We start from the raw sequence: 137,115 nt of genomic DNA on the forward strand, positions 1-137,115 counted from the left end.
GCAAATGGGTTTAGCCCAACCCAGCCTACCTCCGCACTTTGCTGCATGCTCAGAGCAAGGTGCAGAAACACCCTTAAATCCACTCTTAATTGCACCTAAACCATTTCTTTTCATTCACCAAAACAAAGACCAGCTCATCCAAATATGCATTAGAAAGGGACTCCAGCACTCTGCAGATCATGGAGAACCACGTGCATCCAAAGAGCCACGTGACCACTGTGTGACCTGTGCACCAAACGCATACAAGCAAGGTACGACTCTTAATATTCAATATATACCTGGAAGCTTTTAAATCGACGGATTACTTTGGGGCAGGAGTTCCTAAACTCCCCCCTCCCCCCGTGGCCTGGTTCTTTCCCCGTGGACTGGGTGGAGGTTTTTTCCCCCATGGTCTGAACATCAGAGAGGCAGAGGAACGTGTCTGGCTGGCGCGCAGTCTCAGTATTGCTCCCTGAGCAATACAGAGACAGTGCGCTGACCAGGAGCTTTCCCCACCCTCTCTGATGTTTCTGAACATCAGGGAGGGACGGGGGAGGACTTCTGGCCAGCGCAGTCTCTGTAGTGCTCTCTGAGCATCCTCTGCCTGGAGGACGCTCAGAGTGCTACAGTCAGCGTCTGCGGCATGGGGGGCAGAGGCTGGAGCGCGGCGGTGCAGTGCAGTGCCAAAGATAGATGGGGCGGGGGCAGTCGGGCTGCCCCCAGGTGACCCGGCATCGAGGTCTTCGTGGCCCAGTGCCAGGTCGTGACCCTGCAAATGGGAAACGCTGCTTTGGAGCATGTCAGTTTGTCTGCTCACACACATTGCCGAATCTTAGCCAGCACTTGTGCATCTGGAGCAGAGGGGAGAGCTTCCCCCTCTGCCTTCACAATTTGTCCTCGGCATGAGGGAAAGCCGCTCAGGAGGCAAGAGTGAGACTGTGAGGGCACCTAGAGGCAAGCGGGCCAGTTGTAGAGAAAGGAGAGTAGAACCACCACCGTTGTAGGGCAGCTTGTTCTTTGCCCGGGTGCCTGCCCAGCTGGCCGATAATGGTGGCTGCAGTTTTTCTTCACTGGGCTGCTAGCTTTCCTTCTGGCTTCTTGGATAAGAGCTCTACAGAACACAGGAAAAATTACTCCTCGTGCAATTAAATATCTTATTTCACTAAGACATTTAAAGCCTTGCACGGCCTGGGACCAGCATACCTGCGGGACTGTCTCTCCCCATATGAGCCCCGGAGGTCATTACGATTGGCCAATTAACATCTTTTGACCATCCCTGGCCCAAGGGACGTCTGGCTTGCTTCAACCAGAGCCAGAGCTTTTTCGCCCCTGGCCCCGACGTGGTAGAACCAGCTCCCTGAGGAGGTTTGGGCCCTCCCGGATTTGTTGCCATTCCGGAGGGCCTGTAAGACGGAGCTGTTCCGCCAGGCCTATGGCTGAGGCAGACGGACGTCCTTATCTCAACCACCCCCCTCTGCACTGATTGCTTAAAACCAATATAGCTGAGATTTTTGAACATCTAGTTTGGGACAAGTATGCCTAATTGATCTGTCCACACGATCCATGCTTCCTTAATTAATGTGAGCTGCGGCTGAATTGTTTAATTTTACACTGTTTGAACCGTTTTAATTGTTTTAAACTGTGTCGATTGTTTTATTATGTTGGAAGCCGCCCTGGCAGGGGTGGCCAATGGTAGCTCTCCAGATGTTTTTTTGCCTACAACTCCCATCAGCCCCAGCCAGCATGGCCAATGCTGGTTGGCCACCCCTTATGGGAAAGGGCGGCCTATAAATCTACAGAAATAAAAAGGTAAATAAACTGGTAGGGTTTATATCTTGTGCAGTTTAATACAAAACTATTTGAAATGTTCTACTCATACATCCAGGGCCGGCCCTGCCACGAGGCAAACTAGGCAATTGCCTAGGGCGCCAGCCTTCTTGGGGCACCCCCATGTGACTTGGTGATGTTATTGGGGGAGGGGGGAGGCTCCAGAAGTTAGCCTTGCCCAGGGTGCCAGGCAGTCTATGGCCGGCCCTGCATACATCTCCACCAGTGTTCCCTCTAAGCTGAGTTAGCGTGAGCTAGCTCACAGATTTTTAGCCTCCAGCTCACACATTGTTGGCTTAGCTCAGGAAGAATGGCCCCAGAGCGCAATAATTTATGCAGTAGCTCACAACTTTAATGCCAGGAGCCCACAGCTTTAACACCAGTAGCTCACAAAGCAGAATTTTTGCTCGCAAGACTCTGCAGCTTAGAGGGAACATTGATCTCCGCATACAAGCCGTAGGTTGGGTTTACCACTCTTGTAACTGTGGCGCCCCATGGCGCAGAGTGTTAAAAGAAAGTGTAGATGACTGGGGAAGGCAATGGCAAAACCACCCTGTAAAAAGTCTACCGTGAAAACGTGAAAGCAACGTCACCCCAGAGTCGGAAGCGACTGGTGCTTGCACAGGGGACTACCTTGACCTTTTTACCGCAGTCCTAAGCTCTGCTCACGACCTGAGTTCGATCCCTGGTGAAAGCTGGTTTTTCAGGTAGCCGGCTCAAGGTCGACTCAGCCTTCCATCCTTCCGAGGTCAGTCAAATGAGTCCCCAGCTTGCTGGGGGGAAAGTGTAGAGGACAGGGGAAGGCAATGGCAAACCACCTCGTAAAAAGTCTGCCGTGAAAACGTTGTGAAAGCAATGTCACCCCAGTGTCGGAAACTACTGGTACTTGCACGGGGGACCTTTCCTTTTTCCAGCTGTGGAAGGCTGTACTGTTCCATCTAAAATTATCAGTGAGGAAGAAATCCCAGCCCTCGAAAAAAGACCTTACTTCCGGTGGAAACGATCCTTGGGGAAGAGACCTCAGGAGAAAGAGACTTCAGCATTCCTCTAAGAGTTTTTTTCTTGTTAAACGACTTTCTGAGCATTCTGTTTGAAGAACTTTCGTTTACGGAGTGGAGTTGTGTAATGAGATGTGGATTGAGAAATTTGCCAGTACTTTACTACTGTTGGGAACATACGATCTGATTGCTTTGTATTGTGGGAGTTACACGTGGAGATGTATGAACAGAGCATTTCAAATACTTTTGTATTAAATGGCACATAAGATATAAACCCTACTAGCGAACTAAGATAATTTAATTGCACGAGGAGTAATTTTTCCTGTGTTCTGTATAGCTGTGTATGTTGTTTAGACACAGGAGCCCAGTTTTGCTATTTCTTGGATAAGAGTGCAGAGGCTGCCGAAGCCGGGGAGGGATTGTTGGAGAGGGTGGGCTATTTGCTTCCAACCCTGGTATGAGCCTCTCAGTGTAGCCTCAAATCAGCCAGTATCATAATGCCCCTGTATAAATCGATGGTGCGGTCTCATTTGGAGTACTGTGTGCAGTTCTGGTCGCCGCACCTCAAAAAGGATATTATAGCATTAGAGAAGGTGCAGAGAAGGGCAACTAGAATGATTAAAGGGCTGGAGCACTTTCCCTATGAAGAAAGGTTGAAACGCTTGGGGCTCTTTAGCTTGGAGAAACGTCGACTGCGGGGTGACATGATAGATGTTTACAAGATAATGCATGGGATGGAGAAAGTAGAGAAAGAAGTACTTTTCTCCTTTTCTCACAATACAAGAACTCGTGGGCATTCGATGAAATTGCTGAGCAGCCAGGTTAAAACGGATAAAAGGAAGTACTTCTTCACCCAAAGGGTGATTAACATGTGGAATTCACTGCCACAGGAGGTGGTGGCGGCCACAAGTATAGCCACCTTCAAGAGGGGTTTAGATAAAAATATGGAGCAGAGGTCCATCAGTGGCTATTAGCCACAGTGTATGTGTGTATATAACATTTTTTGCCACTGTGTGACACAGAGTGCTGGACTTGATGGGCCGTTGGCCTGATCCAACATGGCTTCTCTTATGTTCTTATGTTCTTACCCCTCCTGTAGTTTCTGTGGCAGCTGTTTCGGGGTCAAAATCACCTGCCCTCCTCAAACCCTACAGGCCCATGGCCTTGCTTACTTTACTGGAACATTGGGAAGCGTGCCCAGAGGGTTTCCCCGCCTCAGGGCCAGCGTTCCCTCTAAGCTGAGTTAGCGTGAGCCAGCTCACAGGTTTTTAGCCTCCAGCTCACACATGTTTGTCTTCGCTCAGGAAGGATGACCCGGAGCACACTAATTGATGCAATGGCTCACAACTTTAAATGCCAGTAGCTCACAAAGTAGAATTTTTGCTCACAAGACTCTGCAGCTTAGAGGGAACATTGCTGAGGACTAGCCTCTTTTCTGAGGGAGCAGGCTGACCTTTGGCTCAGGAGGTGAACTTTTAATAAGTTTTGTCGAAGGGGTTTGAGGTTTATGCAGTAGCTCCAGACTTTAACGCCAGTAGCCCAGGGGTCTGGCAGACGAGTGGTCTAAATAAAAAACTCCTTTCCCGTGTTTCAGAAATGACTTTTCTGTATCCTAAGAAGCTGATTGTCATCACCAAAACAGTGACACGTTTTGGAGTTTCTAACTGGAAATCGAAGGTGGTTTAACTTCCTGTACGAACACTCTCTTATTTCGCAGGGCTTTTTTTGTAGCAGGAACTCCTTTGCATATTAAGCCACACACTGATGTAGCCAGTCCTCCTAGAACTTACAGTAGGCCCTGTTGGGTGGGAAGAAAACAGGAAAAGGCGACACGCTAAGAGGGCTTTCAGGGAAGGGAAAGAGAAAAAAGTACAGGATAGTTAGAGCCCGCTTGCAGCATAGGACAGGGTATAAATCGAAATTAAATTACCGGTAAATCTCCCCCTGCAAGTTCTTGTGTGTCCTCCTCTTGCATTGTTATAATGATCGGTGTATCTTCGGTTCTTTGAATTTCCAGCTTTAATTAAAATAAAGTCTCTAGCCTGTTTCATTGTGGAGTTATGCCTATCTCAGCAGTGAAAAGGGCCAGAGACTGGAGAAACATGGAACAGAGGTCCATCAGCGGCTATTAGCCACAACATATAGATGGAATGCTCAGTCTGGGGCAGGGATGCTCTGTATTCTTAGTGCTTGGAAGGGGCTACAGTGGGAGGGCTTCTAGAATCTGGCCTGCTGGTGGGCCTCCTGATAGCACCTGGGGTTTTGGCCACTGTGTGAAACAGGGTGTTGGACTGGATGGGCCATTGGCCTCATTCGACATGGCTGCTCTTAAAATTCTTAACTGTCAGGAATCCCCCCTCTCCATCCTGTTTCCTTTTTCTCCAGCAGGTGGTGCTGCATAACCGGCAAGGGTGAGGGATAAGCTCAGCAGCAGCCACGTAGCTGATACAGCCTGCCTAATAAGGGCCAACATAGATGTGAGGGGAAAACTCATGGAACTGATCTCCAGCTTCAAAAACAAATTCTGTCAATTGCAGCACAGTAGGGCTTATTGTAGATTTGGAGGGGGGTAGGATTTCACTTGAGCCTTCGGGAGGGGCAATTCAGATAGCAAATATCACACAGGGTGTATTTTTTGCAGACATTACAGTAGAACTGTCTGCTTCCACCCGCCCCCCGCCCCCAACATTTGCTTGAATTTGTTTAATCTCTTAGGTTACTGCTGTTTGTTGGCCGAAGCATAGACTGCCTGAGCTCTAGGGTTCTGAAATTAGTTGCTTAGGTCCCTGTATATCTTTGATCAGGGCTTTTTTTTTTTAGCAGAAATGCAGTTCTGAATGGCTTGCTGTCAGGGGGATGGCTTGGTATCAGGGGTGTGGCCTAATATGCTAATGAGTTCCTGCTTCTTCTGCCAAAAATCCCCCACCCTGTCCTCAGTAATAAATACATGTTCTTTTGAGGCAGTCTATCTATGCTTAGGAACCTAACAGCAGGAACCTGATAAACTATCCAAATCTTCACTTGCAAGTCAAGGAAATGTTACAAACAAGAAAGTTTTTAAAATTCTTCATAGCCCCAGTCTTAATTTTTATTCCACTTTGCATTTGCTGTAGTTTTACCACTTACAATCATATTATGCTACATCAGGTACCAATGAACAAAGAACAATTAAAAGTTGAAAAGTTGAGCACTGGAAGGAACATTGTTGGCTGGTCTCCTTTTGGCTGAGAATATGTCGGGTTGCTGGCTCTAGGTTAAGAACATAAGAGAAACCATGTTGGATCAGGCCAATGGCCCATCCAGTCCAACACCCTGTGTCACACAGTAGCCAAAAAACCCAGGTGCCATCAGGAGGTCCATCAGTGGGGCCAGGACACTAGAAGCCCTCCCACTGTTGCCCCCAACAAGCACCAAGAATACAGAACGTCACTGCCTCAAACAGAGTTCCAACAATGCACTGAGGCTAATAACCACTGATGGACCTCTACTGCTCCATATGTTTATCCAATCCCCTCTTGAAGCTGCCTATGCTTGTAGCTGCCACCACTTTCTGTGGCAGGAGGTGGTGGTGACTACAAGCATAGCTTATAGTTGAGAAATACCTGGAGATTTTAGGGGAGAGCAGGTTTCAGGAGGGGAGGGACCTCAGCTGAGTACATTGCCATTGAGTCCATCCTCCAACACAACCATTTTGCCCAGGAAGTCTGATCTCAATCATCTGTGTATCAATTATAACAGCGGGACATCCAGATGCCATTTGGTAGTTGTCAGCCTTAAGAATGCCTGCCTGCCTTTAATTCACTAGATTACTCTGGGCACACTTCTCTTACTATTTCTTCCCCTCTGTTCAGCCTTACAAGGTAGATTAAAAGATGATGCACATGAAACACGCTGAAAGATTTGAAACCACTAACTGTGATTGAACCACTAAATATGGTTAGCTCAATCAAGGGCATATGAAGATATGCTCTGAAGGGCAGACATCTACAGAAACCAGAGCTTTACAGGGGGAGAAAAGAACTGTAGCCCCTTTCACAAAGGAAAGGAAGGGGGAGTATGATTTTGAGATAGCCACTATCTCAGTCTAACTTCCCTTCCTTACTGGGTTATTGTGAACAGAAAATTTCCTTGGAGGAAGGATGGGATAAAATGTGAGGAATTAAATTGGGAGGGAGATGACATATGCGGCAAATAGAAAGAATTTTTAGATTACTTGGAATAAGACCTGTTGTAGGAATAAATACAACAGGCTCTAGAAAGAGGCTCTGGGCGAGCGCCCTGGCCTTGAGCACTCAGTGTCAATTTGCTGTGGCATCATAGCATGACAACAATCACGCAGACACTGAAGCTCAGCATTCCTTTTGTCTGCAGTGCATTGTTGCCACCTTTTCCTGTCATATCGGGCCTTCTGGAATTTAGCATCAATGTGTGCTTGTGGTGTAAGCTGGGGTTTTTTGGCCTGGCCTGATTGTGTTATGGTATACCATAGAGTATGCACCTCAAGGCAGCCATTTTCTGTAGGGGAATTGATCTGACTTCAGCTTGCCATTTCCTCCCTGCAGTCTCTACCTAGGAAAAGGACACTCTTTCTCCACAGTGTGGACCAAAGCAGGAGGGAAGCATAACGTATAATGAAACAAAGCAGCCGTTTTCTCCAGGGGAGCTGATTTCTGCCATCTGAAGAGCAGTTGTAATTCTGAGTGATCTCCACCCCTCACCTGGAGATTGGCAACAATGGTCCCATAGGAGGAAAAGACTGGTTAGAGAGTGAAGTCTATGGCATTGTATCTGAGGTCCCACCCCTCCTCAAACCCACCCTCTCCAGGCTCCACCCTTCAAATCTCCAGGAATTTCTTTACCTAGAGTTGGCAAACCTATCTCTTTCCCATGAATCTATTTTTATCTGCACCTCTGACTTCAGTTTTCCATTTCCTCTCCCTTCCCTGCAGCCTCTACCTAGGAAAATGACAGTCTTCTCCACAGGAGGGTCCAAAGCAGCTTCCATAATTCTCCTCTCCCCCTTTTGATCTGCACAACAACCCTGTGAGGTAGGTTAAACTGAAGGTCTGTGATGACTGGTCCAAAATCACCCAGTCAGCCTCCACAGCAAGAACCTAGGTCTGGCAGACCCTGCTCTGAAACACTAACCGCTCGCCACACTGGCTGTCATAGGGGGGCTGCTGCTGAACAATAGTTTGAAATACTATGTTGCCTATCAACAGCCACTGAAGGACAATGGACGAACTGGCGGGATGGGCCAATAGCAAACAAAGGCAGTTTCCCCAGTGCCCTAATCCTCATCTATCCTTGGAGGATAGGGTCACCCTCCATGGAGATTGAGCGACACACAGCTCAGCCAATTGTAGTGTAGGTGAATCATCCACAAGCCAGCTTGCCTTTTTAATATACATACATACATACATACATACATATATATATAGGATCCATGCCAACAGCAAGTCTTGTGAGTAGAGTGAGGGGGAGGTAAAGGGACCTCGTAGCAGTTCCAGTACCACAGTATTTCTCCATATGAACTTTTGCGACCCTGCAGGCTCCAGCTGTTAGCGAGAGGCAGCAATATTTCACAATCAAGACAGATGCAGATGCAAATCTCAAAGCATCAACTCAGCAACTTTACTACAGTTCCCATCATTTCAAGCCGTCATTACATACCCCTTCTAAATTATGAGGCAAGCAGCAATGGTGCCAATCCTGGATGGTTCTTCATGGAAAACTTACAACTTCAGTACAGCTTCATATATCACAGGTGTCTTTTTTTTACTGGTACACGGAAAACATCATCAACCAATGAAACATTACACGTGCATGCAGTCAAAATGTTTAGCCACAAAGATACAGAAGAAATAGGCATTCAGGAGCATGGGACATTTCTCTTAATGGCTCTTAGCTATGGTGGCTAAAAGGAACTTACGTGCTGAGAGGCGGTGTACTCTGAATGCTGCTCGCTGGAAGGCATTATATCAATAAACAACCCTGTAATGTACTGAGTTCCGAGACGTTTAGAAGGCAGCATGCTTTATCGGCTAGTACGTCACAAAGACAACATGGTGGGGACGGGGCCCTGATTATATACATCTCCCGGAACAACCCCCTTACCTGGCCATGTCCAATCCTGGCCAGTTAAACTTCCCGTCACAGATCTTCATAGGCGGGTTGCATTTGGACCTTACGTCTGGCATTTCCCACTGGTCACCTCCACGCGCGCTCACTCGCACTGTCATTTCAGGGATCGAATTGCAAGACGCAACCAATGTTCCCTCTAAGCTGCAGAGTCTTGTGAGAAAAAAATTCGACTTTGTGAGCTGCTGGTATTAAATTTGTGAGCTATTGGCGTTAAATTGTAAGCTGCTGCATAAATTATTACACTCTGGGTCCATTTTTCCTGAGCTAAGACAAAAAATTATGTGCTGGAGGCTAAAAATCTGTGAGCTAGCTCACACTAGCTCAGCTTAGAGGGAACACTGGACACAACACTCCTCCCCCCCTAGTTCAAGAAACATAGTCTTTCAAATAAGCCAGTGGCCTTTGCTGCCTGCTCGACTTCCTAGGTTCGATCTGAGGAACCGGAGCGGCTGCTGTTGCTGTAGGGGCAAAGCCAGAAGAGCGCTGTCTGGCGCCTGCAGCCGCTTCAGGGGCTCCCCTTGTGCCCCTGTTGGAGAGGGGTCGCTCCAGCCGCTGCGGGGTTCATCTGCCGGCAAGGCCGGCACAGGCTGGGTGGCTTCTGGTGGCAATACTGCTATCACCACGCTCCTTCAGGCTCTGCCGGTTCTTCCCGCAAGGTGCAACAGCACAGCTGATTTATGTGTCGCTGGAGGAGCTGGCCCCCTTCTGACGAGACCTCATATGAGCGGGACCCAGTGACCCGCAGCACCTGGCTGGTAACCACTCCGGCCCGCTCACAAAGTTCTTTGCGTAGACCGGGTCCCCTGGAAAGAACTCCCTAGCAGCTTCTCTTGTCTTGGGGGAGTTGCAGAGGTCCGAGGCCCGGTTCGGATGCAACCTATCTAGCCTAGTGATTAACCTCCTCCCCATGAGGAGGTCTGCAGGGCTTAGGCCAGCGACTGGATTGGGGGTGATTCAGTTCCTGAAAAGGAAGGCTGCCAGGCGGTGGTCCCAAACCCCCTGCACTATGCGACTCAGGACCTCCTCGGTGGTGCACACCATGCGCTCAGCTTGGCCACTGGTGGCTGGAAGAAAGGGAGTGGACCATATGTGTCGGATGAGGTACCTATTCAGGAACTCCTGGAAGTCCCGGGAGGTAAAAGCTTGTCAAAGCTGCAGTTTCCAGCGATTTGCCGGAGAGCGGCCAGGTAGACGGCAGCTGTCTCTCCCGCCCCCGATCTCTCTTGTGGAACAGGAACCAGCGGGTGATGATGGATGGCTGGGATGAGAAATGCCCGGTCAGGAGCTTGACTACCTCCTCGTAGGTTTTCGCGGTGACTTTCGCTGGGGTGGAGAGTCCTTTGGCAATCTCAAATGTGGCATCCCTGCAGACACTCAGGAACACGTCTCGCTTCCTGCTGTCGTCCGTAATCACATTTGCCCGTAAGTAGCAGTCAATGCGCTCCGCATAGGTCTCCCACCTTTTGGAGTGGGTGGGGTTGAACTCTGAGATGTGGCCCGTCATCCCGCTCGGGGCGGCCATGGCAGCAGCGGTGGCAGTGGGTGCTCCGGCCCTTCTGGGCTGCATGCCTTCTTCGTCTCCAGCCAGGTTGGCGGTTACCCAGCGGGGGGACCTAGCTGCCCGCGGACCTGGCTAAGATCCCATCCTCGCCGCCAGTGTAATTTACTGAGTTCCGAGACGTTTAGAAGGCAACATGCTTTATTGGCTAATGCATAACAAAGACAACATGCCAGGGCCCCAATTATATACATCTCCCGGAACAACCCCTTACCTAGCCAGGTCCAATCCTGGCCAGTTAAACTTCCTGCCACAGATCTTCATAGGCCGGTTGCATTTAGACCTTACGTCCGGCATTTCCCACTGGTCACCTCTGCGCGCACTTGCACTGTGTTGTCATTTCAGGGATTGAATTGCAGGACACAACAAACCCACAGGGTTCTAGTGACAAAAATTACTAAACTGTGTACTACAAATAACTATTTTTTATAGTGAAATGTAGGTCATATTGTACATACAATTACATATTGGAAACAATCTCAATATATTCTCAAATCACATCAAGTTCACAATGCAAGTATAGTTCCGATGTACAGCAGGCCGACTTGATAACCTCCTTTGAAGTTTTCTTCCAGCAAAGGTGCATTCTACATTCTTTTTCTCAATGGAGACAACTCCAGTAAGTTTTAAAACACTCCAAATGGAAGGCAACTCCAAACTCTTCCTCCTTCACTACTATAATAATATTTTCCTTATGTAATACATTCACAAATAGACACCGTCTCAATATTTTCTTTACAAACTGGCAACAGCTCTAATTACGGCTCAAGGTGCCCTATCCAGGGCCGGTGCTAAGGGTTCTGCCGCTAGAGGCAGACCCCTATGCCGCACCCCCCTCCAGCTCCTTTTCCCCCCACGCGTGCTATTGTAAGAGCGACTAGAGAGCAGCAGGTGGCAAACGAGAGTGCCGCTGCAGCGCCACTTTCCCCCTGCACTACAATCTTTGGAGGCTTCCTTGGAAACCTCCAAAGAGCATTGTTTTTAGAAGGCGACCGACCGCTTTCGGGTTGAAAGTGGCCGAGTGGTGCCTCCATGGAAAGGCACCACTTGGTCGCTTTCAACCCGAAGGCAGCCGGCCACCTTTAAAACACCGCGCTCTCGAGCACCCGGGACTGAAAGTTAAGCCCTGCTTTGTTTCTGCTTGCTGAGGGGGCGGAAGATTTCTCTGGCCCCTCAGGAAGAAGAAACAATGCGCCCCTCGAAGAGCCGGAGCCTGAGGCAGCTGCTGAATGTTGCCTAATGGACGCGCCAACTCTGCCCCTATCCTTCATTTTTTTCCAATGGAGGACAGCAACTAGCATTACCAACTCCAGGTTAGAAAATTCCTGGAGATTTGTGGGTGGAGCCTGGGATGGAGAGGAACCTCAGCAAGGTATCAAGCCACAGCCCACCTTCTAAAGCATTCATTTTCTTCAGAGGAACTGATCTGTGCTATCTGGAGATTTCAAGGCCCCACCCTAACTTCAACAGGGGGAAACTCTGGCCTCTGTCTCTCTACTTGTGGGCCTTCTGGAGTATTGAGTAGGCCACTGTAAGAAACGGGGTGCTGCTAGGCCTTTGTCCAGAATGATTCAAAGGCCCAGCAGGAACTCATTTGCATTGTAGGCCACACCCCCTGATGTCACCACTGTTTCACATAGGGATTTTTTGTAGAAAAGGCACAGCAGGAATTAATTAGCATATTAGGCCACACCCCCTGATACCAAGCCAGCCAGAACTGCGTTTCTGTGTGTTCCAGCTCAAAAAAAGCCCTGCTTACAGCAGTATCAGATCCATGCTACTTAGCAGCTTGAATCCCCTAAATTTTCCTCCGCTAAGACTTCCTATGAAATACATGTCAGAAGCTATTCCTGTCATTATGATGGAAGGTCAGATTTGGTCCCAGAAGAACATCAAGGGTGCCTGCTTAAATTGGGACTAGGGTTGCCAAATCCAGTCCAAGAAATATCTGGGGACTTTGGGGGTGGAGCCAGGAGCAAGGTTTTGACAAGCATCACTGAACTCCAAAGGGAGTGGTGGCCATCACATTTAAAGGGGCCGCACACCGTTTAAATGCCTTCCCTCCATTGAAAATAATGAAAGATAGGGGCACTTTCTTTGGGGGTTCATAGAATTGGACCCCTCGGTCCAATCCTTTTGAAACGTGGAGAGTATTTTGGGGATTGGCACTGGGTGCTATGCTGAAAATATGGTGCTTCTAACTCAAAAAAACAACCCCCCCCCCGAAACCCACAGATCAATTCTCCATTATAGCCTATAGAAATCAGTCTCCATAGGGAATAATGGAGTGCCCAGGAGACATCCCCCCCCCCCTGTTTTCTGATAATCCTGAAGCGGGGGGAGGGTCTCCAAATTGGGACAGTTACCATGAGTCAGTCATTATACTTGTTGCTTAGTCAGTCTTCAGTTCTACCAGCTGAGAACTGACCTTTGAAGCAACGGCAGCTGGGTGAACCTGTTTGAATTCCTTTGAGACCAGTTTAAACCCGCTTGGATCAAATCTTGAACCAGTTTGGTTATAATTGCGCCTTCCTCTGCCACCTCTTCTGGAACTAGGGAAACATTTTTCTGCTGGGTGTTTAGCATGCTAAAAATAAAATATTAAAACATCCCAAAAGGAAGTATGGCAATTTTGAAAAGCGAGCTCAAGACAATCTGGTTTTTTTACATATCTTTGTAAAGGAATTCATTGACAACATGACATCAGTTGCTTCTTTTCACCAGGAAACCGTGACCCAGCAAATGATTTCCTTTCTCTCTCTGGCCTTGGTTGGCCAGGATCCGGCCTGTACCCCTTCAGGCTGCTGCTCCCTCGAACTCCCTTCACCCAGAAAAATAGCATCTTAAGGAGAAGGCAAAGTTTGTAGCTTTCTCCCTGATGTGCTAGGTTTCTATATGCATGGGATTTTGCGTGCAGGAGAAGCATTCCATTAAAGGGTTCCTCATGTTAAGCCTGCAATGGTAGCCCCCAGACCAATGTTCCCTCTAAGCTGCAGAGTCTTGTGAGCAAAAATTCTACTTTGTGAGCTACTGGCGTTAAAGCGGTGAGCGATTGCATCAATTAGTGTGCTCCGGGGTCATCCTTCCTGAGCTAAGACAAAAAATGTGTGAGCTGGAGGCTAAAAATCTGTGAGCTAGCTCACGCTAACTCAGCTTAGAGGGAACACTGCCCCAGACATAAATTCAGTGGAGAGACTCACAGTGGCATCATCAGAACACTTTCCTGGGATTAAATCTGATTCAGTAGAATTTAGTGGGACTCTCAGCAGACCTGCTTAAAATAAACCTCTATTCACAAGATATAAATTTAGCCATCCTGATAAGAGGAAACTGAAGTAATGTAGGCTTTTATTACCACAGTATGTTACTAACAGATAAGCTAATGCGAAAATACAAGCAGACCAAAGAAGAGATCATGGCCTGTTATTGGCTTAAACTGAGAAGATACACACTTAGAGTCACTGGCTATCATAGGATAATCCCACCTAATGGAGCAATAGCTACACATAGGGTTTCATGGTTCTCCAGTATATGCATTCCAATACGCAGGGTTTTTGTCTAGTTTATTTTAACCCAAGGCGCTCATTCCTACCTAAGGCCCCCAAAATAGCTACTGGAGACAATTATTGGACAATGAAGCAGTAAAAAAAATCTGCGATCATCATGTTGAATTGTTATCATCATGTAAATGATGAAGATATTGAACTTATACCCTGCCTTACACTCTGAATCTCAGAGTCTCAGAGCGGCTCACAATCGCCTTTACCTTCCCCCCACCCCCCACAACAGACACCCTGTGAGGTGGGTGGGGCTGAGAGGGCTCTCACAGAAGTTGCCCTTTCAAGGACAGCTCCATGAGAGCTTTGGCTGACCCAAGGCCATTCCAACAGCTGCAAGTGGAGGAGTGGGGAATCAAGCCCAGTTCTCCCAGATAAGAATGCGCGCACTTAACTGCTACACCAAACTGGCTCTTTAAAAGGCTTTGCTTTAGAGCAGTCACCAAACAGTGCAACATTTTAAAATTGGGTTTAAAAACAGCAGCATAATTCCTTAAGTTTAGCTCAGGAGAGGCCAGACTGTGGCTCAGGAGCCTCGTGTGTCTTTTTCACGCATATTGTGTGGCTCTCAAAGCCCCCACTACCCATCAGCTGACTTGGAAAAGGCATTTCTCTGTTTAAATCACTTTGCCGAGCCAAGCCGGCTGGTAGCAAGAAGAATGCATTTAAAGTTAAAGTTGCTTTCTTTCCACCTCTCTCTCCCTCCCCCCCTCATCCCTATCTATCTGCCTGCCTTCTTGCTCTCCAACATCTGACTTCATGTCTTGCAGCTCTCCAACATCTGACATTTATTCTGCGTGGCTCTTATGTTAAGCAAGTTTGGTCACCCTTCGTTTTGTTTATAAGTATTTCTAAAAATGGTTCTAATTTGTTTTCTGAAGTTAAAAACCAAAATGGTTCAATCACAGCTAATATGCTCTATTGGCTTCTTGCTATGCGGGGTTACATATGGAGCCTTAATGTACAAAAGACAAGTTAACACAGAGATGTAACTTCCGGAGAGCCAGTCTGGTGTAGTGGTTAAGTGCGCAGACTCTTATCTGGGAGAACTGGGTTTGATTCCCCATTCCTCCACTTGCAGCTGCTGGAATGGCCTTGGGTCAGCCATAGCTTTCATAGGAGTTGTCCTTGAAAGGGCAACTGCTGTAAGAGCTCTCTTAGCCCCACCTATCTAACAGGGTGTCTGTTGTGGGGTGGGGGGGAAGGTAAAGGAGATTGTGACCACTCTGAGACGCTGAAATTCAGAGTATAGGGTGGGATATAAATCCAACATCATCATCATCATCATCATCATCATCATCATCTTCTTCTTCTTCTTTGGGAAAGGGGTGAACTCCAAAGAATGGGCGCTGCAAAGGCTCATGTTTTGTCTTCAGTTGCCACCAGCCCTGGGGAACTCACAAGCAGGACACTGTGGAAACAGCTATTCTCCTTGTTGCTGGTTGACATTTGGTAATTGAAGACATACTGCCCCTGCGATTGGAGGTTCTGAGCTGGTATGACCAACAGTGGCCCTAATCATTTTTTAAAAGCATACAGTATAAAGCCATTGCCTCATCATTCAGTCCAACGCAAATTTGAGAATCTCTGGATTAAATGAGCCATGACGGGTTTCTATCAGATTCTAATAGAAATGCCCCCCCCCCCTGTCCCTTAACAGGAAAATGAATCGTCTCACTTAATACAAGCTCAGCATTACTGTGATTTGTGTGAACACACAGTTCTGTTCATGGATGCACGAGCACATCCTTGCGTAGTTGTGAACATTGTCTTAAGGTCATCTCCTGTTGAGTAGAAATGCAGGGACAGTCTATGACGTCCCTTTCAGAACCGCAAACTATGGGGAAGAGGAGGGCAGAAGCCCTGTGGAATACTAGGGTGATGACTTAGGATCTGGACAAGCCAGGTTTGAATCCCCGCACATTCCATGGACGCTTACTGGATGACCTTGTCCCAGTCGCATACTCTAACCTATCTCACATTATTGTCGTGAGGGGAAATGGCGGACAGAAGAATGATTTAAGCCACTTTTGACAGCTACCATATGTGCTTCCTTTCATGTGTATTGACATGTGTCGATTCTCTAACATGGCGTTTGGGACACTTGCCCACAGCCAGTTTGGGGAAATTAAGCTCTGTGTTAGGGGGAGACCTCTTCCACAGCCTAGCTAACTTGGAAAACTGACACACTCACCAATTAAGGGGGAGCAGAGTATGTGTTTAGGGGCCTTTATCTGGATCGTGAGCAGGCAAAGTTCAAAGTGCATCGAATAGGCTACTAGCAGCTATGAAACAACAGCCCCGTGGCGCAGAGCGGTAAAGCTGCAGTACTGCAGTCCTAAGCTCAGTTCACAACCTGAGTTCGATCCCGGCGGAAGCTGGGTTCAGGTAGCCGGCAGGACCGGATCTACATTGTTTTGAGGGGGGGGGCAAAATTAAGAAACGATGCCCCCTTATGGGTCCATTCTATCTTGTGGGCCCACAGAATATAATGGACTCCATACCCAATTTGGTGCCCCCCTCCAGCAGTGCCCGGGGCAAGCTCCCCCTCTGCTCCCCCCTAGATCCGGCCCTAGTAGCCAGCTTGAGGTTGACTCAGCCTTCCATCCTTCCGAGGTCGGTCAAATGAGTCCCCAGCTTGCTGGGGGAAAAGTGCAGATGACTGGGGAAGGCAATGGCAAACCACCCCATAAAAAGTCTGCCGTGAAAACGTTGTGAAAGCAACGTCACCCCAGAGTCGGAAACGGCTGGTGCTTGCACAGGGGGACTACCTTTACCTTTAACTATGAAACAACCAGGTCTTTTCCAAAGCAAGGTTTACAGATTAATTAGAGGAACATAGGAGGATAGAAACTGGAAAGGTACTAAAGCATAACAATAATGTGATTGTTGTGTTCAGATGAACAGATCCATGAAGAGTTACATGACTGGAGAGAAAGAAAAGGAGAACTGAACCTTTGGCTGAGTGGGAATTCTGCACCAGGAAATGCAGGGAGAAGTGAGGGAGGATTTAAAGCAGGGGAAAGAAGAGTTTTTAAGAGAAAGGAAGTGAATGGAAAAACTAAAGGCATTTATCTTCAGTCAGCTGAGCGGGGTGGAGTAGAGATTCAGGGTAGGGGACTTTAGACACATGGCCGGTGCATGGGAGTAGGTCAAGTAGACGGCTTCCTAGAGAGCCACCTGGCCTAGGGGGCACCGCCAGGCACCCCATCTCCCTGTGTGCTCCATGGAGCGCAGATGCTGCCCAGTCAATTTTGCATTCCCGGGAAATGTGAAAGCATACGGCGCCTGCAGTGTGTTCCTCAGAGCCCGGCAGGGATAAATTAACCAATTGTAAAAGCTGAAGAACAGCCAATTACATTTTCGAAAAATTGGCTCCTGTTGAAATTGTCTGCTGCCACTCATCCTTCCTACTCTACTTGAACAGAGCCATGGGGTGGGAGCCACAGCTCAGTGGTAGAGCATCTTTCTTGCATGCGCAAGGTCTTGTCCCTGGCACCTCCAGCTAAAAGCATCAAGTAGTATTCTCACAATTTTTATTGCTTGATCTCACAAAATTTTTTTTAAATAAAATTAAACTGTAAATTAAAAATGTAAATAGTTTCAAGTTTCTTCATTTCTCCTACAATTCTCTGTGTTTTTTTTAATTTCGGGGGGCGGGGCGCCTAGTGGGCAGCTTGCCTAGGGCACCAAAAACCCTAGCACCGACCCCGGAGACAGACCTCTTCCAATGATCCCAAAGAAACAGTATGAAGGTTTGCTGGTTCCAGAAGAGCAGGTTGGGCAGCCTTTGAGCCAGTAGAGGGGTGAGACTGAGACTGCACAATTTTGGTAGGCAGTACAGTAACTGTTACAGGGACCCACACAAAAGAATATCAAAGAAACAGGGTTACCAGCTCTGGGTTGAGAAATACCTGGAGATGAGGGGAAGGTGAGGTTTGAGGAAGGGAGCAAACTTAATGGGGTACAATACCATAGAGTCCCCCCCCCCCAAAGCAGCCATTTTCTCCAGGTGAACTATCTCTGTTATACCTAGTGTTGCCAGGTCTGGGTTGGAAAATACCTGAAGACTTTGGGGGTGGAGCCAGGAGAGGGGAGGGGAGGGACCTCAGCATGGTCCGATGCCATGGAGTCCACCCTCCAAAGCAGCCATTTCCTCCAGGGGAGCTGATCTCTGCCAGCTGGAGATCAGTTGTAAAAGCAGGAGATCTCCAGGCTCCACCCTATAGCACAGTGAGATCACAAAAGTCTGGAGCTCAGTTCTAATGGGAGATCTCCAGGCTCCACCTGGAGGCAGGCAACCCTACTGGAAAGTAATTGTAAAGCCCAGGTATTCAGTGTGAGTCCAGGATGAAAATCTGTAGGGCTATCTCTGCACAGACACTTACCTTGATGCACTTTGATTGAATTAGGGAGGGGACTTCCCAGCAAGGTAACAAAAGGGGATTGTATCTTGGCAGAGTGGGCGAAAGGGCTGGTGGTAGGGATGTCAGCCTCCAGGTGGGACCTGGGGATCCCCTGAAGCAGCTAATTTCCAGACTACAGAAATCAGTTCCCCTGGTGGGTGCTTTGGACTGTGTGGCATTGTACCCCTCTGAGGTCCCTGCCCTCTCTGGGCTCCCTTGCCAAATCTCCAGGACTTTCCTAACCTGGAGCTGGCAATCCTCATCCCCCGCTGGTGGACGAGGGGGGAGAGTTAGTAGGGTTGCCAAGTCCAATTTAAGAAATATCTGGGGACTTTGGGGGTGGAGCCAGGAGACTTTGGGGGTGGAGCCAAGATCAAGGCTGTGACAAGTATAATTGAACTCCAAAGGGAGTTCCGGCCATCACATTTAAAGGGACGGCACACCTTTTCAATTCCTTCCTTCTACAGGAAATAATGAAGGATAGGGGCACCTTCTTTTGGGGCTCATAGAATTGGACCCACTGGTCCAATCTTTTTGAAACTTGGGGGGGGGTATTTTGGGGAGACGCACTAGATTTGGTGCCTCTACCCCAAAAAACAGCCCCCCCAGAGCCCCAGATACCCGTGGATCAATTCTCCATGATTTTCTATGGGAATAAATCTCCATAGGGAATAATAAAGTTCCCAGCAGGCATTTCCCTCCCCTCCCCCCGCTTTCTGACGACCCTGAAGCGGGGGGAGGGCCTCCAAACCGGGGGATCCCCTGCCCCCACCTGGGGATTGGCAACCTTAGGACTTAGCAACCCTGGCTGGCAGGGTGGAGGCTTCACCCATGCCTGACTCTGAGTCAAGTTGGGAGGAGACATTCTGATAAAGTCCGTAAAAGCAATCAGGCCCACCTGGTTGCTTGATAGTAATTAGACTTTGAACTCGAAAGACTTGCCCTGGCTGATGAAGTTGCACTGATAGATCTCGGTCAATGCCCAGCTCTGCAAGTCCCTGCGGCATTGGATAGGCAAGCAGATGTCCCATTGGTGAATCCGTCTAGGATGGTCCCCCCCACCCCCCATGCAATAAGTCTGGGGTTTGTTCTTTTAATTAAATCTGGGAATTCAGAGAACCCGATACACAAAGTGTCATATGGATATAAACGGGGGTCGTAGAAGAAGTGCAGGACCTCATTTGCATACGCCACACACCCCCTGACATCACCGGAAGGTGGACTAAATTATGTCAGCTCAGCAGCTACCTTAAAATGCTCCTTGAATTATCATTGTCATAATCAGAACTTTTTTTGAACAGGAACGCACAGGAAAGCAGTTCCGGCTGACTTGACACCAGAGGGTGTGGCCTAATATGCAAATTATTCCTGCTGGGCCTTTTCTACAAAAAAAGCCCTGTATGAAACAACGGTGATGTCAGAGGGAGTGGCCTAATATGGAAATGAGTTTCCACTGGGCTATTTCTACAAAAGTAAATAAATAAAAAAACCTTACTCCCATCATACTTTTAAAATTACTTTCTCCCAGGACTTTTTTAACAGGAAGGCACAGGAACGCAGTTCTGTCTGGCTTGGCATCAGGGCCTAATATGCAAATTATTTCCTGCTGGGCTTTTCCTACAACAGAGTCTTGCGTGAAACAAGGGTGGTGCCAGGGGGTGTCGCCTAATATGCAAATGAGTTCTTGCTGCACTTTTTCTGCAAATAGGGTTGCCAATCCCCAGGTGGGGGCAGGGGATCCCCCGGTTTGGAGGCCCTCCCCCCACTTCAGGGTCGTCAGAAAGCGGGGGGAGGGGAGGGAAATGTCTGCTGGGAACTCTGTTATCCCTATGGAGATTTATTCCCATAGAAAATAATGGAGAAATGATCCACAGATATTTGGGGCTCTGAGGGGGCTGTTTTTTGAGGTAGAGGCACCAAATTTTCAGTACAGCATCTAGCGCCTCTCCCCAAAATATCCCCCAAGCTTCAAAACGATTGGACCAGGGGTTCCAATTCTGTGAATCCCAAAAGAAGGTGCCCCTATCCGTCATTATTTCCTATGGAAGGAAGGCATTAAAAAGGTGTGCTGTCCCTTTAAATGTGATGGCCAGCACTCCCTTTGGAGTTCAATTATGTTTGTCATAGCCTTGATCTTGGCTCCACTCCTAATGTCTCCTGGCTCCACCCCCAAAGTCCCCAGATATTTCTTAAATTGGACTTGGCAACCCTAGTGTTAGCACACACCCGGAACCCCTGACTGAGAGAACACAGATTCAGAATGACAGGACTAAACTTACTTTATGTTATAATAAGTAAGAGATCTCAGGTGTGCCCCGTTGTTTTGTAAATGTGACAGGCACCAAGGGACCACAGGAATCCTAATTAAAAACAAACAAAGCGCAGACCCCCAACAACACAGATAATGTCAGACTGAGTTCAAGCCCTTCCCCTTGGCCAAAGATTTAAATTCTTTCAAACAATTCACTTCCTCCGCTGGAAAAAGAAATAATGTTTTCCTAAATGCTATGACATTGACGTTATGCATATCTTTTATGATTATTCTTCTTGACTTCCCCTTTGGACTTTTCCCCTGGTGTTTATAGCAACCAGGAATGAATGTTAAAGTTTACTGGGCTCATAAATCTTGCCATTCGCACGCATATTTGCTCTTGACTTCCACACACAAAAATGCTTTTTGTAAAAGCCTGAGTGTTTGCTTTATAAGAAATTGGACAATGTGACTGATCTTATAAATAAACAGGCTGGGTTAAGTGCCTTGGGAATTGCTGAACACACTGTAATTTAACAATGTTTAATTCCCACAGCTTCACGCTGTCCTTTGCAAAAGGCAGGCAAGCAGATCTAGAACGAAAGTGACGCCAAACCCCGTCACGCTGGTGCTTTGGATACATCTGAGCATCTGATCAATATCAGCATTCAAAAGAGGAATCTATCATAACAATAATTTTCGCATGCTCGTAATGTTGCTTCCCTCCTTCAGAGAGCAATTCATTCATTAAAAATAGTGCCAAGTTAGAGTTTCTGGCACAAGGAACCTTGGCGCTCAAGTCAGGCTATTTCCACGTGGGTTATTTGCCCAGGTTCAATGATGCTGGGAAGCTGAGTGTGTTTTTTTTCCATCTTTCCCCACAGCACGATGATGCATTCATGCAACTCCTGGGATTTCCCCAGCCTTTCCCTGATTTTTCTCAAATCTGCCTTGTTGCAATGTTTGGGGAAAGATTCCAGGAAAGCCTGGATGGCTACCACATGGGCAGGAAAAATTGAATTTTCCTGCCCCCAATGCAGCCATTTTCCTTAACCCTGTCCCCCAGATAGCTGTTTCTCTCCATTTCAACAGGATTAGGGGCTTTCTGTTTTTAAATCAGCAGCTAAATATTGTTATACCCAGGCCTTATTTTGGGCAGGAGCGCAGAGGAGCAGAGCTCTGGAACCTCTCAATGTTATTGTGCTCTTTCTTTCTTATCCCCCTGCCCCCAGTAATTGCTTCTGGGCTCCATTGTTCAACCCCCTCCCATGAGAATTTTGCTGAACTCTATTTGACAAACTTTCTAATATTTGACTCCACAAAAAATGGGAAAATAACCAAAACATAAAGCAGACAGATGGAAATCTTCATCATGCCGCTGTGGCCACATAGGAGAAAGCAGGGCTTTTTTTTTTGCAGGCTACAAATGATAATGACAAATACAAAGAAGCAATGAGCAGTGGGTTTTGCCAAAAACAGAAAAGCAGTAATTAAACACCACCATCCCATCCACCCCTCCCAAAGGAACTGGTTCAACATCCACTGCAATGCTACAAGAATGAACAAGAACCAAAACTGGGAAGCAAGGGATAATTGTAAGAACATAAGAAAAGTCTTGCTCAATCAGACCAGTGCTCCATCTAGCCCAGGGGTGGCCAAACTGCAGCTCAGGAGCCACATGTGGCGCTTTCACACATATTGTGTGGCTCTTGAAGCCCCTACTTCATATGGACATATGAAGCTGCCTTATACTGAATCAGATCCTCGGTCCATCAAAGTCAGTATTGTCTTCTCAGACTGGCAGCGGCTCTCCAGGGTCTCAAGCTGAGGTTTTTCACACCTATTTGCCTGGACCCTTTTTTGGAGATGCCAGGGATTGAACCTGGGACCTTCTGCTTCCCAAGCAGATGCTCTACCACTGAGCCACCGTTCCTCCCCTAAAACAGGTTTGAACATATGAACATATGAAGCTGCCTTATACTGAATCAGACCCTTGGTCCATCAAAGTCAGTATTGTCTTCTCAGACTGGCAGCGGCTCTCCAGGGTCTCAAGCTGAGGATTTTAACGCCTACTTGCCTGGACCCTTTTTGGAGATGCCAGGGATTGAACCTGGGACCTTCTGCTTACCAAGCAGATGCTCTACCACTGAGCCACCGTCCCTCCCTTCCTCATTGGCTGGCTTGGAGAAGGCATTTCTCTCTTTAAATCACTTCACCAAGCCAAGCCGGAGGCTTCTCCAGAGGCTTGGCGAATGCATTTAAAGTTAAAGTTGCTTTCTTTCTACCCCTCTCTCCCTCCCTCCCTCCTTTCTTCCTTTCTTCTTTATGGCTCTCAAACATCTGATGTTCATGTCTTGCGGCTCTCCAACGTGTGTGGTTTATTCTATGTGGCTCTTGCATTAAGAGAGTTTGGCCACCCCTGATCTAGTCCAATATCCTATCTCACATAGTGACCAACCAGTTATTCCGGAGGGCCAATAATAGGGAATAGAGTGAGAGGCCTTCCTCTGATGTCGCATCCTAGCACTGGTATTCAGAGGTTTAGTGCCTCAGAATGCGAAGGTTCCCTTTAGTGACCATGGCTAGTAGTCACAAAAGGGTCTCTCCTCCATGAATTGGTCTAATTCCCTTTTCAAGCCGTCTATGCCTGTGACCATTAGTACATTATCTAGCAGGAAATTCCACATTGATATCACTCTTTGGGCAAAGAAGTACTTTCTTCATCCTGAATCTATTGACCATCAACTTCATTGGGTGCTCCCAAGTTCTAGCACAGGGGTGTCAAACATGCAGCCCAAGGGCAGGATCAGGCCCCCAGAGGGCTTCTATCAGGCCCTCAAGCAACTCAGGCCCTCAACCCGCCCTGAGACACTTCGGTGAGAAGGGCGGGATGTAAGTTCAAATATAAATAAATAAATAAATCTGCTTCCCTCTCTGTTGCTCCTTTCTGCATTACAGCTTGCTTTGCCAGGCTTGCTCAATCTCAGAGGAGCTATGGAGCAAAGCCTCTATTTTCTCCACTGGCTGACCAGCACATGAAGCAACTTAGGTACAAAAACTTGCAGTGCCCAGCCATTTCCTGTTTTCCCCCTAAGCCTTAGGCTCAAAGCATTGACCATGAGATTTCTGTAATGAATGTCAATCGAAAGTAGGCTTGCAACTTACAAATTCGCACCTGAACAACAGCTGAACAGCCTACTAATCTTTTTAACAGTTAATCTTTTAAAAAGGTTTTAAGTCTTTTAAAAAAAACTTTGTGTTTGTTTGTATCCTTTATAAAGTTTATATCTCCGCTACCTGGCATTACATTTTATGACATGCATGGCCTGGCCTGACATGGTCACATTTATGTAGGGTTGCCAAGTCCATTTCAAGAAATATCTGGGGACTTTGGGGGTGGAGCCAGGATACATTGGGGCAAGGTTGTGACAAGCGCAATGGAACTCCAAAGGCAGTTCTGGCCATCACATTTAAAGGGGCCACACACCTTTGTAAATGCCTTCCTTCCATAGGAAATAATGGATAGGGACACTTTCTTTTGGGGCTCATAGAATTGGACCCCCTGGTCCAATCCTTTTGAACCTTGGAGGGCATTTTGGGGGGAGGCATTGAATGCTATGCTGAAAATTTGGTGCCTCTACCTCAAAAAACAACCCTCCCAGAGCCCCAGATACCCATGGATCAATTCTCCATTATTTCCTATGGGAATGTCTCCATAGGGAATAATAGCGTTCCCAGCAGACATTTCCCTCCCCTCCCCACACTTTCTGATGAACCTGAAGCGGGGGGGGGGGAGGGCCTCCAAACCAGGGGATCCCCTGCCCCCACCTGGGGATTTACGCAAACGACAAAAACAATCTCTGTGATGTGAATAAACTACCAAACTTTGTAATACTTTTTAAATATGTTTATACACTTTTTAAATATAAAACTGCTTCATACCTAATATGTTTAACACAAAAGTTCACATTGACAGCCATAATAAAAACAAATCCTTATAAACAGAGCCCATAGTGATTAACTGATACAGCATACAAATAACTAGTTAATAGTATAATAGGCGCGTTTCGTGTTTTCCACTTCGTCCGTATTATGATATCTTCCACTTGTGCTGTATATTACAAGGGACTATGCCAGTTCCTTTCAATAGAAGCATAGCAAAGCCACTCCATTGCTGGCCACAAAACTTGGTGGATACAAACACTGAGGCTTCATAAAGGCACCATCTTGAAAATACAAATAACAAAACTCCAGTACAGTTTTCTTGTGAACTAATATGATACATTTCAAAGGCCCAGGGGTGAAACCAAAACTTTATCTCCAAACAATTTAGCTGGATTGGCAACCCTCCATTTATGTCAGATCTGGCCCGAATGAGTTCGACGCCCCTGTTCTAGCATTTTGGAGAGGGAGGAAGAAGCGTCCCATGCATCATTTTATAAAAGTCTATCCTGTCCACCTTCGGGCATCTTTTTTCTTAACTGAAAAGTCCCTTTTGCCTTTCGTCGTAGGAACCATGCTCAGCACCTTAATTATCTTGGTTGCCCTCCTTGGTACTTTTTCCAGCTCTACAATGTCCTTTTTGAGATACTGTAACCCAAACTGCACACAGTATTCCAAACGAGGCCACACCCTAGACCTATACAGGAGCATTATAACATTTTAGTTTTATTTTCAGTTCTTTTCTTAACAACCCCCCAGCAGGGAGTTTTCCTTTTTTTCACCACTGCTACACACTGAGTCAACATTTTCATTAAGCTACCCAGTTTTGGAACTCCAAGTATTCATGGGGTTGCCAGTTCCCAGCTGGGGGTAAGGAATCCCCTGGTTTGGAAGCCCTCACCCACTTCAGAGTTATCAGCAGGGCCAGATCGGGGGGGGGGGGGGGCAAAGGGGGGTGCTTACCCTGGGCGCCGACTGAGGGGGGGCGCCAAATTGGGTATGGAGTCAATTGTATTCTATGGGACCATAAGATAGAATGGCCCATAAGGGGGCATCATTTTTTAATTTTGCCCCCCCCCCCCATCAAAAACATGTAGATCCGGTCCTGGATATCAGAAAGCGGGGGGAGTTGAATGTCCGCTGGCACTCCATTATACCCTATGGAGACCAGTCCCCATAGGGTATAATGGAGAATTGTTTCATGGGTATTGGGGGGGTGTTTATTGAGGTAGAGGCACCAAATTTTCAGCATAGCATCTGGTATCTCTCCTCAAAAAAACTCCCCAAGTTTCAAAAAGGTTGGACTAGGGGGTCCAATTCTATGCCCCCCCCCCCAAAAGGTGCCCTTATGGTCCATTATTTCCAATGGCATTTAAACAGAGCATGGTCCCTTTAAATCTGATAGCCAGAACTCCTTTTGGAGTTCAATTGTGCTTGTCACACCCTTACTCCTGGCTCCACCCCCAAAGTCCCCAGATATTTCTCGAGTTGGACCTGGCAGTCCCAGTCTACTGGATCACATTATCTACATTCTTACTTTCTCAAATAACTCTGAAAGGTAGGTGACTTCCCTTTGAAGAAGCCATGGTTAATAGAAGCCAGGTAATTGCGATAATTACATGGTTAAATGTTGCTGGAAATTTGATTATTTTGTTATTTGCTCAATGTTGCAAAACAACCACATTTTCTGCAAATGTAACTATGTAATTATTATAATGATGGCATGGTGGGAATAAAAACTGGCCGGAAACCATATCTCATCACTGCACTGCCATGGTTGGAGAGCCAGTGAGGTGTAGATTGACAGCCAGTGTGATACAGTTACATACTATTATCTGGGAGACCTGGGTTTGAATCCTCACTCTGCCATGAAAGCTGGCTGAGTGACTTTGGGCCAGTCACACAGTCTCGGCCTAACCTACCTCCCAGGGTTGTTGTGAGGACGGACTGGAGGAAGCGAGAACGACGAAACCTGCTTGGTGTCCCCGTTGGGACAAAAAATCTCAAAGTGTAGATGAATGGGGTCTGAACTTGCTGAAACTGAGATGGGAAAAGATCTTGGGATCATAGCGGAGAGCTCAATTAAAGTGTCAACCCCAGTGTGCTGCAGTGCTAAAAAAAGGCAAACTCTATGGAAAAGGACTGAGTATTGTAATGCTCCTGTGTAGATCTATGGTACAGATGCATTTGCAGTATCGTATACAGTTCTGGTCACTGTATCTCAAAAAGGACACCGCAGAGCTGGAAAAGGCACAGAGGAGCGCAACCAAGATCATCAGGGAACTGGAGCACCTTCGTTCCCTATGAGGAAAGGCTGCAGAGTCTGAGACTTCTCGTTGAGAAAAGAGATGACTAAGGGAGAGGACATGATGAAGGTTTGTGAATTATGCACGGGGTAGAGAGAGTTGACAAAAAGAGACTTTTCTCCCTCTCCTAATATACTAGAACTCGAGGGCATCCAAGGATGGGCAGTAGGTTCAGGATGGACAAAAGGAAATACTGCTTTACGCAGCAAGTGATTGAAATGTGGAATTCGCTGCCAGAGGAGGTAGTGATGGCCACAGAAATGAACAGCTTTAAAAGGGGATTTTATAGATTCATGGAGGATAAGTCTATCAATGAAGGGAATCTTCATATTCAGAGTCACTACGTTTCTAAATCCCCTGGCCTCTCTGCCCTGTTGTTGGCCCTCCAGGGGAATTGGTTGGCCACTGTGTGAGACAGGATGCTGGGCTAAATGGGCCTTTGGTCTGATCCAGCAGGGCTCTTCTTATGTTCTTATGCTCTCATTGGGGAGAAAGACAGACCATAGATGAATTGACATACACACACACACACAAAACTTTGAAACAGTGAAGATGCAAGTTACAAATTTGCAAACAGCAGGGGTCTACCATCAATTGAGTTGTGCTGACATCATTTAAAGTCAGTCCTCAGGTTAAGAAGAAATGGCTGGGCCTAAGACATGGCTAAAAATTTAAACCTTCAAGCAGAGGAAAATGATGTAAGTTGCTTTGGGTCTCCATTGTGGAGATAGGTAGGATATAAATTAAGTAAGTAAACAAATTAAAATATTAAAGACCTGGAAGACAAAGTAGTATCTGGACTGATTAAATCTGTTAAAGATGTTTGATTTTATATAATCCAAGCCATGTGTAAAAATATTAAAGCAATATCTTAAAGCCCCAAACGAAAGTGACTTTCTTATGCTGTGGCCTATGGTATTATTGCAGTGCTTCTGTATGAAAGATATTTTTTCCTCACCTTTACCCATTTCTTTTGATTAGAAACACCTACTGAAAACATCCAGTGAGGTATTTGGTGATATTCCAGCTGTAACTAAGGATTTTTTTGATGTTTGTAACGTACTCAGGCTGGAGACGCGAGTAGGGCAACATTCTTTATTAGGAGCACGTTGCAAGAGAGCCACACGCGGGCCGGGTCCCGCTTATGTACAGTCCCCGGTACAGCCTACAGGACAGGTCAGGCCAATCCTGACTTGTCAAACTTCCCGCCACAGCTGGTGATTGGTGGGGGATTTCGCACCCCGCGCTGGAGGCGTCTGGGACAGCCCAGTCGCCTCTGCGCATGTCGCGTCTGGCTGCTGATACACTACACCCCTCCCCCCCTGGTTAATGAACATAGTCCTTAAGGTACGCGGGAGGCCGGCATTCCCTGGTGGACCGTCTGGGGAGGTCCTGTGGAGGCAGCGCGGCTTCCGCTGCGGTTGGTGCGTCAGTGGACCGAGGCGCGGCCGGTAGCTGCGGGTCTTGGTCCGCGGGTCTTTCGGGCTCTGTTGGCCCCGGCGCTTCGTGCATCGGGGTTGCTGGTGTTGGGGCCGCTTCCTCGGGTCGGTCCCTGGTTGGCTCCCCCCCGGAACCAGCCTCTTCTATGTCCGCCGGTTCCTCCGGCAGAGTGCGGTGGCGCAACTGGTCTATGTGCCGCCTTAATACCTGGCCCTCCTCGGTTGATATATCGTAGTGGTGGGACCCCGTTACTTGTAGCACACGGCCCGCCACCCAGTCTGGCCCTCTGGCATAGTTCCGGGCGTATACCGGGTCGCCCGTGAAGAAACCCCTGGCTGCGTCCCGGACCTCGGGGCTGCTGCGGGGGTCGGGCGCCCGGTCGGGGTGTAGCCAGTCCAGTCGGGTTATGAGCTTGCGCCCCATGAGGAGCTCTGCCGGGCTGACCCCCGTGACCGGGTTGGGGGTGATCCTATTATCGAAAAGGAACGCGGCCAACCTGTGGTCCCAGTCGCCCTGCACGATTCGGCTCAGGGCCTCCTTTGTTGTGCGGACCATCCGCTCTGCCTGGCCGTTGGTGGCCGGATGGAAGGGGGCAGACCTTATGTGCCTAATCAGATATCTCTGGAGGAACGCCTGGAAGTCGGCCGAGGTGAACGCGGTCCCGTTATCAGAGACTATGGTGTCCGGGATGCCATGTGTGCATAAGACCCTGCGCAGCGCTCTGATCGCGGCTGCGGACGAGGCGGACCCTACGGGAATGACCTCCAACCATTTGGTGTAGGAGTCCACTATTATCATGAAGATCTGCCCCTGGAATGGCCCCGCGAAGTCGAGGTGGAGTCTCGACCATGGCTTCCGGGTGGACTCCCACCTTGTGACGGGGGTGCTGGGCGGCTCGGGCCGCGATTTCTGGCACGTCTGGCACCTGCGAACCCAGCTCTCAATCTCCCCATCCATCCCCGGCCACCAAACGTAGCTTCTGGCCAGGGCCTTCATTCAGACTATGCTGGGATGGGTCTCGTGTAGGGATTCTAGGACACGCTTCTGCAGCGGGGGCGGGATCACCACCCTACTTCCCCATAATAGGCAACCCTTGTATGCTGCTAATTCCTCCCTCCTGGCCTTATATGGCTTGAATTCTTCCCCCCATGTTCCCCTCTGGCCAGCCCCTCACCACCCAGTCGAGCACTCATGCTAGTGTCTTGTGTTCCTGGGTGGCCCTGGCTACCTCCGCTGCGTGGAGGGGCGGCTCCGGGAGGCTCTCCATTAGCATTACCTGGTGTGCGGGGGCGGGGTCTGGACCTACTTCCGGCAGTGGCAGCCGGCTGAGTGCGTCAGCGTGACCCATAGCTTTGCTGGCTCGGTGGACCAATGTGTAAGTGTATGAGCTGAGGAATTGGTTCCACCTCAACACACGCTGTGATAGGATTTGGGGGGTTTGTCGGTCTGGGGCCAACAGACCTAGGAGGGGCTTGTGGTCCGTGGCAATAGTGAACCTCCGACCGTACAGATATTCATGGAACTTGCGGACCCCCGCCACGATTGCCAGAGCCTCCTTGTCTATCTGCGCGTAATTGCGCTCGGCCGGAGTCAGTGTGCGGGAGTAGTACGCTACCGGTGCCTCCCTCCTGTCCAGGAGTTGGTGCCCCAGGACTGCTCCCACCCCATAGGGCGATGCATCACAGGCCAGGATGACGGGGAGGCCCTCGTCAAAATGGTGGAGCACCGCATTGGACACCAGGACGTCCTTGACCGCCTGAAACGCGGCGGCCTGTCGTTTGCCCCAAACCCAAGGGGCTTTTTTGTCCAACAGCCGGTGAAGGGGCTCTGCAAGGGCTGCCTTGTGGGGGAGGAATGAATGGTAAAAGTTGAGCACCCCCAAGAAGCTTTGTAGCTCCGCTTTGCAAGTGAGGGCCGGGGCTTGCACGATGGCTCGGGTCTTTTCTTCCGTTGGGTGGATTCCTGCTGCATCTACGGCGAACCCCAGGAACTCCACCCGTGGGACCCCCAGCATTTCTCCCTCTTAACCTTGAGCCCCGCTGCCTGGAACCGGCGGAGCACCTCTCGTAGGCGGTTGCCGAACTCTTCTGGGTCCGGGGCGGCGACTAAAACGTCATCGAAGAACGGCTGGACTCCGGGGATCCCTTTAAGGGGGGCGTCCATTATACTCTGGAAGATCCCTGGAGCGACGCTTACCCCGAACTGTAGCCTCCTCACCTGGAAGGCCCCCCTGTGTGTCACAATCGTTTGGGCCTTGGCCGTCTTATTGTCTACCGGGAGCTGATGGTAGGCCTGTGCCAGATCCAGTTTCCCGAAGATTTTAGACCCCGCGAGGGCAGCCAAGACGTGGCTCACTGGGTAGGGGTTATCCTGCAGTGCCTTGTTTATCGTGCATTTATAGTCTGCACAGATCCGCACCTCCCCGTTTGGCTTGATTGGGGTTACGATGGGAGTTTCCCAGGTGGCGTAGTCCACTGGCTCCAGGACTCCCTGGGCCGTGAGGCGGTCTAGTTCGGCCTCTATTTTTGGCTTCAGGGCGAACGGGACCCTCCTCACCTTGAGCCGAATTGGCCTGACCGTGGGGTCTAGTGGTAGGGAGATGGCCAGCCCTTTGTAGTTCCCTAGGGAACCATCGAATACGTCAGGGAATTCTTGGCATATCTCCCCGAACCCTCTGGGCGTCAGGGTTTGCCCCACCCCCTCCAAGCGGATCCCCAAGGGTTTGAACCACGCCAGTCCTAGCAGGGTGGTAAGCGGGCGCTTTACCACCAGGATGTCCAGCGGGCCGTAGAAGGACCCCCGCTCGACTTGCACCCGCGCCCACCCCGCGATTTGCACCGGATTCTTCTGAAAGTCCCGGAGTATGAAGTCCGCCGGCCTTAGTTGAAGCCGCTGGCGGGGGCACAGTTTCCTCAGGGTCTCCTCCGCTATGATGGAAATGGAGGACCCTGAGTCCACCTCCATTTGGCAGGGGTTCCCTTCGATGAGGACCGCCATTTTAATTTTGTCGGGGGTGGCGAGGGGCAAGTTCAGTACCTGAAGGGACGTGGAGTCCGTGGAGGGGAACTCCGCCGACTTGTGATGCGTGGTCGGCCTCCGGCGGTTGGGCTTGGCTTGGCAAGCCCTGGCGATGTGGCCGGTCTTCCCGCAGCTCCGGCAGTCCCAGGTCCGGTACTGGCAGTCTCTCCGGTCGTGGGGGTCGCCGCAGCTGGCGCATTTGGTGGCTGGGACCCTCTCCGTCGCTGGGGGTCATTCGGGTGCTCGGGGGCGTTGGGCTGCTCTGCTGGGTGGCCCGGCTGGGCGGCGCAGCTGGTAGGCTTCTTCCTCCTCGGGGCGGTCGTGGTCCAGCTCCTCGCGGTGGACGGCGTCTTTCCGAGCCTTGGGGAAGGTCCTCGCGGTCCTCTCGAACGCCACTGCTTCGTTGAAGGCACTCTGGAGGGTGAGCTCTTCTTTGGCGAAGAGCTTCTGCTGGAGCCTCTCGTCGCGGAGGCCCCACGTGAAGCGATCGGCCAAGGTGTCTTCCAGCTGGGGGAAGTTGCAGTTCCCGGCGATCCTGCGGAGGGCCGCCAAATAGTCGGCGGCCGATTCGCCTGCAGCCTGGTCCCTTTTGTGGAACAGGAACCGGCGGGCCACCCACGACGGCTGCGGCAAGAAGTGGCCGGTGAGGAGTCAGCTGACCTCCGTGAAGGACTTCTCCGTGAGGCGGGCGGGGTTCGAGAGACCCTTAGCGATCTCGAATGTGGCCGCTCCGCAAACGCTCAGGAGAACGTCCCTCTTCATGCTGTCTTCCGTGACTTTGTTGGCCCTCAGGTAGCATTCGACCCGTTCCAGGTAGGACTCCCAGGCCTCTGGATTCGCGGGGTCGAACGGCTCAACGTGACCGGTGTTTCCGCCCTGGTTGGCCATGGTGGCTGCGGCGGCGGTCGTGGCCGGGTGGTGCCCTTGGTCTCCTTCGTAGCCGATGAGGCTAGGATCCCACCTTCGTCGCCAGTGTAACGTACTCAGGCTGGAGACGCGAGTAGGGCAACATTCTTTATTAGGAGCACGTTGCAAGAAGAGAGCCACACGCGGGCCGGGTCCCGCTTATGTACAGTCCCCGGTACAGCCTACAGGACAGGTCAGGCCAATCCTGACTTGTCAAACTTCCCGCCACAGCTGGTGATTGGCGGGGGATTTCGCGCCCCGCGCTGGAGGCGTCTGGGACAGCCCAGTCGCCTCTGCGCATGTCGCGTCTGGCTGCTGATACACTACACTGTTGATAAAAGTTATTTGGGGGGGGGGGCGGGGTTGCAAGTTTGTTTTTTAAGGGAGAAAATGTTGGCACTAATTTACTAGCTACAGGGAGCAGGAAATAGAAAGTGAGGCAGTTATAAGAACAGCCTTTTGCAATAGTGCAATAGTGCAATTTTGGTGTTGTCAGGTAGTTTTACCCTGCATGCAAGCAGATACAACTTGAAGATCAGAAATGAAATTATAAGTCGTGGCTGTGTCAGCTGATGTATAATGAAGCACATCAATCGCAACTGCATTAATTGTAGTCAGTGCTTTCAAACTGGGACTTCTGGTTTGTACATTTGTCCAGTCCCTCCTTCTTCCACCACTCTCTCTTTTCTTCCCCTCCCCCTGAGTTAACTCTTTCTGTACCCTCCTTTTATTCTCCCCTCATTGCTCCCCTAGCGCAGCTGCCTCCCTTCCTTCCTTTCCCTCTCACTCTCTCCCTTCCCCAAAAAAACCCTGAGGTAAAAGCGCACAGAGAAGAGAGAAGTAGGAGGAGGGAGAAGGCGGGCCCTTCTCAGCATGACTGAAGCCGCTTCCAACCAATTGCCCAACCGTCATGTCCTGTCGTGGCTTCTGGGACCCAATCGAAATCCCGACCTCCTCTTTTTCATTTCCCTTTGTCCAATCCGTAGAGAGGATTTTATCTTCTCTATTGGAGCCGCTCGGCTTTTTTTTTTCTCTCTCTCTCCCGCCCACTTTTACGCTGTTAGCGTAGCGGGCGCATTTAGCGCAGTGCTGGCAGGGCCAGCGAGAAGGAAAGGTGGAAGGAGGCGAGAGGTGAGGTAAGAGAATCGGGCTTGAGATGGGACCCCAAAATGGGGGAGCTGTGGACGCGGGTGGGGGAGAAAGCTGGCTGCTCTGAAGGAAAGTTGCTCTCCAGCCGTGGCGAGGGGACTTGTGGGCCTCCCAAGGGGGTGTGTGGAAGGGGGTGGAATTATTTGGGGGGCTGGGTTGGGGGCGGGAGAAGCTGGTTTGGGGGGGGGGTGGATTTTGCACTCAGTTGTGGAGAGAAGTGCGGTGTGTGTGTGTGTGAGAGAGATTTGCTTCTTTGGGAAGGATTTCTGTTTCTTTCTCCCAGGTGCAATCCAGCCAAACCGGGGGGAGGTGGCAATCTTGGGTAGAAATGTAAAATTTCTGGAAATTTTGAAGCGGGGAGGGGGGGAAACCCAGGTTTTTTTTTGAAAAAACTGGGAATTTTCGGAAAAATTGGGGGGGGAAATGCTACATTAGTACCAGTACTCCCTCTAAACTGGGGAGTCTTGTGAGCAAAAATTCTACTTTGTGAGCTACTGGCATTCAAGTTGTGAGCTACTGCATACATTAGTTTGTTCTGGGGCCATCCTTCCTGAGCTGAGACAAAAATGCGTGAGCCAAAGGCTAAAAATCTGTGAGCTGACTCACACTAACTCAGCTTAGAGGGAACGCTGATTAGCGTTTCTTTTTTCTCTTTTCCAGATTGAAAGTCATTCTGTTCCTTAGGAACATAAAATATGACTATGGACAATTTTACTTGACATGAAATTATCACAACCAGCTTATTAAAAATATAGTGTATCCAAACAATTATTACGAGCAGAATTTACTTTTTGAATAATATTTATTTGTAATTGTAACAAATGGAGCAACAGTCTCCTGAACTGTTTGCTATTTGAACACCTCGTCTTAAAATATTTTATTCATCATGTTCAAATAAAACATTCCATAATCAATTTATTTTCTTCTTTTCTTTTTTCAATTTTTTGGGAAAAAAACCAAAAAAGGCTTCAGGAAAAAAAACGTTTTCCCCCCTGAATTTTTCCATTTTTTTCCTGTCCCTTTACATCTCTAATCTTGGGGCACCTTTAAACATCTCCAAACAGACTTAAGCTGCAGCCCTACACAGTGTTTCTTGGTGAGTTAACCCCATTGAACAAAGTGAGGCTTACGTCTGAGTAAACACAGATCGACGTTGTGCTAGAAGCGTGAAGCAGGCTCTATATAGCTCAGTTCATCAAACTCATGATCTCTCCTTTTGGCTGATTTAAAAAAAAAATTATATAACCCACTTGAATTGGGGGGGGGGGAATCAGTAAACAGTGGTATCACTGGAATGCAGAAGGTCCCGCCTGTGACATTTTCTTGCAGTGTGCAATTGTATTGGAGACTGGCACGCTTGCAACAGTAGTAGTAGGTGGTAAATAAGGTCATGCCGGTGGCAAGGCAGGCTTCCCCATGGTTCTGACACAATAAACTTATCTGAAACCTTTAAGCTGCTGTAAGACTAAGACCCCTCTTGGTTTGTCTGGAATGGACTAATATAACTATTCCACTGTAATTTTTCAATCCAGTCACATTAATGCAAGTTAGTAAGTAAGTTTCTTACTGGAAGCGTTACATGTTTTTCCCTTTCATGAAATATTGGATGGCTGGGGGTTAATTGGTGTTTACTTTAATTACATTTTACCTTTAATGCCTATAGATTTACTGTGGCATTAGACACTCTATTAGCTTGTCAGGTATCTTCCTCTTTTGTAGTAGGCTAATTATTTGGCCTCAAAACCTATTTGGCTTTTATTTATTTACTTCATTTATACCCTGTCTTTCTCTCCAGTGGGGTCCTGAAGCAACTTAAATTGTCCTGGCCTCCATTTTTGCTTCACAACATCCCTTTAAGGTAGGTTAGGCTGGGAGCGTGTGACTGGATAAGGTTATCTAGCAAGCTTCTGTTGGCAGAATGAGGATTCAAACATGGTTCTCTCAAATCCTAGTCTGACATTCTAGCCCATGCAGGGATCTCAGTACATTGTACAGAGTTGTTTGTTCTTCTAGGTTACAATCATAGGGGTCTTGTGACGTAGATTGTGACAGTGCAACAGGCCCAAGATCATCTAGTGTAGGGATTTGAAGGGTGTGTAGGGATTTGAATCTGGTCTCTCAAGCTAGACACTCCAGCAGCTTTGTTAATTTTCCCTCTGTTATTTGTAATGTGGTTGGAACATCTCTATTGTAGCCTGACCCTGTTATTCTAGCTGTAGATAACTCCTTTTGGCTTTCAGGTAAAGGATTAAAACAAGAATGGTCTGACTGCAGTCTTGTATGAGCTACGTATTTATTGTTTTTAACAAGAATCCACCTCCTACTCCGAAGAGGTGTATTAAATTTATGAAGCAGAAGAGCATACTCTGGCTCTGTTAGCTTAACTGTGATAAGTGATTTGGCTCCTGGGTCCCTTGGCAAGGAAGTAAAAAACAGAAGAAAGTGGGCAGACTTCAGTCTTGCTCAGGCTATTATCTTTTGCTGTGGTCCACTGACATGCTAGCAATTTAGAAAACAGTAGCAATCCTAAATATTAAGAGCAAGAACCAAACTGATTTGAGTCAAGGTGCACCTTAGTCTAATCTAGAATCTCAGCAAGGCAAGCATGCACTAGATCAGTGGTCCCCAACCTTTTTGGCACCAGAGACTGGTTTTGTGCAAGACAGTTTTTCCATGGACCGGTGTGTGTGTGGGGGTGTGTGATGATTTCGGGATGATACAATTGTGTACTTTATTTTTATTAGTTTGGTGTAATGGTTAAGTGTGCAGACTCTTATCTGGGAGAACCGGGTTTGATTCCCCCACTCCTCCACTTGCAGCTGCTGGAATGGTCTTGGGTCAGCCATAGATAGCTCTTGCAGAGCTGTCCTTGTAAAGGGCAGCTTCTGGGAGAGCTCTCTCAGCCCCACACACTTCACAGGTTGTCTTTTGTGAGGGAGGAAGGTAAAGAAGATTGTGAGCCACTCGGAGTGGAGGGCAGGATATAAATCCAATGTCATTGTCTTATTATTGTACATTGTAATATATAATGAAATAATAATACAACTCAAGGCCTGGTCGCTAACAGGCCACGGACCGGTACCGGTCCATAGACCGGTACAGGTTGGGGACCCCTGCACTAGATGCTTTACTCAAAATGGGCCAGTGATCCACCAGCACAGTCTGCCTCTTGGTATGTGAGGCCAGAAATAAAGGAGAAAGGGTAGTCTTGTCTTTCCTCCAATCTTATCACTGTGCTCTCTACTTTCTCCTTCATTTTGTACAAGTAGCACAGCTGGTACTGAAAGGATTATGCAACAAATGTGGATGGTAAAGCTTGGCTCAAGAACTTTTCTTGGTTTGTTTCAATCATCTTTTCCATAAACCTCCATCCAATGTCACACTAAATACATACCCTTCCCTTGCTCCAATTAAACTGAGGTATCATTCTTGCACTCCCTCAACATGCGGTTATATCAAGGTATGAAGCCCCCAGAGTGTTTGAAGGTCACTCCTGCTGCATGAGGATTTGTGGGATTTGCTAGAGGACTGGATCCTAAGCAATGATCCCTCTAAGCTGCAGAGTCTTGTGAGCAAAAATTCTACTTTTATGAGCTACTGGCATTAGAGTTGTGAGCTACTGCATAAATTATTGTGCGATGGGATCATCCTTCCTGAGCTAAGACAAACCTGTGTGAGTTGGAGGCTAAAAATCTGTGAGCTAGCTCACGCTAACTCAGCTTAGAGGGAACACTGGTCCTAAGCACTTGAAGCGTCCAGTGGGAAGGCACTGTTTTGGCCTGTGGAGATGGTGGGGAGGAGAGACAAAAGGGACAATACAGTTGGAAGTCAGCCTGAAGATTTGATCTGGGGAAACATTTTAGCTCTGTGCAAGCTTAAAACTAGGATTATGTTTGTTGCATAAGAAGTTCAAGGGGTGAAAAAAGCTGGGGATTTTGCTGTTGGTTTAATACAGGGGTCCCCAAACTTTTTGAGCCTATGAGCACCTTTGGGATTCTGCCCCAAGAGGCTGGGTTGAGCATGAAATGGCTGCCACAGGAGTCTTGAGCCAACCACAAAATGTCAGGGAGTGAATTCATGCCTATAATTCTTTTAGTAACTCTTCAACATTTCAGGCTGGAGCTCACCTTAACAGGATGCCTTTTTAAACGAAAAGACTGATTAGAAATATTTTCTTGCATACGCACAGTTCATCCCCAGGCATGCAGTAAAGATGCTTGCACTGTAAGTGGCAACTGCTGCTGAAAGAACTTTTCTGAGAAATCTGCACAGCCAGTCAAATCTGCAGTGGCCAGTCAGAAACCCCAAGGGGCAAAAGCCTCGCTTCACTCTGCCCACTTGGCAGGCATCGGGAAGGCTGTTTGCAGGTATTGTTGGTCCCGTGAATGTCACATTAGGGACCCCTGGTTTAATATGAGGGCAAAAAAGTTTATCTGAAACCAACTTGAGATGGAGGGCAAAGGAAAAACATGGCATTGGAAACAGCAGTTTGAACTGTGGCCAGAAGAGACAGCTTAGTGCTCGGAAGACTCATTGGAGTGAGATGTTTGTTAGGCTAGGATAAAATGACTGTGTGGGAAACATTTATTATTTAATGGAAATAGAGATATTTCATGAAGGGATATGTTTGGAGAAGGAAAAAAAAGTAATGTTTGAAATGTTAGGCTAACGGAAGAGTTGGTAGCTTCATTTACATGTTATTAAAACCTGTAGCTTGTTGCATGAGGGGTGCTGTGTAGGAAAATTAACTGGTGGGAAAACAGAAGGGATTTGTGTTAGTAAACAACTGAAGGGAGTAGTCCCCCAGTAGTTGGAAGGGGAAGTATCTGGCTTTGGACTGGAGGGGAAGTCTAAGATCCACATGGGCAAATGTTTATTTGAAATACAGCTGAACAGAACCATATCTTTTAAACAAAACCTAAGACATGGCTAAAGTGGTGGTGTTGAACTTCAGAAATATTCCTTAAGGAGTGTGGGGGAGGAAGTTAGAATATCAGAATTATGGGAGATCAAGTCCTTGAAAATCCATTACATGTTTGTTTTTGCTATCAGTACCCATTCCTTATGAGCTTTATACAGTTAATAATTTCTAATCAGGATTTGCTTTGCTGAACTTAACTATTTGCGTGCTGTATGTCACTGAAAATGAACAGCTGAGTCAAATCCAGAAGTTCAAAAACACCAATGTGAAGGCAGATTTAAGGTTGGAAAAGGGTGGTATCACTGCTTGCATAATCCTGAGCAAACTCCTTTGCCTGCTTTCGCCTTTCTTTTGATTCTGGGGTGGCTAAGTACTTCTTGAAGCCGGCTGAAAATCACAGGAAAAAGGCCACAAGCTGAATTTTACAAACCCACCTTTTTGATGTGAGCATGGCAGGGTGGGGGGAGAGAAAAGAACACGAGCATCTTTTTTGTGAGAGCCATTGATATGTACTAAAAATCAAGCAAAAATATTTTTCAGGGTTGTGTTTTGTGATTATTTCAAGAGGATAGGTTCCGTTGCTATGTACAGGGAAGAATAACATTTAGGGTGTGAGGAAGATAACCTGCACTGGTTCTTAGATTAGAATGAGATAAGACTTGCATTTTTGTTGATAACGAGGTGGGGATAGGGAAAGAGGGAGGTGCTTGAGGCTCTGGCTAACAACCTTCCTTCCTCCCCTAGGCTGACAAGAAACCTGTGAGAGCCACAGCAAAAGTGGGAGAGGCTTAAATGCATTTGAAGCTTTGCACAAGGGGAGGAGACTGAAACCGAAGCGTTGACTGTGCCATACACCAGCTCAGAGAGAAGACAGCAATGCTTCCGAGAGGGGCCCTGCAAGAAACGGATCACGTCCACCTCTAAGCAAAGCAGCTCCTGCTGGTCTGGAGTTAAGATTCCCCTCCCCCTCTCCTTTACCCCTCCCTTGGAAATGAACCAGAGGCTCATTTTGCCCTCTTGCTTGCCAGAAATCTGCATTAGCAATGATACTATAGCCAGATCCGACCACCAAAGAGAGAAGGAGATTTTTCCATTTAAAGCTAGGCTGCTATTCCATCTGAACTAAGATTCATCCTCTTATTTTTTTTTTTTTTTAAAACTCAGATTGACTGTAAGCTTTTTGGTTTCATTTCACGTTTTGAAACATCATTATTGTTTCCATCTGTGTTCATAGCTGCTGCTGCTGCTGCTATTGGTTTTCTTGAACAAAAATTAGGATTTTTTTAAACAATTGGGTCTTGTTCAAGTCTGCCCATGGCTTTTTTGATGAAGAAAAAGAAGTTCAAATTTCAAACCAGTTTCACTCTGGAGGAACTGACTGCTGTCCCTTTTGTGAACGGTGTTCTGTTCTGCAAAATTAGGTTACTGGATGGAGGAGATTTTGCAACTCTGTCTTCGAGGTAAGAAATTATTTTGGCAGTGCTGTTCTCTGTCTGCTTTACTTGATACGTGTCACACTGAACAAGTAGTGTCTGACCAGAACTGTTTGTTTTCTTCTGTTGTTATAGCCCTTCTCCCTTTTTGATATAAAGCCATGGGAAGAGATACCCCACTGTGTGTGTAGTCCTCAGATTCTTCTGGGAGTTGGGTTGGTGCTCTTACATAGGTAGTGCATACGAATTGCCACCCTAAGCAGAGATAACACTTAAAAAAAATTAAATCAGAGTTTATTGAAGCAGAGATAACACTTAAGTGACCCTATATCCCAATTGCAAACATAGTATGAGAAGCTCCAGCGATGCTCAAAAGCAGTGCGGTATCTTGTGGCACTTTAAAACCTGGCACAGATTCTGGCATAAGCACTCATGAGCCAATGTCCACTTTGTTTCATGTGTGAAGTGTTAGTTGGACAAACCACACATGGAGACATGGACAAAGGGTTGAGGAGAAGGGGGTGTTCTTAAAAAAGGGCCAGAAGATCTAGCACTGTTGTTGAATCATGCAGATGTCAGTGTGGTTTCAACAGAAGTGTTTAATGCATGTCCCACTCTGAATCGTTTGTGCTTTCTGTGTTCTGGCATCACTTTGCAATAACCTTCCCCACAGTGATGTCTTTATCCATATGTGCATGCAATTCTGTTATAAATGTATGCTCCATTTAGGGAGGGTTAAAAAAAGGTGATTACAGAGTAAGACTAGAAGGCCCAGAGATTCATGGAACGAATGTGTAATGAGCACAAGATCCAGTCAGAGTGGGAGTAGATCACGCCTAATTGATGATGAATTGGTAAAGTCAGAGGAGTGGTGCAGAATGTCAGTCTCTGAAGAGGGACAATGTATTTCCATAAAGAGCTTCCTAACCCCTTATTAAGACCAGGATGGAAGTTTTCTATGCAGTTTTGACACTTTTCAGTTTGATCTCTTCTTCCTATCCCTCACTTTTATTTGTACCTGATTGAATCACTAGTGGTAACGGGGTCTGTGCTAATCATGAAAGCTGACAAACTAGACCAGCCAAAGATGAAGTAAGGCACTATACATATTTTGGCAGCTCCCTAAATATGCAGAAAAATATCATTTTGTAAGTTAGTCAAAAGGAAAGATTCTTCTTTCCACCCTTAAGCCTTGAGGTAGACTTATGTTGCGCCAGAAGACATGGGGTCAGTTGAGAGGGGAAATCAGCCTGGTCAAATTGAAGGGGTCCTAGGGCAGGGGTGGCCTAACTTGCTTAACATTAGAGCCACATAGAATAAACATCAGATGTTCGAGAGCCACAAGACATGAGCATCTGATGTTTGAGAGCCAGAAGGCAGGCAGTTAAATAGATGGCGGAGGCAGGGAGAGGTGAAAAGAAAGCAACTTTAACTTTAAATGCACTCTCCAAGCCATTTGGCTTGGAGAAGTAGTTTAAAGAGAGAAATTCCTTCTCCAAGCCAGTCAATGGGGTGATGGGAGCTTCGACAGCCGCACAATATGTGTGAAAGAGCCTCATGTGGCTCCCGAGCCACAGTTTAGCCACCCCTGTCCTTGAGGAAAACATTGAGGGGGCTAGAGGATTTCCTCTTCTGCAGTTCATGCAGGCCCCTAGCTTGTGTGTGCTTGTATATTAGATAAATGTATGTGCCATATGTTAGTCATTAAGGTACACAAGCCTCTTTACTATAACAGAGTAATTTCACTGATATCTAATTAGGATGGTAATCTGTTTTTGAAACTTTATGCACCAAATGCTTTGCTCTGATGCTTTTGCTTCTCCCTTTCCTACTGTATGAATTACCACTTTTAGATAAGTTTAGGAATTACTTATAATAGAATTACAGATGCTGTGTGTTTTGGGAAGTATAGCATTCTGTCTAGGTGGTGCTGCGCTCTGTGGTCATTTTAAAAAATAGACTAAAGTTTGCGGAAGAAAGATGAACTAAAAGTAAGTCAGGGCTGGTTCTGGAAAGTTATTTTTGCCATTATAATTACAGCCCTTTTTTGCCTTCTCTTTGCTTTAAAGGAAGAGACTGTCCCATCTCTCAGCAACTGCTAATCACATTTTGCTGTTTTTGTTGACTCTGTGTGCATCAATTATTGCCTAGCACCATGCCAGCACAAATTCCAAAACAACCCAGAACTTGCTTGTGAGCTCTCTTGTTCCATACGCTTTTTGGAACTGTACTTGTATTAGCATAGAAGTACGTGGACCTGAATAAAGAACAGAATCTGATTTGGTGAGGGAGTGACACTGCTTTGTTAGAAGTTGAATTTTTGTGTCATGGAGATCTTCTTTTGCTGGTACTTTCCTCAGTATTCTGTTTTTTTCACAGGCTGGACGAATCTTCCTTTAGGGGAGAGAGAAGCCTTAATGTTTGCAGTCTTCAAAGGTGTTGCCACAGTTATGTGTACTCACCTCTTTTCTCCTCCCATTTAATTTGCTTCACTGCTTCAGGTGAAAGCAGTTTATCTGGGGAATTTGAACCCTGTGAAAGCTTGGGAAGAGGAAGGAATTAATCCCTTCAGTACTTAGATTGGTTTGAAAGCGGTACTTGGGTCTCCTCCTTGTTGTCCTTGGATATAGGAACACTGGTGTTTGCCTGTGCTGGTCGTGGCCACTAACCTTGTGTGGCTGCTTTAAAAAAAAATCACTGGCTGAATTTCAGGAGCCCTCTCTGCATGCAATTGTTGCAGATTGCAGACGTGTTCCAGCAGAGAAATTGTCTCTAATTTAAGCCAAATGCATGCATTCTCTCCCCCCTCTCCCTCTCTCCACAGGCTTGGTTGCTCATAATCCAGCAAAGTGGAAACCTGGCAGTAGGGTTTCCAGGCTAATCGCCCACCCACCCTCGGGCAGTCTGCTCCAGCTGAAAGCACATGGAAATATGTTCCACTTTTACTGAGCTCTGTGGTATTTTGTCAGCTGGGCTGTCTTCTGTTCCAGCCTCTTTGAAAACTGGAGTGGGTTGTAAATGTCACCTCCAGATAGTTGCTATGAAAACGCTCTCCATTCTCCCTTGTCCTCCTCCTTAGGTCCTGTTTGGACGTACAAAGATCTGGGATTAGGATTGGGAGGATGCTGTGAGGTTTTTTTAATCCTTTTCTTGCTCTTCTTTCTCATTTGCAAATTCTCTTGACTTCCTCTAGCCAGTTTTGTTGCTGCATACTACTTTTGCATAAGATTAAAATGAAGCAGATCATGTTTGTAAAGACAAAAGTCTCAAAGTACATTTAGGACTCCAGAGTTTCACTGTAATCCAGGTAGGTGTGATCACTCACTGTTGAAAGCAGTTACAGGCCCGGCTGACCATGTGTGCAGCACAGGTCATCCTGGGACTAGGATGGAGAAACCTGTGTTCAAATCCCTACACAATCATGAAGTTTGCTGGGTGACCTTGGGCTAGTTGCTCCCAGGACTGTTGTAAGCACTAAAGTGGGAGGGGAAATCTATGTGTATAACGCCGAATTTATTGCTTTAAGGGCCAAGTAAACATGTGATGGGGGAATCCACCTGAGAATATGTGTAGGATCACCCAAATAAATCTCCCCAAACATTTGTTCAAGTAGTGCATCTCGATGGGGCCCCATTCTTACTGTATCTCTCCTCCATTTTTAACAAGATTCCAAGCATATAGAAAATAGTGATACAGGAAATATGTGATGTAGATAGTTGTAAGACATTGTAAGTGGATTCAGCAAGGTGGAAATTGTGTGTTCTATGAGATTTCTCAGTGTTTTACAACTGTGTTTTACCTGAGGAGTTCATAACCATTGACCCCACTTTCTAGAACAAGAACTGAAAGAGTAAATGGGCTGCCCTGGGCCAAACAATCTCAGTCGTTGGCTGGGGTGAGGACTCTGAACCTAACGCTCTTCACTGCATAACAGTGTATAAGAGAATGCTATAGGATGTCTTCCATGGGAGGTATTGTAAACCCCCAATCTTGACTCTTCTTTCTGAAATATAGTGAGAATTGATTGTTTAAGATAAGCAGCACAGATTTTAAAGTGTAGTTTCATATGTCTTGGGGCACCAAAAGTCTTGCCAGAGCATCCATCATCTACAGTGCTGCTGGTACTAATTTTTCTTTCCTTCTAGCAAGCCCTGGGAGTTGTTGTGGACTGATGGTAAATCTTGTAGAACTCTTAACACCTTCACAAAACCACGATTCCCAGGTTTTAGGTGTGGGAGCCCTGACAGCGGCATACTTTTTAAAAAGTAAAATGTTTTAGTGGGTGATCTGTCTTAGCTTTAGACAAAACCCATGTCTGGGTTTTCTGATGAAGACTGGTGTTCAAGAAAGAGTGGCAAATCTCAAAGTCGTAGGTTTCACTGTTGCCCTGTTTCTCCCTCTCCCCCTTCTCTTTTGACATTCTGAAAGTAAAAAATCAGCAATAACTGATAAAGCTGCAGTACTGCAGTCGAAGCTCTCTGCTCACGACCTGAGTTCAATCCCGGCGGAAGCTGGGTTCAGGTAGCCAGCTCAAGGTTGACTCAGCCTTCCATCCTTATGAGGCCGGTAAAATGAGTACCCAGCTTGCTGGGGGGGTGGGGGGAAGTGTAGATGACTGAGGAAGGCAGTGGCAAACCACCCCATAAAAAGTCTGCCATGAAAACATCATGATGCGACGTCACCCTAGAGTCAGAAATGACTGGTGCTTGCACAGGTGACTACCTTTTACCATTTTTTTTAGAACCAAGTTGGAGTCCAGTATCACCTTTTAGACCAACCAAGTTTTATTGAGGATGTAAGCTTTCATGTGCTGAAAGCACACTTCATCAGATAAAACTATAGAGAGAGTGGACAGTGAATTAGTATGCAAAATAGTGAACATGTTTTTAGCAGATCAAAAGAATAACAAGTTGGAGTCTGGTAATAATTAGTTTGGGTTGACTGGGTGGAAAAAAACGCAAAGGCAATAAATGTCAGAATTGGAGATTGATGTCGGTGTCATTAGGTCTCTTAATTGTGAAAAATAATACCTTAGGGTCTGTTCTATTGTTCCATTGATCTCTTCTGAAGCTTGGGATAAAATAACGTTTTTCTGTAGAATGAAGCTGGAATCTTCTCTGTTCCAATACTAATACAAAAATGCATTACAATACAGTGATCATATACCTCTCAACCATGGGTTAAACCAGGGGTGGCCAAACTTGTTTTATGTAAGAGCCACACAGAATAAACATCAGATGTTTGAGTGCCACAAAACATGAACGTCGGATTTTTGAGAGACATAAGACAGGGAGGGAGGGAGGAAGGAAGGAAGGAAAACAGTTGGGGGAATAAGAGGTAGATAGAAAGCAACTTTAACTTTAAATGCATTCTCCAAGCCGGCGGCTGGCTTGGCTTGAAGAAGTGATTTAAAGAGACAAATGCATTCTCCAAGCCTGTTGATGCTGAGGTGGGGGCTTCAAGAGCCACACAATACGTGTGAAAGAGCTGCATGTGGCTCCCGAGCCACAGTTTGGCCACCCCTGGGTTAAACTAACAATATCATTTTCTAAGAGTAGTATCTGATAACTAGTTCCTTTCTTGTGCTTGTTTCTGTTTCCGAAAATGTACAAGCTGTTGAGTTACATGGATATATTTGGAGGAGGCTTCATCAAGCTTATAAAGGGTTTCAGAATCTATGACTGAAACTGTGCTGAAGAGCCTTGGTTGACCTGTTAAAAATATAATACACTGGGTATTTGCAAGGAATTGCAGGAAGGGAAACACTTTAGAAACCCCCCACCTGATTTCTCTCAGAGACTTCAGCATAATTCCCCTTCTCCCCAAACACACAGAGGCCTTAAATCATTTAACTTGACTGTTGACTGCTCTCTGCATTCCATGCCTAGTGCAGCAGGTTCAGTCTTCACAATTTTAAAGATTTTTTTTTAAACTTCTGTCACATCTTTCTGCATAGCTCAGGCGTCCCCTGAGTATTTTGAAACGCCTTTTTTTTTTGGCGTGGGAGGTGTTACCGGAACTGGTCCTGTCCTGTTGTTGGGGAAATTAGCTATGGGACTGGAGGGAACCAGAGAGGTATGAAAAATCACACATGTACGATGTATATCAAGGTCCAGTCCAGTAAGAAGACTCCAGATTTAAAAGGATTTTAAAAACTTTACTAGAAAATGTGTTGAAATACAATCACACCTTAAGCAATCAAAGTACACACACAATCAAACAACTAGGAAAAATAAGGCTTGAAAGATAGAGGCATTAAGGGTCAGTTATGGGGTAATATTACCTGTGCAGAAGTCCCTGAAGATGCGGTTGTAGAGAGGAGCATGCACAACCAGCATGACATGCTCAAAGAGGCCCAAAACTGGTGTAATGGGGGTGTAACCTGCCTAGGTGCCCAGCAGATTGCACACTTTAGGTGTGGCTTGGCTCCAATATTTATACTATTTGGAGGGGTGGCCTCTCCTCTGGAAGTATGACAGTGGTGGACTGAATAGGTTCTCACATTTAAACAAAAGATGGGAATGGGTGCTGATGGATGTCGGGAAGGGTTGAGATGGGTCTTAATGTTAGTAATAATTTTTATCTCAGTATCTTGAGGGTTGCGGCAGGAAAAAAGGTTTGTGCACCAGCTGTACATATTAGCATAAAATATGACACAAAAGGGATTGATTGGGTGGGGTGCAGGAGACATGACAGGATTAGCCAGATGTTGCCAGCCAGCTTTTGAGTAAGCAGATACCTACCTACCTGGTGGAATTCATTGTTACTGTCATTCTATTGTGGTGGGGGTGGGGGAAGAGACAGGAGATTGCCTTGAGGATGTCCGTTTTCAACCTTAGACAGAAATTCCTTTTGGAGAGACTTGGCTGATTTTAGGCCTGAGCTGAGAGTGTCTTCACTTGGCCTGTTTTTAGGATCTCTGGTTCAGGTCAAGAAGTGGGGACCCCATTGCTCGTTGGGGTGCTTCCATAGGTTAGGTAGCGCCTCCTGGCCTACAGAGGTCTAGTTCTGCTTTCATGGTGGTCACTTCACAACTGGCTGATCTGGGGAGATTAGATAATTCCAAATAACTAGCCATGCCATTTGGTATAAGAACTGGAATAATTTGACCAATTAACTTCAGAACTACAAGTAAAAAGAAATGAATGAAATAATGGATGGAACACTTTTTCCGTGTTAAGACAACACTGAGAACCAGGCATAAGAGGTTTAGAAGGATTGTAAAGGTAAAGGTAGTCCCCTGTGCAAGCACCAGTCATTTCCAACTCTGGGGTGACGTCACATCACAACGTTTTCGCGGCAGACTTTTTACGGAGTGGTTTGCCATTGCCTTCCCCAGTCATCTACACTTCCCCCCAGCAAGCTGGGTACTCATTTTACTGCACACTCAGCGTGTGGAAAGACATTCAGTGACAAGAGCAGTCTTAAACAGCATCAGAGAACCCACACAGGAGAGAAACCTTTTGCATGCTCAGCGTGTGGAAAGACATTCAGTGACAAGAGCAGTCTTAAACAGCATCAGAGAACCCACACAGGAGAGAAACCTTTTGCATGCTCGGCATGTGGAAAGAGATTCAGTCAGAGTGGCCATCTTCAAAACCACCAAAGAACTCACACAGGGGAGAAACCTTTTAAATGCTCAGAATGTGGAAAGAGAGACCTCAGAAGGATGGAAGGCTGAGTCAACCTTGAGCCGGCTACCTGAACCAACTTCTGCTGGGATTGAACTCAGGTCATGATCAGAGAGCTCAGACTGCAGTACTGCACCTTTACCGCTCTGCGCCACGGGGCTCTCTAGAAGGATTGTACTAGCACCCATATGCTCCAACCATCCCTATTTCCTTTAAGTATCCTTAAAGGTTCTTGTCTGCCTTCTGTACCTTGCATTTATTTACTCTGCCACAGCTGGTCCTGTACTGTTTTGAAAGCCAGCATGTGTTCATTCTTTATCTTAAAAATACCTTAGAAAAACAGTCCTCTTTCAGCTGGATGTCAGCACTTCAGAACGAGCCTCACCAAAATCTGAAGTGATGGTCTATGTGCTTCAAGGCACATCTTAATGTTCATGTGTGTGCATTAGTCAGGCAGCATCCCTCCACTCCCTGGGGTTTAACTTCTAAAACCTTTGGCTGGTGGAACTGAAGCCTTGGAGTTGGGGGTGGGGGTGGGGAAGGACCCAGTTTGTGAAATGCTGGAAGGTATGAATATCTAGCTAGATACTGGAAAGGTGGTCTAAAAATACTCTATTTTTTAACTTTTTCTCTTTTATCCTGTGATTCCTGTAACTGGGGCAGAAACAAAAGCAGCTTTGCTTCGAAGGACGCTTGTGCAGAAAGCATTAAGATTTTAACGCTGTTAGGAATTTGAAACATCCTGGAAAAGCTTCAAGTCTCATGAGCACTTCCAGTTGGTCGAGAGTTCTGGATTCTCAGAAATGTGCCCTTTTGCACGCTCCCAAAGTTTTGCATTTGAGGTAGCGAATCTTATCCCAAAGGTTGCTTGATAGGGGCCGCTTTGCCTTTCTGTAATCAAATTTTCACTCAGTATCAGAGGGCTGTGACTAGATCCAGTACCCTGGCCTGACTGCAGACTATTGTGGTGTGGTCATCTTATCGCTCTGTTGCTGTTTTGTGTTCTGGAAAGCGGCTCCTTGGCAAACTTCCCAAATGCTGACATACAGGTGTAGCTTGCCATTGCTTGAGAAATAGCTGCCATCTCCTTGCTTATTCTATTGTCTCCCAACCTTTACGAGATGTCGTTTTGTAATCGGAATACCAACATTGGCTTTGTGTGTATCGCCCTGCAAGGGTATCAGTCTACCTCCATCATCGGTAACGATCGACTGCACAGGAGGTGGGGGAGGGGATTAGAGTCATGTGGTTCCAAGTAACTATTTCTGGCCGAGATGTCAGCATTCCTTTAGCTATGAAATGTGTAACTGCAAAGTATGCGCTCTGAGACTGAAATGACCTATGCGGGTCATAACTCTTATCTGGATGTGTGCTTGGGTTTGGAATTTGAATTCACTTTTGTTCATTAGGAGCTGATAAAGAGTGGTGAAAAACTGCAGGGGAACAGTGTGTAGTATTGCCGTCATCCATTTATCTGTTCTATGAGTAAATGTACATAGGCTGCAGTCCTATGTCCCGAAGGCCTTTTCAAATTACTGGCTTTTGAAGCAGTAAATCTGTAGCTATTCCTTTCACAGAAGTCAGTCATCTCCCCTCAAAGAGATGCTTCCGTTGAGGTTTCAGGCTCTTTTCTTGATCTGTATTCGCTCTGATTTCATTATGTGCAAAAAGCCACTTAAATATAGGAAAACATGTAGTGCATTTTTAAACTACTCTGCTTCTGCAAGGCCAAAATGTTGTAATCCCCTTCAGTGGGATGTGATTTCCCCCCCACCCACCCCAGTTTTCAGGTACTTATGCTTCTCTCGTTTGGGTCTGCAGACTAGCTGTACTCTGCATTGTGGTAGGGATGTAAACTGAACTGGATAAGCTCTGAAGTGGTCCCCTTGGGGTTCTTCAGTTTATTAGAGAAATAATCTCATATATTAGGTTGAAAGGAAAGTTGCTGACCCAAGATTTCTATTCCTCCTTGATGATGCACTGTGAAAGTGAAAGGTCATATTCATAGGCGTTGTACTTTGGTAACACCTGTCTCTAGGGAAGAGAAACAGAAATGGCAAGACAACTTGGGTATTACCCTTTCTATGCAAATCTAGGCTTCTTGGTTTTGTGCAGGGTGTGATCTTCTCTCCCCCTATATTGCTGTAGGTTTATGTTGCCCAGTCTGTAAACTAGAGGACAAATGCAGTACATTAGCAGCATAAGGTGATAAGGTGACTTGCCTGTAGCTCAGCTTTCAGAGTAGAACATTGTTCATGTGATGCACATACGAATATCACAGGACAGTCACTTTCTTTTAGTACTTTATCTGGAACATTTGAACAAATCCAGCTGTTTTTTCTTGCATATGCACCTGTGTTGCAGCAGAAGCCATGTAAATGATATTTTCACACCACTTCCTCAGTGGAATACATATATGGCCTCTTGGTAACTTTGGCTATATTTGTCAGTTGGGACAACATATGTGTTCATGGAGCCAACCCCTGTGGTTTCTTACCAACTCTGGAGTGCTGTTTCCTCATATTTGAAGTATGCCTGCATCTTCAAAAACACTGCAATAGTTGTCCTTGGATCTCTGAATTATTGGTGGATATTTAGGGAGCCAGACTTTGAAGCTGAGAAAATGGAAGATCACCTATATCACCAATAGAAGAAAACACCCTGATACCTTACACATATTAAAGGTAGGTAGTAGGGAAAATATTGTGGAGAACTGATCTTATGTTCGGGGCTTGTAAGCCCAGAGTTAAGTGTTTAGCAAAAAGATCTGCTCCTTAGGAAAACCTGCATCTTTCTCACTAATTGGGGGCTGGGTCAGCATTTTGGGCTTTTTTTTTTGCTGTACTAAGACTCCTAAAAATAAAGAAAAGGGCCATGCGGTGAGGGAAGAAATGAGAAGTTACAGAGACCATGGCATTTTAACTCTTGCCGGCCTTGCTAAGGTCTCATCTGCCACTGTGTAATTTTGTTGGGTTGTTATTAAAGGCTTCATACCAGCAAGGTCTTGACTTCTGCTTCTTTTGTTTAACAAAAAAGAATAGCTGGTTGGCTGATTTATCCCTAACCTGTCACTATTGTGTGTTTGAATGCAATACAGATTTCCCCTGTAACAGAACCATTTGGTATTACTATCTTATATTTAATACTTGGTCCCTTATTTCTGCCAGAATACAGCCCAAGGGCAAGTGAAGTTGGATTTGTCACTGAACAGTCGCAAATAGTCCCTATGCATCTGGGCTTTGGAGAAAGAACTTCTGGAACAGAAGGCATGTCATCTGGGTTAGCTGGAAGCATGACATATCCTGATGGGAAAAACAAGCCCTGGAATTGGCGTTTCTTAATTTTGCCAGAAAGGGCTTGGGAGCTTTTGCGACACTGAGAGTTTCTGGTTTGGGTTTAGAATTAAAATGTCTGCTCGCATGTAAATCTGTTCAGCTGGGTAGCAATGAGTAGCCTTGAGGGCTTTTGAATGTAATCTGATACTGCCAGCAGCCATCTTGTAGCAGTTTTGACGTCAGAATGCAATCTGCGACAGGAGGCTGTATCAGCCACATAGGCACACATGTTTTTCCTCCCTCCACTCTTCTCTGGCAATGCATAACAGAGGGGGAAAGCTGGCATGTAAGTAAACAAGCAAACAGCAGTGGACTTTTTCCAGTGGAATTTTGAAAACTGGTTAGGCAAAGAAGGTCCAGATGGCAGTCGCTTTGGAGAACATACTTGAGCGAAGAGTGGGAAGTGGGAAAGCTATGTGAAGGAAGCAGTGGAGTAGGCATTGAAATGTCCCAGATAATGTTTCTTTTGTTGCTGCGCCAGAGCCGTGGCCACTACTGTTCTATACTGTTGACATTATATTTTTCTCAGGCTCTAATCCTCACACCTGTGTTGGCTGATAAATAGAAAACAGCATTAAGCTACTGCCTTGTTCCCTTAACTCAAGTTTCTATGTGGTAACCTCCAGGAACAGGGTTGCCATTTCTTCTTGTGAAAGGATGATAAAAACTTCCGTCCTACAGAGATCTGTATCCTGTTATGCAAGGATAGCCCCTGTAGTTCTGGCTTCCTTTTTTCTGTTCGACCTTGCTCTTGTCAAGTGGTGAAAATATGTGGAGGGAGAATCTACCTAATAGCCTGAAGCTGTTACACTGGTAAAAAAAATCTATAGGAAGAGCTGGTTCCAATACACTTTCTTTCTGGATAGCATTTCCACTGATATGATATTGTTAGCAGTGTTGGTTGCTGCTGAGGCATTAATCCTGTGCACACTAGTGTGGAAGCAAAGTGCATTGAAACATGATGTTGTCCTATGCATGTTTTCTCAAACAATATGTCTCCTACCATCTCCAGAATAACTGAAGTTGCTTTAGTTGTGTCTGAGAAGACAGGGGGGGATAGAAAGGATCCCACCCCCTCCCAAAAAAATAATTACTTGTTTAAAGGAAAGGGCTGTGTAGATTTGTGACAGGCTGACAGCTCTGCATAAAGGATGTCCCAGGTTCAATTCCTGACCTCTCAAGTTAAGAAGAAGATGAAGATATTGGATTTATATCCCACCCTCCACTCCGAAGAGTCTCAGAGCGGCTCACAATCTCCTTTACCTTCCTCCCCCACAACAGACACCCTGTGAGGTGGGTGGGGCTGGAGAGGGCTCTCACAGCAGCTGCCCTTTCAAGGACAACCTCTGCCAGAGCTATGGCTGACCCAAGGCCATGCTAGCAGGTGCAAGTGGAGGAGTGGGGAATCAAACCCTGTCCTCCCAGATAAGAGTCCGTACACTTAACCACTACAACAAACTGGCTCTCCAAGTTAAAAGGGTCTTGCTAGCAGGTAATGGGAAGACTTTATGTTGCTTGACCTTGGAGAGTAGGAAAGACCTTAACAGACTTAGACGGATGTAACTGCCTGATCTGATACAGTGTTGCTTGAAATGATCATTTTTTAAAATGTCCAATTGTATGTACTTGCATGTTGGAGAGTCAGTAGCCAAATATGTGCCTTGCACCCCAGAGCTCCCATATTCAGTTTTCTGTTAGAGTCTTAGCTAACAGGTGCTTGGGAAAAGATCTTCCTGTGGCTTGGCTCTTAACCTTTAATCCTGTAGTGTCCATCCCTCCCCTCAGCTATGACACAACACAAGTAAAAAGTTAAGGCAGGGGAGGGACGGTGGCTCAGTGGTAGAGCATCTGCTTGGGAAGCAGAAGGTCCCAGGTTCAATCCCTGGCATCTCCAAAAAAGGGTCCAGGCAAATAGGTGTGAAAAACCTCAGCTTGAGACCCTGGAGAGCCACTGCCAGTCTGAGAAGACAATACTGACTTTGATGGACCAAGGGTCTGATTCAGTATAAGGCAGCTTCATATGTTCATATAACTTCATTTCAGACCAGACAACTTTATATAAGTATTTTTTTTGGTATATGTATAGGCTATACTAATCTCAGCATACATTCAGTAAGTCCTTTGCCATCAGCCAACTTCTTAATGTTAGGTTTGATTCTTACGTTTCACTTTAAGTGCCTGGAAGAGAAATCTGGGATCTGATCCTAAGATGCGGGTAAACAGTATAAGATGATTTTCCTTCTCTGGTTGTCAGAAATTTATTTATAAATAAAATTTATGGTTCACCCAATCCCTGCGCTTACAGGGCTCTGGGTGATATATAACAATAAATAAAACACAATATAGCAAACCATCTTTTAAAAAAAATTACAGGTGGGGGGAAAGGTGCTGACAAGAATTCTGAATTCTCCCACGTGGCCTCTATTAAGAATTACTTGAGTAGCCAGTCGGAAGCACTGTAGACTGTGGGTCCCCAACATTGTTGAGTCTGTGAACACTTTTGAACAGGTAGTGCATGCCGTCCTACAATGGCTGTGAATATGGGGTGTGTGGCTAGCCACAACATAGATGTCATGGGTGCTGGTGCCAGCTGCAGATTGTTGACTAGTTTTGAGCAGTGTCATGATGGAGGCAGGTGGCTGTTTCTGAATGGGTACGTCCTGCAGATGCGAAGCTGATGTCTCCTGGACTACACTAAAGCAACTTCTGTTCCATAGAGAAATCTAGGATTGGCTATCTACTTCAGGGGAAAAGGAAATGGGTGCCAGGAACACAGAGCTGATCACTATGGTGTTCCATGGACATGTTAGGAATCACTGGAGGAGATAGGTAGGACCAGGAAGCTGGCTGTTCCCATCGCCTACAGAAAATATCTGTCGTATATACCTCAAGATGTAGAATGAAAGGAAAAGAGAAGGAAACTGGCCATTGTCTTTCCTCTTTATGATTCGATTGCATTAAGTAATCTGCTTCTGCTTTTATTTATCTCCATACCCTTCAGAACAGCACCCCAAAAAAGGCTAGCCAGAGCTTTCTCAGTTTCCACAGAACAGGTAGACTGGTCACAGGTGAAGGGGCAAAGACTAACGTCTGCTAAAGAGGTTGAGAAAGATGGTAAAATGATTCTCTGTAGGGGATTTGCATTTGTGATACCAGATGAGATCTTGCTAAATAAAAGCTCAGTAGCATTTGAGAAACTAGCAACATTCTATTCCAGCATAAGCTTTCGTGAGCCAGTTTACTTCATATGATACATGGAATGTATGTCTATTAGACTGAACCATTTATATACACTAGGGATTGGTGTGGGGGATGCTACCCAGAGCTTGAAAGATGTTCAGTCAAAAGAGGAATCAGTTCCTTCAGAGGGGGTTGTGGTCACTCCAGTCTGTTAGGTTTGCTGTTAGCCATGGCTGTAATCCTCTTCTGTACAAGAGCATATTCTTAAAACACTATGTTCATGTTTTAAAAAAATTCTATTAATCAGAACTTTTTCCTAAAATGTTAAAGAATTACTACTAAAATTACACATAAGCCTGACATTTTGTGGCTGGCACCAAATCACATGGCAGTCATTTTGTGGTAGAACCCACTATCCTGTATCGCACACACACAAAATTGCCTTATACTGAATCAGAGCATCTCTCCAGAATCTCAAAGAGGTCTTTCACATCACCTGCTATGTGATCCTTTTAAAGGGAGAAGTCAGGGATTGTTCCTGGGACTTTCTGCACATCAAGCAGATGCTCCATCACAGAGCCACGGCCCCTCCCCAAATCCAGAATTTGAAAGGTCACCTTAGGTTCAAATGACTTTCCCCTTTTTTTTGTTTGAGAATAATTCCCCCAAACTCTTTATTTAAAAAGACTGGAGTTCATTCCCCCACTTTTCAATATAACTATAGGTAATGTAACCCGTGGCGTTGTGTGATGTCTGAATTGAGCAAACTTGTTTTTGCAGACCCTTTTCTCCAGAAAGAGGAGACAGGGCTGTGTGCCCACATATACAAAACAGATATTCCCTTTCCAAGGAAAGTTCTGGCTATCAAGATCTAAAACTGAATTGTTTTCTTTTTCCCGAATGGGATTCTAACAGTAAGAAAGGGTGTGACTGGAACACATCCCCCAAATATATGTGCTCAAGATGCTTAATCCAGTTCTTTCTCCACACTTTCCCAGAGTTTTTTTTTTAAAGGGATCTTCAAGCAAAGTTGCCTTTACCACTCCTCTCCCACCAGTCTGGTACTGCCAAATAGGATTGGTTGTTTCTGTGGTTAATTGGAACCCTTGAAGTGATGGGCATGATCTGTGGAAGTGTGTTGGGCCTTGGCAATTGGTAGCCTTCAGTCTGTCACCAACGGTGTCTTGGTTTCCAGAAATTTCATGTATTGCATACAACTATATAAAGCTGGGTTTACAACCATTTTTAGTAAAGTGTTCTTAACTTTTGTAATGGATTCAAGCTATTTTTAGTGTGTTACATGAACAACCGAAAGGAGTCCTATGGCATCTTTAAAGACTAACAAAATGCTTTGTGGCATAAGCATTCATGGGCCAAAGCCCATTTCATTGGATGCGCAGTAATCCTTATTTGGTAAATGGGTACTGACAGACGCAGTGTGGGTGTTGTCAAGTGAGACAGAAATAAAGAGATAGGTGTGTCATATTACAAGGCACAACACAAATGAAAATGAATTCCAGTCAAAAATAAGGGATTCAGTCTGTGTGGGTGTAGACTGTTCTCAACTGGTGGTGAATTTCCAAAGCAAAATTATTTTCTGTAGTGGAGCTATCTGGTTGAAGTCAAATCTGCATTGATTTCAACTTGCTTGGAGTCACCCTTTTAACACTTTTATTTTTTGCTGAAGCAAAAAATACACAATGGCCAGGGAAATTGAAATGTTGCCTGCTGGTGTCTGAGCATTGCCTTTTTCATGTCTGGTTTTTCTCTGCTTGTCTAGAGATTGTCTAGTTTGGCTATTGTAATATATAATTGCAGAAGTGCTACTGAAGTTGAGGATATACCTCAGATGGAGTAGGCAAGAATACCTCCCGAATATTAAATTTATTTTTCAGACCTGGGTTTTCCACCCATAGCAATTCTGTGGAGGACTTTTTCTAGTTTTATTTTTTGAAACAGAATGACGTCACCTATCAGTCGTGCTTTCTATGAATCCAGAAACCACAGATTTTTTTTCCTTTTCACATTCCTCCAGGTTTCTTTGCTGCTGCTCTCACAGCATTATCTCCATCTTTTTTCAGCTCTACATCTTGGCTTGAGGCTTCTAGCACTTGCACATAAGGATTTCTGCTAGGTTTCTCTCTCCAAGTGCCCATGGTGTACATGTTTTCCCCTGTGGCTCTTTGGTCTTATTAATTCCTGAGCTGTAAGGCTCATCTCCTGAGGAAGGAAGTATCTGTCTGCAGAATGCCGCTGCTCTGTTGCTGCAGTCCTTCTGCTCATACCCACTTAACTTCACTTGCTGGCAGCTGTACTGCACATATTACTGGGTGATGGTTCCGAGCTAATCTCTGGATGGTACCATTCAGCAGGGTTTTGAATCTCATTTTAGATGCTAGGCTTGAAAGACTGTTCCCACTAGATAAAAACAGTTGTGTTTATGTTCATGAAGTGAATGGTCTGGTCTCTGCTTGAGTTTTTCTCCCTCATACTTGTGGCAGTGAACCTGTGCTTGGTTTTTGTTTTGACAGTGATGATGGTTTCTCTTTCCACTTTTACTGAATTGCTGTCAGATGTGATGTCCAAAATGGTCAGAGGGTTACTTTGGTTTATTTCAATGTATCATATGTTTTAATTATCCTGCTTTTGCCAAAATGCAGTTATGTAAGGCAAGGACAAGGTTACTCCAATGATTTGAGAGCCCTACCGTCATATTTCTTGTCTTTGCTTAAACCTACCGTATTTTTCGCTCCATAAGACGCACCTGAACATAAGACACACCTAGTTTTTAGAGCCGTTTGTGTGAATTTAGAGGCATTTGTGTGAATTTTTTGCAGTATTCGCTCCTTAAGACACACACACTTTTCCCTCCACTTTTTTGGGGGGGGAAAGTGAGTCTTATGGTGCAAAAAATACTGTACCTTGCTATATTAAAAAGGTAAAAGTAGTCCTCTGTGCAAGTACCAGTTGTTTCTGGTGCTGGGGCGATGTTGCATTATGACGTTTTCACGGCAGACTTTTTTATGGGGTGGTTTGCCATTGCCTTCCCCACCTTGCTATATTAGGTGGCCATTCGTTTGATCCTTTGTCTCCCAGCAAATGATAATTAGATGCCTTGAAGCAACTTACAGGCAAGGCAGTGACTCTCTATCCCCTGTAGGGTCTAGAAAACAAAAAAATGTTCTTGATCGTAAAGGTTCTAGTCTTGGCCTCTGTGGCTAATAGCCATTGATTAGACAGCTTTTTCATGGATATAAGCCTGATTCTTCTGAAAAGACATGTGCCAAATGCTTCACCATTCGTATGGGAACATGCTGAAGGGACTGATCCAGTCAAGTTGGTCACTTTTCTGTCATTGGGAAAGATTTAAGCACATATGTCCCTTATGACTGGATTGTGCATGACTAAATGCGTTACATATTATGTGAAGAATTGCTTCCTTTGACTAGTCCTCAACATATCACCAATCATTTTCACTCCAAAATGCCAGTGTTTGGAAAGGTTCCAAGGTGGCAGTAGTGTCAGTCTGTTGCAGAAGCGACATGAAGTCCTGTGGTGCTTCAAAAATTAACAGATTAATTTTGACAGAAGCTTACAATGACCAGGATCAATGTTCCCTCTAAACTGTGGAGTCTTGTGAGCAAAAATTCTACTTTGTGAGCTACTGGTAGTAAAGCTGTGAGCCACTGCCATTAAAGTTGTGAGCTACTGCATAAATTATTGTGCTCTTCGCAAAAATGTGTGAGCTGGAGGCTAAAAATCTGTGAGCTAACTCATGCTAACTCAGCTTAGGGGGAACATTGACCAGGTACATGAAGTATGTCCAAAGGAGCTGAGCAGAGAGAAAGAGCCATGGTCCATGGCAAGCGTGTGTACACACACAAAGGGGTGGAAGATCCTTTTTCCCCTTGTCCACGCATGGGGAACCCTTCTCAGTCACTTTTGGGATGGCTGCTGATACTCAGTAGTTACTGTTACGTGTGAATAAGATAACACATTTTCCAGCTTAGCTATAAACAAGTGGGATATGTGTAAAGGAAGTGGTGCTGCATAAATCTATCCATGCAATGTTCAAATGAGACACAAATATGACATGTGACCTGCAACCTCCCCAAGCCTTCTGTGCCTCATCTTCAAGCTTATAGATATCCCTCTGCCATATCCCCCCCCCCCCCCATACACTGCTTTCCTGTATATTTTTGAACACTTATGGGAATGTGTGGAACTTTCTTTCAAGATGCAGGTTTATATATATACAAAAGAAGGCAAATGTACCCTGTGCAGGCCTAGGCTATGTAAAAGCATTGATCTGCAGCACAACAGACCTGACAACTATGTTTGTTTATGTGGAGTGGAAACTATACTGTACTATTATACTGTGCCAGGGGTGGCCAGACTGTGGCTCTTTCACACATATTGTGTGGCCCTTGAAGCCCCCACAGCCTTGGAGAGAAGGCATTTGTCTCTTTAAATCACTTCTCCAAGCCAAGACAGCCAGCGGCTTGGAGAATGCATTCGAAGTTAAAGTTGCTTTCTTTTCACCTCCTTCCTAACCCTCATCTATCTGCTGTCCTTCCTTCCTTCCAGCTCTCAAATATCTGGCGTTCATGTCTTGTGGCTCTCAAACATTTGACATTCATTTTCTGCCCCACATTATTGTACATGCAAGGAGTGGAGAATTATTGAAGATGTTGTGTCATGGCACTGGTTATCATTTTTTTTTTTTTTTGCTCTGGTGAAACTGCAAGAAGGAACGATCAAAAGTGATGCAACTCAGTGTTACGAACAATAATTGTTACCCCTGGAGAGAAATCAGCTATATAGGGTGGAACAGAATTCCAAGCAAGCTCCCTTCATTTTAATTCTCTTGCGATCTGGAAATGCTTCTGTAACTCAGACTGTCTCGCTGTTTCAGTGTTAAGGCTGAAAGACTGCTGCTAAGGCCTTTTCCGTGCCTTGCCATAAGGGCGTAGTACAGAATGGCTGGGTGAAAGGACGATGATAACTTAAGTCAGTGGCTTGTTTGTTCTTTGTGGACTTGGGTAGCACCTGACAGAGGCTCTTGGCAGAGTCTGCTGAAATATGTAGGGGTGTGGACCTCTCATACAATCACCTGTTATATAACGCAGGTTGTGCTGGCACTTCCTGTCGTGGGCTAAATGAATGCTTGTATAACTTTTTAAAGCCCTGAGTTTAACAGTAGGAAAGACCCCTGCTTGGGTATAATTGTTTTAGGTTCCAGTTTGTTTTCATGTTCAGGGTGTATTCTGGTAATTACAGTGAATAACAGGTTGCCTGTTTTTTTTGGGGGGGGGTGTTTTAATTCTCTTGTCTTAGAAAAGAATCGCCAATTTCATTTTGTTTGACAGAAATGCACTGAAACAAGCTTTGCCTTCCCATTTTCCATGTAGAAAAAAAATGCTGATGACAGTAGTTGCACAAGACCTAGTTTATGAAACAAGGTTTTAAAAAGGTGTGAGCGGTAATAGAACCTTGTCGGCCTGGCTGTAGAATGCTTTGAAGAAGAACCATTGTGCCAACCCAGCTGCGAACAAACAGGGTTTTGTATTGGGTTTCTACAAAGTGGTAAACAGGGTGTTCCGGCACTTAATGTGTACAATGCACAGGGATAAGAGAATGATGTAGGAAGAACCCTGTTCTCCTCCTTAGGGAGCTCTGGCTCACAAAAAATATCATGCAACGAAGTCTGTTACATTTAACATAAGAGCTGCTCTGTGATCCAGCAGTCCTTGTCATCTGAAAGCATTCTCCTCTGACCATGGATGTGAACTAGAAGAACAAGAGTTGGTTTTTATACCTTGCTTTGCTCTGTCTTAAAGTGTCAAAGCAGCTTACAATCTCCTTCCGTTCCTCCCCCCACAACAGGCACATTGTGAGGTAGGTGGGGCTGAGGGAGCTGTGAGAGAACTGTAACTGGCCCAAGGTCAGTCAGCTGGCTTCATGTGGAGGCGTGGAGAATCAAACCCAGTTCTCTAGAGTCTTCCAGTCTTAACCACTATACCATATATATGCTTTTCTTGCCTCATGGCTAGTAGCCATTCATAGACCAGCCTTTCTTGGTACCCTGGTGGAATGCGGAATTCGTTGTGGTGGCAAATAATTTTGAGTCTAGGTACTACTTGCGTGACTCACCTTGTTTTAGGATGTGAATCGGTTGCAAGTTACAATCCCCCAGCTGAAAACCACTGATGTAAACAGTAGCTCAAAAAGTTAGGTTTTTCAAATCGTTGCTGAAGGTTCCATCTTGTATCTGTCACTTCTTGGAGGAAATCTGCTAATGGCGAAAGACAAATGCCTTTTTTTGGAATGGGTCTACGTAGAAATTTTACAGACACTTTCTCATAAAGGTCTTACAACCTCCCCCACCTCCCTGCTTTACACCATTATGCATTTTCACAGAAAGGCTCCACCTCAAAGCCTCGTCCCAGTTTGGACTTCTGTGTGCTACAGAAAGCTGACTTAACATGGAGCATGTTACTAGGTAAAGCTGAAATGAAATCCTGCTTCTCCTTGGGTGCTACTACCTCTTGGTACTGATTTTATTATACTAGGCTTCTGTTCCCTCCACTTTCCACTTCCGTAATTTTTCTGTAAAACTGAGGTAAAGGGGTTTCTTCCTCCTCTTGGAATAAATTGTTACTCTTTAATATACCCCTGGACATCTGCGGTGTTCTTCTACAATACATCTACCCCACTGCTATTCTCAGTAAGTCTAACATCTTTCTCATTCCATTTTAAATTTTGGAGGCATATTATAGCAACAAAAAAGCGGCTCCGTGGCGCAGAGTGGTAAAGCAGCAGTACTGTGGTCTGAACTCTCTGCTCACGACCTGAGTTCAATTCCGGTGGACGCTGGATTCAGGTAGCCAGCCCAAGGTTGACTCAGCCTTCCATCCTTCCGAGGTTGGTAAAATGAGTACCCAGCTTGCTGGGGGGAAAGTGTAATAGACTGGGGAAGGCAATCGCAAACCACCCCGTAAAAAAGTCTGCCGTGAAAACGTTGTGAAAGCAACGTCACCCCAGAGTCGGAAACGACTGGTGCTTGCACAGGGGACTTTTCCTTTTCCTATAGCAACAACAACAAAAGGCACCTTAAAACTGAATGACTATGGCATCAACTTTTATGGACCAAGATTCAGTTTATCAGAAGTAAAAAAAAAAAAGATCAGTTTATCAGCCAGATTAATTGTATCTTCAAACAGGCAAACACACAAACCATTCTGAAAACTCAGGAAGGGCAAGGCCATAAAATGCTTTTATCCCCCCCCCCCCGGAAAATCTAGTTTAATGAAATGTTTTCATGAGCTTGAAAGCTTGCTCACTTCTTTAGTCAGCTCTAATAAAGGCATTACCCTGTTGTGACTCTATTTTCCCCCTCAAACATTTACTAATTGCCACTTACCATTCTATAACCACCTCTTTGAGAGAATTTTTCTTGCTATTTCCACACATGTATTTGTTTGAATGCTTTTCTAACTTTTATTAATGACTGTGACTCTAATGCAAGGGGGTGGTATCTATATCAAATTTAGAACAGGGTTATTATGCACAGTTTTCCTGCATTGCTCACAATGTGTCAACATTGAGTTAAGTCTGCAGCACTAATATCTTACTGGCTAAACTTCTGGGGCATGCAGCTTCAAAAACGTTTTCTGCATGCCTTGAGCTTCCAAAGTCAGAACTGTTTACAAGGCAATTTGCAATAAAATTAAAATCCTTAAATTAACTGCAACTATCTCAAAACTGAAATAATTTCTTTCCAGATTTTTTTAATGCAATCAGATTAACTGTTATCTTTCAATGCTATCAACTTGTAGCTTTTTTGGATGTCTGCCCCATTGCCACATAGCCGGGCCTAGCAGGGCCTTCTACTGGTTGCCACTAACTACTCTGGTCTGTATGGAAAGGCTCAGAACACCCAACCTTATTAATTATTAATTGATACCTCCTAATTGTGACCAAGGAGACGTGAGGACCCAAGGAGTATAACAACAACCGTTTATTTACAGTGCTCAAATAATAAGTGGGTGATAAAGATTTAGTGCTAAAGGGAATATGAGAACAGTAAAGATTGGTGCAAAGAACAAAAGCCCTGATGTGTTTAACTATACAGTCCCTACTCTACTAACCAACACTCACCCGTTGCCTTGGATGAGGGATCTTTCCCCTGCTGCAAGCTTTCTAGGCTACAGTCTGCCTCCAGTTCAGCCTTCCAGGAAATGAACACCCCCTGCCCGGGCTTGGCCCTTTTATATTCTCCTCCCAGGCCTCACCCCTCTCTGGGCCAGTTTCCCTCCAAAACCTGGCCACCCAATCAGAAGGACAAAAGGGATCCTGGGAAATGTAGACTTTTCCCAGTAACTCCTAGGCAAGCTTCCCTGGGGCCTGCAGGCCTCATTAGTGGGTGAGTTGGGTCTTCTGATGGAGGAAATTCCAAAGATGGGGCTACCACTGAGAGAGAAAACACTTCTCCTTGACTTGTAGTTGACAACCAATTTCATTTCTTTTACTATTGGGATAACGTAACTTCTAGTGGCTGGTTCTGGACTACTGCATTTTGAAGCAGTTGTTACTTCAGTAGCGAGCTCTGGAGGCAGTTCTCATCAGTTCTGGAGTCCCAGTGGATTATGACAGAGGAGGAAGTTTTCTGTTTTCTCAATAAGAGAAGACTGAAACTGTTAAAGAGTTTTAAAGGTCAAAATAGGCAAGCTTGAGTTGTAGCTAGAAATGTAGAGCCAGAGGAGAGATGTACTACTGGTGTGATGTGTTCTCATCTACTATAGCATCTGGGCATTAGTGTACTATTGAAGTGTACACAGCTACTTGCTTGCTCACCTTGGGCAAGTAAGACCTGTTTGCAGGTGAGCAAGCATGGAAGTTTAAAAAAAAAGATCCCCTTCATTTCTTTTAGCCCACAGATGCTTGTAGACATCAGGGCTTATTTGCAAAACTGTGCACGTACTTAGCCATGTTGCAGAACTCTCCAGATGTGTGTCTCAATAAAAAGCGTTACCATCCAGCTGTGGTCATGGCTCATCTGCCATCAACTGCAGCATGAGTTTATTTGGACCCTTGCAGTATTTCTTTCTGGCAAATGTTCCTGGCTTGTCACCAAAAGCAATCCATGTTCTTTCTGTAGATGTGGCAGTGAGACTTTGGGCTGAACTCTTCCAGCTCTTCTTTATGTTGTGTTTCGCTCGTCCCTCGAAACACAGAATGCAGTGGCTGGATCGTAACTCATAATCACCTCCTTTAATCTCTGCAAACTCTGTCACACTTCTTGCTGTGTTAGGTTCAAAGCTGGATAGTAACTCCTTGGTGCAAAGACCTGGTTGTACTTTGCATTGCAATAAGACAGCAAGACAGTAACAAGGTTCAGAAATTTAGCCCAAGGGCAAGTAGCGGACATGTTAACCCAAATCCTGCAACAGAATTCACTTATCTCAATCCAAGAACAGTCGGTTTTCATTTTGTAGAAATGTTGTGTGCCTAGCTTCTCCCTGCTATAAACAGGCTCATATCGCCTCCTTCCTCTTCCCTCACCCCAATTCTTCTGTGCTTGCTTTGGTCTTATCCGGTGACTCAGTTGTCTGTTTACAAGCAGAAGACAATCCCATTCAAATTTATTTATTTTGTTTAATTTATATCCTGCCCTCTCCGCGAAAGCAGGCTCAGGGCGACTTACATGTTCATGTAAATACATAGAATATAAAATTACATGAAGACATCAAAACATAAAAACCAAACCATTTCAAGTGCTGTAATGATCTTTGAATTTTTCTATTCTGTTGTTCCAGCTGGGTGTTCTATAGAAAGGCCGATCATAGGTTCTTGCTAGAGATGGTCCAGTTGTTTCCGAGTCTGTTGTAGCCTGTGATCTTAATTTACAAATGCCTGGTGGAAGAGTGCCGTCTTACAGGCCCTGCGGAACTGTGTGAGCTCTCACAGGGCCCTAACCTCCTCAGGGAGCTCGTTCCACCAGCATGGGGCTACAACAGAAAAGGCCCTGGCTCCAGTTGTCATGAACCTGACAAGGCCAGGGATTGAGAGCAGATTTCGTGACCCTGACGGAAGTGCTCTCCGGGGAACATGTGGAGAAAGGCGATCCCTAAGGTATGCAGGTCCCTGGCCAAATGGGTGATGTGCGTTTATTTCTGCTGAAGGGGAAAGAAAAACTAATCTATTAACGCTCTTGGTCATTTAGAGCATCATGGCTGGGGATATCTTGGGGAATAAGGTGCAGGTCCCAAATTCTTCCTCACACAGCCCTCCCTCCCTTCTGCCTTGTAGTTATATTTTTGTCTGCATTCACCATTAAACCATAGAATCAGGTTGCTAGAAACCTGAGGCAGGGCAGCAGCTCAATAGCTGTGTGGGCAAGGAAAACATGAGTCTGACTTCATGGGTAGGAGCCATGTGGGTGACCTTCAATAAAATGTTCACTGTGGAACTTGTATCAACGATCAATTGAGATGAACAAAGCTGACATCATCTGTGTCTGAGCCATTCCCTTTCTGTTGTTGGGTTTTTCTTCTTGTTTAGAGAATCGCTGCAGTGTTCTGAGAGAGAAACGGTGCAGAGGATGAAACAGCTGAATGTTCATCTGTTGAGTATGGCTGTTTCTTCCCCCTTGGATGACAAGAGTGAAGTCACAAATGAGTGACTTTCTAGCGTGACTTTGTGTCATGGCTGGGGGGGTGGGGGTTGTCTTTTTGGCCAAGACAAAATGCCTTTGATCTGGGCTAGAGTTTGTCACTGTTTGCATCTTAAACTTCTGTGTCATACGTTTACGGTAAAATGTATAATCCTGAATCTGAACATGTACTCCCAGATAATGCAACAGCACTTGAAGATAATGTAGCAGTCTGGCTTCCAAGCTGGCTGTGGCCTTGGTCATCCTAACAGATGGCTTTTGCCATCTGATATACCTCCCTGTTGATTCTCCTGATCAGCTCAGCAGCTTTTTAAACCATCAGCCATTGGAATCCTTCTGGCCTGCTTAGTTTGGCCAAAAGTACTTCACACTTTGGGCGAAAGTACCTAAAGCCTGGCTTTGCCTACAAGTAGCTGTCTGTACTGATTTGATTTGATTGATTAGATTTCTGTCCCGCCCTCCCCGCCGAAGCAGGATCAGGGCACTTCACAAGAATAAAACCACAATAAACATTAATTATGCATTTAAAATAATACAACAGTCAATAATATAGCAGTTAAAAACAGTTTGGTGCTAAGATTTATTAATTTTCTGATGGCGTTCAGTGCTCTTAGGTATCCTTTGTATTACAATGGCAGGAATTCAGTCGAGGGCTAGCTGGAATAATACTGTCTTGCAAGCCTTACAGAACTGGGCGAGGTCCCGCAAGGCTCTAACCTCCTCCAGTAGTTGGTTCCACCAATAGGGGGCAGCGATCAAGAAGGCTCTCTCCCTGGTGATTTTTAATCTTGCCTCCCTTGGTCCAGGGATCAATAGTAGATTTTGTGTTCCAGATCTGAGTACTGCAGGATCATCCAAGCATATATAGCGGAGAGAATCTATATATTCAGAAGTATGTTTGTCAAGCAATGTTCCCGTGAACAAAAATTCTACTTTGTAAACTATTGGCATTAAAGTTGTGAGCTCCTGCATAAATTATTGTGTTCTGGGGTCATCCTTCCTGAGCTAAGACATAAATATGTGAGCTGGAGGCTAAAAATCTGTGAGCTAGCTCACGCTAACTCAGCTTAGAGGGAACATTGGCAGTGACCCCTTTTCAGAACCTCTTTGATGGCTGCTCATAAGGTGTGGATTTCTGTACCTCAGGAGTTAAAAGTAAGATCCTTATTACAGAATTTCTGGCATCAAGTTGAAAACTCTCCTCTTCTGGGGAAAAAAAACCACCTTGATGTTTTCTGGAGTTTTGTTTTTCTGTTTGTTGTGTTTTATATTATTGTCCAAGACAGCATGCTTACATTTGTAAACTATCTTCAGTGTTTTAACAAAAACTGGCCTAGAAATTTTCCAAACAAACCTAAGATCGGCCGCGCAGGTTTCCACCCAAAGCATAGAAGGTACAAGCAAGATGAAACTAGCTGCTACTTCCCACAAAATGAAAGGGGAATACTTTATAGTGACATGCACTGTGCATGCATCAAAATTTAACGATGAACATTCTTATCTGTTATGTACTAAGTCAGAGCACTGGTACTTCTAGTTTAGTAATATCTACTCTGGTTTGGAGCAGGTCTCCAAGATATCGGGCAAGTATCTCTTCCTGGGATCTTTTTTGGGGGGTTTTGTTCTTTGTATTTGCGTGTATGTGCATGCCTAGAAGTTGTGGCAACCCCTACTAGGGCATGGAGGATGTTCAGAGAGGTGGCTTGATATAGCCTGCCTCTGCCTCCTGCTTGTGGTATTCCAAGAAGGTCTCTCATCCAATTACTTGCCAAGGTCCCTGTTTAGCTTCCGAGATCTGAAGAGATTTGGGTTTGCCTGGGCTATCCAGGTCAGGATTTTTCCTGGACTCTTTTTGGCTGGAAGTACATGTGCTGCGCCACAGAGCTGTGGCCATTCCCTAGCATGGCTCCTTCATGGGAGGGACGGTGGCTCAGTGGTAGAGCATCTGCTTGGTAAGCAGAAGGTCCCAGGTTCAATCCCCAGCATCTCCAACTAAAAAAGGTCCAGGCAAATAGGCATGAAAAACCTCAGCTTGAGACCCTGGAGAGCCGCTGCAAGTTTGAGTAGATAATACTGACTTTGATGGACCGAGGGTCTGATTCAGTAGAAGGCAGCTTCATATATGTTCGTGTCCAGTTCCAGCTGTTTTCACAATGAAAGACTGGCCTGTTCCATATGAGTGCGGTGGATGTATGTGCTGAATTGGACCACACTGGAATTTAGTTGCAAGACAAGCCCTGAGGAGTGCCTTTTATGAAGCTATGTACAGTTCGTCTGATGAGAGTTAAGTCATTTTTATTTTGACTGTAGGTAGAAACTAAATCAACTGGGTCAAAGACAGGCGTTGGCAGTCATGGGGTGAGACTCTCAATAACCCTCAGTCTAATGAGCTGCTGTTGTCTGAACTGTTCCCTTGGAAAGACTGCTGCACAGCTATGTCTCCTCTTAGTCTAAGTGCAAGGAAACGCTGCATCTTTGTTGAAGTGTGTTCCACCTGGGGCAGCTTTTTGGAAAAGTAAAGTGCATATGCAGGGCTTTTTAATGTAGAAAAAGCCCAGCAGGAACTCATCTGCATATTAGGCCACGCCCCCGACACCAAGCCAACCAGAACTGCGTTCCTGCTCAAAAAAAGCCCTGTGCACATGCATGTGAACTTGCAAAGACATCCTTGCCTTTACAAAATCATGCTCCATTCCAGAGAGATTTGCAAGCTGCCAGAAGTGTCCAGGCACTATCTCCATGTTCAGGTAATGCAAAACTTGGCCATCTCCTTATCTAAACTACTAGGTCACCAAGAGGTGTGTGTTATGGTGCTTAAATACTGATGGCTTGAAGTGGGCTCTGACAACCAAGAATCATGTGGCACTACTGCTTATATCACTGTGCAGCAGCTGTGTCCTTGCAGGGAGCATTCTGCCTGCAGTGACTGCCCTCAGTGTGAATCTTGTTACTGCACTTCACACAGTTACCACAACTTTCCATGTAACACTTGGTCACCTGAATCTTCCCACAGAGCTCCACGGAACAATTGCATCTAGAATATGCTGGTCACTCTACAAAACAGGCAGGCTGTGTCTGCTTAAAAGGATAGCTTTTTCTGTTAACATTGTGCACACTAGCTGCAACTTAATTTGCAGAGTCTTTCATCTCCCCCACCCCCGCCATTTCCTTAACCTGTAGCTGGCTTATGTCTGTACATCACAGGATGTTGCCTGTTTCTTTTTATGTTTCATCGAGTTTGTGAAATGCAGCCATCTGTGGTGGCTATGAAAGCATGACAAAACAGCATGTTTTAAAAAAAACTTAAGTAGAATTGCTGGCCTTTGGGGTGAGACCGGCTTGTAGTATTAGCATTACGTTGGCGCAGATGCTAGTACTGAGTTACTTGCAGAGAGCCTGCAACCTGATAGCTCATGTATTAGCTGTGGGGTGGAGCACGGGGAATGGGGTTGCAGTCTAACCTGCACCTTGCTTCATTCTGTGCCACATGCTTTGTTTAATCTTGAATTTATTAAATCAGTAATACACAGTGCAAGGTGTTGTATCCTTGCTTTTCTTCTGAAACTGCAGGCCTGGGAGAATTCATCCCCAGAAAAATCATTCACAGTAATCTTGCAGTATTATAGAAAAGTAGTACTGTTGAACATACTCTGTAGTGACATTTTCTCCCATGAACGTTGTGACTCCTACTATTTCCTCTGCTAGTGTTCCCTTTTAACTTGTTTGGACCTGCACTGAGGAGACCTCCTTAAAAGTGCTTATTCTTGTGGCAGAATCACACAGTGCATCGTGCTCCTAGATGAACTCTTTTTCCAGCAATCTAGTGCTTGCTTTTATTGTGATATCATATCCACTCTGCCCAGCTAAGAAACACTAAAAGTGTCAAACATCAATGTAAAACTATATACAAAAATTCAGTTTTAATACATATTTATGGACAGGCTTGATTTATGGGAATATATCTCTCCTGACTGTAGTCCTACAAGGACAGCAGCACGAATGCCAGACTGCTGACCCGACACTTTAAGAGCATGTGACCCCAGTATCTCTCTTCAACAGCCAAGATGAGAACTGGAAGCCATGGTCCATCTGACTTAGATAAGAAGCCTCATCCCCCAGAGAGTTATAAACTGTGCTTCTTGAAAGAAACTTTCCTCATGGGCTTGTCCCTTCAAAAGGATAACACTCGTAAGCTGCCCCAGTGTCTCTTGATCTCCAGGAAGTAATCACATTAAACATGGAGCCATGTTTCTTGAATAGTTTTAACCTGTGAGAACTGTGGCTTTCCTGTAATCGAAACTGCCGTGGAGATCAACTGATACGCCAGGTATACATCTTTAAAATCCATAAATGCTTTCAGTTCCAATGTTGTTGTCACCTGTCTTCCAAAGTGTCTGGAGTGATTCACAACGTGGAAACTGTTACACACCCAACCCGGAAACAATCCAGCCTGCCAAGCCCATCATATTCTAAAACATTAAGTATCTGAAACTACCATAAGACCATGCAACAGCAATTAAAACAGCCATAACTTTCAAAATCCACAGCAATTCATTGCACTAATGCAAGGGAAAAAAACCACAGCAGAGAGCAAAAAAGAGAAACAAAACCATCTGTCAGTCAACAGCTAGATTTGAGCCCAGTAGCATCTTAAGAGACCAACAAGATTTTGGGGGTATAAATTTTTGAGAGTCAGAGCTCCCTTAAGAAACAGTAAAATGAAGTAAAACGGCTGATGCTGAGAGAGCACAACAGGAGCACCGGAAGCAGGGAACGGGAGAGGACGACAGCATTCCAAACCATAACAGCAGCCACAGAAAAGGCTACCCTCTCTCAGAGCCTGTCACCCTTCCTCAGAAGGCGGAAGAACTTGAAGGCCTGAGATTAAGATCATAGTTCCAGCCTGGATTATATGAGAGCAGGAGATCCTTGATTTACCCAGGTTCTTGGCTGTGTAAATCAAAACCAGCACCTTGAACCAGAAAGGCAGCTAGTGAAGGGGTAGAGTGAGGTGCTGCTTGTAGACTGCTGTGGCTGGCAGTCTCAAAAGCAGCCAAACGCATCACAGTAGCCGGGCCATAATTAGTCAGCGGAATCTCTAGCCCTCCTGAAAAAGCCACTTGTCTCACAAACCCTTTGAAACATTCAGGCCTTCACTGCTGCTTTATTACTGTCCTGGAAAGGGCTGGGTGCATCTCACTCGGGAAGGCATTCTGCAATTTGGGTGTCACATCCAATGTACATGCGTTGGGGGGTGGGGTGGTCAGAGGTACTAACCAAGCTGGTTAAGTGAAGTCAAAGCTGGCTGGGCAGTCTCCTACCGAAAGACAGGCACTTTCAATCATGCCTCACCACAGCACATCAATTTACTTAATCCTTCCTGGCCACAAGGAAAAGTCCGGGTTTTTTAAAAAAAAGTTGTCTTCAGGGCAGTTCGTTCAAAATGGTGCGTTCTTTGAGTTGCGTCGTGCAGGCAGGGAGATAATAACATTGAACTACCATAACTCCCAGGTTGAGCTACTGCAATGCACTCTACATGCAGCTGCCCTTGAAAATCTGAAAGTTTAGTTAGTACACCACAGGCGCCATCTCCCCAGCATGTTTCATTCCAGGGATCATTTTCCAAATTGGATGAGGATCAACCTGAGATCTCTGCCAGAGAGGTCTTGCATATTGAACCAAGGGCTCCTCTGACTAGGCAGCCTATTATGCTCCAACAACATACTACATGTCCTCAATTTATTTAAGTCAGTGGGACCGAGACCACCCTGTTTTTCCTGAGGAGCAAGATCCCTTGATGGGTTATACGTGAGACCTTCCGACGGAGTGCCCGTTTGTTCTCCATACTGAGAGGTAGAGGTAGCTTCTGTTGCCTATCGCTACAGCCATGACAGCGTGTCAGACCCATCCCTGGATGATGCCATTGGTGACCCCAATCACAGATTTCCCCAAGTGAGGACCTGTGCCTTTATTAGAGTGAGTAGATGCTGTGAATGGCCAGAGCACCAGAGATCAACATGGCAACAGCTGACAACCGGCCTGTGGACAAAATCCATATTTGTCTTTACTCTGAAAGCCCCACCTCTGAGGCTTTTGCACAGGGGACTACCTTTACCTTTTTTTAAAAAAATAGCAAACTAAAAGGTAAAGGTAGTCCCCTGTGCAAGCACCAGTTGTTTTTGACTCTGGGGTGACGTTGCTTTCACAACGTTTTCACGGCAGACTTTTTATGGGGTGGTTTGCCATTGCCTCCCCCAGTCATCTACACTTTCCCCCCATTAAGCTGGGTACTCTTTTTACCGATCTTGGAAGGATGGAAGGCTGAGTCAACCTGGAGCTGGCTACCTGAACCAGCTTCCGCTGGAATCAAACTCAGATCGTGAGCAGAGGGCTCCGACTGCAGTACTGCAGCTTTACCGCTATGCATGGATGTCATTTATTCCTGTGGGAGAGCCTGTCCAAATACCTTGACCAGTTATAAGCAATGTTCCCTCTAAGCTGCAGAGTCTTGCAAGCAAAAATTCTACTTTGTGAGCTACTGCATAAATTATTGTGCTCTGGGGTCATCCTTCTTGAGCTAAGACAAAAATGTGTGAGCTGGAGGCTAAAAATCTGTGTGCTAGCTCACACTAACTCAGTTTAGAGGGAACACTGGTTATAAGAGGAATCCAAGACTTTGGCCATATTAACCCAGGCTGAGACCATCAAATTATCTAAACAAAAAAAATCAATGCTGGAAAACATTTAGCTGAGGTGTCCACCAGGTCCATGGCATTGGCCGTAGTGCTCTTACAGCATTTCTTGGCTTCAGAATACAGCTCTCCCAATCAAGACTCAGGCAGGGGTTGAAGACCTCCCCTTAGAACAGTCCACCTTGTTTGTACAGTCTGCAGATGAATTCCTGTCTACTATAAAGAAAAACAGACAAGACAGCTCATCGAGCGTATGCCTTTTGGTTCAGTTTGGTGTAGTGGTTAAGTGTGCGGACTCTTATCTGGGAGAACCGGGTTTGATTCCCCACTCCTCCACTTGCAGCTGCTGGAATGGCCTTGGGTCAGCCATAGCTCTGGCAGAGGTTGTCCTTGAAAGGGCAGCTGCTGTGAGAGCCCTCTCCAGCCCCACCCACCTCACAGGGTGTCTGTTGTGGGGGAGGAAGGTAAAGGAGATTGTGAGCCACTCTGAGACTCTTCGGAGTGGAGGGCGGGATATAAATCCAATATCTTCATCTTCATCTTCTTCTGTCCCAAGGGCAGTGGTTCTAGCAAAGGCAACACGGTTTCGCTACCCCCTTCTAACCATCCATACCAGGCAATCTACCTTTGAGGAACGCAGTGGTGGCCCACTGCCTCGACCAACCTAGCAACAGCCTCTAAAACAGGAGTGTCATTTGTATCCATTTGTATTGGATGAAAACAAGGTGTGGTCCATATCCAATACTGTTGTGGCAAGAGAAGCCAAGGTTAGGTAAGACTGTGTAGGCAACCACTCTTGAGCCGACTGGAAAAACAGCTGCTTGTTTACACTAGGACTCACCAGGGAAATGACCTCTTTTCTTAAAATAGCTTGGCTTGACCTATCTGATTAGGGGCAGGCAACGTGACCCTGCTTCACTGCTACTGGGGCATCACCAAACACAACTGTGAGCCAGCATGCCAGGCAGAGCCATCTGTCAGAGGCGCATGAGGGGGGATTAGTCCTGCTTGAAGGGCTTGACCCAGATTTGTATCTTAACTGCCCCCTGGAAGCCCTCACTGCTATCGCTTAAAGCACAGTGACCCCGAGCATAACGAATAACCAAAACTAAGCAGCATCTTCAAATCACACAGTCTAAATCGGGCCTTTGTGTGACCAGGGAAGATGTTTGCATGCCAAGCTTTAAGCACTTGGCCTTTTCTAGTTCTGTTTTTTTTTTTAATGTAAAACTGAAGGCATCGCTGCACTAGGAACTGGGTTTGCTTGTGATTTCAGGAACTTAAAGGGAAAATAGCCTATTTTACAAAAAAACGGGTATGCTGTCTCTGCAAGATAAGACAATCTAACTACTACAGCTAGCAATGTGCTTTTCATTAACCCCTTTGAGAGCACATATACAGCCAATACTCCGTCTAAGCTGTGGAGTCTTGTGAGCAAAAATTCTGCTTTGTAAGCTACTGGTATTAAAGTTGTGAGCTGCTGCATACATTAGTTTGCTCTGGGGCCATTTTTCCTGAGTTAGGACAAAAATGTGCGAGCTGGAGGCTAAAAAACTGTGAACTAGCTCACACTAACTCAGCTTAGAGGGAACACTGTATACAGTAGGGGTGGCCAAAAGGTGGCTCAGGAGCCACATGTGGATATATTTGTGTGGCTCTTGAAACCCCCACTGCCCTTTTGACCTGCTTGGAGAAGGCATTTCTCTCTTTAATTCACTTCTTCAAGGCAAGGCAGTTGGTGGCTTGGAGAAGGCGTTTAAAGTTAAAGTTGCTTTCTTTCCACCTCTTCCCCCTCCATTTATTTTCCTGCCTGCCTTCCTGTCTTGCGGCTCTCAAACATCTGAAATTCATATATTTTGACTCTCAAATATTATTCTTTGTGGCTCTTACATTAAGCAAGTTTGGCCACCCCTGGTATACAGCCTCTGCTCTATCAGCTGCACTGGCTCCAGTTTGAGTACTGAATCAGGTTCAAGGTTCTGGTACTTACCTTTTAAGCCTTTAATAGTTTGGAACTTATCATATCTGCAGGACCGCTTCTCCCTGTATACCCCTCAGAGCTCATCTGGTAACAATTTATTGGTAACCTCTGGCCCCAGATTGGTCCAGCTGTCTTTGAACAGGACCAGGGCCTTTTCGGCTCAGGCCCCAATCTGGTGGAACTCTTATCTAGTGAGACTCATGCCCTGTAGGACTTGGTTCAGTTCTGCAGGGTCTGTAAGACTGAGATGTTCTACCAGATGTATGGTTTAGGACAGTGATGGTTAAAGAGATCAGCTGGCCTTCCTTCTTTCTCCCTTTTCCCCTGCTTTTCTTGTTTTTAATTTCTCTTCCCCCATCTTGTTTGCCTTATTCCTTTTTATCTTGCTCCTTCCTGTCTTCCCTCCTCCTTCCTTTTCCTCCTCCCTTGCCCTTTTGTTAGGGCCTGTTTTTCCCCCATTTTCTTTGTTCTGGCTGCTTCCCCAGTTTTGCCCACCTGTGATGGATTGTTTGGTGCGCCATCTAACTTATTGCTTGTTATGTTTTAAACTTGTAATATTGGATCTTAAATGATAACATGTTATCTAACCGTTGGAAGCTGCCCTAAACCCTGCTTGTAGGGGAAGCAGTGGATTATAAACTGAGTAAACAAATAATATTATTGATATTGCTAACCTGAAAGAGACTAGAGGTTGCTTTCATATGTTATTTGGATTAAAACTGGCTTACAATTAAACTTATCTATTGTGAATTTAATTCAGATTTAGCTGCACTTTGTAACTGGCCTTGCTTCTCATTTATTGAGGATCAGCCGCTTTCCATACTTGTACTGTTAATGCATCAACTTCCAGACTGATTTCACACTAGGCTTGTTGCAAGTGGAGAGCCCTTTTGATCCCAGCGCTTCTCTCCCAGCAGAAACCACTTGGAAGAGGATCCTGTTTGCTGCGGAAGAGCGCCACGCCAACTCGCAGCTCCGGAACAACTTGTGCAAAAATGGAGAGAAGCTCTGGGAGCAAAAGGGCTCTCCACCCGGAACAAGCTTCATGCGAAATCGGTCCCAGTCTTCTTACTGTCATTGTTTCTCCCACTTTCAGCTTCATCTACAGCCTTTGCAGCCTTCTGATTTCTTTGGCTAGTTCCCAAAACACTATTCAGATGTCGTGATCGAATCATGGTTTGGGCAGTGCCTCAGGCTCACATGCTCCCTCTTTCCCTTGCTTGCTGACCCTCTCCTTCACTTTCTGGTTTGCAGTGGTCATGGTTTGCCAAGACATCAAATTGAGTAAACTGTGGTAGATAACTGGATGTGGCCAAAGTGTTCCAACTGATCTCTTGTAATCCTGTGCAGGATTGGTACTTAATCCATGAACAAATATGTTGGTTTATGCAAGAAAGTGTGTATTTTACCTTTGCTTTCCTTGTTGCGTATGAATTAAATACTGTGTACAAACTGGGAGAAAATTTAAGACTTTCTTCTGGGAATAAGGAAATGGCATCAAACAGCCATTTGTAAACCTCACTCATAAGATAGAATTTATAGCCTGTCCATGGTCTAATCTATTTTTTTGTTCTTTGAGCACAGAGTAAACTTATTCAATTGGATCTATTTCTGGCTTCTAATTTAGCTTGAAGCCTGGTTGCCTTCAAAATCTTGTTTGAGCAATGTTACCAGCTGTTTTCTCCCCTCTGTCTTTTGTCCTTGCCCCTTATTGGCTTATGTATTCTCATTCTTTAATCACATATTCAGTGGTTATATACACACTTTCAGTCTCACCTAGGCCAGCTTTGAAATGTGCTCCCTGTAATTTAAATGCTGGAGATGGACAAGCAAAATATACCATGCATTGCCCAGACCTTATGGTTGTGGTATGAATCTTATTTCTGGAATTCGACTTTAAAAATCCCGTGTGACACCCTATGTCATCAAAAACAACTGAAGCCTCATCCCTTGGGAGTGTCCCTGTGCATCCCTGTACATCAGTGGCACCTTATTTGGTTGCTCCACTCAAGCTGACCAACGGTGAGCTGCAAGGCCAGAAATTGCACGCCTCAAAAGCATCACCTGCAATCAAGCCAATTCCACCTCCAAAATGCACTGCTGCCCTTTTAGGCCGACATGAAGCGCCTTACCCAGCTATGCTTGTAAAGATGCCAAACAGAACACTTCCCCTCTTCTCCTTTGCCTGTGCTCTTAGCAAAACAGAGACCACATCCTGTAATAAGTGGCGGTGGGTGGGTGGGGGGAATAGGTTAATACAGGGGTGTCAAATTCATTTGTTATGAGGGCCAGATCTGACATAAATTGAGACCTTGTTGGGCCGGGCCATGTCAGGCTGGGCCATGTGTGTACCTGTTTAAGATTAGGTAGCTATTCCTCCCCCCTTCCTCCCCAAGGGAGGAGTCTCAGCCAATGGAGAAAATAGAGGTTTTGCTCTGTCGCTCCTGTGCAATTGAACAAGCAAGCTGCAGAAGGAAGCTGTTATGCAGAAGGAAGCAAAAGAAAGGGAGAAGGAAGCAGTTGACAGCCAGTTGCTTGGGGACCTGATTTGGCCCCCGAACTGCATGTTTGACACCCTTGGGTTAATAGATGGGGCTTGTTAAGAATAATAATCAAGGTACCAAGCAGGGAAATTTCTTCTTACAAATCAGGGTATAGTTGTGTGACAAAGGACCCCTAAAACAGACAGCTTGCCCACATGTAGCTGCTACAACTTTGAGAAACTCACAAAAGTCTGTGGATTTATTTGTGTGACTAGTGAGAGGGGAAAGGCCTCTTTATCTGCATAAGTATTCAGTGCGATAACTGAATATTCAGGCACTAAAAGCAGGGCATTCTCAGGCTGGGATTAAAGTTTTTTCTTCCTGCCAGAGCTGATTCCATTCACTTGCATTATGCCTGGGATGGAGGAGAGTTGCTTTTAATTATTGAAGCACAATCTTATCTAATGCCTCCCCGATGCGGCTTCTGTTCCATTTTGTTCTCTCCTGCTGTGCTCTGTAAATTGTTGGCAAGTGGCTACAGATAATTCCTGCTCAAGATAATTTCACCTTTTTCTTCCCTCTGAGTTGTAGTTGAAGAACTTAATAGTCTCTGGGTTGATGAATGAACAGTTATAATAGCTCAAGCTAGCCATTCCAGGACCTGTAACGTGCATCTTCCTCCCTGCCCCACCCCCAACGCTCACTATGCACATTTACTTATGTATATTCATCATTTAAAATGGATGTGTTCCACTCATCCTTCACCCCTATCCTTGATAAATCTTGAAGCTTTCCACTGCCTTCAACTGAGGTGTCCCTAAACATTTCCCCTTCTTCTCCATTCATACCTTAGTGCCTTAGACCTACTTAAGTGCTGTGTGCTGTCAGTCCCGTGGCACAGAGTGGTAAAGCTGCAGTACTGCAGTCCAAGCTCTCTGCTCACAACCTGAGTTTGATCCCGGTGGAAGCTGGGTTCAGGTAGCCCACAAAAGAGGAAGCTGTGAAAAACCAGAAATATGAAAAGCACTGGACTCACAACTAAATACTGCAAAAATTAAAAACATTTTATACAATTTATTAACGAATCCAAAGTACAGTTCATAAGCACAAATGTTGCCAATTTGCAATATTGACTCAAGCCAAACCACACATTCCAAGTGCCGTTCCACTCCCGCACAATCAGTTCTGTCCGTTTTAAAGAGCAACCGCTCTGTTTTTTCTGTGTCCTTGCGTGCGTGGAGTATTCCAGCGACTAGATCCGCAACTTTTTGTAGAAAATGATGATCATCGGATATGAAGATATTTCTATTCCCAAAGTGAAACGGTGAACCGATAAACCTGTCCATTTCTCAAAAATGCTTCATCTGGCGCATATACACTATTTGGGACTGAATTCCTCGCAATACAGTCACACAAACTCCTTCGAGTCAGTTTCAAAGCTGGCGTCTCCGAGCGCTCAGAAGACGGCAGCATTCTTTACTTGATTCCACCTATTTTTTATGGATAAGGCTTCTGGGGTGAGATGGGGGAGCCATGGTCACCCTGGGGCCCTAGAAAGCTAGGCAAAATGCTTTTAGTTTGCAGCTTTCATTTCAGCAGAGGACAGGGGAATGTGACTTTGCGCATTTCATTGTCTCTCAGGCTAACCAACCTTCAACATTTCTGTGAGAGTGAAATAGCAGGAAAGTGGGGAGGAGAAGGAAGAAATGGGGAGAGAGCAGTGGGGTACAGTTCATTCAGTAGCTCTTTTATGTTAACAAAACCATACAATCTGTGTTTGTATGATATCTGGAGTGAGTGTGGGGGACTGGGGGCGTGGGGGACATGGCAGCCCTAGGAGTTCCTGTTCCCCATGTTTTTTTCAAGTGCTGAAACAGTCATGCGGGTCCGCATTAAAAAGGCTCAGGGAGGAAGACAAGATCTCCCGGAGCTGCCACGTGCCACGTCCACACTGGGACCTCGTGGCGATTCGTAAAGAACCACAGACGTTTTTAAAATGGCATTGGCAGCCGCAGGATAGCCTGATGCCCACTGTCACTTGTAATTTGGCTTTCAATAGAAGCAGTTTTCCCCAGCAGGCAACGGTTCCAAACAATGCCGGCATTCAGAAATACAAAATCGTGGTGTGGTGGTGGTTGTACATTTAACTGGTGAGGCCAGTAGAGGCTTAATGGGGAGGGATGGTGGCTCAGTGGTAGAGCATCTGCTTGGGAAGCAGAAAGTCCCAGGTTCAATCCCTGGCATCTCCAAAAAAGGGTCCAGGCAAAAATAGGTGTGAAAAACCTCAGCTTGAGACCCTCGAGAGCCGCTGCCAGTCTGAGAAGACAATGCTGACTTTGATGGACTGAGAGTCTGATTCAGTAGAAGGCAGCTTCATATGTTCAATGTTATATTGGCTTTGGCCTTCTATGGCTAATTCAGATAACCTAGTGACATAGTCCTTGTAATAGGAGAGAGGATGCTCTATAAACAAATCATACAGATGTTATTAGAACTTACAGATATTGTTAGATGTTTATAGAACTGAAGATAAACTTGTAAAGCTTAGGTATCTAACTTTCTTGTTACCGAATATAAATATAAAAGGGCGTCCCCCATTTTGTCTCTTTGGGCGTCTAAGTCAAAGTATTTTATCATTGCAGCCATAGGCTGTGACGACCTAGCAGCCCCCTCCCCCAAGTATACGGTTTGCTTCTAACCCTAAAAAAGCATAAAAATACATAGCGAAATACAGAACTATGAACAAGATTTAAAACATATATGATGAAACAGAACGGCAAAGTTAGACTATAACTTGGCCCAGATTCTTATTTGGGTGGCTGTAATTATCTTCTTCCTTATTTTTATTGCTAGAAGGATTAAAGTAGCCACCTTAAGGGTTTTTAGCTATGGATGGCATGCATATGGCAGGCTGTAGGAAGGGGTCTCTTCTTCCAAAACAAAATGGGGGAGGTCAGAAGGTTTCTGTCCTCCAAGCCATGGGGAGTTGATAGCTCTGTTCACAGGGTGCCAGTGGGATATGGGCAGCGGTAGTAGCACACCAGCCTGCCAGGACTAAAGTTAAAAGGGAAGCAAGCAGCCAAAAGGAGGCAGAATAGACTCTTTCACATAGTTGAAAATGGTTTTGGTGGATCTTTGCAATCAGTTCCTGCCTCTCAAAGACTGAGCATCACCGTAAATCGTTCAGGGAGCTGCTGCTTTGCAGGGTAACAAAAGGCATCCGAGGATGACTTTGCTCTAACCCCAGTTCTTCCCTATACATGCACGGGTCCCTATTTGTTCACACAGTTAGGCTTGTTTGCCTAGCTGCCAGTGCAAAGAAATGCATTCTGCAGACTGATGTACAAAGTTTGGGGGGCGGGGGGGATGGGACAATGGACATAATATTCCTTCTGGCTGAGGAAACCTGACTCTCTTTTTGCCTGGTCTCATTTGGAAACTGCTGGCTGTGGGATCTGTAGGCAGAAGCTTGATTTAGCACTCTCTCCCTTTTGTTCTTATTCCTCACAGAGAAGAGGCTTGATTTAGCAACTCTCTCCCTTTTGTTCTTATTCCCCACAGAGAAGAGGTTCAGGAAAACTGTGTACGCTGGAAGAAGAAATTCACCTTTGTCTGCAAAATGAGTGCGAATCCTGCCACTGGTCTCCTAGATCCCTGCATCTGCCGTGTGTCTGTCCGCAAGGTGAGTGTTCTGTGTTTGCTCCATCCTTTGATCTGGCTTCTGCTTACAGAAATGTCACTGTGCCGATAAGATTACCCTTTAGGTAGGGGCACAAAGGCCTTGACTTAGATAGCCTAGATCCAAGTGGGCAGCCGTGTTGGTCTGAAGTAGTTGAACAAAGCAAGAGTCAAGTTTCAGCTTTAAGACCGACCAAGTTTTATTTAGAGTGTAAGCTTTCGTGTGCTGTCTAAGCACACTTCATCAGACGAGGGGATCGGGTATTGTTGGCTGAAATACAAGCAGTTTGTTGATTAAGTCTGCATACTTAATCAACAAACTGCTTGTATTTCAGCCTACAATACCTCGTCTGATGAAGTGTGCTTAGAGAGCACACGAAAGCTTACACTCTAAATAAAACTTGCTTGGTCTTAAAGGTGCCACTTGACTCCTGCTTTGTTTAGATAGCCCAGGTTAGCCCAGTCTCAGAAGCTGGTATTTGTGTGGGAGAATTCCAGGGTTGTGATGCAGCGGCAAGCAATGGCAAACCACCTCTAGGCATCACTTGCCTTGAAAACCCTGCAGGATCACCATAAGTCAGCAATTCTGATTTCTACCACCACCATAGATGCAAAGAGTCAAGTTGACTTGCATTTGGAGATGCTCGTCTGGTTATTAGGCAGGTTTCCCCCCCAAGCAGCCTTTTTAAAGTTACTTCTGATAGAACTGCACTTTCTCACTCACTAACTTCCTAACTGTAGAGAACTCAGTACTTATACCGATCACATCCCTCCCAGGTCTATACTTTTCTCCAAGAAGTCCCAGGTGGCATACGTGCTTCTCTTCTCTGTTACCCCTTCTCTTCTCACAACCACGGGCACAGTTCAACAATTTCAGCCTTCAGATGACAAGATGTACTTCAGATGTGAAACTACATCCTCATTTAGCTCAGGGGATGGGTGGAGTTTAGCCCTGACAACACCACTGACAACTTTGTTACCTGAGAGGGCAAGTGTGGTAGGTGCAAGGTCATCCAGTTGGCTTCTTGGCTGAATGGAAATTCGACTTTGGGTTTGTAGGCTGACAATAACCACTACTCTGTGGCTTTCTAAGCTGCCTACTGCACCCCTCCTATTACATACAAGGCTCAGAATTGCTTTATTTGCTTAGCAGAGCTATCTGGCAAAGTGTACTCTAAATCTAAATGGTGGGGGAGGGAGGGTGCAGGAAATGCATATGATAGAGAGACCTTTGCAACTGATAGTGTGTGTTTAGCTAGTGGAAGTAGTCATAAATGATTAGTATGGCAAGTTTGACTGGCCCCAGGCACCTGTACTTAATTTCTCCCCTGCTCCAGAGGAATTAATAAGCCTAGTGGAGTAGTAATTATTCCAAGCTTTGGAATGCCCTGGGTTTATCAGGCCGCATAGTTTTCATTGCACTGAAAGATATCCTCAACGAATATGCCGACAGTCAAAGGGTGATCTTTGAATGCCAGTGGCTGTGCAGAGATAAAGAGAAGATGATCATGCACTCATTCCTCCAGTAAAACTGATGCATCCTTTCTCCCTCCCCCCTTTTTTGTGTCCTCTCTCCCCCCTCCACCCCATTATAGGAACTGAAAGGTGGAAAAACCTATTCCAAGGTAAGAGGAGCTGTGAAAAGTTGTCTGTTTTCCATGTTATGATATGAGCATTTATATAGCACTTAGAGTTCAGAATGTCCCACGAATCCTTACAACAGCTCTGCGAGGTAGACCAGTGCTGTTATTCTCATGCTGCAGATGGAGATGTTGGTGCTGCAAGAGGCCAGCTAGCTTAAAGCTGCCAAATAAATTAACACTGTTGCCCATTGTCCCACCCTTATATCAACCAAGGAAGGGATTTCCCTAGGAACAGAGCTGTGCTCCAGTTACAGAACAAGACACAGTATCCTCTTCCTTCTCCGTTTCCTGGGAAGATGTTCAGACTGCTTTACCTCCTACATGTTGTCCTCATGGAGTTGTGCTCCTTGCTCAAAGGAATACCTTTTTCCTGGAATTCCGAAACTGGAGAATTTACTAAAAAAACTGGAACATATTTACCAATCACATCCCCAGGTCTGTACTTTTCTCCAAGACGTCCCAGGTGGCATACATGCTTCTCTTCTCTGTGACCCCTTCTTTTCTGACAACCACGGGCGCAGTTCAACAATTTCAGCCTTCCGATGGCAAGATGTACGTCAGATGCAAAACTACATCCTCATTTAGCTCAGGTGCTGAGTGGAGTCTAACCCTGACAGCACCACTGACAACTTTGTTACCTGAGAGAGCAAGTGGGAAAGTCTGTTCCTTGGTATTTCCTCTTTTTATAAGACTACCCTGTAAGAGATCCCTTGCTTCCAGATAATAGTTCTATTTTCACTTTTTTTTCACTTCCTCTTCCCCTCCCCAGGGCAGAGGCAAATTTAGACTGACAGCAATCCGTGTTACTCGTATCATGCAGATAACTATACCATCCTGTCTTATAATAATTCAGGCCATCTGCCTGTCTGGGTTAGTAGTAGGTTAGTAGTGCCTACTCTTCAAGGTTTTCTCCAAGGTTTCAAGGATCTGTGGCATACAAAGCATGCAAAGCATTTAAGCTGTGTCCCAAGCAAGCGCTGACTCTGGGAGAGAAGGACTCCATCAGCAGTAGGCTGTTGAAACGTGATTGTATTTATTACAGTATTATTTATTTATTTTTTAAATTTATGAATGGCCTCATCCTGACCCATGCCGGGCTCTAGACGATCTACAACAAAAGTACATATAAAATCAATAAAACAATTAATTAAAAACAATTGCAACCCAATGAACCTACTTTCTAGTGTGCTGTAATTCTGCTTTCCAGGTATTGAGAGCAGTTCCCCCCCTTGAGTAGAGGAAGGGGGAAGGGGGGTGTCAGCCCAGCAGCTGTCGCTGTCCTCAACCAAAAGCCTAGCGGAACATCTCTGCTTTGCAGGCTCTGCGGAATTGTAAAAGACCCCTCAGGGCCTTAGTATCTTCCAGCAGAGAGTTCCACCACGTTGGGACCAGGACTGAAAAAGTCCTGGCCCTCGTTGAGGATAGATGGACCTCTTTAGGGTGCCTACTATCTTGTCCTCCAAGTGGCTTACAGTAAAGAGAGGTTAAAACTTACAATCAGTTAACATCCAAAAAATGACACCTGCAAAACTAAAAACAGTGGAGTATAAAAGCAGAAGTCCACAGGGAATCAGTGCAAAATTATATGCAACTTAATCAGTCCAGAGCAGGAGAGTTTTTAACCTGCCTCCTATATACTGCCAATGAGAAGCTGTACCAACATCACTTTCAAATGTGTTCCATAGCCTACATGCCACACCTAAAAAGGCCCTGCCATATATTGCCATGCACTGTCTCTCCAACGGGGTGGTGGTGTCTTAAGTCCAGGGTTTGTTTCATATAGGAGGTGGCTGCCCTTGTTTTTGACTAGCCATGCTCTGAAGGGCTCTGCCTACAGCTGTCCTTCCCCTTGTCTTGTTCTACACACATTTCTTTGTTAGCCTGCTCCTGTCCATGTTTTCTGCCCTACCTCTTCCCGTGCCTCAGACTGTGGTCTCCCGTTCTTCCGGATGCCTTCCTTAAGACCCACTTCTTAAGCACATCCTTTTCTGAACCGCACCTGCACTCCCATGCTGCTTGTTTATGTTACCCTGTCAGTTGAAGTGGTGCTTCCTGGCCCCTCTTTCCTTTCCATACCCTCTTATCCTTCTTACCTAGACTGTAGTATGCTCCTGTGACGCTACTGCCAAGTAACCGCTGTGCTTCAGATGCGGAAAGGTGATGGGGAAGCAATGTACTGTACATGTTCTTAGGCGTTTATGAAATTGGGAGGGGGGGAAGGTTGAGGAGGAGGAGAGGGATCGCACTGGAGTTTTGGGATTTCTCATCTTTTGTGCTCCAGAATGTGAAAATGGCTGCCTTTAGATGCTGTGCAGCAGAGATCTCCAATCAGTTGTCCCTGGACAACATTTCTGGGTTGTCCTCCCTCTTTCCCAAAGGGTGATTAACATGTGGAATTCACTGCCACAGGAGGTGGTGGCGGCCACAAGCATAGCCACCTTCAAGAGGGGTTTAGATAAAAATATGGAGCACAGATCCATCAGTGGCTATTAGCCACAGTGTGTGTGTATATATAAAATTTTTTGCCACTGTGTGACACAGAGTGGTGGACTGGATGGGCCGTTGGCCTGATCCAACATGGCTTCTCTTATGTTTCCACTTTATGTTGCACAGGCAGCTCAGTGTCCCAGTCAGAAGCCACAGGTCTCTTTGCTCATTGTTAATACTTCTTTGGCACAGCAAGAGCACAGAAGAGCTCATAGGTGGAAACGGGCCTGCGGGATATGCTGGTAGAGAGGAAATCCTTGTGTCTGTGCCGGATGCTGCTGCTGGCTGCTGGGTGGGAAAACGAAGGAAGTGGTACTGAGAGGTTATATCTGAGAACATCCTTTTGTTACAAGGACTGACCTTCCTCCTGCAGCTTCAGGCTGCTTTCGGTCATCCCCTCACCCTCGGGAATCGGTTTCCTGGAAAAGTTCAGACCTCAGCAAGTCGTGCAAAGTTGTGTGGCGGCAGAGTTTGAAGCCCTGTCACAGGCCTGCTCTTTGGACAAGTTCACCTTGTATTGTCGAGACCCCAAGATGAAAAAGGGCCCTGTGAGTCACCCAAGGTGCAGAAAGTAGGAAAAGGATCTCACTGGGAACAAGTAGAGCAGAGGTGTCCCGGAGGGCTCCTATCAGGCCCCCGAGTGACTGGCTCTTGTCTGCTTCCTTCTCCCTCTCTCTTGCTTCCTTCTGCATTTCAGCTTGCTTTGCAAGGCTTGCTCAATCGCACAGGAGCTACAGAGCAAAGCCTCTGTTTTCTTCACTGGTTGAGGCTCCTCCCCCTCCTGGTCCCCTGGGGAAGGAGGGAAATAGCCAGAGCTTCCTTTGCCCTGGATCACATGGGAGAAATACAAAGAAAGCACCTTTAAGACCACAAAGTGTTAATGTTTTAAGCATGTTTTGAAGGGGTTTTTATATTAAAAAATCTGTAGTCAGGTTTGCCTGTGTCCTTTAAAAAGTTTATATCTCTGCAACCTAATCTTAAATAGCCTTGGCCCAGCCCAGCAAGGTCTCATTTATATCAAATCTGGCCCTCATAACAAATGAGTTTGACATCCCTGAAATAGAGCATAAATATAATTGTATGCTTAAAGGTACATGATATTCAGTAACAAAACTGTGTAAACTACAGGAAACATATTACTCCTGGCCCTTGATAAAGACTTCATTTCGTTTGTCAAAACAGCTGTTGGGCAGCGGAGACCTTGGAGAATATTATTCAAGCACTTTTGGGCAGTGGAGACTTTGGAGAATATCAAACAAGCACTTTTCAGCAGGCCCGTACTTCGGGGGGGGGGGCAGGCCACTCCATTCAGCCCCTCCCCTCCATCTGTATGGCCCCTCCATTGGAGGGCCTCCAGTCTGCCCCTTCCCTCACCACCACTTGCTGCCGCTCTGAACAAGTGCAGCATTGCTACTGAGGTGCCAAGGGAGGAAGATTCTTATCTGGGAGAACCGGGTTTGATTCCCTACTCCTCCACTTACAGCTGCTGGAATGGCCTTGGGTTAGCCATAGCTCTGGCAGGAGTTGTCCTTGAAAAGGCAGCTGCTGTGAGAGTCCCCTCAGCCCCACCCACCTCACAGGGTGTCTGTTGTGGGGGGAGAAGATATAGGAGATCGTAAGCCTATGAGTCTCTGATTCCGAGAGAAGGGCGGGGTATAAATCTGCAATTCTTCTTCTCCTTTTCCTTCTCCTCCTCCTCCTCCTTTTCCTTCTCCTTCTCCTCATTCTCTTTCTTCTCCTTCTTCCTCCTCCTCCTCGGAACAGAAACGAGCCCCTGCTAGCTGGATCCTTGGTGGCCAGAGGCAGCGGGGGCCTTGGAATCTGAAGGGGGGGGCAGCAGTTCCTTCCAGGAGGGCAGGAAGGAGGCTTCACTTTCACCTGCCCAGAGAGACCAGAAGAGATGGACTACAGGTCAGCATTTGAGGGGCGGAGAAGCCTACTTGCAGCCTGATCCCCCTGGAAGGGTTACTGTATCAGACAAGTGGGGGACGTCAGTTTACTTGAGAAGCAGAGAAAGTGTTTAGGGCCAAACTGGGTGGCCCCCTGGCCCCTCCAAACAAAAAATGCTGCTGTGGGCCCCACCAAACATGAAATCCTGACTACGGCCCTGCTTTTCAGCCTGTTGGGGTCTGGTGAAATCGATGGACTCTTAAACATACTTTTGCACACCTGAGAACCTCTTTAGGAAGACTATCCAGACCCTGCCATTTCCCCTCCACCGCACACGGAGGCAATCGGAGCGCTGAGGCCTGTGCCTTGACAGCGAACACGTCTTCTCCATAAGCACGCTGTTTTTCCTGCTGTCTTTTCAGCCTGAAAACCAGCATCTCTTCAGCGTTAGTGAAAGTCGCTTGTGTGGCCCCAAGCGGAGGCATAATTAAAAAAAAATGAGGAGAGGAAAGTAGGTCACCTTCTGGGAGTCAGACGTCAGAAGGAATCCTCTTCTTCTTTCTCGTTCGTCTTCAGGGTTCGAAGCTGTTGACTAATGCAAGGGAGTGGAGCAAGTCAGTCTGCAAACGCACAAATGTCACCTGTGTTGAAGCTTTGACATAGGAAGGGTAAGAGTGAATGGGAAGATGTTGCATTTAGAAAAAAAGGAAAGTACACTAGGGGAAATTTGAGGCAAATCTTGGAATGTCTTGTTCTGTTCGTGAACGTTGAGGCCACTTGCATTCGCCACTTGCGTAAGCGGCAAAATCTGGAAGCGTACATGCTAGCTGTGGCAGTTTCATGACCGCCAAAGTGTGGCGCAAAAGCTCTCCAAAGTCACAGATGTAGTCATGCAAGATGCAGGTTCCCAGTTGGCATGCTGTAGTGGTTCCACGATAAGGCTGGCTTTGGCCATAGAGTTCAGGAAGCTGCCAAATATAACATCTATAGCAGGGGTGTCAAACATGCGGCCTGAGGGCCAGATCAGGCCCTCAGAGGGTTCCTATCAGGCCCGTGAGCAACTGGCTGTCATCTGCTTCCTTCTCCCGCTCTCTTTTTTAAAAAAAATCTTTAATTGTGTTTGTCTGTGTGTTTTATGAAGTTTATATCTCTGCTACCTGCCATTACATTTTATGACACACGTGGCCCGGCCAAACAAAGTCTCATTTATGTCACATCTGGCCCTCATAACAAATGAGTTCAGCACCCCTGATCTATAAGCATCTGTGACCTTTCTTCCTCAATAAGAATAATCTCTTCCTTGCGAACGGGTGGCCTTTCTCTCTGGCAGAAGATACGATCTAGACATGTATGAGTTAACAGTTGTTGGAATAAACTAACTCTGACTCACAGAAATTTGTGCTAGAATAATGTTTTAGTCTTTAAGGTGCCACTGGAATCCTTTTTATTTTGCAGGTAAGCCCTCGCTCTTTACATCCTTATCAGTCCCCTACCATCAATCTGCAATATGGGGACAATAATGTTGATCTACCTTGTATTGACTTAGCCTTTCCGAAAAACAGTCCATGCTAACGTAAGGGTTGCTGAACTAATGAACAAGAAGTGCTCTGAACTCTTAAGAGAAGTTCTATATAAATGCCAAGTAGCGTTGTGATTGAGTGTTGCTGGAAAGTGACATGTACGGCACATCCGCATGGCCATAAAACAGATGTGGATGCATCATCGGACTCAGGCCGGTGGGAAATCTCCGTTGCTGCATTTCTTGTGCATCCTCACCTGAGCCAAACAGCTACTGTACTGTTGGCAAATGGTCAGTGCTGGGAACTCCTCTGATATGTCATTTATGCCAGTACACGTAGCCAAAATGACAACTACAGTCCTTGTGATTATCTGAGCATGGAACTCTGCTGTGAGTTTGTGTTCAGATGTCTGTGAATGTGACTAGCAATGGAACAAGAAAACACCAGGAAAAGAACTTTCTAACATGATGGGTTAGATTAGAGGTGCTTCGGTGAGCGATCACCTCTTACTGTCAGCCAGCATCTTTTGCCCCTTCAAGGGACCAATATGAGAGGGGCTGTGGCTCATTGGCAGAGCATCTACTTGACGTGCAGGGGGTCCCAGGTTCAGTCCCTGGCATCTCTGGTTAAAAGGATCAGGTGGGCAGTGATGTGAAAGACCTCAGACTGAGACCTTAGGGAGCTGTTGCCGGTTCGGATAAATACTGACTTTGATGGACCAAGAGTCTGATTCTGTAGAAGGCGGCTTCATGTGTGTGAAAAGCCGTCCTCGGGAATTCCTGTTCAAGCTTCCTGCTGAGCTGAAACTAGTTTTGCCCCATTGTGAGTCAAAATGGCCAAGCAGATGCAACTCTGTTTATCTCGAGAAAATATTCCTGAACGTGATCTGTCTGCTGTCCTGCCTTCAAGAGTTATCAGGAGGAAGACAGAGCAGCAGCTGATAGCTCGAATCCAAACTTTCTCGCGAATTCCTGTGTTCTGCAACTTAATAATAAAAAGAAGTTCCACATTTTTAACCAGGCACATCCTGCTGGCTGCTTGTAACTCATTAAAATCAGTTATTTCAGCACTCCTGGTATCCAGGAGGAAAGTGGGACTTTTAACTCTCTAACATGTCTCCAAAAGCTTTCCCTTGCCCTTATTTAGCTGCATCAATATATGAGGAAGTCCTGAGAGGAGATCCTGTGGCCCACTGTCTTCGAATTGGAGCACATTCCCGAGCCTTGCTGTAGCCTCTAAGAGAGCTTCTAACTTTTAACTCTTGACTTAAAAGGGGCAAAAAGACTCTAAAGTGTGTTCTTCCCCACAATCTCTCAATCTGGTTTATTGGGAACAGTGTGCTGATTTTAATCTGCAACAATATCCTTTCATCTCTCAGTGTGTGTGCTGCACTGCATTCTGGGACGGCCAATACAAAGAGTGCCTTTATTATGTTTGTATGTGCGCATAGGAGTGTGTTTTTCCACATCATTGACCTAGTGTCTTCTGTGTCCTTGGTTATGCAATGTCTGCAGGCGTGTTAACACTGTCCTTGCCAGAGCAGCAGTTCTGTTTCCTTCACCTCATACCTAAAAATTTCCGGGCTGCCTGTAATTATTTACCTCTCTTTGAGGTTAAGAATGTGACATGTTCCATCCTGGGGTGCAGATGCGCTGCCAGGTTTTGTGTCTGCCTCCGCTTGGCGCTCTCCTTTCCTGTGTTGTTCGCCATGTATGATGCAAAGCGTTGAATGCTTTTTAAAAATGTGTTGGCTTTTTACAGCTCGGTTTTGCTGACCTAAACTTGGCAGAGTTTGCTGGCTCTGGGTTCACCGTTCGATGCTGCTTGCTGGAGGGGTACGATACCAAGAATACCCGGCAGGATAATTCCATCTTGAAGGTAAATGCAGAAAGAATCGATTGATCAGCGCCACACACCTAATTGTATTTTCAAAGGATATTTCCCCCTCCCTGATTTTTTGGTTATACTAGCCAAGATTCAATAGAGAATTGCACCCAAAACAAAATGCAATGAATTGCAAGGTCTCCAGGCCCATTAGGGAAAAATCCAATCCAGTCTACTTAATGCCTTGTGGTTCTTGCTTGTGAGAGTGGTCATTTTCATTTAGGATTTATGCATCTATGTGTCTACCTGTTCTGCAGGTTGGCTTTCACTAGATCTTTAGCCTAAGCTGTGGTTGCAAGCCCGGCAACTAAAAGAATGTGCTCCAGCACTTAATTACTGAGGATCTTTGTTGTCCCACTATCTGATTTCAGAAAGGAGTGCTCAATCCAGAAAAAAAACTCTCTAACATGATAAGTTAGAGATGATACATTGAGTGGTCACCTTTTACTGTCAGCCATCCTCTTTTGCCCCTTCAAGGGACCGAGATGCTGACAGAATGAAATAGTTGGTTTCTGAATACAGGAGACGGTTGTACTACAGACTGTTTGGGGGTCTGTCTTCCCCCCACCTTTGTTCCTCTGTATAAAATGCCTTGTAAATTATATTGCACATCTTCAGGAAAGGTTCTGTGCCAGTCCACTGTCTAATGCAAGGGTCCCAAGCTTGTTGAACCTTTTGAAATTTTGAGAGAGGGTCCACAAAGTGACTGCTACAAAATTCTGGATGTTTCTAAGCCCAAACATCATCCTTTAATGCAGGGGTGGCCAAACTGTGACTCAGGAGCTACATGTGGCTCTTCCACATATATCGTGTGGCTCTTGAAGCCCCCACCGTCCCATCAGCCAGCTTGGAAAATGCATTTAAAGTTGCTTTCTTTCTATCTCTTCCCCTATTTTTTTCTTCTTTCCTTCCTATCTTGTAGCTCTCAGACATCAGACATTTATGTCTTGTGGCTCTCAAACATCAGACATTTATTCTATGTGGCTCTGAGGCTAAGAACTTTGGCCACCCCTGCTATAATGTATTTCCACACTTCTTGCAGAACAAAAGTCTTCTGAAGCACTTCCTGCTTCACTGAGATTGCCAGGGGCACCGTGCTACCCACAGGAAACTCTTTGGGGGCCACTGGCCTGGTGTACTTGTTTTCCAGTGGCTGAGAGGGCTTCTTCCATGGGAAAACAGTAAACAAAATGATTCTCCTTCTCTTTCTTGCACATCATGCTCACCAAAATGGTACTCTTATCATACCTCTGTTGCATCGATGCAGATCAGGCCTTGGAGCCTCAAGTACTCCGGTCCAGATGAAACCATCCCCCAAGCCACACACATTCCAAACATCTTGTGTGTCGGATTTTATTTACTGTAAGCTTTCCTTGGGAGATTATTTTGGCCAGAAAGGGTGTGTGTGTATAGTAACTAAGGAGGTTCTTGCTGCTATGAGAAGGGCTATTAAGCATCAGAACTAGGTCTTCAGGTCAGCCAGACCTGTCTAAACTTACTGGGCAGGTGCTCACTTTGTTCCAGTTTGTTTTTTGGTCATGGTCCAGGACAACCTGGTGTTGCCTATGACTAGTTACTTCCAGAAGCGTGCTTCATGGTACGAAAATGCTTTCCAGCTTTACCTGCCATCCTAAGCAGGGTTACACTTTCCCAAACCCATTGCCTTCAGTGGGTTCTAAAGGCTGTAACTCAGCACAGGGTGGAATACTTAGTCTCTCTGGCAATTGTGCTGGGAAGTGGTGAGTTGACATCTGGTAGTCTTCATAGCAGAGATGCAGGCTTTCTGGCTCCATGCTCAGCACCTTATTCGCTGTTCTGCATTGATGCTGGCTCTTGACTGCAGTGTGTTTCCTGATATACACCTTCAAGAAGGCATATGCAGAAATGTACGGTTTTATTTAATACTGAATTTCTGTGTACTTGGCTGACTTCAATGCAAGGGCTTCAGCCAGAGGTCTTTGTCGCTATTGGTACCCTGTATTGCTTGAGATTCTCTCTGCCTACTGTGGAAGGAATTACAGTGGGCTGGGGGAAACCTCCAGCTATTGCCTAGTAAAGGAAAATGAGACAAAGCAAAAGGCGCCTCACGGAATACTATGAAAGAACAAACTGTTCTTAATCAGTCGTGTTTCTTGGTCACTATGTGAGCACATAATGCTGGCAGTCTACCAAGTGCTAACTTAGCACAGTGTGTACGTCATCCACTGGATAAATCAGTTCTCGGGAGGAGAATCTTACGCTTGATCAGAAATTCAAGGGGACAGGAGGGAATGGAAAGGTTCTTTGTGTGTCAGAAGCTGACGATACAGATGCATTATGTTTTAAATGAAGCCATTCTTTTTATTTGGAATGCTTATTAGCTGCGTTCCCCAGAAAGAACGCTGCAGGTGGTATACCATAAGGGGAAAAAGGAAAGGTTCCCTGTGCAAGCACCAGTCGTTTCCAACTCTGGGGTGACATTGCTTTCACAACGTTTTCACGGCAGACTTTTTACGGGGTGGTTTGCCATTGCCTTCCTCATCTATGTTTTCCCCCCAGCAAGCTAGGTACTCATTTTACCGACCTCAGAAGAATGGAAGGCTGAGTCAACCTTGAGCTGGCTACCTGAAAGCCCAGCTTCCCCCGGGGATCAAACTCAGGTCGTGAGCAGAGTTTAGGACTGCAGTACTGCAGCTTTAACACTCTGCGCCACGGGGCTCATACCATAAGATCAACATAAAGCATACATTGTTTTTTAAAAGGCTACAAGAGTCAGTCTTACCAATAAAATAATTAGGCATGAGCTGTCAAGAAAGCCAGCTCAACACCAAAAGGGAAGGGGTCAAGTAACATTATCCAGTTAACAAAACGACTAGGATAATTGGATGTGAGAGCGACCTAGCTGCGACATCTGTCACCCCATTGATCACCAGGGTTGATTTGGCTGATCTGGCTGGCTAGGCAGGTGTCCCATACCTCCTTCACTGCTCCATGTGCATCCCTCCTGAAGCTGAACACTCAATGGAAGAGTGTACCATTCTTCAGTCAAGGGTATACGATAGCTGTGCTCCCCTACTAGAACCTCCAGACAAACTCAAGATGATATGATGATGTGACTAGGATAATTTTAAGAAATTAAGCCACCTTGTATTTTCTGCAGGTGATGATTGGAATGTCCCTACTCTCTGGAGACCCTTGCTTCAAAACGTGAGTCGTTTGAATGAGCTCTTATGCTACTAAAAGGTAAAGGTAGTCCCCTGTGCAAGCACCAGTCGTTTCCAACTCTGGGGTGATGTCGCTTTCACAACGTTTTCACGGCAGACTTTTTATGGGGTGGTTTGCCATTGCCTTCCCCAGTCATCTACACTTTCCCCCCAGCAAGCTAGGTGCTCATTTTACCGACCTCGGAAGGATGCAAGGCTGAGTCAACCTTGAGCTGGCTCCCTGAACCCAGCTTCCGCTGGGATCGAACTCAGGTTGTGAGCAGAGAGCTCAGACTGCAGTACTGTAGCTTTACCACTCTGAACCGTGGGGCTGCTTATGCTAAAAATAGGTAAAAGGGAGCCAGGACTGTCATACCTCTGCTTGGTTCCCTTACTTCTGTGTCCATATGCATGTGAGGTTGGGTTTTTCACATGACAAGGTTACAGATGACCACCTTCATTGCGCTGCTACAGCTGCCCGTGCAGTCAGTTTTTAAGGTTCTGAGTCACAGTTGCCTGTTTTGCCTCCTTGGTAGGTTAAGAGAAAGATGGGAAAAGATGGGTTTTTTAAAATGCGTTTTTGTATGCAGATCACAAATATATCTCAAGAGGGTCAAGTAGATCCAGTTTGCCTTGCCGCATCAGAGGCCTCTCCCTGCGTGCTCAAAGTGGCCATCCATTGGCTCCCCCATCCATGACCGTTTTATATATTATTACACTTAACATGAATTCTCAGGATATCTTATCTCCTGAAATGCCATACCTATTTGTCCAGCATTGCACAAACAATGACTAATATTCAATCAATGCACACATTCTTTTTTGCATCGCCACCCTTTATTGTTATGCAGTTAAACAGCATCAGTTCAGTTGCTGTTTGCCAGCTTCTCTTGGGACACACAGGCAGTGCTGGGTAAAAATGGTCCATCCGTGGCTGATCCATTATGCTGTTTTTGTGGTTGGCTTGATTTCTTGCTAGAGGGAACAAACCTGAGAGAATCTTGGGAGGCAGGAACTGTTTGAAATTCCCAGCCCACTCATCAAAATCTCTCCTCCTAGAATTGTGTGAGTTCTCAGGCGCATGGGCAGAGTGATTCTCCACCCCTACCCCCTTGTTTTTAATTAACTGTCAATATCTGGTGGCCCCTGGAGCCTTTCTTGGACCAGTTTTTTGAGAATTTTCCCTCCCCTCCCCTTTTGCTTTGGCTAAGTTTGGTGTGGTGGACCAAAGTATGTGGACTCTTATCTGGGCGAACCGGGTTTGATTCCCCACTCCTCCATTTGCACCTGCTGGAATGGCCTTGGGTTAGCCATAGCTGTCGCAGGACTTCTCTTTCCTTTCCTTTCCTTTCCTTTCCTTTCCTTTCCTTTCCTTTCCTTTCCTTTCCTTTCCTTTCCTTTCCTTTCCTTTCCTTTCCTTTCCTTTCCTTTCCTTTCCTTTCCTTTCCTTTCCTTTCCTTTCCTTTCCTTTCCTTTCCTTTCCTTTCCAATAAGTTTTTATTTATATCCCGCCCTCCCCGCCGAGGCAGGCTCAGGGCGGCTCACAAGACATGGTGTGTACCATGATTATAATAATACAATTCATATAATAAAATACAGTTAATAAATATGGTTAAAAGACAGTTACATAAATATTTTAAAAAGCACAATAAATTAGAGGTGCTACATTACAGTAATATATATATATCCAGATGGCCAGATGTCACTTTCAGGGTTCCACCTTGTAGGCTTGTTGAAGGAGGACAGTTTTACAAGCCGTGCGGAACTGGTTAAAGTCCTGCAGGGCTCGCACTTCCTCCGGTAGCTGATTCCACCAGTGGGGAGCCATTATTGAGAAGGCCTGCTCCCTCATTGCTTTCAGTTTGGCCTCTCTTGGTCCAGGGATTTTTAGGAGACTTTGGGAGCTGGATCTCAGTGCTCTCTGGGGAACATATGGAGAGAGGCGGTCCCTAAGGTAGGCAGGTCCTCGGCCATATAGGGCTTTAAAGGTAATAACCAGCACCTTGTAGCGAACTCAGAACACAATTGGAAGCCAGTGCAGCTGCCTCAGCCTAGGCTGCATGTGTTCCCACCGGGGTAGTCCCACTAACAGCCTGGCTGCCGCATTCTTTCTTCTTTCTTTCTTTTTCTTCTTTCTTCCTTCTTCCTCCTCCTTCTTTTGTTTTCTTGCATACATGGAGAGCCTTCTGATAGGCAGAGAAGTTGTTCTTGCCCATGGGTAGCCTGGATTTGCTGCTGTTGTGATTGGCTGCTTTACTGTTGGATATCATGGTAACGATGCAGACAGGTGCTGCAGAGTCTCACCCCTGTGGTGTATAAGGGCCATTAGAACAAATGACAGAACAAACAGGACCTCAGTGTAGGAGAATAAAGTAAACAGAAACCACCGTGGGAAATGGCTGCTCAACTCAGTTTGAATTCAGTTGAATAAAGTCTACTTAATCCTTGTTGTAGCAAAACCCTTGTAGTACTGTAGTCCTATGTTAAAATAAGTGAACCTTTTTTTTTTATAATACCATTCGCAAAGTTTCAGTTTGTATATTCAGTATAACATAATCCAATTTGAACAACAATACAAAGTTCCAGCTTGTGACAAGCAGACATACACTAAAGTCCCAACGTTGTCAGAAACTCACAAAGTCCCAACATTGTAACCAACGCGGTGAGCACCTAGGTTTCATCTGATTTCATAATCTTCCTCAGAAAATGATCAACTCCAAAGGTGTTTCCGTAACAGCCTCTTCCATGGAGTTGTCTGGAACCACTGAGTTAATCTTTTGTATGAATTAGGGATTTCAAAACAGTTGCTTTCGCTTGCTCACCTGCCATAGAATATTTAAGTCCTGGCAAAGGACCTAAACCCGAGAGGTCACCTCATTTACCGTTCCCTTCAGTACCTCTGTTGTAACAAAGCAAACCAGTGTAAAATCCCCTCACTTGAAAACCTGCTTTTAATATGACTTTTTTTTTTTTGCCTTCTGTAGACCTCCATCCACAGCCAAATCTATCACCATCCCAGGTCAGGATTCCACTCTGCAGCTGACCTGTAAAGGTGAAGGAACGAGCAGCAGCAGCAGCACACCTGCCACAATCGGCTCCGTCCGTCAGAACAAGCCCAGGCCCACTGTTCTCGGCTCAGGTATGCCTTCTGAAGTACATAAGCCAATCCCCTGCCATGTTGTGGATTGACACCAGGCCTCTAGTGCTTGTGTCAAAACTCTGGAGCTCTCCTACCAATGACTGCTCTCTTGGTCTTCAGCTCACTTTTATTACCTATTAGTTACCTTTGTCCATTCCTGATTTGTATCTTGTTATCCAGATCTGGAACAGTTTCCATGTCAGTTAATCAGACCACCTCCCTCTTCTTTTTATCTCTCTTCAACACTTAGTTCATCAAAATAAAGACTTTTCTAAACTAAAAAAAAGGTAAAGGTAGCCCCCTGTGCAAGCACCAGTCGTTTTCGACTCTGGGGTGACGTTGCTTTCACAACGTTTTTACGGCAGACTTTTTGCGGGGTGGTTTGCCTTTGCCTTCTCCAGTCATCTACACTTCCCTCCCAGCAAGCTAGGTACTCATTTTACTGACCTAGCTTAGTCTTAACATGAGTGCCATTCTTCAGGGATAAATTACTTGCTTCACACGCAAAAAGTCTCAGACTCAATCCCCAGCATCTCACATCCCCTGGTGCCAAGCCAGCAGGAACTGTGTTCCTGTGTGTTCTGGCTTAAAACACACACACACACACACACACAAAAATCCTGATTTGGAAGGACCAGTGGTCTGACTTGTGTAAAGCAGCTTCATGTGTTTCTGCCCCAAGGAAAATAATTCTGCATCTGCTAAAACATAACGAAATGGGGTCAACATTAATCTGTAATATGTTGTTAGTGGATGGAAGCTGATGCTTCCATCTCTTTTTATGGAGGTTTCGTTCACGCATTCCTCACAAGCTTTTCTGAGACCCATCCTGTGGTGGTTCTAATATTTGTTGGTGCAGCATCCTTATCCATGGGTCCAGAGGGCTTTAAAGTTACTCAAATGTTTCTAGATCTGTACTGTGCTCCTTGAACCTTCAAGACAGCCATTGCTCTGCTTTGCACCTTTCAAAAGCTGTTGGTCTTCCTTGCAGTGCTTTGCATCCTAGCTAGTTTTTTTTTAAAAAATATTTCATTTCTATCCCACCTTCCTCCCCATTGGGGACCCAAAACGGCTTACATCGCTGTCCTCTCCTCCGTTTTATCTGCACAACAACCACCTTGTGAGGTAGGTTAGCCTGAGAGTGGGTGACCGGCTCAAGGTCACCTAAGAAACTTCCATGACTGTGAGAACTCAAGCCTGGCCTCCCAGTGCCTAGTCTGGATAACTACTAAACCACACCAGCAGCGCACATCTTGTCAACCTGACCAGCCTGTCTTTGTCCCCTCTCTTGTGCAATTGATAATGCGCATCACGTGCTGATGTCCCATAATGCAGCTGGCTCGCCTGTTGGGTTGCATGGAGGGAAAAGGCTTTGCGGCATACGGCGGGAGAGCAACGACTAATAAACCAAATCCCTTGCCTTGGAATGTGTCAAGCAAGTGCTGCTATACCCAGATAGACTCTAGGTTTTAAAAGTGAATCCTCCACAGAAATAGACCGTGAACCTCACTTTTGTAATGAGAGTCTTGTGCATTCGGGGTCAGTTGCTCATTCGGTTGGTCAGAGAGGACAGTCCAAAGAAACCTGTTGATGCAGAAGGTTGTTTCCTGAGCTGGGCATGCTACTGCAGAGACAATACTGCCGATTCGTGGTATGGCTTCAGTCCCCCCCGAGGCCAGAGGTGTCGAACTCATTTGTTATGAGGACTGGATCTGACATAAATGAGACCTTGTCGGGCCAGGCCGTGTGGAGCCGGTCCCTGCGTGTACCAATTTAAGATTTGATAGAGGGCTATTGGGAAATGCTTCACGAAATACTACAGAAGATTATGAAGACACCGATTCAATTCAAACCAGAACTATTTTTATTGAATATATTTCCTGAGGACTTCCAAAGAAATGAGACATTTGGTGGCATATTTCGACACAGCAGCCAGGATTCTCTTGGCACAGAGATGGAAATCTCAGGAAATTCCCACAAAAATGGACTTGGTGGAAAAAATTCTGGAAACAGCAGAGCTGGACTTTCTATCCCAGCTGTTGGGATAGAAGCAAGAAAATTGGAAGAAGCAATTGGAAGAAGGAACTAAGGAAGAAGCAAGAAAATACTGGATGAAATTCTATGCCTGGTTAGACACTCAAGACTCTTAAGATTCTCTGGTGTGGACTTATTTCTCCTTTTTTCCTGTATTTTATATTACAAAATTGCCTTTACTGGAATTGTCAAAATCAATAGATATCTTAACGAAAAGATTTATAATATAAAATATTAAAATGTTGATGATGTTTAGCTTAGAGATAATAAATATGGGACAATTTATGTAAAGAAAGTATTGCAGATGTAGGCTTGTACTCTTTGAAAGTATCTTTATGCAGAATAAGGTTAATATGTATTTTGTTCTCTATTCCCTACCCTTATTTTTTCTGTAACTAATAAAACTTTTTTAAAATGAAAAAGATTAGATAGAACAGGTATAAACTTTATAAAGAGCACAAACACAATTAAAGGGTGTTTTTTTAAAGGGAGGAGCCTCAGCCAATGGAGAAAATAGAGGTTTTGCTCTGTAGCTTCTGTGCAATTGAGCAAGCCTTGCAAAGCAAGCTGTGATGCAGAAGGAAGCCAGAGAGAGGGAGAAGAAAGCAGATGATAGCCAGTTGCTTGGGGGCCTGATAAGAGCCCTCCGGGGGCGTAATTCAGCCCCCAGGTCACATGTTTGACACCCCTGCCCTAGGCAGCTGTAGCACAGATTCCTCACATGCTCCCAATTGGAAAATCTAAACTTTATAGCCGTGGTTTGCCAGGAATCTTTCTGACTTGTTTTCTTTTTCTTCCAAAGGTGTACCAGAGGAACCAGACCAGAACCTATCCAGTCCAGAGGAAGTGTTCCACTCAGGGCATTCACGGAACTCCAGTTATGCCAGCCAGCAATCCAAGATCTCTGGTAATTGCTGATCTGATAGCTTGTGGCACCTGTCCTGCAAAGGAGGGCAGGGCTCAGGCATCATTTGCGCCAAGGATGGTGTCAGCAGGCTTTTGTCGGCACCGATCAATTCTGAGCACACTTTCTGCTGCTTGGCAATTGCAGAGCGCTTTGATAAGAGCAGACGCAGTCGCTGACGAGCAGGGAAGGCATAGGAAGCAGTTAGTACAAAATGCCGCAGCGGGGTTGCAGATGGGAGCTAATTAGCAGGATGATATCTCTCCAGTTCTAGAAGGATTTTCATTGCTTCCTGGCATGCTTCAGAGCGTGGGCTGTGACTGTTAAGACTTCAGGAGCACTCCCGAGAGTTTTGCAGAGGCCTTTTTCTGGAAACGCCCACCTTCAGAGGGGAGGAATTGGATTAGCAGGGAGATGGTCCACTCCGTGGTGGCACCTTGACTGTGCAACTCCCTGCCTACAGTTGTTTGTAGGATGTTAAGGCCTTTCTTCTTAATTCATCCATGGGTGGTGGTTGTTTTACTTGGGGTAGGTTTTTTGCTGAAGGACAGATTTGAGCATGCTAGCTTTGATGTTTTCAAGGTCACTGGGGAGGTTTTAATTTGATACAATTGCCCATTTATTGTTTTGATCTGGAAGCAGTTTCCAAAACCTTTGTGTTGAAAGGCAGACTCCAGTTTGTTGTTAATTGGAATAAAGCTTGGGCTTGTCTGGGGTATTCTACCCCTGTCCTATTTCCAACCTCCACAGAGCTCAAGATGACTTTCAGTGTTAAACTCATTTGTTATGAGGGCCGGATCTGACAAAAATGAGACCTTGCCAGGCCATGTGTGTAATAGAATGTAATGCCAGGTAGCAGAGATACAAACTTTATAAAGGACACGGACAAACACTAAGATTTGTTTAAAACTTCCATATAAAATATGATTAAAACATTAGCACTTATTGGTCTTAAAGGTGCTTTTTATTGTATCTCTCTCGTGCAATCCAGGCTCTCTTAGTTGCACAGCAGAGGTAGTGAGCCAAGCCCCTCTTCCTTCCACAGGCTGAGGCTTCTTCCCCTCCTGGTCCCCTGGTTCCTTTGAAGCAAGCTATCTCTCCCCCCCTTCCTCCCCAAGGGAAGAGCCTCAGCCAATGGAGAAAATAGAGGCTTTGCTCTGTAGCTTCTGTGCGATTGAGCAAGCCTTGCAAAGCAAGCTGTGACTCAGAAGAAAGCAAGAGAGAGGGAGAAGGAAGCATATAACAGCCAGTTGCTCAGCTCTCTGAGGGCCTGATTTGGCCCCCGGGACACATGTTTGACACCCGTGGCTTACGTGGTTCTCCCCCTCCTGCATTTTTACCTTGTGAGGTAGGTCAGGCAGAGAGAAAGGGACTGACTTGAGGTCAAGTGGAAAGAATTATGGCAGAGTGGGAATTGGAACCTGGGACTCCATGGTTGCAGTTACGGCAGTTAATTCTAGGTTGGGAAGTTGCTGAGGATCTGGGTGCAGAGACTGGAGAAGGATATTTGGCAGAGATGTGAATCCACCCTCCAAATCAGCCTTTCCCTCCAGAGGAATTTAGAAAAAGAAGATGATAGTGGATTTATATCCCGCTCTATACTCTGAATCTCAGAGCGGTCACAATCTCCTTTACCTCCCCTCCCCACACAACAGACACCCTGTGAGGTAGGTGGGGCTGAGAGAGCTCTCACAGCAGCTGCCCTTTCAAGGACAACTCCTGCGATAGCTATGGCTGACCCAAGGACAGCTGCAAGTGGAGGAGTGGGGAATCAAACCCGGTTTCTCCCAGATAAGAGTTCGCACACTTAACCACTACACCATACTGGCTCTCAAAGAAGGCACTTACCTCTGTAGTCTGGAGACCAGTTCTAATTCCTGGGATATTCCAGGCCTCATGTGGAGGTTTGAAATTACAACAAAAATACTGTGTAAAAATAACGAAAGAATCCTGAAAGTACTTAACAATTCTAATAATTATTCAGTTGTGATTCACCAATATTACAATGTAACTCATTACATGCTACAAAAGTTCATAAATCTCAAATGCAATGTGCAAGGATAGAAATAAAGTTCATAAAAGATTCTCAGTTCCTATGTGTCAATATCTTGACTTTAGAGCGCTCAAAGACGTTCACCCGACTCCGTGGGAGGAATAAAGTGCTAGTGCGGTCCGAATTTCAAATGCAGACTATTTAAATTTTAGAAATAATTTCTTCACTCTTGGATCTCAGGATGCTAGAATGCTGCCCCTCTGAAGAACTATAAAGCCAAGTCTGCATGGAATGTGGAAGGTTTCTCTTAGACAAAGGAATCTGAAACAGTACTACAGGCAGCTTTACTGTCAGAGACTTATCATGACCCACTTTTTTCAGAACTTTTACAACTGATGAAAGTTTCAATATAACATCTGCAAGAGTGAAGAAATGATTTCTAAAATTTAAATCATCTGCATTCAAAATTCAGACCGCACTAGCACTTTATTCCTCCCGCGGAGTCGGGTGAACATCTTTGAGCACTCTAAAGTCAAGAAATTGACACATAGGAACTGAGAATCTTTTATGAACTTTATTTCTATCCTTGCACATTGCATTTGAGATTTATGAACTTTTGTAGCATGTCATGAGTTGCATTGTAATATTGGTGAATCACAACTGAATAATTATTAGAATTGTTAAGTACTTTCAGGATTCTTTCGTTATTTTTACACAGTATTTTTGTTGTAATTTCATTCCTATTTTGTGGAACTCTAGACTTTCTCATGCGGAGGTTGGCAGCTCCAGCTCTAGCTGCAGCCCAACGCTCAAACCTACATCACAACGTTGGAAGAGAAAGCTGGGTTCAGCATTATGTGTTCTGTTCTGATTCTTTGTGTGCCTGGAGCGACTGGTGTTTTGTTTAAACATTCTTGGAAGAAAATCGCATGTGGATACTTCTGCTTCGTGGCAATGAAGCAGAGCAGTGGACTTCCTATAACACACATTGCATCCGTTCGCAGGCTACAGCACCGAGCACTCACGGTCCTCCAGCATGTCTGACCTGACCCACCGCCGGAATACCTCCACCAGCAGCAGTGCCTCTGGAGGGCTCAGCATGACAGTCGAGTGCCCCGAGGGGGAGCGAGAGCACAAGCTGGAGAAGCCCCCTCGCCCACCAAGGCCAAGCCTCCTGTTGGATAGATCGTCCAGGTGAGTGTCATCTGGTGTGAAGGGAGAAAAAGGCCTGTCTCATAAGAACATAAGAGAAGCCATGTTGGATCAGGCCAATGACCCATCCAGTCCAACACTCTGTGTCACACAGTGACCAAAAAAACCAAGTGCCACCAGGAGGTCCACCAGTGGGGCCAGGACACTAGAAACCCTCCCACTCTGCCCCTCCAAGCACCAAGAATACAGAGCATCACTGCCCCAGACAGAGAGTTCCATCAATACGCTGTGAGTAATAGCCACTGATGGACCTCTGCTCCATATGTTGATCCAATCCTCTGTTGAAGCTGTCTATGTTTGTAGCTGCCGCCACCTCCTGTGGCAGTGAACTCCATGTGTTAATCACCTCAAGAGAAGGGCACATAAGAAGAGCCCAGCTGAAGCAGACCAGTGGTGCATCTAATCCAGTATCCTGACTCATACAGTGGCCAGCCAGTATATTCTGGAGACTATATAATATTGTTGCAAATATTAGTAATTTTGTCATCATAACCTTGAGGTTGTGTTTTGTTTGCTATTCTGGAGAGCCAGCAAGTACTTCAAGTACTAGAAAGAGTGTCAGATAGAGGATGGTGCTGAGTTGTTTTCTGTTGCCCCAGAAAGGTGGACTAGAACCAAGAGGTTGAAATTAAATCAGAAGAGTTTTCGACTAAACATTAGGAAGACTTTCCTGACAGTTAGAGCGGTTCCTTAGTGGAACAGGCTTCCTCGGAGGTGGTGGGATCGCCTTCTTTGGAGGCTACATGGCCATCGGACAGCAATGCTGATTCTGTGAACTTAGGGGGAGGTGTTTGTGAATTTTCTGCATTGTGCAGGGGGTTGGACTAGATGGCACTGGAGGTCCCTTCCAGCTCTCTGATTCTGTGGTATTCAGAGGATTACTGCCTCTAAATGTGAATGTTCCCCTTAGACACCACAGCTAGTCTGCATGCAAAGCTGCCTTGTACCACAGTGTTCCGTCTAGCTCAGTATCGTCTGCTTTCCCAGCTCAGTTGTCCGAGGTCCTTTCCACTGGAGGTGTGAGGGACTGGCCTCTTGTTTGCAAAGCATAGACTCTGCTATTGAACTGTGGCCTCGTTGCTCCTCAATTGAACTGGCTTTGAAATAAGCAGGCAAGTGTATGAAGCTTAAACACTGCATAGTACATATCCCTCATGATCACAATTGTTAACCATGTGGAGTTATACAAGATGAATTATGAATAAATAAAAGAGTTTTGCCATTAAGCATGGAGCATCTAACGTAGCAGTGTTCCTTCCCTATGTAACGCCAAAGGGGAATTCCTCTTCTAAGACAGTGCCTGCCATCTGTGTTGTTGTGTTTGTAAGCACATATATTAAACAGTCCTTGAAATGTATTGCCCAGTTCAACAGGGGCATCTTCTTTAGTCAAACGGTTTTGACTGGAATAAGTAGAACTGATTAGTTACCTAGAGATGTAGTCCTGCTTCTTCCATTAGAAATGGTCAAGAGTTAATGTGGGTGCTATTTGTTCTTGCCAGCAACTCCCCAGTGTTTCTCAGATACTAAAATGCATGGTGCTTGAGTTGGAATGCATCGCTTGAGGAATGTGGGCTCCAAGCAGTTATGATTTTGACAGGGCTCACGCTTTTAAGCTAGAGCTAATATTGTAATTTCTGGAAGAGGTGCATGTCTTGTTTGTTCTTCTGGGCTAGATTTAAGATGCTGTTTCTTTTTTCCATGTGAGTTGGGAGCCACCTACTTACAGAGTTGCTTCTGCCTATATAATCTCATGCACAAATCTAGGACTGATTCCCCACTAGGCTTGTTCCAGCGTCGGAGCTCTTTCCCACCCCCACCCACCACCCCTGAAATTTCTGTCTGATTTCGCACAAGCTGCCATGGGGCTGCAACTTGCCCCACCTCTTTCCCGCGGCAAGCAGAAACCAGTTTTCAAAGAATCTTGCTTGCCATGGGAAAGAGGCGAGGCAAGTTGCAGCCATGTGGCAGCTTGTGCAAAATCAGACAGAAGCGTCGAGGGGGAAAGAGCTCCAATGCTGGAACAAGCCTAGTGGGGAATCGGTCTAGGTCTCTACCACCAGTCCCTTTCAGTGCCCTCCACTTGGCAAGTATAGCGTGCTTGCTCTTCTCTTTTGCAGGGTTGTTATGGGTTAACTTTACACACCACTGTGGGCTAGAGACAATTTTTACTGATGTGGTAAGTGGTTGAGGGTTGGGGTTTTGCATATATTTTTAACTGTTGCTAGATTTTGTTGTGGTGGTAAATGTGTAGTGACTGTCTTTTGGGGAAGGCAAAGCAAAAACGTTCCAAATAAACAAAAAGGCTGGAATGCAAAAACCAAACCAACAAATCTGGGAGTTAAAAGCAACACTGTGCTGTGTCCACTATACCATCACTGTTAGCCTTTCCTAGCAGAAATTGAGACATTCAACAGCTGAGAGTGCGCTTGGTTAATCTCTCTGTCCTTCCTTCCGTTGTCAGGAGGAAAAAGGATTCTGTGGAAAGTCATCCCACGTGGGTAGACGACACCAGGATTGACGCTGATGACATAGTGGAGAAAATCATGCAGAGTCAAGATTTTACAGACGTCAGCAACATGGAAGGTGCGGTTTCTAGTGGTTTTTCTGAAAATGGAGCCGTTCTCTGTCCCTTGGCGACTCCCAAGTTCCTTCAGGCAGGGCCGGCCCACCCACTAGGCAAACTAGGTGCTTGCCTAGGGCTGCGAGAGGGGAGGGGTCACCGAATTGGGCTCCCCCCACCCATGACAAACGCCTAGTTTGCCTGCCTGCCTCTCTCCCCTGCACCGCCATGGCCCCTTTCCTTTCCTTTCCTTCCCTCCCTTTTTGCCCCCCGATCGCCGCCGCCGCCACCTCTTCCCTTCTCTCCCTGCCTGTCCCGCCCCCCATCGCCACCGTGGCACCTTCCCTTCCCACCCTTTCTGCCTGCCCCCCTGATTGCCACTGCTGTACCTTCCCTTTTTGCCCCCCCCCCCCCATTGCTGAGACTTGGTCCTACAGGTTTCAACGCAGCCAGCATCTTATCTCTGCGTCTCAAGAGCAGGCAACAGGCATGGGGCTACTCATGAGTAGGCAGCAGGCACGGTGACGGAGCTGTGCTGCCTAGAGGTCCAGAAGGGCTAGGACCAGCCCTGCCTTCAGGTTAAGGCCTGGTCCTGTGGATTGGTGTTCTGCATCCAGAGGATATAGGATTCGTCAGAAGGATCCTGGCGGCATCACGAGAGCAACTTCTTCCTCATGTACCTTCCCTGCTTTTTATGATCCAAGACTTCTTTCCAGTCATCCTCTCTGAGGTGTGAGTGAGGATCAATTAGGCTCATCCATGGTTTGAGAGCTGCCTTTGGAGACTGCAAAAGGGTGGTTGAGTGAGAGTGTGTGTTTAAACCTTGCCTCTTAAATATCTCTACCATGATTTAAAAAGTCCCTTTGAGGGGCAACTAACTGGCATCTGTGGGCATGTGTCTGTCTTTTTGTCATCTGTTTGGCTTGTAGCCCACTGCTGAAGAGGCAATTTTGGTATGGAAACAGCTTCCCACTGTGTTTAGCCAGGTTCCACAAGCTTTTAAGCTGGTTTTAGGAATGTTATCTATTTACCCTGGCTTTACCTTGTCTGAGTGGTACTTCCTGAAATGTGCTGGTGGCGGGCTGTGTTGTGGCTTGAAGCTACACCACTCATTTTTTTTTTTGTGGCCGTGCAAGATTGTGAGAATATTCTCCATGCTCAGCACAGTGTCAGGTGGCTTGGAGAAGGCCTCCCAGGGGATGATTGTTTTCTGGTTTTGTTCCTCAGCCTTCCTCTCCCGTTCCTTTACAGATAGCAACCTGAGGCTGTTTGTGAGCAGAGACGGCACAACGACGCTGAGCGGGATTCAGCTTGCAAACAGGTACTGGCAGATGCCTTTCATATTGCGTGACAAAGTTGCACCGGCCCAGAACTTTTGGATGTTCTAACCCAGAAGCACTTAGGGAGGAGACTTGGGCAATACATGGGCAAGACTGGGGAGAAGGAAGACGATGAGGGATCAGGCTCTGGTGAGATGGAAGTGATGCTGCCACCCGAGTTTTTTAGCCTCCAGCTAGGATTGCCATGCAGGCAGGGATCTCCCAGTTTTGGGTGCTCCTCCCTCCCATCACCCCTTTGTACAAACAGGAACCTGGAAATCATTGTGACACGCCTACGAAAACAGGAAGTGATGTTGGGGAGCAACACTCGGGCTTTTGGCCAATACTCTATGATTTGAAGTCAAATCTACCATAAGGGCTTTGGCCAATAACCAGAGCGTCCCCTCCCTAACATGCCCATGGCACTTTTGGTTTGCATAGGAATGTCACGATGCTCCTCCTGGAAAGTCCCTCCCGCTCTCCTGCCGGTGCAAAATTGGACCTGGCAGCCCCACCTCTGGCTCTTTCGCTCTGCATAATATAGTTGCACCTTTAAGACCAACTTAGTTATACCAACACGGCTGCCTACTTGGATCTATCTACATAATATAAGTTGTTAGCATGGTAGAAGAAGATGATATTGGATTTATATTCTGCCCTTCACTCTGAATCTCAGAGCAGCTCCCAATCTCCTTTAACCTCCCCCCGCCGCACCACAACAGACACCCCGTGAGGTAGGTGTGGTTGAGAGAGCTCTCACAGCAGCAGTCCTTTCAAGGATAACCTCTTCTAAAGCTATGGCTGACCCAAGGCCATTCCAGCAGGTGCAAGTGAAGGAGTGGGGAATCAAACCCGGTTCTCCCAGATAAGAGTCCATGCACTTAACCACTACACCAAACTGGCCCTCTGATCCTTCTAATCTCCCAGAAAAAAATTATATTATATTAAGCAGTGTTTTATTGTTTGTTTATTTTCTCTTCTCTTTCCCTCTCCCCCCTCCAAAAAACGCCCCCCTTTCTGATGTTTGATTTCAGTCCAGGTTAGTTAATTTTAATAGAGTGGTTTAGTGTCAGTTTTAGTGTTGAGTGGATGCTCTTCAGATGCAAGCAGAAAATGACTGTCTTCTTCTCCCCCCCTTCCCCCCAACCCTTCCCTTTTAAAAATTACCCATGCAGGGTCTCATCTGGAGTTTACGAGCCAGTGGTAATCGAAACCCATTAAATGTGAAAAGGCCAGGGTAGATCTGCTGGAAACGGTCCCCTCCCGCAACCACAGTCACGATGGATGCCGATTGCTCGTCTTCGACTTTTTCCTCTTCACGCAACATTCCAGGCAGGGACTCCTGAGGCCTCTCCCCTGCTGCGTGCACTGCAGAGCTGCTCCCAGGACAGAACACTCCGGAAGGTGCACTTTACTCGAGGCCCACCCTCACGGCTCTCCCCAAACTCGTCCCCATGTCTGGAAAACCTCCAGCAATTTCCTGCTGATTGCAAGGATCGCCTCAAAAAGTCTCCTCCTTGGTTAGAGGAGAATTCCTCTTCACTCTTTCTCAAATCCTCATTCCAGAAGCTGCGTCTCGGCATGGGGGTTTCTTCAGTACCGTCTGTGTGAATTGTTGGGTTATGCCACTGTGAACACTTTCTTTCAAAAACTGCTGAAGTTTGGGGGAGAAAAAAACAAAAAACCCATTGCTCATGGAATGCCGAGGCAGAGGGAGAGCAGAAATTCAGGTGCATTTCAAAACGCCACTTTCCCCCCCTCCAAACAGGCTTCTGCTTTGTGGATTGCAAAGAAAGGATCACTTGCCCCTTGTGGGTGACCACTAAAGTGTATTCCGAAGGCCCAAAGATGATCCATTCATAGGAAATGGCTTTTTGTTTTCCAAAAGTGCATTTCAGAAGTCGCTAGGTATTTTTTTTTTTTTAAACACAGATAATGAATGCTATAAGCACCTGCTAGTAGCATTACTGGCTGCCATCTTGCAGAAATACCCCTTCCACTGCAGGGCATGGAAGGGGGTGGCGTCTTTCTTTTGTTTCTATTACAGGGAGCACTTTAAAAGATTCCAAACAAACCCCGGAAAGGCCCTCTGAAGGGCCATTTTGAGAAGTTGGAATTTCTGCTCTTGGCCGTCCAAACAGCCACCACACTAGGCTGGTGGGAGTGGCTAGAGCTTGGGGTGGAGGGCCGGGGACACAATAATGATTCTGCCTAGTCACTTCAGGCCAGTAGAAAAGCTTTTGTTTTTCAAGGCGCCCCAACATTGCTGCCTTCCAGCTTAGGAAAGGGTGGCAGGACAGGCTAGTTTTTCCAGACTTGCAGGAAAGTCGGTTCAGCTTTTCCAGTTCTAGATCACAATTACTTGCCCATCTCAGTAGACTTTGGCAGGGAGCTCGGGGCACCCCGGCACCCCCCCCCTCTTTTTGCCAAATCCATCACAGAGATGCTTTGTCTGAAATGTGCCTCAACCTGACCAGTGTATGAATCCCTACCTACCTTGATGGACCAAGTTAGGCCTGATCCACATGTGGAGCAGAACAAGGTGATAGAGTCCTGTGCTAGTAGCAGGGAGTGTACCAATAAGCTGCCATTTAAAAAAAAAAAATTACTCCTCCAAGGAGAGAGATTCTAGGCCACTACCTGGGCTCGTCTACTCGCAGGGGGTACGTGACATAGTGCAGCTGAAAGTACAGTCCTCGTTCTGCAGCCTCAATTGTGACAGGTTCCTTCACCGCCTCTTTCCACGCTGTGTGAACCCACCCCTCCCGAGCATTCAGTGTTAGAAAGAAGGATAAAACTTTAACGACGTCCTCATCCTGTTTTACCGCTTGTGTTTCCCCCCCGCAAGCGTGGTGCTCGAGCACCCTCTCCAGTCTGGAGGCGTAGCAGAGGCCAAACACAATGGCGGGTGGGGGAGAAGTCTGAAGTTTCTGAACTAATTTCCTACCCCCTCTTCTGGTCTCCTGGCAGCTAGATACCCAGGCAGAGATCAGAGGGGGTGTTCTGCCTCAAGTGAGCTGCGGGCAGGGCTCTGTGATCTTTTCGGCTGATAAACCACCATCTTCGTAGTGCTTCCTTCCCCCTCCCCCCCTTTTCTTGCTGTTGTGTGTGACGGATGTGTTTAGCCACACTTGGGGGCACACGACAAGCCACAGTTGTCAGAGCATGACTGGGGTCGTTGCGTTCCGTTGATGCGCGTGCACGTAGAGCACCTGTGTACCTACACCCCTGTGTCTGTGTACACTTCTTCACACGCAGTAGGAACAGAGTTGAGGGGAGAGCTCAAGCGTTCCCCCCCTCCCTAGTTAACGATACCCATGTGTATTTTTCAGAACTAACGAATGACTGTTTTGTAACAGGCGTGTTTGTGGGCGGACTGCCACAGAAGGAATTTGGTGGGTGACCAGGCATCGGAAGAGAAAGCTACCAGGTTGCTATAGCTACTAATAAGCCAGGCTGCCGTGTTCCACAAAAGGGAGTACTTGGTCGTTTCGTGGGAAGCAGCTATTGCGATTTGCAACTTGTTGTCTCCTGCTTACTGTGGGCTGCGTTATCGGAGGGGATGGGAGGCTCTTTCGAAGCCAGGCTAGAGATGGCAAGCATGCAGTCCAGGTGTGGAAAAGTGCAACTTCCTCCATAAACGGTTCTCAAGCAGAGGTGGCCCGTCCACTAGGCAGACTTAAGCGGCTGCCTAGGGCGCGGGCTGGGGGAGCTCAAATTGGGCTCTCCCACCTCCTGGGCGATTGATATTGCCTAGGAGGAGAGGCCCTCTTGTAGCTGGGCAGAGGCTGTATGCTGTCCAACCTCCTCTGCAGCGCCTGCCTCACCCTGCTGCCCACAACCTTCCACACACCCAAAGCCGGAGGGCGTGCGCGGTGGCGTAGCAAGGCCCTGAGCGGTGCAGAGAGGCCACGCGCCACCTGGCCGCCATCACTCTGCTTTCGCTTCAGGAAGGTGAAGCAACAGCCGCCAGGGAGCGTGCGGCTTCTCTGCGCTGCTGAGAGCCTTGCTGTACTGCCCATGCCCTCCCTGCTTTGCCTGGGGGGGGGCGAAAGGGGCGGGGCCTTGCCTAGGGTGCCAGATACCCTAGGGCAGGGGTGGGCAACAGTAGCTCTCCAGATGTTTTTTTGCCTACAACTCCCATCAGCCCCAGCCATTGGCCATGCTGGCTGGGGCTGATGGGAGTTGTAGGCAAACAACATCTGGAGAGCTACCGTTGGCCACCCCGGCCCTAGGGCCATCCCTGTCCTTGAGCCTGGTGCGCTGGAGAATGGGCTGATGCCTTCTTCCCCTGCCATGGCAAAGGAAGTTAGTTTAAGTCATATCTCTGCAAACAACTTGTAATGCAAGCTCAATGTGGCAATTGGAGGTATGCAGTCCTGGTCTTTGGGGTTTTTTTTTTTAACGAGGGGGAAAGAGACCATAAGAATGTAGCCGTGGCTCTTGGTACAGCCAGGTTGGCCTACTTCTAGAAAGCCATAGAGATGCTTCGTTGGCATAGCGCTGTTGATTCAGGCAAAGGGGGCAAAATTCTTGCCTTCATTTACCAAAGGGCTGCACAACCCATGCAGGACCATGACGTCTGGGCACAGAGGTAACAGCTCCCAGCAGCAGTTTGTATTCTCTTTGCATTGGGAAGATCTGGAAGGGAAGGCCCGCAGTGTGGGAGAACAGCTAGAACTCAGGAACTCCAGAACGCCTGAAGCCAGGCAAGGCAACTGAACAGGCCTGGGAATGTGGACGTGCCAACATAGGAACCAGACATCCACGTCTGGGAGTCCAGATTAAGAAGACCGGCTAGCTTGGGTCGAGAGGGGCGTGCTTATTATCGCCCCACCTCCCCCCATGAGCGCCACAGAGTTTGCTGACGGCGTGACCTTACGGCGACGGGCAAGCCGAGCCAGGTCACGTCGACTTGTGCACATGGTGGCAACCGAGCTGTTGCTTCATTGCTCTTCTGCACATGCTGTGTTTTATCAGCGCTCTGAAAATTAGAGCATGTTTCAGAATGGTAATGATACAGTCCCTGGGAGCAATGAATGAAGGGCTCCCTAGAACTAAGCACGGATTGGCTCAGCCTGCAGGTCCCTCTGAGCCCAGATCTGGCCCTGAGAAAAATGACGGGCCAGTTCAGTGTTCGTAAGCCTCACTTTTGCGTCCCTGATCACGTCGCTGGTGACTATGTGGGGTTTCTCTTCTAGCACTCGGTGACTTTCTGGCTTCTTAAATCCTCAGCAAAAACAGCGCAATGCTGCTGAAAGCAGACCGAGTGCTCTGCAGAGTCATTTATTCTGCGTATCAAGACTCAGGCTGCACACTCAATTTGAAGCACGTGAGCTGGAAGGTGTTTCAGGGATCTATCTTGAAAATTCCATCTGTGGCTTTTTACAGCTGTGGTCCACTAGATAAAAGACGTCTGTGATGACAGAGCTGGGAGCTTTTTAAAAAATCTTCTCTTAACAATTCTGCTGCTTCCTCAAATGTTGTTCACTTTGCAAGCACTTTCTCTCTCGGCATGATCGATGTCTTCTTCCTAGTTGACTCATTGACTTAGAAATACTGTTTGGGGAACATTGAGGAGGTTGTTGTTTCTCCCCCCCCCCCCCCCTTTAATTACTGAAATTCTCAAACCACTGGTTTTGTCGTTTGGATATCTTTTCCTCTTCTCATTTTCTTTTTCTGTTTTGTCTTGAAGATTTGTTGAATTTTGTTTAAAACCCAGCAGGCTGGTGTTTTGAAGCTTTTTAAGAAACCAATTGTTTCAGTGCTTTTTTAAAAATTGCTAGTTAGGGGCGAGGAGATCCTCCCTTCCTAATTGTCATGTAGTTTTCAGAATCCAGAATTTTTCAAGAGTGACTTTTTTTTTCTGTTTGCCATACCCCACCCTATCGAATTTTGTAGCCCTTTGGTCTCGTGAGAGAAGCTGTAGGATAAAGATAAAGATGGAGAGGAGTCGGAGCTGGTTTCTGCTTCCTCCATTGCTAGTGCCAAAGGAGATAGATTGGACTCAGTTGTCCTCCATCATGAGAGTTGAAAAATGAGAAAGGTTTTTTAGCGGATTATGTGGAAGGGGCACTGCTACAGTGCTCCAAATTATAAATTGAAGGATGGCGCTTAATGAATCATGTAGATCCTCCACTCAGCCGATGACAGAGACAGACTCGGCCGAGAATCTGAAGATGAACCAACATTGAAAGAGAAGAGGCAGGCTGAGGAACTGAATTTCTCCATCCCTCTGGCTTTTCAGGGTGCTGGTGGTACAGCAGGCGTATTTTCCGCCCTTGGCGATCCAAGCGGATGGATTTAAAAAACTCTTAAACAGCTTTTTCTTTGTTAAAAAAAGACACGGTTGGTTCCTCTTCAGAGTGGCTGAGACTCCCAAGAAATGTTTCATTAAGATACCGAATGACCTTTTTCAAAAAACGATTTCATGATGTCCTTTCCCCACCCCCACCCCCCCTTAAAAAGAAAACACGTGGCGGTGCAGCTGAGCCGCACCACACGGTGAACCTCTGGGAGGCCCCACATCAGGTACAATTTGCATCGGAGCTCTCAAATTAGGTGCACCCCTCCTGGAGAGGGGGCCCAGCAGGAGGACTGACCTCCCCCCTCTTGCCTTCCCTCCCTCATTGCTTGATCTCAAGAGCTGCTAAATGGGTCCATTGTTCCCACTCAAGATTAGCAAAAGGAAATGGCTGCCACTGTATTTGAGCCCTGTTGACGGGGCTGGTCTCTTGGGCACTGTTCAGCACGCTCTTCGCCTGGTAGCGGAGAGCTCCTGGGGTCTGCAGTCCCCTGTGTCCCAAGGGTCGTATTCTGCAAGAGTCCTCATGGTGCAGCTCTGTCAGGCCCTCTCCGATGCTAACCTTTCCCTTCCTGCCCTGCTCCTCCTCAGCTAATGAGGGGCAAGCTCTCTTTTCATTTATTTTTTTAGAAGAAGTAAAAAGGAACTTGGAACTTAAGAGGAGAGTGTCCCGATTCTTTTACCTTGCTTCAAGAAATAATGTTTGCTAGTTTTGTTTACTAAGCCCATATTTTTGAGGGGGTGAAAAAGCTAGAGAGAGAGAGAGAGAGAAAAAGATCATCTTTATTTTCTTGGAAAAGTTATTGAAGCTGAGATAAGACGCACACTCTGTTTTATATTCAGATAATTCTATAGCGAGAGAAAGTGTAGATATTTTTTGGACAAGGAAATGGGACTATGCAAATTTGAAAGAAAAATGGCTCGAAGAGTTAGTTTAATGCTTTCTAAACTTTGAAATCTAAAAGCAGACTAAAAAAAAGAAAGAATCTAAAGGCATTTTTTTTTGTTGTCTTAATGCAAGTATAGAAGATGTTAGTTCCGGAGTTGTTTTTGATGATTGTTCAAAAAGTTTTGTGGGGCTAGAGGGGAATTAATCTTGTTTTTTTTAAAAAAATCATGGTTTTTAACTTGCTCCTCTGGTGTTTCTGTTCTTTTACAACGGAATGCTGTGCCGTCTTTGATTCAACTGATCGTGTTTGTATTCTGTTACCTGGTTCCTAATGTAGAGAAACAGTTATAAAGAGGAAATCACTATATTGTCAAAATGTCATTACAATTTGGGGGGGAATAAAGGGGATTTTTTTGGGGTACTTCACCTCCGATCTGTCTTGGTTGTTTTTTTTAACTTGTCTTTACTGTCTGATATGCCCAAAGGGGAGGGATGGTGGCTCAGTGGTAGAGCATCTGCTTGGTAAGCAGAAGGTCCCAGGTTCAATCCCCGGCATCTCCAACTAAAAAGGCTCCAGGCAAATAGGTGTGAAAAACCTCAGCTTGAGACCCTGGAGAGCCGCTGCCAGTCTGAGTAGACAATACTGACTTTGATGGACCAGGGGTCTGATTCAGTATAAGGCAGCTTCATATGTTCAAGTCCTCTGAGAACAGCATTGTTAGCCTGAAGTTTAAGAGCAGATGATCCTAAAATAAAAATGCCTTCAGTCCTTCAAACACAAATATATAGTGACTGATTGAGGTGGACTCCTGCCTTTATTAACTAAAGTATTGAAATTGGTTGTAGATTTTCCGGGCTGTACGGCTGTGGTCTTGGCACAGTAGTACCTGACATTTTTCCAGCAGCTGTGACCGGCATCCTCAGACGTATAACACAGAAAAAGAGAGTTCTCTCTGTGTCCAAGTGGGAAAGTATTGAAAGCTGGATCAGGTAACCAGACCAGCTCTGTATATCCACGATTCCATTTTGAGGTGGCCTTTTCACTATAGCGGGAATGTAGAATTTCCCTTTTCTGTCACTCACAGCAATTGTCTTCAGCATCCTCTTTCCCTCCCCTCTTATATGACCAGGAAAATAAACCAGCTAATATTATGCTATATTCCACCAAGACAACATCTCTGTTCAGCAACTGGAACAGTGGCAGCTAAGGCGTTCATAAGTTTTTAGAGCCTTGCTTAGGCTGCAGAGGTGAGCATCTGGTTGCACGTGTCATCTCACCAATCTGTCCAACTTCTTGCCAAGCAGCTAACTAACACAGCTACCCCTTTGCATTTGGGATTGTTACACCTAATGATGCACAAGGAGCTGAGGGAACAGCGCCTTCTCCAGAGCCACCTGGTGAGCCATGGAACAATTTATTTTACTCAGGGCTTATTTGTAGAAAGAACCCAGCAGGAACTCATTTGCATATTAGGCCACACCCCCTGGTGGCAAGCTACCGGAACTGCTTTCCTGTGTGTTCCTGCTGAAAAAAAGCCCTGGTTTTACTACATTTGTACCCTGCCCTTCTCCCCAGTGGGGAACGGATTGGCTTACACCCTCCTGTCCTCCATTTTATCCTCACAACAATGCTGTGAGGTGGATTAGGGTGAGACTATCCCAAATAGAATTGGGCAATCGTTGTAGGATTTGGAGACATCATTGGGAGTGTCCCAGGCTCACTGACTTCAGGGTCATCAGAAAGCAGGGGGGAGGGGAGAGAGATGTCTGCTGGGCACTCCATTATTCCCTGCGGAGACTGGTTCCCACAGGGTATGATGGAGAATCGATCTGTGGGTATCTGAGGCTCTATGGGGCCTGTTTTTTGAGGTAGAGGCACCAAATCTTCAGCATAGCATCTGGGGCCTCTCCTTAAAACACCCCCCCACCCAGGTTTCAAAAAGAATGGACCGGGGGTGGGGGTTCCAATATTCTATGAGCCCAAAAGAACGTGCCCCAATGAAGCAAAAAGATTTTAAAAGAGCATGGTCCCTTTAAATGTGATGGCCAGGACTCCCTTTGGAGTTCAAACCTGCTTCTCACAACCTCGCTCCTGGTTCCTTCCCCCAAAGTCTTCTGGCTCCGCCCCGAAAGACCCCAGAGATTTCTTGAGTCAGACCTGGCAACCCCACTCAGAACCTTAGTGTGACATTCTACGCCTGCCTCCGAGAACAGCCGGTACAGTCACAGGGTAGTCCTAAGAACACTTCCCTGGGCGTAAGCCCCATTGAATAGATTTCAGTAGGTTTCTGGCTAGACCTGCTTAGGATTGCACTGTTAGTCACCAAAGTACATGAGCACCGCCAGTGCACAGTCCCAGTCCCTACACCCACGGCCTAGTTCCTAATGTTCCTGCGCACTGAGTCTTCTTGCCTACACTTGCAGGTGCTGGAGTGGCCTTGGGCAGGCCCAGTTCTGGCACCCAAGGCAGAACCCCAACACGCGCTCCCCTCCTGCCCCCGAGAAAGTTTTCACGTGTGAATGGCGTGATGATGTCACAGTGACGTCATCATACTGGGCATTCAGTGCTTCCCTTCCCCAGTGCCCTTGGAGGACACCAGAGAAGAGAAAATGCTACTTTCAGCTCTGAGGGACTGGAGGAACCGCCTCCAATCCCTCAGAGCCGAAAGAGCATTGATGACGATGATATTGGATTTATAACCCGCCCTCCCCTCTGAGCCTCAGAGCGGCTCACAATCTCCTTTATCTTCCTCCCCCACAGCAGACACCCTGTGAGGTGGGTGGGGCTGAGAGAGCTCTCCCAGAAGCTGCCCTTTCAAGGACAACTGCGATAGCTATGGCTGACCCAAGGCCATTCCAGCAGCTGCAAGTGGAGGAGTGGGGAATCAAACCCGGTTCTCTCAGATAAGAGTCCACGCACTTTACCACATTCAGCCCTTCCCTTCCCCAGTGCCCTCAGCACCCCTCATCCCAGGCTATCCCATGCAACTATTTAGGTGCCACCTTAGATCAGGGCCAGAGCTGCCGGTCCCTTTGCAGCCACGCTTCTCTGAAGCATAACAACATTCTTTCCACTCTCCTGGGGAAGACTTCCACCCATGGGATGACTTCTTCCTGCTTCTCAGCTCCACTCTCTATCTAGCTGCTCTTGTTCTGTTGCTGCATTGTGATTATTGTTCATTTTTGAGTTTGGTGCAGAGTGGTAAAGCTGCAGTACTGCAGTCCTATGCTCTGCTCACGAGCTGAGTTCGACCCCCTGCGGAAGCTTTGTTTAGGTAGCCGGCTTGAGGTTGATTCAGCCTTCCATCCTTCTGAGGTCAGTAAAACGAGTCCCCAGCTCGCTGGGGGGAAAGTGTAAATGACTGGGGAAGGCAATGGCAAACTACTCCATTAAAAAGTCTGCCATGGAAACATCATGATGCGATGTCAACCCAGAGTCTGAAACGACTGCTGCTTGCACAGGGGACTACCTTGACCTTTAAGCTGCCTTGAGTCCTCTGTTGAAGAAAAGCAGAATTAAAACATTTAAATAAATCCACATGCAGATGCTGGTGTAGGAAGGTTGGGTTCCCGTAAGTTTTGCTGCAGCCAAATGGGCAGGCATCCAGATGCCGCTGCTGAAGACTGCAGAGGGAGTGCAGAGAGCTGCTCTATTGCGCTCCAGCTCCACTCAGAGCTCCCCAACCCTTCCTCCGGCTTCCAACAGCAGCAGCCACCCACCCCTTCCATCCACCCACCCCTTCCATATGATGATGATGATACTGGATTTATATCCTGCCCTCCACTCTGAATCTGAGCAGCTCACAATCTCCTTTATCTTCCTCCCCCACAACAGACACCCTGCGAGGTAGGTGGGGCTGGAGAGGGCTCTCACAGCAGCTGCCCTTTCAAGGACAACCTCTGCCAGAGCTATGGCTGACCCAAGGCCATTCCAGCAGGTGCAAGTGGAGGAGTGGGGAATCCCACTCCCCCATAGGGTTGCCAATCCCCAGGTGGGGGCAGGGGATCCCCCGGTTTGGAGGCCCTCCCCCCGCTTCAGGGTCATCACAAAGCAGGGGGAGGGGAGGGAAATGTCTGCTGGGAACTCTGTTATTCCCTATGCAGATTTATTCCCATAGAAAATCATGGAGAATTGATCCGCGGGTATCTGGGGCTCTGGGGGGGCTGTTTTTTTGGGGTAGAGGCACCAAATTTTCAGTTTAGTATCTACTGCCTCTCCCCAAAATTCTCCCCAAGTTTCAAAAAGATTGGGCCACGGGGTCCAATTCTATGAGCCCCCAAAGAAGGTGCCCCTATCCTTCATTATTTCCTATGGAAGGAAGGCATTGAAAAGGTGTGCCATCCCTTTAAATGTGATGGCCAGAACTCCCTTTGGAGTTCAATTATGCTTGTCACAGCCTTGATCTTGGCTCCACCTCTAATGTCTCCTAGCTCCACCCCCAAAGTCTCCTGGCTGCACCCTCAAAGTCCCCAGATATTTCTTGAATTGGACTTGGCAACCCTACTCCCCCAGCTAGCAAGTACAAGCTGCGCGCAGTTGGGGAAGGGCACAGGAAAGCAGGGAAATGGGGAAATGGGGAGGGAGTGCAGAGATACATATCGGCCTTCTTTTGAACCTCAGCATTGGAAGCTGATCACTGCAGGCTGAGCTCCAGGAAAGGTAGAAGGGGAATCGGAGCTTACGTGCAATTTAAAATCACACTGGGAGGGAGAGGGGTGGCCCCCTAGCTTCTCCAGCTTCTAGCTCTCACCCCCATAGCCCCACTCCGGCCCCCTTCCCCTGTGACTCTTAAGCTGCAGGGCTGTCAGGGGCACTGAATGGGATCAGTGTGATATAGCGGTTAGTAGGGAACGTTGGCTCTCCAGATGTTTTTTTACTACAACTCCCGTCAGCCCCAGCCATTGGCCATGGTGGCTGGGGCTGATGGGAGTTGTAGGCCAAAAAACATCTGGAGAGCCAACGTTCCCTACCCCTGGACTAGAATCTGGGAAACCAAGGTTCAAATCCCTCCTCGGGCCATAGAAGCTCGCCGGGTGACCTTGGGCCAGTCAGACTCAGCCTAACCTACCTCACACAAAGTTCTTGTGAGGATAACACGGAGGAGAGGAGAACAACATCAGCCACTTCTCACTGAGGAGAAGGAGGGGACAAAAATGAAGTAAATAAATATGAAAGTGCTGCCACAGCTCTGCTGTATCACAGGACCTTCATGTCTGGTAATTTCATTCCAAACCTACAGAAGGTTATTTCTGATGAGTCAGACTCTTGGTCTGTCTAGCTCTCTCTTGTCTCCTGTGGACTGGCAAGAGCTTCCTAGGGCAGGGGTGTCAAACTCATTTATTATGAGGGCCGGATCTGACATAAATGACACCTTGTCGGGCCAGGCCTTGTATGTCATCAAATGTAATGCCAGGTAGCAGACACAGATGCACACAATTAAAGACTTAAAAAAAAAAAACCATGCTTAAAACATTAGCATTCTTGCAATCTTTGGTTATTTAACAGTCTCTGATAACTGACCCCTTTTGGTTCTGAATTACTGCATCAAAAACTGGAGACAATGTTTGTGCTGTAGCAGTCTTGAGTAAGCTGTTCGGGTGTGTATCTGTAAGTTGCAAACCTACTTTTGATTGGCTCACGAGCCTGATAGGACCCCTCTGGGGGCCTGAGCCAGCCCCCGGGACACATGTTTGACACCCCTGTCCTAGGGTCTCAGGGACAAAACATTTCCCCAGCATCTGAGATCTTTTACCTAAAGATGCCAGAGACTGGACCTCAAACCTTTGGAGTCCAGCGTATCTGTTCCAGCCCTGAGCCACTGCCCCTCTGATGCAGATGAACGCCACATCTGGCTGTTTTGTTTTGAACCTCTGTGGCTACTGGAGTCAATATACCCTGCCAGGTCCCCCCTGGCCATTGGTCGGGGATGGAGCAGTAGGGTTGCCAGCTCCAGGTCAGGAAACTTCTGGAGATTTGAGGATGGAGCCAGGGGAGGACAGGGACCTCAGTGGGGCACAACGAAGAAGAAGAAGAATTACAGATTTATACCCCGCCCTCCTCTCTGAATCAGACACTCAGAGGGGCTTATAATCTCCTTTATCTTCTCCCCCCACAACAGACACCCTGTGAGGTGGGTGGGGTTGAGAGAGCTCTGACAGAAGCTGCCCTTTCAAGGACAACTGCTGCCAGAGCTATGGCTGACCCAAGGCCATTCCAGCAGTTGCAAGTGGAGGAGTGGGGAATCAAACCCGGTTCTCCCAGATAAGAGTCCACACACTTAACCACTACACCAAACTGCCTATGACTAACCCAAAGCCATTCCAGCAGCTGCAAGTGGAGGAGTGGGGAATCAAACCGGGTTCTCCCAGATAAGAGTCCACGCACTTAACTACTACACCAAATTGACTCTCCCTCCAAAGCATTCATTTTCTCCACGGGAACTGATCTCTGCCACCTGGAGATGGGCTGTAATTCCAGGGGATCCTCAGGTCTCAACTGGAGGCTGGCATCCCTAAGTGCTCACAGGCAGGGAAAGTTCTTTCCCAGCATCTGAGATGTTTTAAACGGAGCCAATGGGAACAGAGTTCATTTATGTACTTCATTTATACCCCGCTGTTCTCCTCAGCGGGCACCCAATGCAGCTTGCAGCATTCTCTTGGCCTCCATCTTATCCTCAAAACAGGTCTGTGGGCTAGGGGCAGCTGAGCTGGTGTGAGTGGCTCCCGGGGTCACCCAGCAAGCTTCCATGGTAGAATGTGAATTCAAAGTCAGGTCTTCCAGATTTTAGACTGGGACTCTAACCACTCCATTGAGAGCCAGTTTGGCACAGCGGTTAAGAGCGGCTGGCAGTAATCTGGACAACCGGGTTTGATTCCCCACTTCTCTACATGCAGCTGCTGGAGTGACCTTGGGTCAGTCATAACTCTGTCAGAGTTGTTCTCTCAAGAGCTGTTCTGTCAGAGCTCGCTCAGCCCCATCTACCTCACAGAGTATCTGTTGGGCGGAGAGGAAGGGGATTGCAAGCCACTGAGACTCCGAGTGAAGGGCAGGGTATAATTTTAATTTCCTCTTCCTCCCCTCAGCTTTCTGGGGCCACACCACACTGGGGCATTCTTAGTGCAAAACTTGGGCTTTAGCATTAAGTCCTGGCCAGCAGTGTTCCCTCTAAGCTGAGTTAGCATGAACTAGTTCACAATTTTTTAGCCTCCAGCTCACATATTTTTGTCTTAGCTCAGGAAGGATGATCCCAGAGCACACTAGCTGATGCAGTAGCTCACAACTTTAATGCCAGGATCTCATAAATAGAATATTTGCTCACAAGACTCTGCAGCTTAGAGGGAACATTGCTGGCCAGGGTCTTTTTATCTGTGGCCACCAGGCTGTGCAAGAAAAACAGCAGCCAGAGTCACCATAGTGGGAGGACGCCCAAACACCTTGTTCACCCGTTTTTTGTGTTGCTATCTTTGATTAAAAAAATAAAAATGGATGAATGCCCAGGAAGGGTAATGTTGTGGTGGAAAGGTGTTTCAAAGGAAAACCTGCTAAATAAAATGGGACCCAATAAGCATACCCAATAAGAGATCTTTATAGATCTCAGCCAGGACATGTTAGCATCTGTGCAATGCTTCTAAGAGAACTCTGAAAATCAGCAGTGGAAAGCTGTGCTTAATCAAGAGGAAATGGTTGCAGCGTGCTAGCAATGGTCAAAGGAGGCAGGGGAGGGGGAGGGGGTGGGGGTGGCTGCCAGCTAAATAAACTCACAGTTTTCAGGTGACCTTATCAGTCCACTGGTGGAGTGGGTAATAAACACCAGCAGTACTCAGTGTAAATATAAATGTTTTTATTGCAACAGGAATGAATAAATACAGAAATTTGCTTTACCCATTCTACTCACATTGCTCTCCGGGTTACTGATGGTACTGCAAGTGAGAATCCAGTTAGAGCTCATGTCGTCATGCTGGGTAAATCTCTCATCTTCATCCTCACTTTTGCCCCAAAACCTACTCTTCTGCATCATTAAAACCAAAGCGAGAATCTATAAAACAACACGGGACAGGAATCACTAATAAACGAATTTTAAAAATCACCAATTAAAACTTAATAATTATTCCTAGATTTTTCTTCCCCAGCCAAAGCCGACGAAGGAGCAGAAGTGGCCTTCTGTCTGACGATACAACTTTTATTGTATTGTACTGGGCGCGATTATTATAAAGCACAGCAATGTCAAAGAACTCACCACGAAGGGTACACTAAAGAGTCCAATAAAAACCGGAAGTGATCGGGTGTGAACCTTTTTCCTGTATCTCTTCGCTCGGGAGCCGATTTGTCCGGTCTTTAATTCCATCACAGAGTTAGAAAAAGGCTAACGTGACTCCACGTAAACTTCCGGCAAAAAATTGAAGCTGCCTATGCCTCTGTCAGAACTGGAACTTCCTTTACTGTTATTGTTCATATTATAATTGATTATTAGAAGCAACGAAATTATATTTTACCAAAGCCTTTGCCGAGGCTACTTTGTGGACTGGATGCAAAGGCAAGTGTGCCCGTCTATCAGTTTAGTATCTCTATGATGAAACGCATCTTATGTACTCGTGGGAGCAGAAGAAAAGCACAAGCCGGAAATGGAGACGGAAAGAGCGGTCGCGGGTGACGCTCTAGCCTCAGTCTCCATTACTTGCTTCCTGATTGGGTGACTTGGCCGGAAGTAGTTGTCGATTGAGTGGAGGAAGGCTGTAAGAGAAAGGGAATTTTACATCAGTGATGGTGAGTTGCGCTGGCTTTGGCAGCTGGCTTCGATTGCATCGGGCTTTTGTGCTGAGGATCCTTGAACTGAGCTTGGAAAGAGTTACCTTGTTCGCATGACATATATATATTTATATATATATATATATAAAACAAATTAAATGGTGATAGATCAAGGTGGGTAGCCGTGTTGGTCTGAAGCAACAGAATAGAGTCCAGTAGCGCCTTTAAGACCAACAAAGTTTTATTCAGGGTATAATAAGCTTTACTTATGCACACATACACAAACCATTCAAACTTATAAGCAGGAGCCCCTATCTGTATTGATTCAATAAATAAAGCAGTCGAACGAGTACACTCAGGCTTTCAACGGAAGATTTTGCGTGTTCCAGCTTGTGTACCATATCCGGCCTTATGCCTGGAATGTGGCCAATATTTTATGACCACAAGGGCATGGTCTATGACATTTGAATTTTGGCTTCGATTGCACTATAGATCTGAGCCCTCTTGCTACTGTGCCCAATTCCTGACAAAATCTAATATTTCCCCATGGCTGGTCAGTATTGAAAACAAACTAAGAACACTGAATATTCCCTTTGAATCTATTCTCTCCCTCTCAGAGTTTGAGGCAATATGAACAATAAGGGACAGTTTATTTGAGATAGAGCTATCTGAACTATACAATGCAGCTAATAAGACATGCTCCGCTCTTAGACATGAGATCTTGCCCACTGTGGGCCTTTTTGCTAGCTACTTTTACCAACTTCAGGGATAGCCCCGTGGCGCAGAGTGTTAAAGCTGCAGTACCTAAGTCCTAAGCTCTGCTCACAACCTGAGTTCAATCCTCGGCAGAAGCTGGGTTTTCAGGTAGCCGTCTCGATGTTGACTCGGCCTTCCATCCTTCTGAGGTCAGTAAAACGAGTCCCCAGCTTGCTGGGGGGAAAGCTTAGATGACTGGGGAAGGCTATGGCAAACCACCCCGTGAAAAGTCTGCCATGAAAACGTTGTGAAAGCAATGTCACCCCAGAGTCGGAAACGACTGGTGCTTGCACAGGGGACCTTTCCTTTTCCTTTACCAACTTCAGACTCTAGCGTTACGCATGATCTTTTCTCTTGCTAGATTCAATGCCCTCCCTTCAAGCGATTTTAACAGGGAGATTTAACAGTACACCTTTTGCTAACAGACTATGTCCTTGTGCAAGTGGGTCCATTGAAACTGTGTCTCATGTTATTAGAATGCTGTTATTATGTTAATATTCTGCACAACATTTTATTGTTGATCCTTGATAATATCTTAGAGCTTCCGGATTCATATAAACTGCTGTATCTATTAAGCAACAAAGATGGGAACACAACTGATGCTGCGGCAAAGTTTTTGCAGGCTGCTCTTCTTATATGCAGTAATGTATTGTAATTTTAATTTGTATTAGACAGACTGACTTTTGAATTATCTTTGTACAGAGTTTAGACCCTTTTAGAATTGTCTTGACTCATGTTGGCATGTTTTATCTATTTGTATGCATACGTGTATACATCTATTTTTTTTTTCTTTCCTCTCCTTTATCTCTCCTTTAATGCCAATAAAGGTAACTGAACTGCAGGGCTGAGAAGCAAATTAGCATATAATTTAACATGATGTAAACATTTTGAGACAAAGCAGGGACAACAAGCCAGGTGCATAGGGTCAACAGCGGTATGGATTCAGTAAAGGGGAAACAACAGTTGAAGCAATAAATGTGCCAAAGTAGAAGATAAGTGTGTAAGGAAATCTTTTCTGATTGTTGGGAAAGTTAACTTTATGATGCCCATCTTCCTCCTCTCAAGCATGAAGCTAACAATTGCTGTGTGTTGTTCTAAATACTATACCAATATGTTGCTCTTAGAGATGCTGGGTTTGAAAAAAATCTGTACCTATATATTACATTCTATTACAAAACAGTATTCATTATATCATTCAAAGGAGGAGAAAGAGAGAGAGAGGGGAATGCATAAAAATACTTAGGATGCACAGCCCTTATAGAGCAGGGGTGGCCAAACTGTAGCAGCCACATGTGGCTCTTTCACACATATCTGGTTCTTAAAGCCCGCACCACCCCATCAGCCAGCTTGGAGAAGGTAACTGTCTCTTTGTTCATTGTTCCAATTATCCAAAAGAATGTTTTAAGTAGATCTTTTGACTGCTTTTTGTTTTAATTGCTTTGTCCTTAATTTAGTTTCCTCTTGAGCTTTCCTAATTTTACTTGCATGCTACTTTACAGACATAATCTTGGAATAGCTAAGTGCCATTTAAATCTCTCTCTCGGCTTGGCTTCGCGAACGAAGATTTAAGAAGGGTGCAATAGTCCACGTTTGCTGCAGGCTCGCTGGTGGCTGACAAGACCAATGTGGGACAGGCAGGTCCGGCCACAGCGGCTGCAGGGAAAAGTCTGATTTAGGGTTGGTCCTGTAGCAGTGCGATTCTTCCTCAATCTCCTTTTGTCCTCAAGACCAGCTATGCGTGCGTTCTCAAAGGAAGAGACAGCCTGGTGGATGGTGTGCCTCCATGCTTTGCGATCTGAGGCTAGGTCAGACCACTGGTGATGGTTGATGTGACATAGCCCCAAAACCTCAAACTATACTTGCAAATTACGTCTTGTTGATCGACAGAATAACTATTTTCTTATGTTCTTTTTGTGTTCCAGGCCACGGCTACTGACCAAGTGGTTGGGTACGGCTTAGTAGCCTTCAGTCTGCTTCTCTTTGCTTACTATACTATCTGGATTATCATTCTGGTATGGACTTCGTTGACTGTAATAGAATCACAGACCCTTCCCTTTCTAGACCTGCTTGAGGGAAAATGACACAATACGTAGAGGAGGCTCTCTTTGTAATTCTGTGTTTGATTTGTCCATGAAGGTGTTCTGCTGGTTTGATTCCCCACTCCTCCACTTGCACCTGCTAGCATGGCCTTGGGTCAGCCATAGATCTGGCAGAGGTTGTCCTTGAAAGGGCAGCTGCTGTGAGAGCGCTCTCAGCCCCACCCACCTCACAGGGTGTCTGTTGTGGGGGAGGAAGGTAAAGGAGATTGTGAGCCGCTCTGAGACTCTTCGGAGTGGGGGGCGGGATATAAATCCAATATCATCATCATCATCATCATCATCATCTTCTTCTTCTTCTTCTTCTTCTTCTTCTTCGCCTTCTCTGGTTGCACTGTGATTGTAGAACTCCTGCATGAGCTCTGCAGACAGCGGTAGTCAGTCTTGCTGGCCTCATGCACCACTGAGATGCCATAACAATCATGTGGCAAGCCAAAATAATTCAGATGAAAAGGAGTATTGTGAGAAGAAGATATTGGATTTATTTCCCACCCTATACGATGGAACTCAGAGTTTCAGAGCAGTCACAATCTCCTTTACCTTCCCCCCTCCACGCCCTGTGAGGTGGGTGGGGCTGAGAGAGCTCTCTCAAAAGCTGCCTTTTCAAGGACAACTCCTGCGAGAGCTATGGCTGACTCAAGGCCATTCCAGCAGGTGCAAGTGGAGGAGTGGGGAATCAAACCCAGTTCTCCCAGATAAGAGTCCGCACACTTAACCACTACACCAAACTGTCTCTCTAATCCTTCTAATCTCCCAGAAAAAAATTACATTATATTGAGGGAGGAAGGGAAGGAGAGGAGAGGAGAGGATATTTAAAAAGGATCCATAGAATGAGGTGACTGGAAATGAAAAAGCAGTCCTTGAGCTCCAGTCCACTCATGCAGAGGAATGAGGTGGGATGGGTGCAACCATATCAGCTTTCAGGAGAAATACTGCATGTTGGAACACATGAACCCACATGAAGTTTCTTGACACTGAACCAGACCCCTTGGTCAGCGTTGAGGTCAGCGATGTCTACTGAGGCTGACAGTGGTTCTCTAGAGCAGGGGTGACCAACAGTAGCTCTCCAGATGTTTTTTGCCTACAACTCCCATCAGCCCCAGCCATTGGCCATGCTGATGGGAGTTGTAGGCAAAAAAACATCTGGAGAGCTACCGTTGGCCACCCCTGCTCTAGAGTCTCGGAGTCTTTCTCTTTAACCACTACCGGGGAATATCAGCTGGATATGCCAGGGATTGAACCTGGGACCTTCTGCATGCAAAACAAATGCTCTGTCACAGTTCCTCCCAGGAGGCAAAGTCCTAACAGAGCGGGGGGGGGGAGGGTGTGGGTATGACTAGCAGCAGTTATCTGTGGGATAAAGGCAGAGAGTGGGCTTCCCCAAAGCTTGCTCTCCAAGATCTTTTCTGTCATCCATTTTTCATGTGTTTGCAGTTCACAAATGTTATCTTGATTGGCCACGCTACTATTAAAGGCAGAATCAGCTGTAGAAGCTACTTCTTGAAGACCAGATTGTAGAGCGTCCAGTGTGTCAGACAGGGGCTGAAGCATTTCTCGTATATCAAGAATATCGCACTTTAAAGATTGTAGGGACCCAAAAAGCACTGGAGTAGTAAGGACTTCGCCAGATGGCAGGCTGTCAGACGTCTCATCGGCCATCTTGGAAGGCAGAGATGGAGGCCTAGTTAATTCAGCTGAACCTTTAGCATTTAAAAAGTCCCTCAGAGGTGCAGAAGGCGATGAAGGAAGCTTAGATTTGACAATTCCTGACTTCCCCATTGTCGATGAAATAAAAAAAGTAAAGATTAGTAGTTCCAGCAGGGTATTGAGGGGGGGGTTGGGCGAGGAGCTCAGTCCTTATACATCTGTCTTCATGGAAGTCGACGCCCCGCCCCCCTCTCCGAGATCTTTTGACAGGAGCTGCTGAGGACTGAACCTGGGAGCTTCTGCTCGCAGAGCCAGCGTTCAAATGCTGAGCTACAGCTGCCGCAAACTCCCAGTGCAATAGAGGAAAGCTGTACATCCATAGCAGTGTCTTTTGAGATAATTGGAAACTCCAGAAGGGGCAGGCCCAAATCCGCGTCTTTGAGACATTTGTGTCTGTTTCCACAGCCCTTCATCGAGAGCGACCACATCATCCACAAGTATTTCTTGCCCCGGGAATATTCAGTCATCATCCCTGTGGTTGCTGGGCTGCTCTTGCTCCTCTTTATCGGTGAGTCCAATCACAGCCTGCGGCGGAAGCTCTGCGAGGGATGGGTTTGGTGGCTGGGCAACTTTGCTATGCTGCCATGGACACCCCCTGGCTTCCAGTTGGCGTGCCTGTCACACTTGGTGCAACTTTTGAAATGTTGCGCCTGTTCAGTGAAACGATCTCCTGTACAAATGCTTCTGGAGTTTAAATAAGGGCACATGCACCTGGAGTCTGGTAGCCTAAGAACATAAGAGAAGCCACGTTGGATCAGGCCAACGGCCCATCCAGTCCAACACTCTGTGTCACACAGTGGCCAGTAATTTATATATATACACACTGCGGCTAATAGCCACTGATGGACCTCTGCTCCATATTTTTATCTAACCCCCTCTTGAAGCTGGCTATGCCTGTAGCCGCCACCACCTCCTGTGGCAGTGAATTCCACATGTTAATCACCCTTTGGGTGAAGAAGTACCTCCTTAGGGACCGCCTCTCCCCATATGTTCCCCGGAGAGCACTGAGATCTAGCTCCCAAAACCTCTTACAAATCCCTGGGCCAAGAGAGGCTAGACTGAAGACAACCAGGGAGCAAGCCTTTTCAGCAATGGCCCCTCGATGGTGGAACCAACTTCCAGAGATGGTGCGAGCCCTGCGGGACTTGAATCAGTTCCGCAGGGCTTGCAAAACCTTTCTCTTTCAGCTCGCATTTAAGTCAGGACCAGACCAAATTGACTAAATTGTTTTGTAGCCTTAACCATCTTATGCATAACTGTAACTGACAGTAATGATTGTATGACAGTATGTATAATTGAGATTGATAGTAGTTATAGCACCTGTTTTATCTATTTTAATTAATTTATGTAATTGAACTGTATTTTAAATCATTGTTTATTTTGTATTTTATCTAAATCATGGCACACCATGTCTGTGAGCCGCCCTGAGCCCGCCTTTGGCGGGGGAGGGCGGGATATAAGAATAAAACTTACTTACTTACTTACTTACTTACTTTATCCGTTCTAACCCGACTGCTCAGCAATTTCACTGAATGCCCACGAGTTCTTGTATTGTGAGGGAGAAAAGTACTTCTTTCTCTAACTTCTCCATCCCATGCATAATCTTGTAAACTTCTATCAAACCTCGAGAAGACTGCAGATTTATACATCAGAGACTCAGAGCTGCTTACAATCTCCTATATCATCTTCTCCCCCACAACAGACACCCTGTGAGGTGAGTGGGGCTGAGAGAGCTCTCCCAGAAGCTGCCCTTTCGAGGACAACTCTTGCGATAGCTATGGCTGACCCAAGGCCATTCCATTTTTTTTTATTTGATTTATATCCCGCCCTACCCCACCGAGGTGGGCTCAGGGCGGCTCACAACATAATAATTCTAACAATAAGGTTTAAAAATTAAAATACAATAATAATTTAATACAATAATTAAAAACAACAGCAGCTGCAAGTGGAGGAGTGGGGAATCAAACCCGGTTCTCCCAGATAAGAGTCCGTGCACTTACCCCCTACACCAAACTGGCTCTCCGCATAGGGTGTGTGTGTGTGGAGCCAATGTGGTGACGGTGGTTAGAATGGTAGACTAAACAGAAATCTGGGTTCATATCCCCACTTGATTGCAAAACTCATGGGTAACCTTGGGCCAGTTGCTCTCACCGTCAGCCTAACTGATATGGGGGAAAGAAAGAATCTTATGGGCGGCCCTCAACGTCAGGGAGGCAAGACTAAAATGTAATAAAGAGGACAAACAAGTCATCTGCAACACTTGTTTTTTTGGTTTTGTTTTGGCTACTGTGTGACACACAGCTTTGGACTGGATGGGCCACTGGCCTGATCCAACATGGCTTCTCTTATGTTCTTATGCTTATGGGGGTGTCCAAAGTGCTTGATGTAGGTTTTTTTCTGGAATCATTACGACAGTCCTGTAATTTTTATTTATTTTGCTGATTTCTAGTCCGCCCTTTCCCAGGTCGGGCTCAGGGCGGATTACAACATAATAAAATAGTTAAAATCACATCATAAGACAATTCAATTTAAACAGTTAAAGCCATTAAAATGAAATAAAATAAGGCAGCGTCAGTGTACAGATATGTACATCCTTCACAGATTGAAACACAGGATGCGGCCAGTGCAGGGAGGCCAATTAGCTGATGTGGGGACGCCCTCCTGCCTCAGCCAAAAGCCTGGCGTAACAGCTCCGTTTTACAGGCCCTCCGGAATAGCAGTAAATCCGGTAGGGCCCGCATCTCCTTGGGGAGCTGATTCCACCAGGTTGGGGCCAGGACCGAAAAGGCCCTGGCCCTGGTCAAGGCAAGCCAGACGTCCTTTGGGCTGGACGTCCTTTAGTCAGAAGATGGGTTTTTTTTGTTGTTTTAACAATTTATTAATAACACATGGTTACAATATTTAATTATCTTTTTCTTATACTAAACCATATGATATTTCATCCCCCCCTCCCTCCAATATTGACTTCCCCGAAGTTATAAATTTAAATTTAATTCTAAAGGTACCACATCTATCAAAATATAATACTTTTGATTAATACTAAAAAATTGTCCAATGTCTTTTTACGTTCCACTCTTTCTCCATATATCCTTTGAATTTCTTCCACTCCTTTTTTGAATAAGTCTAAGTCATAGTCTTTTAAAGTTTTAGTTAATTTGTCCATCTCACTCCACGATAAAACTTTCACAATCCAATCCCATTTCTCTGGTATTGTTGCTTGTTTCCAAAGCTGCGCATACAATGTCCTAGCAGCTGAGAGCAAGTACCAAATGACTAGACTGACTTTAGTCAGAAGATGTTGATTGGCCGATCTCCAGGGCTCGTATAGGCTATGTAGGTCCCAGGCCGCACAAGGCTTTAAAAGTTAATACTAAAACCTTGAAACAGATCCGGTACTCAATTACTAGCCAGTGCAGACTGCGCAGCAGCGGCCGACTGCCTGCCCGTACAGGCAGTTCAGTCAGCAATCGTGCTGCTGCATTCTGCACTCGCTGGAGTTTTCAGATCAGTCCCAAGGGCAAGCCTGCGTAGAGCAAGTTGCAGTAATCCAACCTGCAAGTGACCGTTGCATGGATCGCTGTGACTAGGTCCTGGGGAGCCAGATAGGGTGCTAGTTGTTTGACCTGCCGAAGATGGAAAAAGGCAGACTGTGCAACTGCTGTGACTTGGGCCTCCATAGAAAGGGTGGCATCCAGCATCATTCCCAAACTCCTCACCTTCTGAGCTGGCACGAGAGGCGCACCATCCAGGGTGGGAAGTTGGATACCTGTTCTTAGCTCCCCACGGCTCAGACACAGGACCTCCGTCTTGGCTGGATTAAGATTCAGCTGGCTCAACTATAGAAGAAGAAGATATTGGATTTATATCCCGCCCTCCACTCCGAAGAGTCTCAGAGCGGCTCACAATCTCCTTTACCTTCCTGCCTCACAACAGACACCCTGTGAGGTGGGTGGGGCTGAGAGGGCTCTCACAGCAGCTGCTCTTTCAAGGACAACCTCTGCAAGAGCTATGGCTGACCCAAGGGCCATTCCAGCAGGTGCAAGTGGAGGAGTGGGGAATCAAACCCGGTTCTCCCAGATAAGAGTCCGCACACTTAACCACTACACCAAACTTGCTCTCCAAACTTGCTCTAACCAACCAGCCACTGTTTCCAGCGCCCTGGCCAAATGAATTGGGGCGGAGTCCGTCCGTCCATCCATCAGCAGATAGAGCTGAGTGTCATCTGCATACTGGTGACAACCCAGCCCAAAACCTCTGGCAATCTGAGCAAGGGGGCGCATATAGATGTTGAATATCATTGGCGAGAGAATAGCTCCCTGCGGAACGCCACATTCCAGTGGATAACGCCGGGAGATCTGCTCGCCAATCGCCACCCTTTGTATCCGACCACAGAGAAAGGAGGAAAACCACTGTAAGGCTACCCTCTGAACTCCAATGTCGGCAAGGCAGATCAGTGTCATTGCCACACTATGCATGGGGAGCTGAGGCCAAGAAAATATGCCTTGTCTGAGACCACCTAGTAGATGTATGAAGAGCCCTGTGGTGCAGAGTGGTAAAGCTGCAGTACTGCAGTCGGAGCCCTCTGCTCACGACCTGAGTTCAATCCCAGCAGAAGCTGGGTTCAGGCAGCCGGCTCCAGGTTGACTCAGCCTTCCATCTTTCCGAGGTCGGTAAAATGAGTCCCCAGCTTGCTGGGGGGGAAAGTGTAGATGACTGGGGAAGGCAATAGCAAACCACCCCGTAAAAAGTCTGCTGTGAAAACGTTGTGAAAGCGACGTCACCCCAGGGTCGGAAACGACTGGTGCTTGCACAGGGGACTTCCTTTACCTTTTAGTAGATGTATGGCAGAGGTGAGAGTCAGACATGCACACACCAGCCCTCTCTTGGTAATGATCAAGTGCTAAGCATTAAAAACCGATTTATAAATGCAATAGAGCCTGATGGTAAAAGTTTTCTCTGGATGGTACCACTTTAGGTTGCAGGTAGGATGCTGAATCTATACAGGAAATGGAACACTCTGGGTTAAGAGCACTCTTTAGCCTTCTCCTTGGTAGCCTGGTTTTCTAAGTGCAGTTGCTCTGTGGAGGAGTCAAACGCTTAAACCGTTTTCGCACACAGCTTACCTCGCAGTCACAATCCTGTTCCCTCCGCAGCATCTGGTCAGATTTCCCACCATCTGTGCCGAAGTTACAGGAAGTGCCGCAGCTTTTGCGTAGCAAACGTAAACCGCTAAAACCCAGTTTACGTTTGCTACACAAAAGCCGCGGCACTTCCTGTAACTCTGGCGCAGGTGGTGGGAAATCCGGCGGACGCTGTGGAGGGAACAGGACGGTGACTGCGAGGTGAGCTGTGTGCGAAAACGGTATCAATCTGCACATGTAGCCAGTAGAGTCCAGGTAAAGCAGGCTGTATCCTCTGGCCCTAACCATTGCTCCCTCTAAACTGTGGAGTCTTGGGAGCAAAGATTCTACTTTGTGAGCTGCTGGCATTAAATCTGTGAGCTCCTGCATATATTAGTTTGATCTGGGACCATTTTTTCCGGAGCTAAGACAAAAATGTGTGAGCTGGAGGCTAAAAAACTGTGGGCTGGCTCACACTCACTTGGCGTAGAGGGAACACTGGCCCTAACTGGTGCAGATCTCAGTTTGTTTCAGCTGTCTAGATATAGTAGGGAATTGAAAACAAATTAGGAAGGGAACTGAAAACAAATCAGCCAGTATCGTAATGCCCCTGTATAAATCGATGGTGCGGTCTCATTTGGAGGACTGTGTGCAGTTCTGGTCGCCGCACCTCAAAAAGGATATTATAGCATTGGAGAAAGTCCAGAAAAGGGCAACTAGAATGATTAAAGGGCTGGAGCACTTTCCCTATGAAGAAAGGTTGAAACGCTTGGGGATCTTTAGCTTGGAGAAACGTCGACTGCGGGGTGACATGATAGAGGTTTACAAGATAATGCATGGGATGGAGAAATCAGAGAAGTACTTTTCTCCCTTTCTCACAATACAAGAACTCGTGGGCATTCGATGAAATTGCTGAGCAGACAGGTTAAAACGGATAAAAGGAAGTACTTCTTCACCCAAAGGTTGATTAACATGTGGAATTCACTGCCACAGGAGGTGGTGGCGGCCACAAGCATGGCCACCTTCAAGAGGGGTTTAGATAAAAATATGGAGCAGAGGTCCATCAGTGGCTAGAGTGTTGGACTGGATGGGCCATTGGCCTGATCCAACATGGCTTCTCTTATGTTCTTATGGTATGAGGAACACTGGCTGCTCCCCGCAGCTCCCTTGCTACTGCATCACCTCATTTCTCCAATACTGGGAGAGCAGCGTGTTGACTGTGGTTTGGGGAAGAATGGCAAGGAGGCAGACCCTGCTTGGCCCTTCATGAGATTTCTCTCCTCTGTGTTCTTTAGGAGTCTTTATAGCCATCGTCGCATGGAAGAACAGGAAGCCCACCAAGAAATCTGCCTGAAGCCATCGAGAGGGGAGAGGCGTGCAGGAAATAGGCTCTTGGCAGCAGCTGCTGCATTTCTTCCAGGACAATTCAGCTCTGAGAACTAGCCGGTGGCTAGGAAGGGCAGTGGGACTCTCCCGCCTGCCTCCCTTGGGGACTTGTTTACCAGTATCCGGACCAAAGCTGTTTCTCCTCGAGGGAGCAGAAAAAGATGGTCTTCTTCTGTGCTCACCTGTTGGGATGCATAAAACAGTCCATTTGCAGTCCTGGTGGTTCTGTGGCTTATGTCTAGTCTAAATTCAAGCACACCGTTTGCTGATAATTGTGTTCTCTGATCCCATTCGTATTCCACTTTTTCCTCCTCTTCTAAATTTCTATTTTAGTTTCAGACAGTTTGGCTTCGGGGGATTCCTTCTGTGCTTTTCACAGAGCTTAACAATTTAGCGAGATGACTAGCAGAAGGTCCAGGTACAGGGAAGTGTCCGTAAGTATGTTTTCTCAAGGCCCTTCTCTAAGCGAGGCTGTCGGTTCCCAGTTGCTAGGGAAGCACATCTCATCTTCCTGAAAGGACTATTTATCAGCGCCCCGCCTACAGAGACAGACGTGCCCGCTTGAGCAGGGGAAAGCATCGCTGAGCCAGAAAAGTTCTCAAGATTGAGACCCTCCCTCATCTGTGTCTTCTGTGCTTTCCCCTCGATCTCTTCCTTTTTCTAAACAAAAAAAAATCCGCTACCCTCTCCTCCTCCCTGTTGACTAGCAACATTGCGGGCACAGCTGGAAACTGTCAGTCTCCGGTTGCCACCCTTTGGACAGCTTGATTTGGAAATAGGAGGCCTCCGTTGCCCTGCCCAGCTTTCCAGGTTGCCATCAGACGAGCAAGCAGAGTTTGCTTCGCCACGTGAGGCTTTCCGAGCCACCCACCTACCTTATTTTCAGAAGGGTTCAAAAAGCACAGGAAGGTCCCCTGCCATCTTGAAGTCTTGCCGCAAGAAAGAAAGCGGGCTTTGCGGTTTCCCCAGGCCTCCATTTGAGTGCTCTAAATGGGGATAAACATCATCCCGGAGACAATGTTGACTCTGCTTTAATGAGCGGGGAGATAGATCTAGATGGGTGGCCATGTGAGTCTGTCTGTAGCAGTAGAAAAGAGCGGGACTCCAGTAGCTCCTTAAAGTCCAGCAACATTTGTGGCAGGGGATGAGCTTTCCTGAGAAACTGCTCACTACTTCGGTTATCTTTAAGGTGCTCCTGCACTCTTGCTCTTTTCGACTGAATAAACAAAGGAATGACCAGCGGGGGGGGGGGCACTTTTGCTGGACTGCCAGTTTGGTGAAGTGGTTAAGTGTGGACTCTTCTTTGGAAGAACTGGGTTTATTTCCCCACTCCTCTACATCAGGGGTCCCCAACCCCTGGGCCGTGGACGTGTACCAGTCTGTGGCCTGTTAGCAACCGGGCCGCGAGTTGTATAATTATTTCATTATATATTGCAATGAGGTAATAATAATAATAATCTCAGAGTGGCTCACAATCTCCGTTATCTTCCTCCCTCACAACTGACACCTTGTGAGGTGAGTGTGGCTGAGAGAACTCCTACAGCAGCTGCCCTTTCAAGGGCAGCTCTGCCAGAGCTATGGCTGGCCCAAGGCCATTCCAGCAGCTGCAAGTGGAGGAGTGGGGAATCAAACCCGGTTCTCCCAGATAAGAGTCCGCGCACTTAACCGCCAAAATCCTGAAACCATTGTGCCCCCCATCCCCATCCGTGAAAAAATTGTCTTCCACAAAACTGGTCCCTGGTGCAAAAAAAGGTTGGGGACCGATTCTCTACATGCAGCTGCAGGAATGACCTTGGGTCAGCCACAAGTTCTCTCAGAGCTGTTCTGCTCTGAGAGCTCTCTCAGCCCCACCTACCTCACAGGGTGCCTGTTGTGGGAAGGAAAAGGGAAAAGAGATTGGAAGCCACTCTGAGACTTCTTTGGGTAGTAAAGGGCCGGATAGAAATCCAATATCTTCTTCTATGTATGGAAGGCGGAACAAGCACCAAAAAGACCAAGACAGATGGCAGAAGAGAAGTCCTCAAAGGGTTGTAGGAAAACAGTTTGTGATAAACTCTGTGTGTGTTAGCTCTGAAATCCTTTTAAGAGGCTGAAGGAGCAGTATGTCGCTGACTCAATCTGCAGTATTAGATTTCATACAGTGATGGTGGACTCGCCGCTGGAATAAAATCTGGCTTCGTTTTTTCATTACTGTTTCTGTGCTTGTTTTATTAGCCAAAGAAGACGTTGACATTAAAAACACATAGAGTTTATCCCAATAAACTGTCTTAGCGTGTGTTGAGGGATCTCCATCTGGAGGCTCCCCCTCCCACTTCCATTTTTTCCCCAGTCCGGTGTGGCCAACTCGGGGCTTTCCCACTGGCCATTCTGGAAGCTGAGCAAATGTTCCTGGACTCTGTGCCCTGATCGTCTGCAGTTCTGAGCATGCTCAAATCAGCGGCACTGCTGAGAAGTACAAATGCCAGTGGTCAAGGGAAGCATCCATCCCTAATGGTGGCTTCCTTACCCTGTGATGGTAAAATAAGCATCTTTCAAGTGTCGTCTAATGTCCAGTCTCCCTTTTCCCAGACTCTGAGAGTCACAGGGTGGGGGGCTAGTGACAACATGTCCTTTCACAATGTTGGTTTCTTGCCTTGGCGCATGATTCAAGGCGCTTTACGGTAATCAAAAACATCACACACACACCCCTAATACAATGCTTGCAAGTTAGACGCCATTAGAAGCTGGGAATAAAACCACTTTAGAGCGCCTCCCCAAAATTGCCAAGCATAACACCCCCCTTCCACCTCCTTGAGTAGCCTGTTCTATAAAACAGGTGAGGCCAGAGTAAGCACCAGCCCTCCTCACGGTCCTGTAGTGAGTGAGCACCCAGCAGGGGGCAACCTGGAGACTGCAACCCATGCATGAGGATAGATGGGCAGAGCCAGTCCTTTAGGTAGGTGAGTCCCAGGTTAGGAAGGATTTTGAAGGTCGTCATAAGCATAAGCAATGTGGCCTGCTTAATTCCAATCCAGGCTGATTCTGGCCCTTTCTAGCACTTGTGCCATCTGTTGTGTTGCACCACGGAACTAATCCCCCCTCCCCGCAACATCTGAGCACGTTTAGAGTTTGAACTTGATCGCCAGATTACAAAGGCTAGTTCAGGGGTGGCCAAACTCACTTAATGCAAGAGCCACATAGAATGAACATCGGATGTTTGAGAGCCGCAAAACATGAATGTCAGATGTTCTCTCAAACATAAGACAAGGTAGGTAGGAAGGAAGGAAAATTGATGGGGTTTGGGAGGGAGGTGGAAAGAAAGCAACTTTAACTTTAAATGCATTCTCCAAGCTACCAACTGGCTTGCCTTGGAGAAGTGATTTCAAGATAAAAAATGCCTTCTCCAAGCTGGCAATAGGATGGTGGAGGCTTTGAAAGCCACATAATATGTGTGAAAGAGCCACAGTTTGGCCACCCCTGGGCTAGTTAGTTCACACAACCAAATTGGCCTGGTGCTTACGCTGGCTGACTATTGACCAGCAGTGGCCAAACTGTGGCTCGGGAGCCACATGTGGTTCTTTCACACATATTGTGTGGCTCTTGAAGCCCTCACCATCCCATCAGCTGACTTGGAGAAGGCATTTCTCTCTTTAAATCATTTCTCCAAGCCAAGCAAGCCAGCGGCTTGGAGAATGCATTTAAAGTTAAAGTTGTTTCTTACCACATCTTTCTCCTCTCTCTCCCCCAGCTATTTTCCTTCCTTCCTTCCTTCCTTCCTTCCTTCCTTCCTTCCTTCCTTCCTTCCTTCCTTCCTTCCTTCCTTCCTTCCTTCCTTCCTTCCTTCCTTCCTTCCTTCCTTCCTTCCTTCCTCCCTCCCTCCCTCCCTCCCTCCCTTCCTCCCTCCCTTCCTTCCTTCCGTCTCGCAGCTCTCAAACATCTGACATTCATGTCTTGCGTCTCTCAAACATCTTATGTTTATTCTATGTGGCTCTTACTTTAAGCAAGTTTAGCCACCCCTGCCATAGAGCATAGCGATCAGTTCCCCTGGAGAAAATGCCACCATTGGAGGGTGGACTCCATGGCATCGTATCCCTGCAGACCCCGCCCACTACTTAATTCACCCCCTAAGGTTGCCACCCTCCAGGTGGGGGCTGTAATTCTGAAATGACAACTGATCTGCAAACAGCCGAGATCGCTTCCCCTTGATAAAATCGCTGCTTTGGAGGACAGATGCTGTGGCATTATACCACGCTGAAATGTCTTTCCTCTCCACACTTTGCCCTCAGGCTCCACCCCCAAATCACCAGCAATTTCCCAATCCAGAATTGGCAACCGTCTCCAGTGAACCCGTGTGGTAGTAGCTGCAAGAGTGCAGAACTGGGGTTGGGAAGACCCAGATTCAAATCTCGAGTCAGCTGTGAATCTCAAGCCAATTCCGCGCTAGACCTTTAATCCTGGTTCAGCCCTGTCCCCAAACTGATTTTCTACACTATAATCATAGACTCCTAGAATGGGTTTCTATGATTCTCGCGTAGAGTGTCAGTTTGGGGACCAGGATTAAAGGTCTAGCTGAACCAGGATTAAAGGTCTAGTGGAGACTGATCTTTCATTACCTAAATAGATCCAGGTGGGCAGCTGTGTTGGTCTGAAGCAGTAGAACAAAACAGGAGTCGAGTTGCACCTTTAAGACCAACAAAGTTTTATTCGGGATGTAAGCTTTCGTGTGCTAGAAGCACACTCCATCAGACAACGGGATGGAATGGGAAGCAGTCCTAAATACAGAGAAAGTGGGCAGTGAATTAGTATGCAAAATCATGGGAATGCTTTTTAGCAGATTAAAAGAATCACAATATGGGGTCTGGTGACTGTTAGT

The 137,115-nt window shown here is 46.4% G+C and overlaps 2 protein-coding genes across 3 annotated transcripts; both read left to right on the plus strand.

Moving 5' to 3' along the window:
• The first annotated feature begins 33,324 nt into the window (after positions 1 to 33,324).
• EEIG1 (estrogen-induced osteoclastogenesis regulator 1) lies at positions 33,325 to 107,178 on the plus strand. 2 transcript variants are annotated; one of them, XM_060251152.1, is made up of 12 exons: positions 33,325 to 33,468; positions 39,147 to 39,862; positions 79,374 to 79,494; positions 81,086 to 81,115; positions 88,792 to 88,908; positions 92,054 to 92,100; positions 95,081 to 95,235; positions 98,072 to 98,176; positions 101,171 to 101,360; positions 103,842 to 103,963; positions 105,192 to 105,261; positions 106,435 to 107,178. In XM_060251152.1, the coding sequence occupies exons 2-12, from the start codon at positions 39,717 to 39,719 to the stop codon at positions 106,478 to 106,480; spliced, it is 1,149 nt and encodes a 382-aa protein (XP_060107135.1). In that variant the 5' UTR covers positions 33,325 to 33,468; positions 39,147 to 39,716; the 3' UTR covers positions 106,481 to 107,178. The 2 variants fall into 2 exon arrangements, with proteins under 2 accessions (XP_060107135.1, XP_060107136.1); XM_060251153.1 differs by having other exon boundaries at positions 33,325 to 33,463.
• A 15,712-nt stretch (positions 107,179 to 122,890) lies between these two features.
• Positions 122,891 to 132,479, plus strand: DPM2 (dolichyl-phosphate mannosyltransferase subunit 2, regulatory). The gene is made up of 4 exons (XM_060250633.1): positions 122,891 to 122,899; positions 123,877 to 123,966; positions 126,163 to 126,265; positions 132,173 to 132,479. The coding sequence occupies exons 1-4, from the start codon at positions 122,891 to 122,893 to the stop codon at positions 132,229 to 132,231; spliced, it is 261 nt and encodes an 86-aa protein (XP_060106616.1). The 3' UTR covers positions 132,232 to 132,479.
• Positions 132,480 to 137,115: the final 4,636 nt, after the last annotated feature.

This window comes from Heteronotia binoei, chromosome 12 (assembly GCF_032191835.1).
Source record: "Heteronotia binoei isolate CCM8104 ecotype False Entrance Well chromosome 12, APGP_CSIRO_Hbin_v1, whole genome shotgun sequence".
NCBI classification, from domain to species: Eukaryota; Metazoa; Chordata; class Lepidosauria; order Squamata; family Gekkonidae; genus Heteronotia; species Heteronotia binoei.

Bases quoted from the DNA above. Each gene is read 5' to 3' on its own strand.
- EEIG1 (XM_060251152.1), top strand. From the start codon at position 39,717: ATGGCTTTTTTGATGAAGAAAAAGAAGTTCAAATTTCAAACCAGTTTC. The intron at 101,361-103,841 runs GTGAGTGTCATC...TTCCGTTGTCAG, and splicing joins CTGTTGGATAGATCGTCCAG to GAGGAAAAAGGATTCTGTGG. The intron at 105,262-106,434 runs GTACTGGCAGAT...TTACCCATGCAG, and splicing joins GGGATTCAGCTTGCAAACAG to GGTCTCATCTGGAGTTTACG.
- DPM2 (XM_060250633.1), top strand. The intron at 123,967-126,162 runs GTATGGACTTCG...CTGTTTCCACAG, and splicing joins CTATCTGGATTATCATTCTG to CCCTTCATCGAGAGCGACCA. The intron at 126,266-132,172 runs GTGAGTCCAATC...TGTGTTCTTTAG, and splicing joins GCTCTTGCTCCTCTTTATCG to GAGTCTTTATAGCCATCGTC.